Genomic DNA, 107,082 nt, shown 5'->3' on the forward strand with positions numbered 1-107,082 from the left:
CTTTGGAGGCGCCACGCACACGTCAAAGGAGCCTGGCCTGAGACTGACCGGACAAAAGGCTGCTTAGGGGCCTTTCCCAGCCAAATCCTAAGACCATTTTCCAGCCCCAGCTGCTGTGGGAGTCACCATGCAGCTGGTCCTGGCAGCACCCTGGGGACCTGAAACAGGGGCAGGGGCAATTGTCCCGATCTGTTGTCCCAGCGTCAGCTGTTCCCAGCCACAGATACAAGCACAACAGAGCAGGCCAGATCCCAAAGTATGGCCAGATGGCAGCAGGGATCCACAGGGCAGCACGCCTCGCAAGGCAGCTGGGCAGAGGCCCTGTGTTCATGGAAGAGCAGTCGGGACAGGCACAGATGCCTGGTAATAGGTTTCAGAAGGGGGAGAGCCAAGCAACCAGCTGTCCTCGGGTGGGGGCTGCCCCTGGCAGCGGTGGAGGGGCTAGTGAAACCTTGCAGTGGCCCCAACCCAGGGATACAGTGTGTGCAGCCTGGAGTCACATACGACTAGAGCCCTGGGGGTGCCTGAGAGCACCTGCCTGGATAAACCCAGACAGGTGACAAGCCAAGGTCAGGAAGTACAAGCAAAAGAGCAGAGAAGCAGAGGAGACAGGTGGCCCGGGGCATTCACCCTTTCAACAAATGTCCATTGAATGACAGTCACACGTGAACCTTCAGCAATCCTTAGCTTTTCTTCTTTTTCCAGAAGGTAATACATACTCTTTGTAAAAATATTAAAAGAATACAGGAGTGTATCAGGTAAAAAAGTAGAATTCCTCCCGCATTTTACATCTCCAATTCCACTCTCCAGAAGTAATCATTGTTTTTTTTTCAAACAGAGTCTCGCTCTGTTGCCCAGGCTGGAGTACAGTGGCTTGATCTCAGCTCACTACAACCTCTGCCTCCTGGTTTCAAGCAATTCTCTGGCCTCAGCCTCCTAACTAGCTGGGATTACAGGCGTGCACCACCATGCCCAACTAATTTTTGTATTTTTAGTAGAGATGGGGTTTCACCATGTTGGCCAGGCTGGTCTCGAACTCCTGACCTCAGGTCATCTGCCCACCTCGGCCTCCCAATGTGCTGGGATTACAAGCGTGAGCCACTGCGCCTCACCAATCATTGTTAAAAGCTTGGTGTGTGGTCTTCTCAACTTTATGTGCATATCTATCTATCTATCTATCTATCTATCTATCTATCTATCTATCATCTATCTATACACACACACACACAGACACTATCTTCTAAGCAAAAACTAGGATCTGAGTCTTCATACTATTCTGCAGCTGTTTTTCACTTAACACCTTATCACATTTTACATGTTAGTACATACACGTCATTCTTTTGAACAGCTAAATAGTATTCCATAGTTTGAGTGTAATGAATGAAGCTTTCGTGTTTCCTATTTTTCACTCTTACACTGTGCAATGAACATCCTTGGACATAATTCTTGCACACTGGTCTCAGTATTTGTGCTGTAGCAGCTGGATCTCCTGCAGTTTACAGCACTGGATCATGAAGTTGGCATATCAAAACGTTTAACAGGCCAGGTGTGGTGGCTCACGCCTATAATCCCAGCACTTTGGGAAGCTGAGGCAGGTAGATCACTTGAGGTCAGCAGTTTGAGACCAGCCTGGCCAACATGGTGAAACCCCGTCTCTACTAAAAATGCAAAAAAATCAGCCAGGCGTGGTAGTGCACACCTGTAATATCAGCTACTCAGGAGGCTGAGGCAGGAGAATCGCTTGAACCTGGGAGGCAGAGGTTGCAGTGAGCCTAGATCATGCCACTGTACTCCAGCCTGGGCAACAGAGCAAGACTGTCTCATAAAAAAAAAAAAAAAGTTTAACAGGTACTGATCAACAGCCTCTGGAAACAGTTATAGCCCCAACCACAGTGCATAACTGCCTTGCAAACAGCAGTTTTGAGAAACAAATGAAATCTAAAAATATGCCATCCACACATTTGGAATACAATTTCTAGGGGCTTCAAAGGCCCCGTACCCTGAAGCCCACACAGGACTCCTGCCTAAGACTCCCTTTACAGGAAGACCCTAACAGGTCAATGAAAAGCTGTGATTGCATCTTTTTCTCCGAAACATCATCTGAACTCCTCAGGCAGGAGCTACTGTAGTGTGGGCTGCCAGTGACTCACTTGAGTAGCTTAGCCCAGGAGGACAGAGACAGGAAACTGCCACGCACAGCTCTGCGGTTACGTGAACCTGATGATTTTCTCGTGTGTGTGTCCTGCAGGTGATTGCAAATAACTAACCAAAAGAAGTCCTCGGGACTGTCTCAGACTTGGAAAGGCCACAGAAGGAAAATAATATTATATAAAGTGACAACTATGCAAATCACATCTTGATGAGGGTATTATTATTATTATTATTACTTATTTAGAAATCCATCCTGACATCCAGGGCCCTAAAAACCAGAAATAGGTCAGGCACAATGGCTCAAGCCTGTAACCCCTGCACTTTGGGAGGCTAAGGCAAGCCAATCACTTGAGTCCAGGAGTTCAAGACCAGCCTGAGTAACATGGCATAACCCTGTCTCTACTAAAAATACAAAAATTAACTGGGAGAGGGGTGCACACCTGTAGTCCGAGCTACTCAGAAGGCTGAGGTGGGAGGATCTCTTGAGCCCAGGAGGTCGAGACTGCAGTAAGCCAAGATCGTGTCACTGCACTCCAGCCTAGGCGACAGAATGAGACCCTATCTCCAAAAAAAAAAGCCCAAAAAACAAGAAATAGGCTGGCATAAGGACAGCTTAACAGACCTCAGGGTGGAGCCTTGTGGGGAAGCCCAATGTGTCACTATTGCACAGCATATTCACACTGCAGTCCGGGGGGTGCTTTGGCAAGCAAGGCACATGGGAGGCACGGCTGGGACTCAGAGGACCCAGGTTCTGGCCAGGTCTCTTCTCTAGATAATTGTGTTCCTCTGGACAAGAGACCTAACCTCCCTGAGCACAGGGTTCTCACCCTTGTTGCCTTCCTGGGATGGGATAAGGATCAAGTGAAATAAGACATGAATAAATGGGGCTGGGTGCAGTGGTGAACGTCTGCAGTTAGAGCTACTTGGGAGGGTCTCTTGAGCCCAGGAGTTGGAGACCAGCCTGAGCAACATAGCAAGACCCCAGAAAAACATGGGGAAATGTTTTGAAAAAAGCAAAAGTCTCTTTTGTAAGGAAGAAGAAAGAGTTGGAGCAAAATGAGGGAAGAAATACGCAAAAGAGAGTCCATATTTGCCTCAGATTTATTTTTTAAGATTAATGCAATATAGGAAAAATTAACAATTTTTAAAACTTCACTTAGAATTCATAGATTACAGCTGTTCAGACTCTAGTAGGCCCCAGCTTGCTGATCTATGATACTGGTTTGTGTGTAGCCAAAAATCCCTACAGACCAGTGGTTGTCAGGCGAGGAAAGTTTTATACCCCAGGACATATTTGGCAACACCTGAGAACATTTTTGTTTGGCACCACTCAGGAAGACACGTTACTGGCATTGAGGTGAGGGACAGTGCTGAACATCCCACAATGCACAGGACAGCCTCACAGCAAAGGGTGACCTGGCCCCACATGTCAGTAGTGCAGAGGTTAATCCCTGCTCTAGAGAGAACACAGGGATCACGGGACACAAGTCACTAGCCCTGGACCAGCCACTGCTCAAGAGGCCACGTGCAATCCACGGCATTCATCTGTCCCTCTTCCTCCACTGTTCAGCACTTGTCACCAATCTGGAAGCTGCTAAGAGCCTGTCTGTCACTGGCAGAAAAAGAGCAGACCCTGTGCCGGCTGCAAAGTCCTTGAGTTGCAGGAAAGTCCAGGCCTCAGCCACTTTCAGGCCTGGGGCAGGAAGGCTTTGGAGTGCAAGAAGGCAGGGTGAGGGGCCCTGGCCTTATGACGTTTTAAAGAAAAGTTTTTTCCGGAGGAAGTTAAAGCAACCAGGCATCTGTTTATAAATCCCTTTCACCGAAACAGCATTAGCGACCTGTAAGACATGACCATGGAGAGCTCTGTGAGTTCAGTTCTCTGGACTGAAGGAAGAATTCAAGAGGGGCTGGAGGGAATGTCCACTCAACCCACACCTTAAAAACAGCTCAAACTGCAGCCTCTTTGAGCAGGAGGACTTAAAGAACACGCACCTCAACTTTACCTTTAAAAAACTCAAAATTCAAAATTTCCAAATTCATAAAGTTCAAATCAGACTGAAATATTTGCAAGGAGTAAGGAGTGGCCCCAGCCCCGCAGCCCCTTCTCATGGCATGAATACCTGAGCAGAGCAGCAGGGGCCCACACGCGCTGCCTCCCCAAGGCAGCCACAAGGCTACGGGACCCTCAGAGGAAGCAACTGCTCTGAGTCAGGTTTCCATGGAGTAGGACTGGGCCTATCAGGCCATGCTTCCCTATCTGTTTCCTCACTGGGGCCTCCTGAAAAGGCGATGTACAAGGAGGGGTTCACAATTCTTGAGGGTCAAGAGTAGAAGACTACATGATGCTCACAGGGTACAGGGAGGGGCCCATGACCCGCCTTCAGGGTCTGGACAGAGCCATCCTGAGCTGGCACTGAGGACCAGCTCCATCAGTGGAGGAGCGGAAGGTGTCAACCTGGGGACCTTGGAGGAGACAGGGAAGGCAACTCTTTGAATAAAGGGCAAACGTCACCACAGGCAGGAATGCCTCTCATAAAGAGACACAAAAGTGCCAACTCCAAGGCTCAGAGGCAGGAGTCTACTACCTTCTACCCTTGGTTTGGGCCTGCCCTGCTCACCCCCAAATCCCCAGCCCCAGGAGGACACGCCGTCCCCCAGCAGCCGCCCCTCTCCTCTGCAAAGGAAAGCAGCACTCACCCTGAGCAGGAGGGACTGCAGGTCTTCAGAGCGAGCCCACTGCTCAAAGATGTCGTCCAGGGTCTCAACGTACCAGGAGCCACTCTTGGGGTCCCTCCAGGAAACAAAACCTTTGGAGGGAGGAGGGCTGAACACTGCTGGAGAGCCACCCCCCGCCGGCCCCGCCCCCCGCCATCCTGGCCATGCACGCAGGCTCAGGCGCCCTCCAGACCTTGACTCATGCATACATCCAGCAGGAGCAGCCTGGCCCCTGAGGCTCTGCCCTCATCATGATCTTATTTCACCCTCATGACCATCTCCTGATTCTGGCTATGATTCCCGTTTTCTCAGCAAGGAAACCAAGGCTTGGAAAAGTCAAGTGACTCATCCAAGGCATAAGAAAGGAAGGAAACTGCTGAACACAGGGGCTCACACCTGTAATCCCAGCATTTTGGAAGGCCGAGGTGGGCAAATCACTTGAGGTCAGGAGTTCCTGACCAGCCTGGCCAACATGGTGAAACCCCGTGTCTACTAAAAATACAAAAATTAGCTGGGTGTGGTGGCGCATGCCTGTAATCCCAGCTACTTAGGAGGCTGAGGCAGGAGAATTACTTCAACCTGGGAGGTGGAGGTTGCAGTGAACTGAGATCACACCACTGCACTCCAGCCTGGGCGACACGGCAAGACTCCATCTCAAAAAAAAAAAAAAAAAAAAAGGCCTAGCGCGGTGGCTCACACCTGCAATCCCAGCACTTTGGGAGGCCGAGGCAGGTGGATCACGAGGTCAGGAGATCAAGACCATCCTGGCTAACACGGTGAAACCCCATCTCTACTAAAAATACAAAAAATTAGCCAGGCGTGGTGGCAGGTGCTTGTAGTCCCAGCTACTCAGGAGGCTGAAGCAGGAGAATGGCGTGAACCTGGGAGGGAGAGCTTTCAGTGAGCCAAGATCGTGCCACTGCACTCCAGCCTGGGGGACAGAGCGAGACTCTGACTAAAAAAAAAAAAAAAAAAAAAAGGAAGGAAACTACTGCTTGCTGCACCTGCTACGTGCCACGCACTGTGCTCAGTGACGTGCCAGCCACCTTGTTTAATCCCCATGGCAACCCCTGAGGCACGATTCCTATTCCTCTGCTAAAGATGCGAAGGCAGAGGCAGGGTCAGGCAGAGGAGAGGCAAGTGAGGCACAGGAACCCAACGGTGCAGGCCTCCTTGCAGTGTGCATCCTTGCCCACTCAGCCTGAGCCGAAGCTCAGAGAGGAGAAGTAACTTGCTCAGGGTCACAGAGGGGCAAAAGACAGAACCAGGACTCATACCCTGGTCTTTTCTCTCACCACACAGCTGCCTCTAGGGCAGACAGGAAGACCCACTGGCTGCGAGGACGAGCCCTTCTGATGTGCTGACCTGGGAAAGTAGAGTAGGACACAAAGATGTCACTGGGTGTGGGCAAACTAGATATGGCGTCCAGCTGGTCGAAGGTCCTCAAACCTTCCTGGAACGGGATGGCATCTGGCTCGGGGTTATTGCCAGGGGACTCATCTTCAGGGGAAGTGGAGGCCACCTCAAACCCATGGTCTTTCTGCTCTGCAGGAAGCAGAAACAAACACCCCTTGTCATTGAAATACACAGACAAGGATGGTTCAACATATGAAAGTCGGTGTAATATACTACATTAACAGTGTGAAAGGAAAATAAATCTTGGGACCCCAAACTCATTAAGCCAAAAGGAAAAGTCAAGCTGGGAAGTGGGTCACACAAACCTGCCTCCCTGTTTTGGTTCCTAACTAAGATGGCTACAAGATGAACAGCTACACACCTCTCTCATATTTTGCCCACAAGGAAATTCCTGGTGAGCTCCAAGATAGTTGTCTTGGAGCTCATGGCAATGTAAATGGATAGCTTATCTTTACAGAGGCATCACCCCTCTGCCCACCTGGCACAAATGCGTATCTGATTATTCCCCTGCCCCATCTGTCTTTGTTATCTTATGTAAAAATGCAGGTTCCCTGCATTTTCCCCTGCCCTATGTTATCTTAATGTAAAAATGCAAATTCACTGAGCCAGACAAAGACATGAATGACTATTTTTTCCTTACCCTGCTCTTACATGAAAACTGTGTACTTCTCAATATCCCGCCCTTTTCCCTTTAAATTTGGAACCCTAAAATTCATGTTCGGAGAAAGGCATAGACCTGTCTCCTGGGCACGCGTCCTTAACTTTGGCAAAAGAAACTTCTTAAATTGACTGAGACCTGTCTCAGATTTTTGGGGTTCATAAGAGAATGAAAAAAACCTTACATCATCAACTCAATTGATGCAGAAAAAAGCACGTGACAAAATTCAACAAGCTTTCATGATAAAAACAGTCAACAAACTCAGAATAGAAGGAAACTACCTCAACATAATAAAAGCCATATATGAAAAACCCACAGCAAACATTATACTCAATGGTGAAAGGCTGAAACCTTTTTCTATAAGATCAGGAAGAAGGCAAGAATTCCTGCTTTTGCCACTTCTATTCAACACATTACTAGAAGTTAATAGAGCAAGGAGGCAAGAAAAAGAAAAGACATTCAAATTGGAAAGAAGGAGTAAAATTATCTCTACTCACAGAGGGTATGATTTTATATGCAGAAAACCCTAAAGATTAAACACTATTAGAACAAATAAAATTAGCATATTAGCAGGATACGAAGCCAACCACAAAAAATACTTCCATTTCTATACACTAACAATGAACAATCAGAAAAAGAAATTACAAAAATGGTTCCATTTACAATAGCACCAAAAATAATAAAATAGTTAGAAATTAACTTAACCAAGATGAAAGACTTGTAAAATGAAAACTACAAAACATTGCTGAAAGAAATTAAAGAAGGCTGGACGCCATGGCTCAAGCCTGTAATCTCAACACTTTGGGAGGCTGAGGCAGGTGGATCCCTTGAGCCCAGGAGTCCCAGACCAGCAAAACCTCATCTCTACACATAATAAAAAATTTAGCCAGGTGTGGTGGCACATGCCTGTGGTCCCAGCTACTCATGAGGCTGAGGTGGGAGAACCACTTGAGTCCAAGCAGTTGAGGATGCAGTGTGCCGTGATCGAGCCACTGCACTTCAGCCTGGGTGACAAAGCAAGACCCAGTCTCAAAAAGGAAAAAGAGCTGGGCACAGTGGCTCACCCCTGTAATCCCAGCACTTTGGGAGGCCAAGACGGGCAGATCACCTGAGGTCAGGAGTTTGAAACAAGCCTGGCCAACATGGTAAAACCCCATCTCTACTAAAAAATACAAAAATTACCCAGGCGTGGTGGTGGGCACCTGTAATCCCGGCTACTTGGGAGGCAGAAGCAGGAAAATCGCTTGAATCCAGGAGGTGGAGGTTGCAGTGAGTCAAGATCGTGCCACTGCACTCCAGCCTGGGCAACAGAGCAGGACTCCATCAAAAAAAGAAAAAGAAAAAGAAAGGGAAAGGGAAAGGGAAAGGAAAGGAAAGGAAAGGAAAGGAAAGGAAAGGAAAGGAAAGGAAAGGAGAAAAGAAAGAAAAAAGAAAAGAAAAAGGAAGAAAGAAAGAAAAAGAGAAAGAAAGAAGACGAAAGAAAGAAAGAAAGAAAGGGAAAGAAAGAAAGAAAGAAAGAAAGAAAGAAAGAAAGAAAGAAAGAAAGAAAGAAAGAAAGGAAGACAAACAAGATATAGGCCAGGCACAGTGGCTCATGCCTGTAATCCCAGCACTTTGGGAGACCGAGGCTGGTGGATCACTAGGTCAGGAGATTGAGACCATCCTGGCCAACATGGTGAAACCCCATCTCTACTAAAAATACAAAAATTAGCTGGGCATGGTGGCGAGTGCCTGTAATCCCAGCTACTCAGGAGGCTGAGGCAGGAGAATTGCTTGAACCAGGGAGTCAGAGGTTGCAGTGAGCCGAGATGGCGCCATAGCCCTCCAGTCTGACAACAGAGCCAGACTCTGTCTCAAAAAAAAAAAAAAAAAAAGATATAAATAAATGGAAATATATCCTATGTTCATGGATTAGAAAACTTAAAGATCTCAATACTACCCAAAGCAATCTATAGATTAAATGCAATCCCTATCAAAATCCCAATGATGTTTTTTGCAGAAATAAAATCTATCCTAAAATCCACACGAGAATCTCAAGGGATCCCAAATAGACAAAACAATCTGGAAAAAGCAAAATTGGAGGACTCACACTTTCTGATTTCAAAACTTACTACAAAGCTACAGTAATCAAAACAGTATGGTACTGGCATAAAGACAGACATAGGTCAGTGTCATTGAATAGAGCCTAGACATGTACCCTCACATTCATGGTCAAATGAATTTTGAAAAGGGTGGCAGGACCATTCAGTGGGGAGAGGGCAGTGGTTTTTTGTTTTGTTTTGTTTTGAGGGATTGTTTGTTGTTTTTGTTTTTTTTTTTTTTTTGAGAGAGAGTCTCATTCTGTCACCCAGGCTGGAGTGCAGTGGTGCAATCACAGCTCACTGCAGCCTTGACCTCCCAGGCTCAAGTGATCCCCCCACCTCAGCCTCTCAAGTAGCTGGGACTACAGGTGCCACCACACCCAGTTAATTTTTGTATTTTTTGTAGAGACAGGATCTTGCCATGTTGCCCAGGCTGGTCTCAAACTCCTGGCTCAAGCAATCTGTCTGCCTTGGCCTCCCAAAGTGCTGGGATTACAGGCATTTTTTTTTTTTTAAGAGACACACTTTTGCTCTGTTGCCCAGATTGAAGTGGCATGATCTTAGCTCACTCCAGCCTCAAACTCCTAAGCTCAAGCAATCATCCCAAAAAAATGGTTAAGATAGTAAATTTTATGTTATATGTATTTTGCCACAATTTTTAAAAAGCCATATAAAACTTGTCTTTTCGTAGAAATATAGTTGAGGAAACTGTCCACTATATCATAGGCACTCACTCAAACCCTTTACTCAGGCTGTCAAGGTCACAATGTCCCCTTTAAGACAACCAAGGGAAGAAATGTGTCTGGGGTCCCTATTCCTGACTTCTGTCTTGCAAATACCAGATATAGAACTATAGAACACCAGATTCCATGGATCTTGAAAGTGATCTTTTTTTTTTTTTTTTTTGAGACAGAGTCTTGCTCTGTCATCCAGGGTGGAGTGCAGTGGCGCGATGGCTCACTGCAAGCTTCGCCTCCTGGGTTCAAGCAATTCTCCTGTCTCAGCCTCCCAAGTAGCTGGGACTACAGGCATGTGCCACCACACCTGGCTAATTTGTTGTAGAGATGGGGTTTCACCGTGTTAGCCAGGATGGTCTTGATCTCCTGACCTTGTGATCTGCCCGCCTCGGCCCCCCAAAGTGCTGGGATGAAAGGCGTGAGCCACCGCCCCTGGCCAGTGATCTTATTTCCAATGGTGGCTGGAAAGCGTAAAAAATGTGCAGGCCACCTCTAGCAAGTAGCTATCACTATTCCATTTTATGTAATTAGGCAACTGAGACTCAGAAAAATTAAGGGGTTTCCCCCCAGACAGAGGCTGACTGGGACTTTGACCTACCTCATTTTTGAGTCTACTATTACCAATGGCTGGGATTTTTCCATGTTTCTTTACATCTGCAAAGTGATTTTATCTCTAAAATCAGTCATTGTATACCTTAAATTTTTAATTCACTTGTACATTAGAGAACTGTAGAAAGCTGCATGACATCCTAGGATGTATTTTTGGAATCCAAACTTTTACTTTTCTTCTCTCCTTGTGTTCCCTATTTTGTCCTAGTGTTATCACTTGTACTTCCTGCACTATGGCAAATCCTTTTCTAGAACCAAAGAAGCCATCAGAAAAAGACCAAATAGACACCAAGTCATGGGTAATGAAATCCATGGATATGTTTACACCTTCGAATCCGGTAATTTCCTAAGAAAATAATTCAAATGCGGTCAAAAGCTTTCTGTATAAAGACACCTGTGGTTGTGTGAGCCAAAAATTAGATATCACCCAAATGGCTGATATTAGGAAAATGGTTTAGTAAATTAGTGCATGTCATGAAAATGGCCCATTATAAAGCCATTTGAGCTAGTGATGATGAAGGCCATGGAGATCTGGGAACTGCTTAAGGGATAATGTTAGCTGAGAAAAGCAGACTGTGCTCGTGGGATGGAATCCAAAAGGAAGATGCAAAAATGAGACGGCTGTATTAGCTTATAACATTCTGAATGATTTTTTTTTTTAGGTTGCCATATTTTTTGTTTTTTCCATTTTAAAATCTAGACTCCCCAAAGGCAGTGCCAAGCTTGGAAAACCGAGAGGTCCTGGCAGGACTTGTGCCCCACATGGCTCAGCTACAGAGCCACTGAAGTGGAGACACTGAGGGAGGTCTTCCGGGATGAGGTCTTCTGCAGTAGGGCTCGTGGTGGGTGAGATAAGGCGGAGCACAGAGGGCTACTCAGGAAAGAAGGCATCTAACAAGAGCTTTGGTTAATATATATATGTAACTATGTATATACACTGCAGAAAAAAAAAGAGAATTTTTTTTAAAAAATAGGCTGAAGTTGGAGTAGGAGTGGTCCAGAGGGTCCCCTGCAAAAACACTCCGAGAGAATGTGACTGTGATCCAGGCCCTGACACCATCAGGGAGAACAGTCCTGGTGAGAGAGACAGCAAGTGCTGTGGCTGCAACGCAGACAGGTTTGCATGGCTGGATGTATGTGACTGAGGGAAGTCACGGTTCACCCAGAGGAGCTGGGAGCCCATCTGGCAGCGACAGAGGTGGTTCTGGCAACCCCATAATAGTAACACCAAAATCTATTGACCTCTTGCCCCACACAGCTAAAGCTCAGAAACGACTGGTCATTGGTATTCTCCCAGCTGATGTGAGGGGCGCGGAATTCTGCCCCATGCTTGTTTGCCTCTTAACTATCCTGCTGCTTCTCACGGAGGCCCCCAGCCTCCAAAGGGGGGCCTCTTTGATCTGTGACGCCATATTTTTCTCTAGATTTCATGGTTCATCGCTTCTGGTTGTTTTCTTGGTAGAGATTCCGGAATCTGCCCCAGGTATCTGGGAATGACGAAGCAGCACAGCAAGGAGGCCTGAGGCATGAATGTGACTGCCTGGCAGCCTGCGGGGGCAGGGGGACGCCTAAGCGGGAGATGCCGTAAGAATGGCCAGAAGAGACAGGGTGAGCAGAGAGGCTGAGAAGAGACAACAGATCAGAGCAGGGAGTGTGGGGGAAAAGAAAGAGGGGGTCAGGCGGGGTGAAGAGACAGGGTGAGCAGAGAGGCTGAGAAGAGACAACAGATCAGAGCAGGGGGTGTGGGGGAAAAGAAAGAGGGGGTCAGGCGGGGTGCTAAGGCAGCTCCGTTCCTGTGTCAGCCTCAGCCCACAAATCTGATGTGAAGGCCTTGCCTAGGGTGTTCTGCATTGTATGCATGGCTTGGTTCTTAGAGAGCCTCGGTTCTTAGAGAGCCTCATTAATGCAAAACTCCCCTTAAGGCAGGACTCATTCCCCACAAGAATAAATATACAGTAGGAGGAGGAGATATTCCCTCTGCACAGAAAATCCACAACCACTGCAGCATATTGTCATTGCTTTCTGCCTTCTCAGCCCGATCTCTCAAATCCCAGAGGGGTCACCCCAAAATTGACGGCTCAGCCTCAGAGAGGCAGCCACTTGGTTGCCTATTACGCTGACGTTGCACACCAAAGTTATCGACTTTAAGGCACATTTTTCAGCCCTGGTGCTGTTACCTCCTAATGAAGGGGTGGATGACATGTTGGAAGGTTTTAAAATTATTATTTAAAAATGATTTTTAAATTATTACAATAGTGAGTTATAAAATAGCAATAGAAGAGTCCTCAAAACCCAGGACAGGTGTTCTGATGCATGTAAACAGACACTTCGCCAGGCACTAGTGAAGAACGGGGACCTATTTCTGCTCTCAGCTGATGTGGCGCCACCATGTGGTAACAGCGTTAAGCACCAGGTCACGCAGCCTGCGGAGGCAAAGCTAGGACCTGACTCCAAAGGGATATCTTAATCACTGCATGCTGGCTTTGAAAGCTTGCTGTTTTCTGTGAGTTTTGTTTTAATGATGGAAATCTACATTATGCCAAATTTGGCTCATAGTTTTTTTTTATTTTTTATTTTTTAGAGACAGGTGACAGACTGGCTCTGACACCCAGGCCGGAGTGCAATAGTGCAAACATGGCTCACCGTAGCCTCGACCTCCAGGGCTCAAGCCATCTTCCTGCCTAAACATTCCAAGTAGCTGGGACCATAGGCACACACCACCACGCCTGGCTAATGTTTTAAAATTTGTTATAGAGACTGGTCTCAAACTCCTCGTCTCAAGAGATCCTGCCACCTCGGCCTCCCAAACTGTTGGGATTACAGGCGTGAACCACCACAGATGCTTTTATATGGTTCTCCTTTAAATTCAAATTACAATCCACATGAGACGCAACCAGACTGTGGGCTCTGTGCCAGGCTGGGGGCCTGGCTGCAGGGTAGGCCTGGCCCTCCGCTCAGAGCTGACCAGGGGATAAGCCCATCTCAATACAATGAGACAGTGCTATGGCAGGGGAGAGACAGAGGCTGCAGAAGCACAAAGGCCAGCTAACCCTGACTTTGGCCAAGAAAGGGAGTGTTTAGGGAAGTGACAATAAATTGTAACCAGCAGGATGGATGATTAAGAGTCAGCCAGGTGCCAGGCACGGTGGCTCATGCCTGTTCTCCCAGCACTTTGGGAGGCGGAGGTGGGAGTATCACTTGAGCCCAACAGTTCAAGACTAACCTGGGCAATATAGTGAGACCCCCATCTCTAAAACAAAATAAGTAAAAATGAATTTTAAAGAAAGAGTTAGCCAGGGGAGCAGGTAGAAGAGCAAGCAAGAGCCTGGACATCCTGGGATGGCTGGGCCATGCTGGGGACTCGGAGCATGACAGGCTGGGGGAGGTGAAGTGGCAGGGCCCAGGTTACCAAAGGCCTTGGAAGCCCTGCTACCGAGTCCTAAGAGTGACGGCAGATATTCACGTGACAAAGGCCTTCCCTGGTGTTGAGACTGAGACTGGATGGGGCATGGGAGGAGCACAAGACCTGCTAACTGTCCAGAAAGCAGGTATGCCCGCTCAGCCTGCATTCCTAATTCCCTTGCCCTTTTTTGTCTTTCATTTGAGTCATAGGAGAAAGAGGGACCGCAGGCTCCAAAGGAAGAGCACTGCTGGACCACACACTGTGGATAAGACAAGAGGTGAGGCAGAGCAGGGTTTCTACAGCCCCGAGAGTGGCAGCCTTCCTCGCTTCCTGTTACTGTTGTCCTGAGGGAACTGTGCTGGCGAGAGCGGGGTGGGGGACTCTTATGTGACACTGGGTCCTCTGGGGTGGGAGTGGGGGGTAGTCTAGGTTTTCAGTTATTAAAATGAACCAGTCACTGTATACACACCAATTAGTGCATTAAATATTATTAAAGTTGCCCAGGCACAGTGGCTCACGCTTGTAATCCCAGCACTTTGGGATGCCAAAGTGGGCAGATTGCTTGAAGCCAGGAGTTCAAGACCAGCCTGGGCAACATGGCAAAACCCTGTCTCTAAAATTAGCTGGGTGTGGTAGTGTGCACCTGTAGCCCCAGCTACGCAGGAGGCTGAGGTGGGAGGATCACCTGAGCTTGGGAGTGGGTTCTGTTATTTTCCCCATTTTCTGAGCTGTCTAGAGATGAACTGGCCCAGGGTCGTGTGATAGATAGGTCAGTAGCCAATTCAGGGTTAATCAAGTGTTCTCAATCACTTGTGGTCAAGTCATGGGCATGGGTCATGACAGTGACTTAATACAGTTCATGTCAAATTATAAATTCCAGGAGACTGAAACTCTGTTTTTCCCCTATCCCCAGCACCTAACACACAGCCTGGTATATACAGCTGGGGCTCAATAAACACTTACTGGATGAATGATGTGACCAGAGACTGCTCTCCTAGGTAGCCTCCACCCAACTCTGCCAACATGGAATAGGGATGGGGCAGTTGGATGTGCACAGGAGAAATATACAACAGGTGCCCATGTCACAGCTGGACAAGCTGGACAGTGCTATGGTATAACAGTGCTCACTTCTCTGGCAGATCAGGCTGGAGGCAAGGAACTGATATAACTTCTGAATGTCCCAGTCCGTGGAGAGCCTAGGGCAGAGGGAACTCCCTGGGACAGAATTTCTAGTGCTCCCTGATATTCCTGTCATGACCCACAAACTAGGAACCCCATGTTTGTCTCTCTTCTCTCCTTTTTTATAAGAAAATCAGGTAACACTGTAATAGGAGTTAAGTTTAAAATCAGAGCATACGGCAAAACTACAAAGAATCCAAGTAATCGTTTAAAAAACAAAACAAAAATAGAGACAGGATCTCGCTGTGTTGCCCAGGCTGGACTCGAACTCCTGGCTCAAGCAATCCTCCTGCCTCGGCCTCCCAAAGTGTTGGGCATGAGACACTGCGCCCAGCCCAAGTCATCTTTAAATGTTCCTCGAACCCCCACAACTATGCTTTTGAAAATTCCAATATTTAAATTCTTTGGTTTCTCCATGCAGTTTAGCTGTGGCCGCCCTTTCTCTGGGATAGTGGAAACGGGGTCTAGTTGATGGAGGTCAGGGGAATGGTGACAAGAAAAATAAAAAGAGGTTTCTTCTCTCTTTTCTGCTTTCTTTTTGCCAAGTCTTTGGAATTGAAGCTGCCAAAGTTACTCGAGCCCATGATGCCACTGTGCCATGAAACAGAAGACTCTGACCTCTACAAAGTAGACAGAGTGGGGCCTGCTCCAGCCAGGCAGAGGTGCTGCCAAAAAGGGACCATGTGTGGTACCCTCTGACTGCCTGGAGAGACCTCATGGGCCCTGTGAGGGGCAGGCTGGAGAAAGAAGCAGGTGGCGGCTCCCTCCCCACCAGACCCACCCAGAGGGAGGCCGAGGAGCTGCTTACCCCCACCACAGGCCTGGATGAAAAAGAGCTTGGGCTTCCCTCCCAGGCTGGGGCAGCTGGTCCCATTGAAGATGTTCACAATCTTCTCGACCGACACAGGGCATCCATCTGTGCCGTAGACAGCCCCTGGGAACTGCAGGTGGCTGGCCTAGAAGACCAAGAACCCTGGTTATAAAACCAAGAAGTTGGAGTAGGAATCCAACAGCCTGTTCAGAGGTTTTGTGGGAGCCAAGGATTCGGAAGGTCAAAGCCAGGGGCACGAGGCTGATTGAGACAGAGCAGGTTGGTTCTGGAAAGACCCTGGTCAGCATCTGGAAAGATACCTTGACAGCAAGGGGTCGCATGTCAAACTCATGTGCCTCTAGGGGCCAGTGTGCCTGGAGAGTGCTGGCTGCGGCCTCTAGACCAGTGGTTCTCAAAGTTTGGCCCCTGCAGCAGCGGCATCAATATCGCTTGGGAACTTGTAAGAAATGCGATTCCTGGGCTCCACCCAGACCTCCTAATCAGCAGTCTGGTCCTCCAGGCCCCTCTGACTGAGGCAGCTCCACGCTGAGAGTGGCTGCTTTAAATCAGTTCAGCTCAGACCTCAAGTGCATGGAAATCACCTGGAAACCTTGTTGCTGGGTGGACTCGGAATGGAGAGGTCCAGGGTAGGGCCTGGGAGTCCACATTCCTCACGAGCTCTAGGAACCACATTATGAGGGAAAGGACCAAAGGGAAAGCCCTGCCCAGCCACAGGCTGGAGTTTTACTGGCTGAGGATGCTGGCCTCGTCAGGCCAGACCTTTGCGGTTTGTCAAGAGAAACTAGACATCCTGATTTTTATGTGAAATTTGCCAGTTTTCAAAACACCATGCAGACCACAGGGGGACTCCAGGCCCCAGCTTGTAACTGTGATCTGTCCAACTCCTCAACTTAAAAGATGAGGAAACTGAGGCCCAGGAAGGGGTAAGGGCTTAATCACAATGACAAATACATAAGGGGCCAAGCCCCCAGTGGGCTTGGTGTCCTGAGTCCCACCAGCAGCAAGGGGCCTGGGGCAATGCCTCACAGGACAGAGACAGGAGCTGAGACAACATGTGTGCTGTACCTGCCTCTGAACAAACTCTGGGGGCAGGAGCTTCGTGAGCAGACCTGGTCTCTGCCCTCCCTCTCCCAGAGGGCTTCTCCCAGGAACACCGACCTGCCCAGGACGGTGCAGCCAACTCCTCAGAGGACCACATGGCTCCAAGAAAACAACGGGAGGTGGGCAGGGCCCCACAGCCCTTTTCCACAAAGCCAAGGGTGTTTTGGACACAGGAAGGGACATGGCCCCTGCACAGCCTCTTGGCACGGCCTTTACCCAATGCCTGCCCAAGAAGGAGAGGGAGGCTTCCTACCTGACAGCCGTGAGAGAGAATGACCACCACGCAGCAGTCCAGAGCACCGTGGTCCTGCCGCGCCAGTTCCAGCAAAGCCAGCACCATTTCCTACAAGAAAGGGCTGCAGGTGAGCCAGAAGCACCGATAGGTCTGGATGCAGACTGGGCCCTTCCTGACAATAAAAGGGCCCAGCCTGGCCAGGCATGGTGGTTCATGCCTGTAATCCCAGCACTTTGGGAGGCCAAGGCAGGCGGACCATTTGAAGTCAGGAGTTCGAGACCAGCCTGGCCAACGTGGTGAAACCCCCGTCTCTACTAAAAATACAAAAAAAAATTTAGCCAGGTGTAGTGGCACGCACCTGTAATCCCAGCTACTCAGGAGGCTGAGGCAGGAGAATTGCTTGAACCTGGGAGGTGGAGGTTGCAGTGAGCCAAGATCATGCCACTGCACTCCAGCCTGGATGACAAAGTGGGACTCTGTGCCTCCGCCCCCCCAAAAAAATAAAACAACAACAAAGGGCCCAGCCCAAAGGCCTGGGCAGAGCACTTTCTCGGCTTCCCAGGGCCAGTACCGAAGTGCTGACAGTCCCAGCAGTCGTAATAGCCACCGTTTTCAGGGAGAAGGTGCTATGCTTGGGCATTGTTCATCTAACCCCCAAAACAACCCAAGGAAGCAGGTACTATTCCTGCTTTCCAGACAAGGAAACTGAAGCACAGGAGGTCACACAGCCATGGTCCTCCAGATGTAAGGACTTGCCTGGGGAGTCAGCTGGCTTTTGGAGTCCCTCGAAAGATACTTCCCCACCCGCTGCCCCCCACCCTGTCTCCCTCCACAGATAGTGAGTGTACCTTGGCAGTCAGGTCGCCCTTCACCTTCACCATGAAATGCAGCGAGGAGAAGCGGCGCCGCAACTTCTCACAGTCAATGTTGGAGCCAGTGCGGGTGCGGAGCCCGGACTCACGACAGAAGTTCACATTGTTGATAATGAGGCAGTGGCCACAGGGCTCCATGCTCAGGATGTAAGCCTGCCAGCACAGGGACCCACGTAAACCTGGGCTCTCCCCGCGCTCCCCAGGGGACAGTCTGGAGAGGTGGGAAGAAAACGGGGTCTGCCCTCCTGCACAAGGAGTAGCAGGGTCTCCACCTGGCATTCCAGGGCAAAAGAGAAGCAACTGCAGGAAAGACTAGCACTAGAAGGTACCCCCCCATCTTGGTATTAAGGGAAGGGAGCTGGTAACCTGGAAATCCAATAGCCATGAGCATTCATCTCAAAGGACCTCACGGGTCACCTAGGCCAGGGGTGTACCTGAGAACTCTGTCAGCAGAACCATGCCTAGGCCACCTGGAGGCACCCAAGGCTGCTCCCTCCCCAGGCTCAGTCTGCTTGTAATTCTCTCTCAAGGCAGCCTGTTCTTTTGTTGATGGTACTTATCACTATTTCTATTTATATACTCATTTGTCTAACTTCTCTCTCCCCTAAATGACTGATGGCTCCTTCCCAGGTGGCCCCAGCACAGAGCAGGGAGCCACACAATAAATACTTATGAATGAGAGAGTGGCGACTTGGTCTGGATCCCGATGCCCGCCCCTTGTCAGGTCTGCCCTGCTTCTGCCACCAGCTTTGCAGATGAGGAAGCGCAGGGTTGAACAATCTGCCCCAGCAGGTGCTGGGCCGGAGTCAGGGAGGCTGGGACCAGACCCCACTGCCCCGCTTAGGGTTGGGTTCCCTGGGCTCCTGACACACCTGCAGGGAAGGACCTGAGAGGTAGAGAGGGAAGGGCCCAGAGCCCGAGCTACTGGCCCCAAATTTCATGGAGACTCACCAAATCTGCATTTCCCCTCAAACTCTCAAGAGCACCTGAAGAGGCAGAGAAAGAGAGAAACATGAATGTTGGGGTACAGCAGAGGAGGGGTTAAGGGGCTCTGTGAGGACAGCCCCCCAAGAACAGAGCAGCGGGAACTCAGACCCTCAGGCTCTGCTGGTGGGAGAGCCACCTTGGAGATCTGTTTAGAGCTTTCCAACAAAGTTAAACACACACCTACCCTCTGACAGCAAGTCCGCTCTCAGGTATATATCAAAGAGCAAGGAGTGCAAACGGGCACAAAAGACTTGGCCAAAATGTTCCCTGAGGCCTTATTCATCATGCCCCAACATGGAAACAACCAATCCAACAACAGTTTGGTAGATATACAAATTGTGATACAGCCACACAAGAGAACATTATACAGCCTAAAAAGGAATGAGCTACTGATGATACAGGAGACAGAAAGAAATTATTTAGGCAGATAGTGAGGGTAAAACAGTCCTTGGCAGAATTTCCCTTTTAACAAAACCCCCAAATCGTTTCTTTTTTTTTTTTTAAGATGGAGTTTCACTCTTGTCGCCCAGGCAGGAGTGCAATGGCGCAATCTTGGCTCACTGCAAACTCCACCTCCCAGATTCAAGCAATTCTCCTGTCTCAGCCTCCCAAGTAGCTGGAATTACAGGCACCCACCACCATGCCCGGGTAATTTTTTTGTATTTTTAGTAGAGACGGGGTTTCACCATGTTTGCCAGTCTGGTCTCAAACTCCTGACCTCAGTTGATCCGCCCACCTCAGCCTCCCAAAGTGTTGAGATTACAGGCGTGAGCCCCTGCACCCAGCCTCAAATAATTTCTTTTCTAACAAAGAGCAGCCTGAAAAATCAAGCTGCAGACAAAGATAAGCAATCTGGAAGCTCACATGAGTGAATGCCAGCAGGTGTGCCAATAGAAAAGGGCTACCACGGGGCCAGGTATATTCAACAAGGAGGCTCTATCTTCCCTTTTGTCACCACAAGTACAGTAAAGAAGTAGGCAACATGGCACTGGCCAAGTAGAGAACCCATCTGCATAATACAAGATTGGAGTGGGGATGGCCAGCTTTTCACACCATATGCAAATGGCACACCTAGCCCTAACCAGTTTTATGCATCCTATGCAAATGAAACACCTGGTCTGACCAATCTTTGTGTCCTATGTAAATCAGACACCATCTCCTCAGGCTCATCTGTAAAACCCCTTGCATTTCATTGCAGAAGCAGCAACCCATTTCTCTGGGACCCCTCTCTCTGCAGCAGAGAGAGCTCTTCTCTTTCTTTCACCTATTATACTTCCACTCTGAACCTCACTGTATGTCCGTGTCCTAGTCTTCCGTGGCTGTGAAGACAATGAATCTTGGGTATTCACCTCAGATGAATGACGCCGATTCACTGATACATGGAACGCAGGATAGCCTTGAAAATGTGCTACGTAAGGCCAGGTGCGGTGGTTCACGCCTATAATCCTGGCACTTTGGAAGGCCGAGGCGGGCAGATCACCTGAGGTCAGGAGTTCGAGACCAGCCTGGCCAACGTGGTGAAACCCCGTCTCTACTAAAAATACAAAAAATAAATAAATAAATAAATAAATAAATACAAAAAAAAAAATTAGCCAGGCAAGGGGCAGGCACCTGTAATCCCAGCTACTCGGGAGGCTGAGGCAAGAGAATCGCTTGAACCTGGGAGGCAGAGGTTGCAGTGAGTCGAGATCATGCCACTGCACTCCAGCCTGGGCAACAAGAACAAAACTCCATCTCAAAAGAAAAAAAAAAAAGCCAGACACCAGAGAGTATAGAAATGGTGTGGTCTCATTGAGAAGAAATTCCAGAGCAGAAAGAGGTGAGGGAAGCTCAGGAGAGCGGATGCTCACTGTCTGCAGAGTCCATAGGGGCCCCGCGCACAGCAGGGCCTCAGGAAATACTTGCAGAATGAATAAATGAATAAAAATGATTATTTTCCATCAATGTCAAAAGAGTTTTCATTTCCGTTAGCAAGAAGTTGACTGGCCACCAGCCTAAAAGGTTATGAGTGTTTTTTCTTTTTTTTGGAGACAGAGTCTCACTCTGTAGCCCAGGCTGGAGTGCAGTGGTGCGATCTTGGCTCACTGCAACTTCTGCCTCCTGGGTTCAAGCAATTCTCCTGCTTCATTCAGCCTCCCAAGTAGCTGGGAGTACAGGCACCCGCACCACACTTGGCTAATTTTTGTATTTTTAGTAGAGACGGGGTTTCACCATGTTAGCCAGGCTGGTCTCAAACTCCTGACCTCAGGTGATCCATCTGCCTCGCCCTCCCAAAGTGCTGGGATTACAGGCGTGAGCCACCACACCCAGCCTACATTTTTTCTTTTTTAAACAAGGAGAATACAGTGGCCACCTCCAAATTGCAGTGGAGCCCATACTCCTGCTCCAATAACAGTGCCATTCCTTGCTTACAGCAGGTCTGAACTATTCTGCCAGCTTAAAGGCCACAGCAGAAAAGCACTCACATCCCATTCACATCCCATTTTTAAAGTTAGAAATGGTTTTACCTACCCTGAAAATGCCTGTTCATCCACAGACTTAATTCTGAGAACATTTGCTCATTTCAAAAATTCCACTGCACCCCAAAAATATAACCACTATCCACTTCTGAGGAATTCACTCATTCCCCAAATTAGAAATATCTATTGATAAAGCAAAATGACTGCTCTCAAGAGGCCAAGGGCTACAGGGGCCCATGGAGGGAGCAAATCAACCAAGGGGTGCCCAAAGAAAGAGGGAGAGGAGACACTCCAGGCAGAGGCCCCGGCATGAGCAAAGGCAGGGAGGCTGCAAGAGCATGGCACGTTCAGGGCCCCTCAAGTTGGGTGACATGGTCAGATACAAGGTGCATGAGACCAGTTTCTCCCGAAATGACCACTCCCATGGGGACAATAAACACACATGGCTAAGTGTGTGCAAAAGGATCAGTCTTCCAGCCTGAGTCACTGGGCATGTGCCCAGGTCTCCAGCACAAACAGAAGAGGGCAAGCACATCCTCTCTGCCACCCAAGGGAAGGAATGGGTTTTGTCCCTCCGAACCTATGCTGGAATCACCCCAGAAGTGGCAGCAGAAGAGTTCCCACAAGGGAGTGCCCCAAACTGTCCTAAGATGGGGCCAGTTGGGTTTCCAAAGAAAGAAGCAATAAATGCCAGGGCGATCTGGCCAAAGCAATCCTCGAGAGGGGGCAGCAAGAAAAAAAAACAGGTGTCTACCTAGGTTTGGTCCATAGTGAAAGGGTCAGGGTAAGGAGTTTATATGAGGGTTTAAGGAATTTGGCTCAGGGCCAGGGCCAGTTTCTTTCAGTGTTTTGGGTGATAACCTAGATACCTTTTTTTTTTTTTTTTGGAGATGGAGTCTCATTCTGTTGTCCAGGCTGGAGTGCAGTGGTGCAATCTCAGCTCACTGCAAACTTTGCCTGCTGGGCTCAAGTTACCCTCCCACCTAAGCTATCCAAGTAGCTGGGACTACACCACCATACCTAGCTAATTTTTTTTTTTTTTTTTTCGGAGTCCCACTCTGTCACCCAGGCTGGAGTACAATGGCACAATCTTGGCTCACTGAAACCTCTGTCTCCCAGGTTCAAACAATTCTCCTGCCTCAGCCTCCCAAGTAGCTGGGATTACAAGCACACACCATCGCGCCCAGCTAATTTTTGCATTCTTAGTAGAGACAGGGTTTCATCATGTTGGCCAGGCTGGTCTCGAACTACTGGCCTCAAGTGATCCATCTGTCTTGGCCTCCCCAAGTGCTGGGATCACAGGCGTGAGCCACCGTGCCCGGCCTACCTACATACCTTTATCTATGCCTGAGAATGTTTAAGGCCCAGGTTTGGGCTCCAGTCTGAGCCGCTGGCTGGATCACAGGGTGGTCAAAGCACTCTGTGATTTTCAATCAGGATACAGAAAGAAAGAGGGGAACTGGGGGACCCTACAGAAGGGAAGATGCCCTAGGACTGGCCCTCCCCAGCCCTTGGCAATTTAGAAATCACAGAAGGAAGCAGAGCTGACCAACGAGACCCAAGGCTCACTCAATAGGAGGCCCCATGTGAAGTCCCTCCACACACTGCCTCGCTTACTCCTCAGAGCAGGCCCTTCAGCACAGAAGTACTGGCACACATCCCCATTTGCCAGAGGGGAATTGGGGGCTCAGAGACCCTGAGTTGTAATGGGAGGTGAGCACAGCCACCAGCCCCAGAGCAAAGGGACCAGGAAGTCAGGTAGGGCTGAAAAGCCAACTTCTACTTTCAAGAAAGTTCCAACCCAGGTAAGGCATGACTGGAGAAAGCCACTGATGGTTGAGTTCACAGGTCAACCTGACTAGATCACAGGGTACCCAGATATTTGGTTAAATATAACAGTATTTCTCGGTGTGCCTGTGAGAGTGTTTTGGGGATGAGAATGGGATTTGAATAGGTGGACAGAGTAAAGCAGATGGCCCTCCCCAGGAGGGTGGGCTGCGTCCAATCCGTCAAGGGCCTGAATAGAACGAAACAGTGGAGAACGGGAGAATTTGATCTCTCTCTGTCTCACTGCTTGAGCTGGGACATCATCTTCTCCTGCCTTTGGAATGGGACTTCTACCATTGGTGCTCCTGGATCTCAGGCCTTCAGACTCAGAGTGGAAATACACCACCAGCTTGCCTGGTCTCCAACTTGCAGATGGCAGATCTTGGAACTTCTCAGCCTCCATAATTGCATGAGCCAATTCCTTGTAATAAATATGTTTTTAGATAAAGATATATATATATATAGATAGATATATATACACACACACAAAAATGCATGTATCTTTCTATATATATCTATGTGTGTATGTGTGTATATGTATATATATAAAACAGAGGCCCAGAGACTCAACTACTTGTCCACCGTGACACGGCTCCTAAGTGTTGGAGATGGGCTTTGAACCCAAGTACCTCAGACTCACTCCATCACTGCCTCATAAAGGACAAATGGCTTGGCCAGGTACGGTGGCTCACACCTGTAATCCCACCACTTTGGGAGGCCGAGGCGGACGGATCACGAGGTCAGGAGATCGAGACCATACTGGTTAACGCGGTGAAACCCCATCTCTACCAAAAAAAATACAAAAAAATTAGCTGGGCATGGTGGCAGGTGCCTGTAGTCCCAGATACTCGGGAGGCTGAGGCGGGAGAATGGCATGAACCCAGGAGGCAGAGCTTGCAGTGAGCCGAGATCGCGCCACTGCACTCCAGCCTGGGCAACAGAGCAAGACTCCGTCTCAAAAAAAAAAGAACAAACGGCTCATTCTCTTTCTTGTCTCTGTATTTGTGCCATTACTCATTAGGTCATGCAAATGTTTACTAAGTACCTGTTGAGTTCTAGGTGTTGGGGATGCAGCATTGAACAAAAGATGCTGTTTTATACACATACGCACACCCCCTATTGGTTCTATTTCTCTGGAGAATCATGAGAACACAGCCACCAGCAGTTCTCCCAGCCCTCCCAGGCAGGAGGCCCTGGCTGGAACAAGCAGTTACACACAAGGCATCACGTCTGAAACTAAGAAAGTTCCTTCCATTCTGAAGGAAAAGGCATTTTCCTCTGAATATACAAAGACAAAGCCACTCTCTCTGGTGGGTCCCCTGATGATGCACCTCTAAAGCACCGTGTTCAGCTTCATAGCACTACCCACAGCCGTGAATAAAGACCAAATTATGCAGACATGAATTGAGTATCTGCCCCTCTCCACCTGAAGGCAAGGACTGGGCATCCTTGTTCGAAGCTGCATCCTCAACACCTAGAACCCAACAGGTACTTAGTAAACATTTGCGTGAGCTAATGAGTAATGGCACAAATATAGGGACAAGAAAGAGAATGAGCCACTTGTTCTTCACGAGACAGTGACGGAGTGAGTCCGAGGTACTTGGGTTCAAATCCCAACTCCAACACTTAGCACCTGTGTCACAATGGGCAAGGAGCTCAGAGTCTCTGGGCCTCTGATTTCCCCATCTGTGTTACAGGATAATAGGAGCAACTACCAACCTCATAGGATTGTGATGACACCTCAAACGATTAATACATGTGAGGCACATAGAACAATACCCGACACACTTGACACCTCAATAAAACTGATGTGTCCACATTATTATTCATTGACACTCATGCTCAATGAATATGTATGAGTGTGGTGTGTGTACTCAGCCCCACCACACTAACCCTTTGGGCCAGATTCTTCTTTATTGTGCAGAGCTACTCTGTACACTGTTGGGTTTTGGCAGCATCTCTGTCTACCCACTAGATGCCAGTAGCACCCACCCACCCTCAGCTATAACAACCAGATTTGTCTCTAGACATTGTCAAATGTCCCTTGGAGGTCGGGGAAAAATCGTTCCCAGTGTGAAACACTGACCTACAGCATCCTTTCCTGTATTCACTTATTAAAGGCTCTGCTGCTGGCCCTATTCTTGCTCAGCCAGACCTTCCCATACATATGAATACACAGCTCCTCCTTTGTGGGTCACCATGAAACCTACCTTGGGAAGCATTCCCATGCAGTACTCAGGAGTCTAAGGCCCAGCACCTAAAAAGGACATCTCTCAGCAGCTCATGGAAAATGGGGCAGTCGCTCTATTAAGCCAGAAGACCTAGGCCCAAGTCCTAGCTCTGCACTGAAACTCACTTTGTGACTGTTGCTCTCAGAGCCCAGCTTCCTCCTCTGTAAGCAGTGTATAATAACAGACGGGTTTGCCCTGTCTACCACAGCACAGGGTGGTTTTGATGACCTGAAAAAACACTGTGTATACTACAAAGTGATATTCGCATTATTTAAAGTGACCTTGGGCCAGCCATGCTGGCTCATACCTATAATCCCAGCACTTTGGGAGGCTGAGGCGGGTGTATCACTTGAGGTCAGGAGTTCAAGACCAGCCTGGCCAACATGGGGAAACCCTGTCTCTATCAAAAAATACAAAAACTAGCCAGGCATGGTGGTGCGCCTGTAGTCTCAGCTACCCGGGAGGCTGAGGTGAGAGAATTGCTTGAACCTGGGAGGCAGAGGTTGCAGTGAGCCGAGATCACACCACCGCACTCCACCCTGGATGACAGAGTAAGACACTATCTCAAAAAATAATAATAATAATAAAGTAAAAAAAATTAAGTGATCTTACTATTGTTGTTGTTATTTACCCTTCAGAATTACCCTCCTACCAGGAATAAATATTCACAACAAACAGGAAATAAAACACCTTCCAAAAAAAATAGGAAGTTTCAAATTCTGACTGTTGGTCCTAAATGACTCACGTTGACATTTCCCAGAACCAAATAACAACAGATGAGCTTTGTATTCTGCCTGCCTCCTTTACAGGATAGTAATGCACGTGGCCAATTCCAGAACCAGTCTTCTTCCTTAGCTTCATACCCTCATCATGTTTGTCTGTTTTCCTGCTTTAGTGGATTGCCCAAAAATCACACTTATGCAGCAAGTACTCAATAATGTTCACTGTTACTATTATGAATATTAACTCTGATACCATGCAATGGTCCACCAGGCACCCATAAAATGGGAAGTGCTAGAGCTCCACACGCTGCCATAGGAACAAAGCCCCAGCTGAAAACAACCCACATGTCCATCAATAGGAAGATGGTTAAATAAATTGTAGATTATTCAGAACAGGAACTGCTGCCATCTAGAAATTAAAAAGAATGCACTACTGATATGCACAACAATATGAATGAGTTTTGTTGAATTTTTGTTGAAAGAAAACAGCACTTTTTACCCATCACCCAGGAAAAAATGTCAATACTCACTGTTGGCAAGAATGTGGGGAGGTGGTCACCTTCACTTGCAATTGGTGAGATTATAAAATGACACAATTTGGGTCGGGCGCAGTGGCTCACACCTGTAATTCCAGCACTTTGGGAGGCCGAAGTGGGCAGATTACTGGAGCCCAGGAGTTTGAGGGCAGCCTGGGCAACATGGTGAGACCCCATCTCTACAAAAAATTTTAAAATTGGCCAGGCATGGGCTGGGAGTGGTGGCTCACGCCTGTAATCCCAGCACTTTGGGAGGCCAAGGCAGGCGGATCACTTGAGGCCAGGAGTTCAAGACCAGCCTTGGCAACATGGTGAAACCCTGTCTCTACTAAAAATACAAAAATTAGCCAGGCGTGGTGACGGGTGCCTGTAGTCCCAGCTACTCGGGAGGCTGAGGCAGGATAATTGCTTGAACCCGGGAGGTGGAGGCTGCAATAAGCCAAGATTGTGCCATTGCACTCCAGCCTCGGTGACAAAGTGAGAATCCCTCTTAAAAAAAAAAAAAAAAATTGGCCAGGGGTGATAACATGCACAGCTATCCAGGAGGCCGAGGTGGGAGGATTGCTTGAGCCCAGGAGATCAAGACCAGCCTGGGCCACATGGTGAGACCTTGTCTCTACAAAAAATACAAAAAAATTAGCCAGGTCTGGTGGCGCACACAGCTACCTAGGAGGCTGAGGGAGAGGACTGCTTGAGCCCGGGAGTTCAAGGATGCAGTGAGCCGTCATCACGCCACTGCACTCCAGCCTGGGCCACAGAAGACCTTGTCTCGATTAAAAAAAAAAAAAGACAGGCCGGGCGCGGTGGCTCACGCTTGTAATCCCAGCACTTTGGGAGGCCGAGGCGGGCGGATCACAAGGTCAGGAGATCGAGACCACAGTGAAACCCCGTCTCTACTAAAAATACAAAAAATTAGCCTCTCCGAGTAGCTGGGACTACAGGCGCCCGCCACCACGCCCGGCTAATTTTTTGTATTAGGGGGATGAATTAGCCATCCCGTACTCCACCTGGGGAAGACAAGAACAAAAAAAAAAAAAAAATTTTTCTTAGAGACAGGATCTCACTAAGTTGCCCAGGCTAGCTGTGAATTCCTAGGCTCATGTAGTCCTCCTGCCTCAGCCTCCCAAGTAGCTTGTCCTAAAGGCTCACACCACCACACCTGGCTAAAATGACATATTTTTGAAGTATAAGTTGGTAGCATCTATCAGACAGGAACAAGTACCCTTTAACACACAATTCCATTTCTAGAAACATCCTACAGTCAGAACTAGACGCACATGCAAGGCTCACTGCAGAAACAACACAATGTCCATCAGTGTGAGTCGGATCAATGAGGTGTGTCCCACAAAGCACATGTGGGGCTACCCTGCAGAGCAGACAGAACAAGTAAGCCTGGGCTGCAGCCCTGTCTCCACTCCTCACTAGCTGTGTGATTTGGCACAAGTCATCTCCCAATCTGTGGCTCACTTTGTCTAATGGCAAAGCACCTGCCTTACATGAGAGATGGAGAGATTAAATTAGATCATTTATGTAAGCACTCCGAACAGTGCCTGGCAAATAGCAAGTACTCAATAATGTTCACCATTACTATTAGGATTATTAACTTTGATACCATGCAATGGTCCACCGGGCACCCATGAAGCAGGAAGTGCTAGAGCTCCACACGCTGCCATGGGAACAAAGCCCCAACTGAAAACAACCCACATGTCCATCAGTAGGAAAATGGTTAAATAAATTGTGGATTATTCAGAATACCATCTAGAAATTAAAAAGAATGAACTGCTGATATGCACAACGATATGAATGAATTTCACAGATATAATGATGAATGAAAGAAGCCAGGCTCAAGAGTATATAAGACTATATAGGATTTATATTGAAGTTCAAGGACAAGCAAAAGGGATCTCTGACGATAGAGATGAGAATGGTGATTACCTTAGGAAAGGGGAAGTGGGAAGAGATGGAAAGAGACAGGACAGTCTTACAGGACCCCGGAATGTTTTCATCTTGATGATATGGGTGTTAGTTACCTGTGGGTACGCATAGGTAAAAATCACCCAGCTTACTCTTGGGATTTATGCATTGTATTGGATGTAGTCGTGTGACCTTTGGCAAAGTGTTTAATTTCCGTGAGCGTCAGTCAGTTTCTCCCTCAACAAGGATGGGTCTAATGATACCTGCCTTGCAGGGTTGCTATAAAGGAAGAAGGTAAGGGTAAATACTTTGCAGATGTCTGTTTGTATGGGGCAGATACAACTGAGGCCTTTCTCCTGCCCCCAGACATGAGGTAGTCCAGGCTACCCATCCGGACCGAAAGGCAAATCCAAAACAATAGATGGCTCTGGAAACATTGATCAAAACCTGGGGCCTGCTATCTCAAAGGTAGGTAAACAAAAACAAAAACAAAAACAAAAAACCCGGGACATCCAAAACACACCTCAACACATGCTTTTCAGAGGAGGGGCTGCCAAGATTTAACCTCCTGAAAACCTCCCAGAATTTTGCCATCCCTATGAACATTCAGAAAGACAATGCTAAAATTAAATTCTGAATCTCAGCCCACCCAGCTGTACTCATAGTGAGTCCCAAATGACTATGTGTCATGCCCACCCACCAATCACTCTCTTGCTACTTACCAACATCACCGAATCCTCCAGAACCAATGTCCACTGGTCTCGGTGTTTCCAGTCTGAGAACCTCTGGTTTGCGAATCTCTGGTCTGACAACCTCTGGTCTGAGCACCACTGGGGTAAGGTTTTCTAGGGTTGGCTTCGACAACTTTGCTGCTTGCCTGTTAGTTCGCAGAAACGAAGCCAGCATGTCCTGGCCTGTGTCCTCTAAGCAGGAGATGAACAAAGGAAGAGCCTGACTCCCTCGAGTCTCTAGATCTATGATCAGCTGCCTGGCCTGATCCCGCCGAGATCCAGAGCCTGCCCGCTGTTTGGAAAGAAAGGCAGGATACTAATTATCCATGTACTTTTATATGGCTCTCACCGTGTCTCCCCATTTCCCAGCTACTGTAAGTCTAAACAATCAGGCACGTGGGCAGCGATGGCGCTGCAGGTGCACTGTGTGTGTGTCACTTACCACCCCTGGCTGATCTGTTGATTATTTTGCAGGGCAAAAGATGCCCAGCACTATGCTAAGTGCTGAAAATGATGCCATGGACAGTCTCAGTCCTTAAGGAGCAAATTTCTTTTTTATTTTTATTTTTATTTATTTATTTTTTTTTTTTTGAGACGGAGTCTCGCTCTTTCACCCAGGCTGGAGTGCAGTGGCGCGATCTCGGCTCACTGCAGGCTCCACCCCCCGGGATTCACGCCATTCTCCTGCCTCAGCCTCCCTTGTAGCTGGGACTACAGGCGCCTGCCACCTCGCCCGGCTAATTTTTTGTATTTTTAGTAGAGACGGGGTTTCACCGTGTTAGCCAGGATGGTCTCGATCTCCTGACCTCGTGATCCGCCTGCCTCGGCCTCCCAAAGTGCTGGGATTACAGGCGTGAGCCACCGTGCCCGGCCATTAAGGAGCAAATTTCTAATGGGGAATGCAATCAGACAAATCAGCAATGACACAGCAAGAGACAAGTGCCCAGAGGGAAGGCACATGGGGCTGAGGGTATCAGGAAGTGAACGGTGAATTCAGAGTCTTATGAGGTGGGAGGTAGACAGTGGCAAGGAACAAGGCCTTTGCGTGGCCAGGCCAAGAAATCCATCCTGAGACCTGTCAGGTGCCACCAAAGAGTTTTTTGGTTTTGTTTTTTTTTTTTTTTTCTTGAGACGGAGTCTCACTCTGTCACCCAGGCTAGAGTGTACTGGTGCAATCTCAGCTCACTGCAACCTCCAACTCCGAGGTTCAAGCGATTATCCTGCCTCAGCCTCTGGAGTAGTTGGGATTACAGGCACGCACCACCATGCCTGGCTAATTTTTTTTTTATTTTTAGTAGAGACGGTTTCACCATGTTGCCCAGGCTGGTCTTGAACTAACCTCAAGTGATCCTCCAGCCTTGGCCTCCCAAAGTGCTGGGATTATAGGCATGAGCCACCGTGGCCAGCCATCGGTTGTTTTTTTGTTTGTTTGTTTTTTGAGAAGGAGTCTTGCTCTGTCACCCAGGCTGGAATGCAGTGGCACCATCTCAGCTCACTGCAACCTCCACCTTTCGGGTACAAGTGATTCTCCCACATCAGCCTCCCAGGTAGCTGGGACTACAGGCACCGGCCACCATGCCTGGCTAATGTTTGTATTTTTTGGTCAAGACAGGGTTCACCATGTTGCCCAGGCTGGTCTCAAACTCCTGACCTCAAGTGATCCACCAACCTCAGCCTCTCAAAGTGCTAGGATTACAGGCATAAGCTACCATGCCCAGCCACCAAAGAGTTTTAAGAATGGAGTGACAGAGACAGATATGGCCTTTCAAAAAGTCATCTAGGGGTCAGGGTGAAAAATGGAAAGGAATGAGCCATAGCCAGATCAGGAGGCAGCAAAGATGGTGCAGCTAGAATAGAGAGAAGTGAAAGGACAAAGCAGAGATACAAAGAGGGAGGGTCCACAGGACATAGGCACTGACTCGGGGGGACTGTGAAGACAGAACAAGGGTCAAGGTTGACAGGCAGGCCAGGCACAGTGGTTCATGCTTGCAATTCCAGCACTTTGGGAGGCTGAAGTGGGAGGATAGCTTGAGCCCAGGAGTTCGAGACCAGCCTGGGCAACGCAGTGAGACCCTGTCTCTACAAAAAATAACAAAAAAATAGCCATGTATGGTGTCATGCACCTGTAGTCCCAGCTACTCAGGAGGCTGAGGCTCCTAGGAGGATGGCTCGAGCCCAGGAGGTAAGGCTGCAGTGAGCTGTGATAGCACCACTGCACTTCAGCCTGGGCGACAGAGCAAGACCCTGTCTCAAAAAAAAAAAAAACTGAGAGGTGTCAGGATGGTGGGGTCAGTCACTAAGAAGGAAGATTCTGGTTATCTGCCACCTGTCCTCAGATACCCAGCACTGGACAGGTTCTCAGGATCCACAGGGATAAGATAGCACCATGTCCTCAACTATCCTACAGCAGCACTGCCTATGAGAACCTTCCGTGATGATGGAAATATTCTTGGTCTGCACTGTCCTATTTGGTAACCATATGTCACATGACCACTAAGCACTTGGGTAGTACAACTGAGGAACTGAATTTTTGTGGGCGAAAGATTACCTAGGTGCCGAAGCAAGAGCCTGAAGCCACAAACTGTTTCAGTATAATAAAGAAAACAGTTAGAATAAGAATAGTCATAATACAAATTAGATATAGAGATGATCATGGACAATTATCAATCATTATTATAAACATTATTAATCATTGGCTTTTAATACTACTCTTCGTTGCATTGCTAATATAACTTAGGAATAACCGGTGGGTATAAGGTCAGGTGCTGAAGGGACATTGTGAGAAGTGACCTAGAAGGCAAGAGGTGAGCCCTCTGTCAGGCCCGCATAAGGGCCGCTTGAGGGCTCCTTGGTCAAGTGGTAATGCCAGTGTCTGGGAAGACACCCATTACTTAGCAGACCGCGAAACGGAGTCTCCTGCCGGGCACGGTGGCTCACGCCTGTAATCCCAGCACTTTCGGAGGCCAAGGCAGGTGGATCACGAGGTTAGGAGTTCGAGACCAGCCTGACCAACATGGTGAAACCCCGTCTCTACTAAAAATACAAAAAAATTAGCCGGGCGTGGTAGTGCGCACCTGTAATTCCAGCTACTCAGGAGGCTGAGGCAGGAGAATAGCTTGAACCCGGAAGGCGGAGGTTGCAGTGAGCTGAGATTGCACCATTGCACTCCAGCCTGGGCGACAAAGTGGGACTCCATCTCAAAAAAAAAGAAAGGGAGTCTCCTTTCCTTGGAGGAGTCAGGGAACACTCCGCTCCACCAGCTTCTTGTGGAAGGCTGGATATTATCCAGGCCTGCCCACAGTCATCCGGAGGCCTAAACCCCTCCCTATGATGCTGTGCTTCAATGGTCACGCTCCTTGCCCACTTTCATGTTCCTCCCGTACTCCTGGTTCCTCTTTGAAGTTCGTAGATAGCGGTAGAAGAAATAGTGAAAGTCTTTGATCTTTCTTATAAGTGCATAGAAGAAAACGCTGACGTATGCTGCCTTCTCTCTCTCTCTGCTTCGGCTACCTAAAAGGGAAGGGCCTCCTGTCCAATGATCACGTGACTTGCTTCACCTTATCAATCACTTAGAAGATTCACCCTCCTTACCCTGCCCCCTTGCCTTGTATCCAATAACAGCGCAGCCAGGCATTCGAGGCCACTACCCTGTCTCCGCGTCTAGGTGGTAGTGGTACCCCGGGCCCAGCTGTCTTTTCTTCTATCTCTTTCTCCTGTGTCTTTATTTCTACAATCTCTCATCTCTGCACACGAGGAGAAAAACCCACAGGCCCTGTAGGGCTGGACCCTACTAATTTTTAGCTTTATTTAATTTTAATTACTTCAAATTTACCTTTAACCACATGTGGCTAATGGCTGTTGGGAACAGCACAGACCTGTAGTGCCACTGAGAAGGTAAGTCTCACTAGCAGAACAGTTGGCTACATGCAAATAGATAGCGGTGTTTAGGTTTCTCTCCACATTTGCTGAACACTCCAGGAGGTCAGCACTGTGTTAAATGCATTGTTTCATCTTTTTCTCCCTCAATAACTTTATAGAGTTAAATTATAATTTCCCAACTTTTTAGGGTAAAAAAATTTCAGGGAAACTGAGTCATAGGGCTTTTCTGTTTGTTTGGTTCATTGGTTGTGGTTTTTTTTTTTTTTTTTGAGACAGAGTCTCGCTCTGTCACCCAGGCTGGAGTGCAGTGGCGCGATCTCTGCTCACTGCAAGCTCCGCCTCCCGGGTTCACGCCATTCTCCTGCCTCAGCCTCTCCGAGTAGCTGGGACTACAGGCGCCCGCCACCACGCCCGGCTAATTTTTTGTATTTTTAGTAGAGACGGGGTTTCACTGTGGTCTCGATCTCCTGACCTCGTGATCCACCCGCCTCGGCCTCCCAAAGTGCTGGGATTACAAGCGTGAGCCACCGCGCCCGGCCTGGTTGTGGTTTTTTACAACTTCCTTATATGTAACAAGGCCAGGATGAGAGCCCAGATCCAACTGGTTCCAAAACCTGCCTGTTTTTCAGCCATACTGAATGGCAAAATGGCAACCTGTGGTTCCCACAAGGTTCTTAAAAAATTTCTGAATTTGTCGCTAACATTTTAAGCCAGGGAATTTGACAGAGGAATCAAGATTTCCAGCTTCTTTTTTAAAATGTGAAAGCTGGGCCGGGTACAGTGGCTCACACCTGTAATCCCAACACTGAGGCAGGAGAATCACTTGAGGCCAAGAGTTTGAGACTCATCTGGGCAACATAGCGAGACTCCTATCTGTACAAAAAAAAAATTTTTTAATTAGCCAGGCATCGTGGCATGTGCCTAAAGTCCCAGCTGCTCTAAAGGCTGAGGCAGGAAGACCATTTAAGCCCAGGAGGTCAAGGTCGCAGTGAGCCATGATCTCATCCCTGCACTCCAGGCTGGGCAAGAGTGAGACCCTGCCTCAAAATAAGTGTAAGATGTGGCAATACTGGGCCATTTGTTGATATGGCCATACTCAGCTGCAGACGGAGGGCAGTGCAGAGGCTATCCACTATGATGCCCATCCATTGGGCCTCCATGGTTATTTGAGCTTGTGATCCCCGTGAACATTCCTGAAGGCAAGGACTGTGGCCTCAAACCATTTCTGTTCCCCAGTAGGGGCCACACAGAAGTCACAAAACGTATTTTATTATTAATGAATAATTACTCATATGATAATTATTTAAAGACTCTTTCCCTGGGCCAGGGCACTGGCCAGGGATATCCAGCCAGCCACTCACACCTACTGCACCTACTGGCAGGAAATATCTCCTGCATCCTCACAGGCCTGTGATGAGGGTCAAATGAGACAAAGATGGGAAAGTGCTTTTAAACAAAACCTCAAATGTTTGACTTTATTATTCTCCATTCTGCATCAGGTCCCCTCATTTCCAAAACCTCTTAACAAAACATAAACTGAACACAGAAGGGGCTGGCCAAAGAGGGCAGGGCACGCTGAGCCCTCGCTCTGTGCCTGGCACTACACTGTTTCACATCCGTTATTTCATTTAGTCCTTATGACAGTATTATTCTTATCCCCATTTCACAGCCCAGAAACTGTGGCTCAAAGAGGGTAAGTGACTGGCCCAACAACACGCTACGCTGCCAGGCAGTCTGATGCCAAAGTGGGTTCCCGAAACCTCTATGCTAGAAAAGTAAAAACGCACACGACTCCTTCCTCGCAAGTATTAAAGTAAATTAAAATGAAGACCAACCACGAAGAATTCCTGAGCAGACAAAACCAATCAGGTATCCTAAGTGACCTAAATCTTGCTTAAACTGCAAACATAAGCAAAATTTAACTTGGGTCATATCTGATAAATGCTTATGTTAGAGAGAAATAAAACTTAACTCCAGCCAAACATAAGCAAGCATAAGCAGTCAACTAACAGACCTTTAAAAAAAAAAAGGCAATTTTGTAACTGCAAATCAATCAAATAATTTCTTTATTTTGCTTCCACATTTTCCCAATAAATACTTGCCTCTGACGTTTTGTCACTGCAACACTAAACCTCTTTCAGTCTGATGTTCTCCAATTCATGAATTGTTTCTTATTCAAAGTTTTCAAAATGTGTCTCACATTTTTCCTTTACACACAAGAAACACAAGTACTAACAGTGTAAGCTGACTGAGTATGGCATGGAATCGCTTTAGCGAACACCCGACTAAGAGGTGTTTGGAATTCTTTGGCTCCGCTGAGGGGTTCGAAGCCACAAGGAAAGCTAGGCTCCCGCACAATGCCTCCTCGAGGGGCGTGGGGACCCAGCCGTGCAGCGCGGGGACAGGGGGCCGGGAGCGAGGGGCGCACCTGGATGTCCTCGATCATGTGGGGCCTGAACAGCTCGCGGCTCAGCAGGGCGTCCCAGAGCTGGTCCACCTGCAGCTCCTCCACCAGCCGCAGCCGACACCGCCGCAGGAGCCGCCGGTCCGCTTCGTCCATGGCGAGTAGCCAACTAAGACTCCAGGCCGCCTCAGTCCGCTTCCGGGCCTCGACCGTCAGCCCCAGTCCCCAGGACCCGCCCCCGCCCCAGGGCCCGCCCCCGCCCTCGCGTCACTGCCCCGGGTCAGTCTTCGCTCCACCGCCTCAGGACGCATCTCCAAGGCCTCGCCCCGCCCCCAGGAGTCGCTCTTGCGTCACCGCCCCGCCCTCAGGACGCACCTCTGCGCCTCGCCCCGCCCCCAGGACCAAGCCTCCCATCACCGGCCCGCCCCAGAACCCGCCCCGCGTCACCGGCCCGCCCCAGAACCCGCCCCGCGTCACCGCCCCGCCCCAGAACCCGTCCCGCATCACCGCCCCGCCTCAGAACCCGCCCCGCGTCACCGCCTCGCCCCAGAATCCACCACTGCGTCCCCGCCCCAGAACCCGCCCCGCATCCCCGAACCGACCTCACGTCACCGCCCCGCCCCCGCGTCACCGTCCCGCCCCCAGGACGCAGCTCCAAGGCCTCGCCCCGCCCCAAGGATTCGCTCTTGCGTCACCCCCTCGCCTTCAGGATGCCTCCGCGCCTCGCCCTGTCCCCAGGGTCCATTCTGGGGTCACCGCCTGTCCCCAGAACCTGCCCCCGCGTCACCGCCCAGTCCCTGGGACGCATCTAGAAGACTTCGTCCCGCCCCCAGGATTCGCTCTTGCGTCATCGCCCCGCCCTCAGGACGCACCTCAGCGCCTCGCCCCGACCCCAAAATCCATTCCGCGCCACTGCCCGGCCCCCAGGACTCAACCCACGCCCCCACCCCGCCCCCAAGGTAAATCTTGCGCCACCGCCCCGCCCCCAAGGCCGAGCCTCGTACCACCGCCCCGCCTCCAAGAGCCAATCCCCTCCCTTCGCTCCACCCTCAGAATCGTCCTTGCGTCACCGCCTCGCCTCAGACTCCAGCTCGCACCCTCGCCCCGCCCCCAAAGTCAATCCTCACCCCCAAGATCCATCCTCCTGTCACCGCCCCGCCCCAAGGCGGCACTCCGCGCCTCGCCCCGCCCCCAGGGCCCACCCCCGCCCCTGCGTCACCGCCCTCCTCCGGGCGCAGGTGCCCTTTTGCAATTGTGGCACCAGTTCCCGGTCCACCGCGGGCCCCTCGTCAGAATTCACTACGGCCCCGCTTTTACAGAGATCCGGAGGGAGTCGTCACACTTCCAGCAAGAGGGAAACCATGAGTGGAGCCATGGTCTGTCCCGCCCCATTCAACCTCCTCCGGGGCATGGCTTCCCCTTAGCCCCCTCCTCCACCCCAAGTAAAACCATAAGCCCCCCTCACCGCCCTTGTGCCCAGATCGCAGTTGACTGTTCCAAACTCGAGTGTCTGATCCAACCAAGCCCACCTTACACAGTCTTCCATTCCCTCTTCCCTGCCTCCCACCCTAACACCTCCCACACAGGAAAAAAAAACTGGCAGAAATCTAGTCCTCTAAACTTCCATCGTTTTGAACGGTTTATTTTCACATTTCAAAAATAATCGTTTGTGTTTACTGAGCATTTGCTAAGTCCCAGGCATCGTGCTAGCCACTTTTCATGCTTATTTCATTTATCCTTAACTACAGTCCTGCCAGGAAAGTATTCCCACCCCCCCGCCGGTTTTACGGATGTAGACCCTAGGGTTCAGGGAAACGAATGTTTAAGGTCATATGGGTAGTAAGTGGCCGAGGCAGGCAGGATTGAAACCCGAACCTGACTCTGTAAGCCACACTCTTAAGAATCCAAAAGTCCACCTTAGAATATAATCTCTTGAGCAGCAAAACCTCAGCCCCATTCGTTCACTTATTCTACGAATATTTATTGAGCCTGTAGTCAAACACTGAGAACATGGAGGTGAACAAAACAAAATCCCTGCTTTTAGAGTTTACATTCCAGTGGAAGGATCAGGTAATAAACTATATAAATAAATAAGACATACTATGTTAGATAGTCATAAATGCAAAGAGAAAAAAATAAAAACAGGGCAGGGAGATATGAAAGCTCTTTATAGCCCCAAGGGATCTATCTCATTGGCTCAAAGAAAGTTTCCCTCACTCACCTGTGCCTTATCCCTATCCCCGCCCCCACCGCCCTTTCCCCGTGCTTAAGGCAGAGACTGGTATATTCTTGGGTGGAGCTCGGTTTTCGGTAAACGGGATTAAAAGTCCTGGATTCTCACAAAAAAAAAAAAAGATAAGTAAACAAAAATAAAAGGAATGCTAGATTCTAGGCCTTGGGCAAATCTCTGCCCCTCTCTGGACCTCAGTCTCCCTATCAATATTGGAGGAGTTGGAGAGTTAAAGAATCCCTAAGGTCACTTCCAATCTGACGCTCTAAGATTCTATGAATAGGGTTAAAGAGAACAGGGACCAGAGAGTGCGTCCCCATCCTAGCAACTGTTGCTAGACGAGGGCCATCTCCCGGTAGGAGCGGAAACACCTTCCTGGATCGAGGAGGTCCTTCTGGCATCCCATCATGCAAAGCGACCTCGCCTCGCTAGGAGGCACGTTTTGGCCTCTTTGGTCACGATCAACCTTTTGGCTGCAACCAAAGAGCGCGCCTCGTTCCTATAGCAACCTCCCCAGGTCCACGCGTAGACGGCGAGTGGCAAGGGTCAAAATAGATTCGCCCAGTAGGCGCCCTCGACCTGTTCGGTCCTCGTCTTCAGTGAGATAGACCTTTAAGTGTCACGTGACTCCCCTCGGGCTTTCCCCGCCTCTTTCCCCTCCCCAGGCCCAGGCGAGCGCTGGTGTGGACGGGAAGCTCCCGGCCCGGCGAACTAACTGGAACACGGACGCTACAGCCGGTTGGGCCGGTGTACTTTCCCGGTAACTCCTTCCCGGCGTGACGCGCGGAACCGCGGACGCGGCGGGGCCAGGCCGACTCAGGGATTTCCCGTCAGTTCCTTCTCATTTTCAGTCACTGCTGGCCCCGGGGGGAGCCGGGAGCCGGGAGCCAACAGGGCCGGGCCCTGGGCTTTCGGAGGGCGGCGGGGGAGGGGGCTGTCTCCTGCAGGGTTGCGACCTCCGGCGGGAGCGCGAGGCGGGGCTTAGACCTGGAGCTTGTCTCTGGGAGCCTCTTCCTGGTCCTGGAGATGCTGCCCAGAGAGCTGGCAGCCTACCTGTTGGGCAGGTGTTTGCTGCTCCGAGGTCGGCGCCGTCTATCTCGCTTGTCAGCGAAAGAACTTCCCAGACCGCCGCCACTTCGACCCTCTACCTGGAAGGAACTGACACAGTTAAATAAGGCAGCGATCGTACTGCATGGTAGAAATAATAGCACTAACGACCATTTATTGACTATTGACTCTGGGCTCAGTAAACCCTTTACATGCATTTAGTCCCCACATGATGATTCTTCAAGGTAGTAGTATTCATTCCCATTTTATGAATAAGGATGTTGATGCTTAGTAAGTTTAAATAATTTGCCCAAGGTAATAAAGTAGTGGAGAATAGATCCCAGTCTTCAACCTATATGCTTAACCAGTAGCTACATCGCCTTCACGTGTTTTCTAGGATATAGCAGGTTGCCTTAACAAAGAAGAAACTGGTTTGTTTTAGGATTTTATTCAGCACGTATGCAATTTTAAACGTTGATCATCAGATTAGTCAATTTTGTGAGGACTCCCAGGCGGCATTAAACTTGCACTTACGGAAATCCACCACTGTTACAGCTTTGCCCCTTTTCAGTAAGGTGTCACAGTAGACACTTGAACCTTAAAATTGTATTAGCTTATGAGAAATCAAAATAAATGTGTTCCTTGAAAAAAACATTGTAGGGTATAACAGCGATCATAATTGTGGAGTATAAATATCTACAATTCCAGCACTACCCTGTTCATTAACCAGCCAGGATTATTTCCAAAATTAACAATGAATTAAGTCACTGTACTCACCAGAGATGGAGCTTGAAACTTTTAAAGACCATGCCTGCTATTTGGTCTTCGCCATTAATTCTTCTTCACATGTAAAACCAAATTTTTTCTTGCCACTTTTTCTCATCTGAGGTTTCCATTAATAATGACCATATTGGCCGGCGCGACGGCTCACGCCTGTAATCCCAACACTTTGGGAGGCCAAGGCAGGTAGATCACCTGAGGTCAGGAGTTCAAAACCAGCCTGGCCAACATGGTGAAACCCCGTCTCTACTAAAAATACAAAAAATTAGCTAGGCGGGGTGGCGCATGCCTGTAATCCCAGCTACTTGGGAGGCTGAGACAGGAGAATTGCTTGAACCTGGGAGGTGGAGGTTGCAGTGAGCTGAGATCCCATCATTGCACTCCAGCCTGGGCAATAAGAGTGAAACTCCATCTCAAAAAAAAAAAAACCATATTGCTAATGATTAAAGAGCAGCTTCTCATTTTCTTGTTTGAATGGGTGTGGTGAGAAAGAATAGAATTGAGGCATATCGCGTCTTAACTACACAGTTTTTTGAGAGTGTTTCACGTCCATGTTTTTACTTATTTAAAGCCCGAGAATGCCACAACTATCTCATTTTGTAGTTTCGTACACGGTAAATCTTACAGTTTCATGAGTTTGTTTAACATGTACTCAGTGAAGTATTCTTAAACAATTTATTTTCTTTATTCTTATCAGAATAAATGAAATCATGTATTTGAGAGGTAGTCGCCCTGATTATCCTATTTAGGTTTTCTCTCATTTATGTAGTATTTCTGCATCCCGTTCATTTTCATTCATTTCTAAAGCTTTTCTAGTCCAAGTATTCTGGAGAGTTGCTATTCTTATTACTCATCTTTTCATCTGTAATGGTTCTCATTTGTGATATTCAAAAGTAGTAGCGAGATTTTTATTTTAAGATATAGTTCAACAGCTTGACACTTTTCCTGCAAAATACCTTTTGTTGGTTTTGTTTTTCATCTATATATCTTATACCTTTACCTAAAAAGCAAGACTGTCCAGGTTTCTGCCACTGAAACTCATTGCCTCTTCAATCATTTCAGCTCTGGAAAGGAAGAGAAATGGAAGTGAGAAAGTTGAGCATTTCCTGGCAGTTCTTGATAGTTCTGGTTCTGATCCTGCAAATTCTGTCTGCGTTGGATTTTGACCCATACAGAGTCCTAGGGGTCAGCCGAACAGCCAGTCAGGCTGATATTAAAAAGGCTTATAAGAAGCTCGCCCGGGAATGGTAGGTGAAACAAAGAAATAGAGGTTTAACATAAGCTAAACAGTCTTAGCAGGGATGAAGTATTAATTATGACTAGCTTTTATTTGTCTCTGTTTCTATGTTCAATATATATATCTGTCTAAAATATTTTACACAGGAGAGCTGATGTTCATGTTCTATAATTGTTAGCAATAAGATCCAAAGCCTATGTTTACTCTGAAACTCCCTTTTAGGAATACTTTGGCTTAAAGAATTGCCTTAGATACTGTTAGCATATTTAATGTTAAAGTGAGAAGCTTTAATTTTAAAAAAATGTATATATAGTCAATAATGGATATGCTACCCTTCCCATGATACATTATTCATAAAGTAACTTTATGAGTGTAATTGCTGAACAGGAACACTATACAACCCTATTCTCTAAATTATTAATTTCTACACTTTGAAAAAAAGTTAAGAGTAATAGCCTTTTGCCTCTAAAAAAAAAAAAAATTCAGAAACCAAGGATAGTTGTCTCTTGATATCCGTGAGGTCTTGGTTCCAGGATCCCCAGGGATACCAAAGTCATTGGATCCTCAAGTCCCTATATAAAATAGCATAGTATTTGCATATAATCGATGCACATCCTCTCATATACTTTAAATCATCTCTAGCTTACTTATAATACCTAATACAATGTAACTGCTGTGCAAATGGTTGTTATACTGTTATTGTTTAAGGAATAATGACAAGAAAAAAGTCTGTACATGTTCAGTACAGATGCAGTTTTTAAAAAATATTTTTGAATATTTCAAAATAGAAAATATTATATTTTGGTTGGTGGAATCCATGGATGTGAAACCAACAGATACAGAGGGCTGACTATATATTACTTTAAAAAAAAAATTGGCCTGGCATGGTGGCTTATGTTTGTAATCCCGGCACTTTGGGAGGCTGAGGTGGGAGGATCGTTTGAGCCCAGGAGTTTGAGACCAGCCTGGGCAACATAGTGACACCCCATCTCTATGAAAAAAAAAAAAAAAAAAAGTCCAGAAGTTCGAGGCTGCAGTGAGCTATAATCACGCCACTGCGCTCCAGCCTGGGCAACAGAGTGAGACTCATCTCAAATAAAAATCTTACAGAAAATTGTAATTTTGCCTGTGGTTATCAGGATAGCAATTAGCAGGGTAGCAATAAATCTAAAACTTTGGACAGATGTAATCAGTTTCTTCCACCAATGCCTTGGCCCTGCCAAAGAAGCAGAAGTGTTGGATTATATAGATGGAGGGGGAGCAGCAGAAGGAGGAAAGGATGGAAAGGACACAGATGACTCCAAGCTGGCTGTACCAACCATGAGGAATGGAAGAAAGTTTGAGACAGGTACCATCACTGAGCACCTACTACATGCTAACCTCCTGGTTCTATGCTTTTTATCTCATTTAAACCTTATAATGAGCCTATGAAGGAGGATATCAGCGTCTCTTTTTTTTTTGAGACGGAGTCTCATTCTGTCACGCAGACTGGAATGCAGTAGCACGATCTTGCCTCACTGTAACCTGTGCTTCCTGGGTTCAAGAGATTCTCCTGACTCAGCCTCCCAAGTAGCTGGGACTACAGGTGTGCACCACCACACCCAGCTAATTGTTGTATTTCTAGTAGAGATGGGGTTTCGCCATATTGGCCAGGCTGGTCTCAAACTCCTGACCTCAAGTGATCCGTCCATCTTGGCCTCCCAAAGTGCTGGGATTACAGACGTGAGCCACCATGCTCTGCCAGCGTCTCTGTTTTATAGATGAGAAGATGGAGGCTTAGAGTTGGTAAATCTGTGGTACTTCTGGGTTCCATAGTTTGACACTGCATCAATAGTCCATTGCTTTATTGTTTTTTAATCATTTACACATCTAGGCATGAGTAAGGGTGAGTGTGCTAGTAGTGGTTGGCTGGGGAGGAGCTGAATGTGAGTAGGAAGGTATCCAGAAGCAAAACTGCCACATTGAGGTGATGCGTGATGCGGACTGCATGCATGACGGTGCCTGACACTGTTCTGCTTCAGTGAACAGGTGTATTTTAGCATTAAACTGGTTGAAATAAAGGTAAAGATGATTGAAAATATATTTTTTAAATAAATATTTTAGACCATATTCCATGAGAAATCCAGAATTGGATGCCAAAAAAACAATCTCTAATTATACATGACCTCCTTCCAGGGACTCTTTATACCAAGGTTATGTTCTACATCATTTCAGACTCTTGCCTCTTTATGTTTAAAGCAAAATATATAAATCTGCAGCTAATTCATAAGGTAACAACATTCTTTTGGACAGGGCATAGCCTTTGACAATATTTTAAGAACACAAATGACAGCTTGAGTATGTGGGACCTATTAAAATATATAGCTTTGACTTTTCTGTCTTCCAGAGCTGAAAAGGGTGTTATGGTATTAATTAAATGAGTCATATTCTTCTCTTTTTTAATTAGATTCTCTCTAGGAATAATTCATCACCACAGAAATGTATTGAGTGTGTCATCCAGTAAAAGTCTAAAATTTTACTTTACATTTTTAATTTTGCTCTACTATTATTTTCTGCGGTTTTGGCTATGACAATGCTTTGTCACTTGGAATAGTTTAAGTTTTGCTTACTAATGGCTTGATATACACTGAAAATAGCAGTGTTTCCCAGTTTGACTTTTCAGAATGAGCTATAGCAGGGGGAAGTGGTTACTTGTTGAATTGGATCTGGAGCCTTCCTCTGATACATTTTACTAAGTGTTTCTTAGACTGCTTAAGAATTTTCCTTTGCTTGGTGAAACCATTTGACGTTACTTTTTCCCTTAGGAAAACTATGTTTCTCTCCCAATAATTAAGTTTTATCGTAGGTACTTTTTGTTTGTTATCCACATTAGCAAAAGAAATAATTCCTCCCACCCAAAGAATGGCAGATTGGTGTGACATGGTTATGCAGTAAACCAAACAGTAAATTATTTTGTCTAATTCTTTGCTGTATTACCTTCTCTATCTTTGTTTTTATTCCTTTAAGAGGTAACTAGAGAGCCAGTAGATCCTACATACAATATTTCCTCTACTTTGAATTTTAAAGATTGTGTATTATATTGCAGTTCCTGAAATAATTTCATATTAACTGAAAATAGCATTGGACAATACTTTCCTATGGCTGAATTTTTTTTTTGTTTTGTTTTCAACCTTGTGGTGTCTTCCCACAATTAGGAAAGTATTCCGTATGAATACAGCTGAAAGTGCTGTGGTTTCCTCCCTGTTCTTCAGCCTTGCCCTCCTCTGTTTCAGGATCTGTGTTTTCTAACCTAGCTGCCCTCAAGACTCTCTCTGGTTCATTCTCCTAAAAAGCCACTTCCTACCCTTCTTCTACAGAGTTCTATATGTTAAATCTTCATTTGTATGATTGCATAATTTTTGATCCACTCAGTCGTCAGCGTGATGGTTTGGTTGGTTGGTTGGTTTTGTTGGTTTTTTTGGTTTTGTTTTTTTTGTTATCCAGAAATGCTTTGGAGTCTCCATCTCGTTTCCTTAAGTCATGCTGTTTTCATTATGACTAGCTGAGATTTTTTTCCCCCACTAATACTTATAGCAAGGATTAAATGGTTAAGGAAGGAATGATTTTTAAACTCAACAGTCAACAATTTGGAGTTTCCTTATTTGTAGAGAAATCAGAATATGTGGTATAATTCATTCAAACACATTCCTGCTAGAATAAAATCCATTAAGTTGTAGATTTTTTTTTTTTATTCCAATGTGCTTGGTGTGTCCTTAATAGTCATTTGCTTCCCAGTGAATTGTTTTTCTTTCCAGAACCTATGTCAGAGGAAATTTACTAGAAGTTACCAAAAGTGATTATGTAAAGAATACTATCATACAAAGTCTCTAAAAGTGAACTTTGAAAAATCGGTCTGTATAAAACACTGATTTAGGTCTTAGGGGCTTTCAAGGAAGTAAACCTAGCCCTTACTTTCCAGAACTTTAAAATCTCCAAAGCTGGCCGGGTGTGGCAGCTCACACCTGTAATCCCAGCGCTTTGGGAGGCCAAGACAGGAGGATGGCATAAGTCCAGGAGTTTGAGACCAGCCTGGACAACATGGCAAAAAATGTTAAACATGTGGCATTGAGGCCGGGACGGGTGGATCATTTGAGGTCAGGAGTTTGAGACCAGCCCAGCCAACATGGTGAAACCCCATCTCTACTAAAAATACAAAAATTAGCTGGGTGGTAGTGGCGCAGGCCTGTAATCCCAGCTACTCGGGAGGCTGAGGCAGGAGAATCGCTTGAGCCTGGGAGGCAGAGGTTGCAGTGAGCCAAGATTGTACCACTGCATTCCAGTCTGGGCAACAGAGTGAGACACTGTCTCAAAAAAAAAAAAAAAAAAAAAAAAAAAAAAAAAAGTGGCCTTGAAATCTTTACCCAGGTAAAAGGCAATCGTAATAATAATGAAAAATGTTCTACTTTGAAAGTCAGACACAAGTGCAGTTTGAAACCGGATTGTTACTAAATGAATTTAGTCTATCCTAAAACCTATTTCTCGTGTCTACCTGTGTTATCAGAAGAAACAATAGCATTCTGGCATCCCGATATCATTCTAGCATTGGGATGGAATGTTGCCATCCTAGGAGAAGACATGGGTTCTTATGGATAAATGATTTAGCCTTCAGCCAGCTTTAGCAGTGTTTGGGAGCAGTGTACAGACATGCACCATTTCCCACCTTCCTCTGTGAAATGCTGCAGTATCATATGGTGCTTTGAAAACGTGCCCCGCTGGAGTGCTTTGGGGAAAAGTCGCCTGTTTCAGAGTTTCATTGATTATAGTCATGTAAAGCAACTGATTGCCTCTATCATTTATTTTAAGAAACTTTCCTAACAAAATAGCCCTCCATTTGCCTCTGTAGTGAACTCTGTGGACAAGGACATTAAATGACTGTGCATTAAAAGTTAAATCTGTTCTCACTGCCTGCCCATTTGTGTTTCAGGCATCCTGACAAAAACAAAGATCCTGGAGCAGAAGACAAGTTCATTCAAATCAGTAAGGCTTACGAGGTATCGTGTCCAGCTTTGTGATGCATCCATTAGCTCTTATAAAATATGCCTTAGGAGGTGATGAATTTTGTAACGTTCTCAGAAAGGTCATGTTCTCCATGCCCTTGACGCAGTTTCTAGATTATAATAGAACAGGCTGGATGCGGTGGCTCACGCCTGTAATCCTGGCACTTTGGGAGGCCGAGGTGGGTGGATCACGAGGTCAGGAGTTCAAGACCAGCCTGACCAACATGCTGAAACCCTGTCTTTACTAAAAATACAAAAAAAAATTAGCCAGGCGTGGTGGCACATGCCTGTAATCCCAGCTACTCAGGAGGCTGAGGCAGGAGAATCACTTGAACCCAGGAGGCGGAGGCTGCAGTGAGCAGGGATCGAGGCACTGTACTCCCGCCTGGGTAACAGAGAGAGACTCCGTCTCAAAAAATAAAATAAAAAATGATAGAACATATTTGGCCACATCCAGTATATTGAAACAAGTGCCTGAACACTTCAGCTCTTGGAAAAACTGGCCTATTTTAAAGGCTTTAACTAGAATTGTAGAATTACCTTGAGTATGTCTGTATGTGTCTCTATTGCTTTCTTAGAAATTTGCATTAAAGAATCACATACCAAATAGCCTATATTTATTAAAGTGGCGCAAGGTAACAAATATATTTAAACACAAGATTTTCAATAATTTTCCAATATGTCAGCTTAAGTAGATTGGTCTGGAATATGCATCAAAGAGAATTCAGTGGCTTTCTGATTGGTGTAGGGAATGTCCTTCAGCAGACAGTGCTTAGCTCATAGAATAACACATCATCATTCTAAAACAGATTCCTGAATTTTAGACTTCAAAGTTATTTTGTAAAACAAAGTCAACTAACAGACAAGGCACTAGCCTATAGCTATTTGGTGTTCATAGCTTTTCTTATCTTGGTTTGAATTAGTCCAACTCACCAGGTATGACCAGGTCAATTTTCTTGTCATTGAGCCCTGGTGATCAACATTATGTTATGTTTTATTTGTTTTGCTGAAGTGTTTAATGTTGTGGTAGTTTGAAATCTTTAATACCAAGATGAGCATGAGTACCTAAACTGAAATATTTTAGTCTTGAATGTTCTTTAATGTTTCTCTAATGAAGAAGAGTTTCTCATTCTTTTGAATGACCGCATTTAGCATATCTAATTGACTGGACCCGGTGGCTGTTCACGCCCTGTAATCCCAGCACTTGGGGAGGCTGAGGCATGCAGATCGCTTAAGCTCAGGAATTCAGGACCAGCCTAGACAACATGGTGAAAAATACAAAAATTAGCCAGGCCTGGTGGCATGTGCTGATGGTCCTAGCTACTCAGGAGGCTGAGATGGAAAGTTGACCCTGAGAGATGGAGGCTGCAGTGAGCTGTGATCACGCCACTTCACTCCAGCCTGGGTGACAGAGTGAGACCCTATCTCAAAAAGAAAAAGAATATCTAATTATGTCTAATCTTTTTTCTTAAGAGACAGTCTGTCTCTGTCACCCAGGCTGGAGTACAGTGATGCAATCACAGCTCACTGCAGCCTTGAACTCCTGGGCTCAAGCAATCTCCCACCCACCTCACCCTCCCAAGTAGCTAGGACTATAGGCACGCACCACCAGGCCTGGCTGATTTTTTTTTTCTTTTTGTAGTGAAGTCTTGCTACGTGGTCCAGGCTGGTCTTGAACTCCTGGCTTCAAGGGATCCTCCAAACCTTGGCCTCACATAATCGTGTCATCGTTTTTGCATTTCTTTTCTTTTCTTTTCCTTTTTTTTTTTTTTTTTTTTTGAGACGGAGTTTCACTCTTGTTGCCTAGGGCTGGAGTGCAGTGGCACCATCTCGGCTCAGCTCAACCTCTGCCTCCTGGGTTCAAGCAATTCTCCTACCTCAGCCTCCTGAGTAGCTGGGTTTACAGGCATGCGCCACTACTCCCAGCTGATTTTTTGTATTTTTAGTAGAGACGGGGTTTCTCCATGTTGGTCAGGCTGATCTCGAACTCCTGACCTCAAGTGATCCACCCGCCTCAGCCTCCCAAAGTGCTGGGATTACAGGTGTGAGCCACCGCGCCTGGCTACATTTATTTTCTTCCTATGTCTTTCAAGCTGCTTACAAAAAAGTCTTTTGGATGAAACTTGTTGTTGTTTAGATTTTTTTTCCGTCCTTTATAGATTCTTTCAAATGAAGAAAAGAGATCAAATTATGATCAATATGGAGACGCTGGAGAGAATCAGGGCTACCAGAAGCAGCAACAGCAGCGAGAGTATCGCTTCCGCCATTTCCATGAAAATTTTTATTTTGATGAATCCTTTTTTCACTTCCCTTTTAATTCTGAACGGCGGGACTCAATTGACGAAAAGTATTTATTGCACTTTTCACATTACGTGAATGAAGTGGTTCCGGATAGCTTCAAGAAACCCTACCTCATCAAGATCACCTCCGATTGGTGCTTTAGCTGCATTCATATCGAGCCTGTGTGGAAAGAAGTTGTTCAAGAACTGGAAGAATTGGGTAAGATACTTTTATTCATTGAAAGATATTTATATAGATGACTTTTTTTTTTTCAAGGTGGAGTCTTGCTCATTGCCTAGGCTGGAGTACAGTGGTGTGATCTCGGCTCACTGCAACCTCTACCTCCCGGGTTCAAGTGATTCTCCTGGCTCAACTTCCCGAGTAGTTGGGATTACAGGCACCCACCATCACACCCAGCTAATTTTTGTATTTTTAGTAGAGACAGGGTTTCGCCACGTTGGCCAGGCCGGCTTCGAACTCCTGACCTCAAGTGATCTGCCTGCCTTGGCCTCCCAAAGTGCTGGGATGACAGGTGGGAGCCACCACGCCCGGCCCCAAAGCAAATTTTTTAAATCGCCTATTCTATAAACCCTTTTTGAAAATCTTTCTTAAATGTATTAGTCTGCTTTCTTCAACTCTGTGACTCTGAAGCACCAATTTTTTTACTTATTGTGAGCTGAGCCTTGAAGGGGGTTGGAAGTCAGCTAAGGAACCTTCAGTCACATACTGGTAAAAACTAGTGTATAAAAGCATCCAGTGTTTAAAGAGAAGTATGCTGTGGAAGAGGGCCCAGAATTAGCACCATCCCTGACCTTGAGCTCCCCATTTGGTTGAAGAGAAAATATATACACAGAGAATTAACACCGACCTCACATTTGCAAGCACAGAATAGTGTTTTGCTGAAGGAGTAGACAAAGATGACAAGAAATTCCTTCTGTATTTTCTAACTCCTTGCCCATGAAACAGATACCTTTATTTGAAACTTTTTCCTCAGTCAACTTTCATGTTCCAATTACTGTATTAGACACTAAAAGATATATAATAATAATAATTTTTGTTGAACATTTCAGTTCCCTTGCATTGTGGTAAATGCTTTCTGTGCATTATTTTTGTCCCCAAAGCAACTCAATGAAGGAGAGACTATTATTATCCCTATTTTACAGGTGAGGGAACTAAGGCATTGAAGGTTAAGGAACTAATTCATTATTACACTACCCGTAAGCATCAGTATTGAGTTGGACCCAGGAGTCTGACCGTCTTAAACACTGCCCTGTACTGCTTCAGAAATAAGTAAATCATGGTCCTTGTGCCCAGGAAACTCAAATAAGAAACATACCTCAATCATCTCAGCACATTTAGTGCTTGCTGGAAGGTGCAGGCAGAGCTACCAGCGTGGCCCGGAGGTTGAGCATCTTGAAATCAAATATCATTTTAGGGAAACCCAATTTGGATGATCAGGCAGTGATTACCTGGGTTTGGCAATTTATTCACCATGACTTCCTGTTTAAAAAGAGAGACTGCTGGGCACGGTGGCTCATGCCTGTAATCCCAACACTTTGGGAGGCCGAGGCAGGTGGATCACGAGGTCAGGAGTTCAAGACCACCACCAACATGGTGAAACCCCATCTGTACTAAAAATACAAAAATCAGCCAGGAGTGGTGACGGGTGCCTGTAGTCCCAGCTACTCCAGAGGCTGAGGCAGGAGAATTGCTTGAACCCGGGAGGCAGAGGTTGCAGTGAGCCGAGATCATGCCACTGCACTTCAGCCTGGGTGACAGAGTGAGACTCTGTCTCAAGAAAAAAAAAATAAAAAGAAAAAAAAAGAAAGACTAATTCCTGTCCAGGCGCAGTGGCTCATGCCTGTAATCCCAGCACTTTGGGAGGCCAAGGCGGATGGATCACCTGAGGTCAGTAGTCCGAGACCAGCCTGGCCAAAATGCTGAAACTCTGTCTCTAGTAAAAATACGAAATGAGCTGGACGTGGTGGCACGTGCCTATAATCTCAGCTACTTGGGAGGCTGAGGCAGGAGAATCACTTGAACCCTGGAGTTGGAGGTTGCAGTGAGCCAAGATCACACCATTGCATTCCAGCCTGGACAGTGAGAGAAACACCGTCTCAAAAAAACAAAACAAAAAAGACTAATTCCTGTCTTTCAAGGATTTCTAAGTATATAAGAGTCTCATACTGTCTAGAAAAAAGGTCATCCTAAATACTGGTGAAAATACACATTTTTCCACTTTAGCTCTGTGTTCTTTTGTTTCATTTCACGTTATTTTGCATCTCGTGGTTAGTGTACCAGCAGGTTTGTATTTAGCCACATTTGAGTGGTGTGTTCTTCCAGTTGGCTCTGTGCCATCCCCTAAGGCCTATTCAAAGGTGGAGAGAAAATAAATGTGTATGTGCAGCTGAGGGGAAAGAGAACTTCCCTAAAGGATGTGATATGTATTTAGGATTCCTTAGAGAGAGCTGTTTGGCATCTCAAATTATGGGTGTGACAGATGTTTACTAGTGCACGGAAGACCCTCTCACAGCCTCAGTATAGTATTTTTAATTCCCCAGGTATGCAAATTAGCCAGAAGCATCAATTTTTATAAACATCAAATAATGTTTCTGAAATAAGTCACATATGCTTTGCTATTTTTTTTTTTTTTTTTTTTTTTTGAGGCAGAGTCTCGCTCTTGTCTCCCAGGCTGGAGTGCAGTGGCGTGATCTCTGCTCACTGCAAGCTCCGCCTTCCAGGTTCACACCATTCTCCTGCCTCAGCCTCCCTAGTAGCTGGGACTACAGGCACCTGCCACCACACCTGGCTAATTTTTTTGTATTTTTAGTAGAGACGGGGTTTCACCGTGTTAGCCAGGATGGTCTCGATCTCCTGACCTTATGATCCTCCCACCTCAGCCTCCCAAAGTGCTGGGATTACAGGTGTGAGCCACCGCGCCTGGCTTTTTTTTTTTTTTTTCTTTTAAGAGACGTCATTCTATTGCCCAGGCCAGGGTGTAATGGCACAATCATGGCTCACTGCAACCTCAACCTCGTGGGCTTAAGCAGTCCTGCTGCCTCAGCCTCCCAAGTAGCTGAGATTAGAGGTGCATGCCATTGTACCTGTCTTTAAATATCTTTTCAGGAAGAAAAATACCACAAATTGGCCAGGCATGGTGGCTCATGCCTGTAATCACAGCACTTCGATAGGCTGAGGTGCGCAGATCACTTGAGGTCAGGAGTTCGAGACCAGCCTGGCCAACATGGTGAAATCCCGTCTGTGCTGAAAATACAAAAATTAGCCAGCTGTGGTGGCGCATGCCTGTAATCTCAGCTACTTGGGAGGCTGAGGCAGGAGAATTGCCTGAACCCAGGAGGTGGAGGTTGCAGTGAGCCAAGATCGAGTCACTGCACTCCAGCCTGGGCAACAGAGCAAAACTCTGTCTCAAAAAAATAAAATAAAATAAAATCAAGTGGCCAGGCATGTTGGCTCACACCTGTAATCCCAGCACTTTGGGAGGCCGAGGCGGGTGGATCACCTGAGGTCAGGAGTTCAAGACCAGCCTGACCAATGTGGTGAAACCCTGTCTCTACTAAAAATACAAAAATTAACTGGGCGTGGTGCTGTGTGCCCGTAATCCCAGCTACTGGGGAGGCTGAGACAGGAGAATTGCTTGAACCAGGGAGGCAGAGGTTGCAGTGAGCCGAGATTGCGCCACTGCAGTCTGGCCTGGGCAACAGAATGAGACTCCGTCTCAAAAAAAAAAAAAAAAGAAAAGAAAAAAACCACAAATTTAAAACACCAAATATTTATCATTCTTTATTCTATTCCTCCAACCACAGCCTCCCAAGTAGCTAAGACTAGAGGCACATACCGCCATGCCCAGCTAACTTTTTTTTTAGACTCATCACGTTAATCGTCACAGATCCCAGAGCCAGACTTCCTGGGTTCAGATCCCATCACCATCACTTGCCAGCTCTGTCACCCTGAAACTTCACCTCTCCATGTCTCAGTTTTCTTATAGGTAAAATAGAGATGGTGAAGATTGGTCTTAAACTCCAGGAGATAGGAAAGAGATGGTGAAGACTGGTCTTAAACTCCTGGTCACAAGTAATCCTCCCGCCTCAGCCTCCCAAAGCACTGGTATTACAGGCATGAACCACCATGCCCAGCCAACTTTTCAGTTTCTAATTCAGGTTTCTGTGTGTGCTCGGTCTGGTAGAAGGTATACTGAATGGCACAGTTACTAGAAAGGCATATTTCCCAGGATCAGTTCATAAATTGGCATTCAATCTATATAGCAATCCTGGTAAGGTCATTTAGGGTGAGTCAGTCTCTGAGAAATTGATCCCTCTAATGTTCAGAACCTGGGGCAGAAGTGGTCATTGGAGGCAGTAAGAAGTCCAGGCTTTGTGGTCAGCTGGAACTAGATTCAGATCCTGGTTCCACTGCACACAAACCATGATGCCTCACCCTCCCCCAGCTTCAGTTTCCTCGGCCATAAAGATAGCAATACTTACCTTGCAGAGTGATTGTGAGTATGAAAAGTATAATGTATATAAAGCTCTAGGCGTGGTAAAGAGGGCACTCAAGAAGTGATAATCCCTCCCTTGGGCCTTTGTCTTGTAGCCACTTGACCTCCCTAGGTGATGTCTCTTCTGTCTTTACGAATGACCAAATCTCCCAATGTATGTGCCTGCTTTATTCTTTTTCTTTCTTCTGCTCATATAATTCTCTGTGCGCTTCCATTTATTGACATTGTCCCATCGTTATTTATAATGACTGCAGTGTGATATAGTATACTGTACTTGCCTCTAGAGAAGAGCCAAGAATCCAATTTGGATTCTTGTTCTGCAATTTTGTCAGCTCTGCAACCTGGGAAAAGTCACTTTACCTCTCTGAACCTCTCTCTCTATCTGTAAAATGAGGGGAGCGGACTATACAATTCCTAAGGCTCCTCCTTTCCTGCCCTTGAGAGACTGCAACAGTCACAGTCAGGTAGCCTACAGAGAGCTTAGTTTAGCCTGCTCAGCAGTTTTAAAACGTTAAGTTTGGGATCCCTGCCATTTACTCAGCAATTTCATTTTAGGAATTTACTAATTAGAAAATAAGCACACAAGAGCACAAAGACGTATGTACAAAGATATACAAGGATGCCCGTCAGCATTCCTTATAATGTTAAGAATTAGGCTAAAAGCAACTTTTAATATCGTGCTTTATAATAAGAAATATATGTATATTTTGGTGTTTGTTCCCAGTTCCTGGCACAGATCTCCTAAAACCCTTGAGATTGCCTGATGAATAGGGGTGCTAAGATAATCTTTTGCTCTCGTATTTGATCTTTGACCCTGATTCCTGACACGGAGCTCCTAATCCTTAGAATTTCCTGCAGGATAGGAGCATCTTTTGTTCTACTGAGGCGACTCTTAATGGGCCCCTGTGTGGGAGCTGGTCACCAGAAAAAACAAACCGTGATTAGAAGTTTGAAAGTTTCACCCTCATCCTCCAGAAAGAGGAGAGGGGAGGAGAGGGGCTGGAGATTGAGTTAATGATTGATCACTCCTGCATGATGAAGCCTTCATAAAAATCCCTGAACTCTGGCTCGGTTTCCTGGGGGGTGGGCTCAGTCTACACCACCTCCCCTCAGCTGAGCCTACAGTAGAGGGCCCAGGCATCCTCCCCTATGGGAGAGGCGTTTGAGTAAGGAGCCTCGCCTGGGGTGTCCTAGCCTCACATTTACTGGCAAAAAAATGAACATATATATATAGTTCATCCCGGAACTGCTGGGTTTGAGAGTTCCCAGGTGGCTGAACACATGGAGGTGCCTGGAGGGTGGCAAGCCCTGGGAGGGCAGGATGCTCCCACCCTTCCATATACCTTACTATGTACCTCTCTTCTTTCTGGCTGATCATCTGTCTCCTTTGTAATATCCCTATACCTAATGAGTAACCATAAGGAATATTCCCCTGAGTTCTGTGAGCAGCTCGAGCAAGTTAGTTGAACCCAAGGAGGGTCATGGGACGCTTTGATTTATAGCCAGTTGGTTAGAAGTACAGGACACAACCTGGGACTTCTGGCGTCTGAAGTGGGAGCAGTCTTACGGGACTGAACCCTTCACCTGCAGGACCTGATGCTGTCTCTGGGTAGATCGTGTCAGAACTGAGTTGATACCCAATTGGTGTCTGCTGGAGGATTTACAGGGAACCCCCACCCCCACAGCGTGTGGTGTCAGAAGGGAAGCATTGAGTTGGGCATAGTGGCATGTGCCTGGAATCCCAGGTACTCAGGTGGCTGAGGCAGGAAAATCACTTGAGCCCAGGAGTTTGAGACCAGCCTGGGCAACATAGTGAGATGCCATCTCTTAAACAATGAGTATCAGGGAAAGCATTGTGTTGAGTATGAGTAGGAAAAACAGTTTTGTTTTTCCTCTCTCACAACTTCAATGTGCAACAATAAATGAATTAAATAGATTGATGGCCCAGTTTCAGTGAGCTCCTACTATGTGCCAGGCTCTGGTCTGGTGTTAGGGATACATCAGTGGACTACAAAGGGATCCCTACCTTCATGAGGCTTACATTCTAGAAGGGGAGACAGACAATAAACAATTGACAGAAGGAAAATGGGTGGTACCTTAGAAGGTGGTAAACACTGCGGAAAAAGTTAAAGTGAGCAGGTTGTGTGTGGGGAGTACTATTTTAAATATGGTGTCAAGGTAGGCCGCATTCAGGACTTGAAGTTGGTAAAGAAGTCAGCTACGCAGAAGTCAGGGAGATGCACACTTCAGGCTGAAAGAACAGCCAGCGCCAAGGCCCTGGGGCAGGAGCATCCACTGTCTTCACAGCACAACAACGACACTGGGGACTGGGGCAGGCTGAGGGAGGAGTGGAAGAAGAGGACATGGGGAACCAGGGGCCAAACACAAAGGGTCTTGTTGGCCTCTGTGAGGATTGTGCATTTTATTCCAACTGAAATGGGTCTTTGCGGGGTTTGGGCAGAGGAATGATGTGATCCATTTTTATGTTTTAGAAGGAGCAGCCTGGCTGCTATGTTAAGAACAGACTGTCAGGAGACAGGGAGAAGTGGGGGAGAGCATTTAGGATATTATTGCAGCAACATAGTCAGGAGAGATAATGATGATTCAGAGCGGGGCATATAATGAAAGTGATGAAAAACAGTTGAATTCCAGACATTTTCTCAAGAGAAAACCAACAAGACTTGCCGACAGATTGGATGTGGGGTGCAACAGATAAGAGAAGCCAAAGATGACTCTTACGGTTTTTGTCCTGAGTAACTGGAAGGATGGAGCTGTCATCAACTGAAATGGCAAAGGCGTAGGTAGGACAGGTCTGTGGGAGGAGATTAGGGGTTCGTTTTTGGAAATGTGAAGCTTGAGAAGTCTAGTAGACATCCAAAAGAAAATGTACACTTACCAGCCTTTAATATTCAACGTGTCTCCAGTGTTAGCAGAGTAAGTGGCCCTCCAAATATATGGTTGGATGAAAGAACAAGAAAAGTTGTTCAAGTATTAAGTGAAATAAGTATCAGATGACCCCATTTCATTTTATGTATATGCATACACACACAACACACACACACACACACACACACGTAGCTCTTCTTACATATTGCCAGATTGCTCTGCAGAAAAACTGAACCAATCTAGAATTCCAGCAGTGAAAGAATGCTAGACAGTCTGTTAGGAAAGACGACATCTATGAGGTCGGGATTTCAATTTCACACCAGAAAATTACTTAGCACTTTTTCCAGCTGCCATGGAGACATAAAAAGGCTTCACTTGGATCTTCCATTCTTTTCAGGTGTAGGAATTGGCGTGGTCCATGCTGGGTATGAGAGGCGCCTGGCCCATCACCTAGGGGCACACAGCACGCCCTCTATCCTAGGAATCATTAACGGGAAAATCTCCTTCTTCCACAATGCAGTTGTCCGTGAAAATCTGAGACAATTTGTAGAAAGTCTTCTTCCAGGGAACTTGGTGGAGAAAGTAAGTATCTGTCAAGGAAAACGTGGCTGAAAAGTAGTTTAAGAGGTACCTAGGACTGTTGATTGCACAGAACATTTTCTGTAGTCCTCTCAAGCCTGAGTTTCATTGTGAGGAAGGCAAGCCACATATTAATTAATTATTCAAACTAAATCATGTAAGTGAAGTCTGTAGGAGACTAAAAATTGAAACATGAAGTACAGAGACTGAAAGAATTAATTCCTATTAATAACTATCTTGCAGATCTTACACTGTCATAGAAATCTGAGCCTAAAATGACACTGCCTATTTTCTAAACAAAAAAATTAAATCACATGTTAGAAATAATTAGGGATTTCTTTCCAGCTCATAAATTTGTTCATGTGAAGATATTTGTCTTTATTCAAATATAATTATATTTGGTTATATGTTTAACGATCGTATCTACGGAAAATGCCAGATTCCATGAAAGCAAATACTATTTTTGAAACTTCAGAAACTTACAGTGACAATAATATGAACGAATTTCACAAAGAAAAGGTTGAAATAGAGAAGCCAGATAAAGTTTACATTGGTCTATTATTTCCATATTTAAGCACCTAATATATTTTTTCAGTATCTTAATTTAGGGATCAAAGTAACTAGGAAAAGACTCATTTTGCTTTAAATAATTAATTCTCTTAAGAATACAGGGAAAGTGAACATAAAAAATTTTCATCATATTTCTAGTGCTATTCCTAGACTGTCCTGCTGGGATCATTATCTATAGAGGAAATATTTGTTCGAGTTAACTTAAAAGGTCAGAGACTATTGTAGGCTCCTAAAATGATGATAGATTGTCCTGATAGATCCTCAAACATTTATATAAAGTATCTATTCTGTGCCTGGCATAGATTAATGTAGCCATTTCAAGCAGCTCCCAAGCGAGTGGTTATTTCCAGTATGTTGGAGCCCATCCTAATGAGTTGGGAAAGGCTTCCTGGCAGAAGTGACCCTTGGACCAGGTTGGGTTGCAGGCAGGCAGAAATCTGAAGACATGAAATAGCCTGCTTTGTAAGAAGTTGTCATTGGTGAGCAGCAGAGGAGAGGGTTAGAGAGGTTATTAGGAATCTCCCTATGAGAGCCTCAGAGCACCTTCATGCTCCTTTAAGGAACTTGGGCCTTGGCCCGCGGGTGATGGAGCCATTGTAGGGGTTTGAGCAGAGGAGTGAAATGATCGAATTTATATAAATCATTCTAGATGCAGTATGGAAAGATAAACTTTGTTTGACGACTATGAAAAATTTCTAGCTAGATAATTTATTCATGTTTTTAATTTCTCTCAGTAGGAACATTTTAAGATATCAATGGGGGAAAGTAACAATTCAGATAACAATAAATGAAATTATATAATGTATAGAGGGGGTGGACCAGCTTATTTTTATTTACGCCATTTAAAAAGAACAAACTGGCCTAGAGTAGTGGCTCACACCTGTAATCCCAGCACTTTAGGAGGCTGAGGTGTAGCATCGCTTGAGTCCATAAGTTCAAGACCAGCCTGGGCAACATACTGAGACCCAATCTCTACAAAAAATGCAAACATTAGCCAGGCATGGTGCCATGTGCCTGTAGCCCCAGCTATTCAGGAGGCTGAGGTGGGAGGATCCCTTGATCCTGGGAGGTTTGGGAGGTTGAGGGTGCAATGAGCCATGATCATGCTACTGCACTCTAGCCTGGGCAACAAAGCAAGACCCTGTCTCAGAAAAAAGAGTGAGGGGCAAGCTGGGAGACTGAGGCGTGATAGATAGATGGGAGACTGAGGCATGATAGATAGATGATAGGTAGGTAGGTAGGTAGATAGATAGATGATAGATAGATAGATAGATAGATAGATAGATAGATAGATAGATAGATAGATAGATAGATACTGAAAGGGGTGGTTGTGCATTATTTTCTGCTGGCTAGTATGTTAAGAAGTATACTCTGTAATTAAGCAAGAACCAATTCTGGAAGCTCAATTTTTATAATATGGTCAGTAATTGTTTCAGACAGGATTATGATTTCAGTCTGTAAGAATTCAATGAAAATATGAAATCAATATCGCCATTCTTTTAATAGCTTTAGCCAAATGAAGACAAAAAGATTAGTTGTCTGCATTTTTATTTTTTGCAATCTTTTATACTTACTTGATTTGTTTATTTTCTCCTGACTGGAGTAAATACAATTGTTAAGAATTAAATATTGAGACTAACATTCTATTTTCAATTTAAGGTTACTAATAAAAATTATGTCAGATTCCTCTCTGGCTGGCAGCAAGAGAATAAGCCTCATGTCCTTCTGTTTGACCAAACGCCCGTTGTGCCACTGTTATACAAGGTACTTTCTGTGCTGGGATAATGGTTTCTTTACCTTTTCTTTTCTTTTCCTTTTCTTTTCTTTTCTTTTCTTTTCTTTTCTTTTCTTTTCTTTTTTAGCAGAAAGTAATCTCTGAGTTGGAACTTATAGCCTATTTATCTTTTTTTAAGAAACAGTTTCTTCCATGAGAAATGTTTGAAGACCAGAAATTTTACATAACAATCATACATTGAGTACTGATTAATGCCAGTTACTGTGTTAGTGCTTTCTATGCACATATCATGTAATACTCAGAAGAACCCAGTGATGGAGATACTATCCCTGTTTCTTTCTTTTTTTTTTTTTTTTTTTGAGACAGAGTTTCGCTCTGTCGCCCAGGCTGGAGTGCAGTGGCGTGATCTCCTCGGCTCACTGCAGCCTCCACCTCCTAGGTTCAAGCGATTCTTCTGCCTCAGCCTCCCAAGTAGCTGGGACTACATGTGCACACCACCATGCCCAGCTAATTTTTGTATTTTTAGTAGAGACAGGGTTTCACCATGTTGGCCAGGCTGCTCTCGAACTCCTGACCTTGTGACCCACCCACCTCAGCCTCCCAAAGTGCTGGGATTATAGGTGTGAGCCACTGTGATGACTGCGATGGGCTTTTTTTTTTTTTTTTTTTTTTGGAGACCAAGTCTCACTCCGTCGCCCATGCTGGGGTGCAGTGGCATGATCTAGACTCACTGCAACCTCTGCCTACCGGGTTCAAGCAATTCTTTCACCTCTGCCTCCAGAGTAGCTGGGACTACAGGCACACACCACCATGCTTGGCCAATTTTTGTGTTTTAGTAGAGATGGGGTTTCACCATGTTGGCCAGGCTGGTCTTGAACTCCTGACCTCAAGTGATCTGCCCACCTCGGCCTCCCAAAGTGCTGGGATTAAAGGCATGAGCCACCACACCCAGCCACTATCCCTGTTTCCATAGACCAAGATACTGAGGCTTAGAGCGGTCATATAACCCACTCAAGTTCTCACTACAGCATGGTGAGCGCAATTCCCATTGACTTCAGACCTGCCCTCTGAATGATTCCCCCATTACACTCCCAGCCTACCTACACTCCCCACTACCTCTCATGTCACTGTGACATGAGATGGAGAGGAAGGTGTTATCAGTGGCATGGTCACTGCCATCTTACCTAATTACGGTACTGGTAATCCCCAAACCCGTGCCTCCTGACCAGTACAGATTTCAAGAAGATCATTATTTTGCTTTAACTATGAAAAAGAAGAGAGTTGTTTGTATTTACTTTGTTGGTACAGTTTTTGCACATGGAACACCATAGAATGGAAGTATACAAGGATATGGAAGACCTAGTGGAGCTGTGTAAGCTGGCATGCGTCTCTCCGCTCAGTGATGTGAAAAAGCCCTACTTGATTTGTCATTTACATCTTTGCTGTAGTTTTATTTTCTTCCTCTCTATTATGCCCTAACAGTTGACTGCCTTTGCATACAAAGATTATTTATCATTTGGATATGTATATGTGGGTTTGAGAGGGACGGAAGAGATGACGAGGCGGTACAACATCGATATCTACGCCCCTACCCTCTTGGTCTTTAAAGAACATATAAACAAGCCTGCCGATGTTATCCAGGTACGTGAGGGTCACCTTGGTTAAGATTTTCTTCACATTTTATCCCAAGATTTTATGTAAATAAACAGCAAAATTGAACAAAGTGGCTGAAGGAAAGGATCTTCCTTCAGATGCACAAAATTTTTTAATGAATTTTTTTATCTAACTTGGTACCATTTGCTTTAAAATTTTTTATTTAAAACGTTTAAAAATTTTAACACCTTTAAAGGGCTCCTGTTGGAAAACCAACAATCTTTTTCGATTGTTTAAAAGTTAAAAGTTAAATGTAAAACAGTAATAAAAAGGAACAAGAAGAAGCCACAAACTAACTGAGAGAATGTACAGATGAATATTTATCTGATCTTAAGGTGGGAAAGGGTTAAAAAGCATTGGGGAAAAATCTTGGAAAATCTTAATAACTTGACTCTAAGTTTTATGTTTTTATGTAAATACTTTAAAAGTTAAAAAACTGGGGAAATATTTATAACAAATATTAAAATATTGATATTTTTAATTTCTAAAGAGCTTTTAATCAAGAAAATCACAAAATTCTGAGAAGACTAATAATAAACATTTTTAAAAATTAAATCTCACAAGTAATCAGAGAACATTAACCTTTTTTCACCCATGCAACTGTCAAAGATTTTCTAAGTTAAAATAGTACTGTGAGGGTGTAGAGAAACAAGTACTATCTTGCTAGAGGAAGTAGGCTTTCAGAAAAGGAATTTGGTAATATTGTATTAATCGCCTAAATTCATGAGTAAACCTGAGTATTGTGTGCCAAACACTGTTCTGGGTGCGGGGGTACAGCATTGAATAAGATCAGCAGAATTCCCTGTCCTGTGTCCTACTGGGAAAGACAGACCAACAATATAATATAGTCTGTTATCATTTGTTATGTAGTGATCAGTGTTGAGGAGAAAGAGCAGGAAAGAGGAATGTGGAGTATTAGGGGAGAAAGGTTGCCGTTTTAAGGCAGAATGGCCTAGAAGGGCCTCATTGAGGGCTTAAACAAAGACCTAAGGGAAGTGACACCATCTTTCAGGAATCTAACGGATTAGGAACTCAAACAAAGACTTAACATCTAAAGATGTTAAGCAATTTTCATAATCATGAAAACTCGGGGGGAAGTGTAAGTATCCAACAATAGGATAACTAGGATTATTATTAGTACAGCCCATAAAAGGAATATTATAGAGCCATTTAAAGTGTCAATTTCAAGCATACTTCGTGATAGGGATAATTTTCATTGCATAATGTTAAAAAGCAACCAGGATGCAAAATTGTTCATGCAATGTAAACACTGATCTCAATTTTATAGCATGAATACCTGTGTATGCATAGGAAGAACTGGAAATATTGGTACCAGTGTTCTCAAAAGAAGTGAAAAAAAGAAAAAGAAAAAATTACTGGAAAGCATTAGTAGTAATCATCTCTCAATGGTAAAATTATATATCATTTTAATCTTTGTGTTTTCCAAAATCCCTATAATGAACATATTTTATTTACAAGGACATTTTGACTGTCCTAAGGAAGGCTAGAAAGAAGTTTTATAAAATTCTTTATCTCATTCATTCTATAAACATTTCATTGCCTGCCTGCTGTGTAGCAAACACAAAGCCAGCTCTGACATCCAGAGTTAGTCTTTGCCCTCAAGCATCTCAGTCAGGAGGAGAGGGACCTAACCGTCCACTCTAATGGCAGCTGAGTTGTCCTGTGAACACAGAAGAAGGGTACCTGAAACCATGGAAACCAGATGGGAAAGTGGACCGTAAAGAAAGAAGAGCAGGTTTAGGAAGATGAGAACTTTGGCTGTGGACATACTGAATTAGAGCTGCCTGTAGGAAACAGAAGGGGAGAAGTCCTTTTTACAGTTGGATATAGGAATCGAGATCTTAAGAAAGGCATACAGGCTAGGGATAGAAACTGGTGGATCATCAGTAAATGGTTAGTGGTTGAAGTCTTGAGTAGGGTAAGATCTTCCCGGCCTAATACTGTAGTCTCCCCTGATCCACCCCCCTTACCCCTTTTTCAATTTCTGAGGTTTCAGTTACCCACAGTCAACCAGGTCCAAAACATAGGTGACTACAGTGCAATAAGATGTTTTGAAGCGGGATGTGGTGGCTCACGCCTGTAATCCCAGCACTTTGGGAGGCTGAGGCGGGCGGATCACGAGGTCAGGAGATTGAGACCATCCTGGCTAACATGGTGAAACCCCATCTCTACTAAAAATACAAAAAATTAGCCGGGCGTGGTGGGGGGCACCTGTAGTCCCAGCTACTCGGAAGGCTGGGGCAGGAGAATGGCGTGAACCCGGGAGGCGGAGCTTGCAGTGAGCTGAGATCACGCCACTGCACCCCAGCCTGGGTGACAGAGCAAGACTCCATCTCAAAAAAAAGATGTTTTGAGTGAGGGGGATCATGTTCACATCACTTTATTACAGTATATTGTTAGAATTGTTCTATTTTAATATTATTATTGTTAATCTCTTGCTGTGCCTAATTGATAAACTTTATCATAGGTATGTGTACCGGAAAAAAAATAGTATGTATAGAGTTCAGTACTATGTGGTTTCAGGCACCCACTGGGGGTCTTGGAATGTATCCTCTGCAGTTAAGGGATGACTGCGGTATGTAAAGTAAGGCCAGAAGGAGGCCAAGGACGAAACTCAGAACAGCCACCGGCACATAAGACAAGGGGGTGCCTGATGGAGACGAGAAGGTGCTGCAAGTCAGGAAGAAAACAAATACCAGTGTCCAAATAGAAAAGAGAAGATAATCTCAATCCAGGGTAAATGGATGAGGATTTCCTAAATTGGTTTTTCAGAACTGTTTATAGTTCTGAGAATTATATTTATTTATCCCACTGGGGAAAATTGTAAATCAAATACATTTACAAAATTACTGGTAGAATGGCTGCTTTACCAGCTTGCTCTTTGTGGATATCAAGTGTATGCTTAACAAACTCAGTTTTCACAACAGCAGGTGGCTTAATGATCACTAGTAGCACCAGTGGTTTCCTGTTGCTCTAGGTAATTTGTTGTCATTGCTATATGGTATTTATGGCCATTATAATTTATTGAATCATTCTTCTGTTGGTGGACATTGGGGGCTTCGAGGAATAGTGTTGCAATGAATATCATTACCTAAGTACAGAGTTCTCTAGGACAGCAGTTTTTGCAATGTGGTTGATAGACTGCTAGGGATTCTCAAAGATCTTTCAAGAGGAAGTCTGTGAGATCATATCAAGACACGATTTGCCTTTTTCACTGTGTTGACATTTGCACTGATAGTCCCAAAGCAATAGTGGGTGAAGCTGCCAGCGCCAGTGCGTGAATCCAGGCAGGGCACCAGGCCACCTACCATCATTGTGTGCTTCACCCCCACTCACTCGCAGCAAAAACAAACCACTAGATTCACTTCATGTATTTTGTTTTCTTTTGTTTTTTGAGACAGAATCTCACTCTGTCGCCCAGACTGAAGTGCAATGGCACGATCTCGGCTCACTGCAACCTCCGCCTCCTGGGTTCAGGCAATTCTTCTGCCTCAGCCTCCCGAGTTGCTGGGATTACAGGCACCTGCCACCATGCCCGGCTAATTTTTGTATTTTTAGTAGAGATGGGGTTTCACCATGTTGGCCAGGCTGTTCTTAAATTCCTGACCTCAGGTGATCCGCCCACCTCAGTCTCCCAAAGTGGTGGGATTACAGGCGTGAGCCTCTGTGCCTGGCCTCACCTTATATCTTTGATGAAGCAGGAAGAAGTGTTAATTTTATTAAACCTTAACCCTTGAGTGCATGTCTTTTTGATAGATTTAATATTCTGTATGATGACACGGGAAGTGTGCATAAAGCCGTCCTGCTGCACAACAAAGTACAAATGTCCTAAGGACAAGTGCTTACCTTGCCACTTTTCTTAATGGAACATCATTTTTACTTGGAAGAATGACAGACAACTATGGTCATTTAGACTCAGGAATTTGGCAGACATTTTCTGTAAAACAGATGAAGTGATGTGGCACTTTAAAACAAACAACTGGTGGTATTTATTGCCAGTGATAAAATTCAGGCTTCCAAGAACATTAGAATTTTGAAAAATTTGTATTGGCCATCATGACAGCTTCTCAAAATTTTCTGATGAGATTGGTTCATCAAACTGATGCGGTTTTTTTTTTTGTTTTTGCTTTTGTTTTTGTTTTTTAGAAGATCTCACTCTGTCACTCAGGCTGGAGTGCAGTGGCACAACCTCGGCTCACTGCAGCTCCGACTTCCTGGGCTCAAATGATCCTTCTGCCTCAGTCTCCCGAGCAGCTGGGACTACAGGCATGCACCACTGGCTAATTTTAAAAAAAATTTTTTTTACTGAGGCAGGTGTATCATCTGAATTCAGGAGTTCAAGACCAGCCTGGCCAACATGGTAAAACCCCGTCTCTACTAAAAATACAAAAAAGCCAGGTGTGGTGGCACGCACCTGTAATCCCAGCTACCCAGGAGGCTGAGACAGGAGATTCACTTGAACCCAGGAGGCAAAGGTTGCAGTGAGCCAAGATCATTTCACTGTACTCCAGCCTGGGTGAGAATGAGACTCTGTCTCAAAAAAAAAAATTTTTTTTTTTTTTTTTTGAGAGAGAGGGTCTCACTTTGTTGACTAGGGTGGTCTTGAACTCCTGGCCTCAAGTGGTCCTCCTGCCTGGGTCTCCCAAAGTGCTGGGATACAGGCGTGAGCCACTACACCCAGCCCGTTCTTTTTTTAATAAGTATAATAAAATATGTTGGCCAAGCGCGGTGACTCACGCCTGTAATCCCAGTACTTTGGGAGGCCGAGGCAGGTGGATCATGAGGTCAGGAGTTCGAGACCAGCCTGGCCAATATGGTGAAACCCTGTCTCTACTAAAAAAATACAAAAATTAGCCGGCGTGGTGGCGTGCACCTGTAGTCCCAGCTATTCGGGAGGCTGAGGCAGCAGAATCACTTGAACCTGGGAGTCGGGGGTTGCAGTGAGCCAAGATCGCGCCACTGCACTCCAGCCTGGGGGACAGAGTGGGACTTTATCTCAAAAAAAAAAAAACAAAAATTTATTGTTTGGAAGATCAGTGGACCAATATTCACATAACCTGCATTCAGATGACCAGTGCAGGGTAGTATGAAGTAATACCTGAGTAAAAGATCCATTGTAAGTGCAAGGAACACAGATTTCTTCTTTTTTTTAATTTTAATTTTTTTTGTTTTTAATTTTTCTTTTTTAATTCTTGTGAGCAGGAAGTCATCTTCTCATTTGTATATGAGCCTTTTGGATGCCCCCATTATGATATGCCTACCCGTTATGTGCCTTCTTTTTTTTTTTTTTTTTTCTTTGGAGACAGAATCTTGCTCTGTCTCTAAGGCCGGAGTGCAGTGGTGAGATCTCGACTCACTGAACCTCTGCCTCCTGGGTTCAAGTGATTCTTGTGCCTCAGCCTTCGGAGTAGCTGGGACTACAGGCACAAGCCACCACACCTGGCTAATTTTTTTGTATTTTTAATAGAGACAGGGTTTCACCATGTTGGCCAGGCTGGTCTCGAGCGCCTGACCTCAGATGATCCGCCCACCTCGGCTTCCCAAAGTGCTGGGATTACAGGTGTGAGCCACCGCGCCCGGCCTGTCTATTACGTCTTTTACCCATTTTTTAATTAGATTATCTGCCTTTCTGTAATTGATTTTGTAGGGGTTGTTTATATGTTCATCTCTTTTTTTCCTGTTTTTTTCTAGTCTTTTGTTTATCTCTGTGGCAAATATCTTCACCCATTCTGTGGCTTGTCTTTTGTGTTTTGTTTTGTTTTGTTTTTTTGAGATGGAGTTTCACTCTTGTTGCCTGGGCTAGAGTGCAGTGGTGTGATCTCAGCTCACTGCAACCTCCACCTCCCGGGTTCAAGTGATTCTCCTGCCTTAGCCTCCTGAATAGCTGGGATACAGGCACACTCCACCACGCCCAGCTAATTTTTGTATTTTTGGTAGAGATGGGGTTTCACCATGTTGGCCAGGCTGGTCTCGAACTCCTGACCTCAGATGATCCACCCGTCTCAGCCTCCCAAAGTGCTGGGATTACAGACGTGAGTCACCGCACCTGGCCGTCTTTTTATTATTATTATTATTATTTTTTTTTTTTTTTTTTTTTCCGAGATGGAGTCTCGCTCTGTCACCCAGGCTGGAATGCAGTGGTGTGATTGCGGCTCACTGCAAGCTCCGCCTCCCAGGTTCACGCCATTCTCATGCCTCAGCCTCTCCGAGTAGCTGGGACTACAGGCGCCCGCCACCACGCCCAGCTAATTTTTTTGTATTTTTAGTAGAGACGGGGTTTCACCGTGGTCTCGATCTCCTGACCTCGTGATCCGCCCGCCTCGGCCTCCCAAAGTGCTGGGATTACAAGCATGAGCCACCGTGCCCGGCCTTTTTATTATTTTTATGATACCCACATTTTAAAATTATTTATTGACATATAATACACATGCAGAAAGATGCACGAGCCAGAGGTGTGAAGCTCAGTGAATTCTCACACAATGAACACATCCATGTGAGCTTCACTTGATCAAGAAACAAAATATTGTCATCAGCCCAGAAGGCCGCTCCCTCCCCCTACCTATTTACCTCCTTCCCAAAGGTCAGCACTATCCTGTTTTCTAACAGCATAGATTCATCTTTGCATTTTTGAATTTTATCCAAATGGAGTAATATAGTGTATATATCTTGTATCTGGTTTCTCTCAGCTTATGTTTTTGAGATTCATACATGTCATTATTTGGAGTTTAATATTCATTCTTGTTGTTGAAAATTGCATGGCCAGGCACAGTGGCTCACACCTATAATGCCAGCACTCTGGGTGGTTGAGACAGGCAGATCATTTGAGCCCAGGAGGTCAAGACCAGCCTGGGCAACATGGCAAAACCTTGTCTCTACAAAAAAATACAAAATTAGCTGGGTGTGGTGGTACACACCTGAAGTCCCAGCTACTTGGGGGGCTGAGGCAGGAGAATTGCTTCAGCCCGGGAGGTCAAGGCTGCAGTGAGCTGTGTTCGTGCCGCTGCAGTGAGCTGTGTTCGTGCCACTGCACTACAACCTGAGCAACAGAGCAAGACCCTGTCTCAAAAAAAAAAAAAAAAGAAAGAAAGAAAATTGCATGATAGGAATAGACTATGGTGTGTTTGTCTAGTCCATTCTGTCATTGACAGAGTTTTTCCAGTTTTTGGTTATTTGAATAATGATGCCGTGAATATATTCTTGTATTTGATGTCTTTTTGATGAACATAAGTTCTTTTAATTTATTCATTCATATCAATATTTTCCTTTGTGATTGGTTCTTCCTTGTTTCTATTTAAGACATACTTCCCCTACATCAAAAATCATGAAGGTATTCTTCTCATAGAGCTTCTAAAAAGCTGTATAGCTTTGCCTTTTATATGTAAGTATTTAAAATCATTTGGAAATAGTCTTGATATCTGATAGAACAAATCTCCTCGCTTTGTTTTTTAGATTTGGGGAAAGGTTTTTTTTCCTTCAAAAGCATTATAGCTATTGGTCTTTTGTACTTTTTGTGTATATTGGTCTTTTGTACTTTTTGTATACATTTTAAATTCTGTCAACTTCCATCAAAACAAACAAACCCAAAAAACCTACTGGTGTCGTATTAGGTTTATACTGATTCTTAAGTCGGTTTGGGGAGAATAGAGATAGTATAAAAGGCAAAGCTATACAGCTTTTAGAAGCTCTGAGAAGAATACCTTCATGATCTTGATATAGGGGAAGTATGTCTTAAAGTGATTCTGTCCTTAGAAAATTGGGCCTTCCAACCTTTGAACATGATATATCTGTTTCATTTGTTTAGGTCTTCCGTAATATGTCTTCATAAATTTTATAATTTTCTCTGGAAAGAACATTTTTTTCAACTTATTTCTAGGTGCCTCCTATTTTTATCCTATTAAAAAGCTTTTTTTTTTTTTTTTTTGATAGTTTATGCTGCAGAAAAAAATTTTGTTAAAAAGAATGTAGGCCAGACGCGGTGGCTCACGCCTGTAATCCTCATACTTTTGGAGGCCAAGGCGGGTGGATTGCCTGAGACCAGGAGTTCGAGATCAGCCTGGGCAACGTGGTGAAACCCTGTCTCTACTAAAATACAAAAAAAAAAGAAAAATTAGCCGGGTGTGGCAGTATGCTCCTGTAGTCCCAGCTACTCTGGAGGCTGAGACAGGAGAACTGCTTGAACTTGGGAGGCAGAGGTTGCAGTGAGCCAAGATTGTGCCACTGCACTCCAGCCTGGCTACAGAGCAAGACTCCATCTCAAAAAAAAAGAGGCCGAGTGCGGTGGCTCATGCCTGTAATCCCAGCACTTTGGGAGGCTGAGGCAGGTGGATCACCTGAGGTCAGGAGTTCGAGACCAGCCTGACCAACATGGTGAAACCCCATCTCTACTTAAAATACAAAAATTAGCTGGGCGTGGTGGTAGATGCCTGTAATCCCAGCTCTTTGGAAGGCTGAAGCGGAGAATTGCTTGAACCCAGGAGGCAGAGTTTGCAGTGAGCCGAGATCACGCCACTGCACTCCAGCCTGGGCAACAGAGTGAGACTCCGTCTCAAAAAAAAAAAAAAAAAGGTAAGGCCAGAAGGCCAGGTGTGGTGGCTCATGCCTGTAATCCTAGCACTTTGGGAGGCCAAGTCGGGTGGATCAGGAGTTTGAGGTCAGGAGTTCAAGACCAGCCTGACCAACATGGAGAAACCCCGTCTCTACTAAAAATACAAAATTAGCTGGGCGTGGTGGTGCATGCCTGTAATCCCAGCTACTTGGGAGGCTGAAGCAGGAGAATCACTTGAACCCGGGAGGCGGAGGTTGTGATGAGCCACGATCGTGCCATTGCACTTCAGCCTGGGCAACAAGAGCAAAACTCCATCTCAAAAAAAAAAAAAGAATGTAAAGGGAGCCGGGTGCAGTGGCCCACCCTAGCACTTTTGGAGGCTGAGGCGGGAGGACTACTTGACCTCAGGAGTTCAAGACCAGCCTGGGCAACATAGTGAGACTTTGTCCTTTTTTTTTTTTTTTTAATTTAGGATAAAAGAATGAAGACAGTATCTTTTTATTGTTTTTTCTGTTTGCTGGTATAAGTAATACAATTGTTGTTGGGTTTTGCCTTGTTTTGTTTTGTTTTGTTTTAAGACGGAGTCTTGCTCTATCACCCAGGCTGGAGTGCAATGGCCCGATCTCGGCTCACTGCAACCTCCAACCTCCCGGGTTCAAGTAATTCTCCTGCCTCTCAGCCTCCTGAGTAGCTGGGATTACAGGTATCCACCACAGTGCCCCGCTAATTTTTGTATTTTTTAGTCGAGGAGGGGTTTCACCATGTTGGCCAGGCTGGTCTCAAGTGATCTGCCCGCCTCGGCCTCCCACAGTGCTGGGATTACAGGCGTGAGCCACCGCGCCCAGCCTTGATTTTGAAATATAAACTTTTTATCATCCAGCAACCTTGCTAAACTCTTCTATTAACTTAAATAATTTATCTGTACCATCTTTTAGATTGGCTAACTATATAATCATATCATCTGAGATTAATGACAATTTTACTTCTTTTTTTTTCCAGCCCTCATTTTATTTCTTTTTCTGACATTACTCCTGACAGCTGACATGATGTGGAATAGAAGTGTAGTAATCTGGGGCTGTCCTTGTTCTTGATTTCAAAGAGAGGGAAGGCTTTCAGCATTTCCCCAATAAGTGTGTTTGCAGAAGGCTTTTTTTTTTTTGAGATGGAGTCTTGCTGTCGCCCAGGCTGGAGTGCAGTGGCGTGATCTCGGCTCACTGCAGACTCCGCCCCCTGGGGTCCAGGCCATTCTCCTGCCTCAGCCTCCTGAGTAGCTGGGACTACAGGCGCCCGCCACCTCGCCCGGCTAATTTTGTGTATTTTTAGTAGAGACGGGGTTTCACCGTGTTAGCCAGGATGGTCTCGATCTCCTGACCTCGTGATCCACCCGCCTCGGCCTCCCAAAGTGCTGGGATTACAGGCGTGAGCCACTGCGCCCGGCTGGTGCAGAAGGCTTTTAAAACGTGGAGACCCTTTATCAGGTTAAAGAAGGTCCTTCTACTCCTTGTTGACTAAAAGTTCTAACCACAATTGGTAGGATTTTTATCAAATACTTTTTCTACATCCATTAGATTATTCTGATTTTTCTTCTTTAATCTTCTATATTATGCTAACTCATATTAATTCATTCTCTAATGTTAAACCTAACTTGCATTCATGAAATAAATCCAACAAGATTATGATTTCTATTATGCTTTCAATATATTGCTGGATTCCATTTGCTAACATTTTGCTTAGGACTTTGACATTCATGTTCAGAAATGAGATTGACTTCTAACTTTCCTTATCGTGATACCTATGTGTTGCTTTTTCTTTTCTCAGAAAGATTTTATGTGAGATTGTCTTCCCTGAAAGTTTGATTGAAAGCATCTGTAATGCCATCTGGGTTTTTGGGTTTCGCTTTAAGGAAAGATTTTTGACTACTGATTATTTAGGTTTTCTGTTTTAACTTCTGCATCGTAGGTAGTGATTCCTTCTTGTCATCTTTGAGAATGATTATTTTATGCCTTCTCTTTTGTTTTCATGGTTGGTTTTACCAGAGGCTTGTCAATTGTATTAGCTTTTTCAAAGAACCAGTTTTGTCTTTGTTAATTCTTCTTCTTATATTAATATATTCATTTCTTGTTTCATTAATTTCTATTTTTATCTGTATTATTTCCTTTCTACTTTTATATTTTTGCGTCTTTTGACTTGTTGACAGAAATGTTTATTTCATTAACTTCTTTTCTATTATGGTAATTGTAAATTTCTCCTTCAAGTACTACTTTATATGTATCTCAGAGTTCTTATAAATAGTATTTTTCATCAGTCATTAAAGTTCAAAATATTTTCTAATATCTGATAGGCATTCTTGTTTTGCTTTTTTTTTTTAGTCAGTCTTGCTCTGTCACCCAGGCTGGAGTGTAGTGATGTCATCACGGCTCACTGCAGCCTTGGCCTCCTACGCTCAAGTGATCCTCACCCTTCAACCTCCCAAGTAGCTGGGACTATAGTCACATGCCACCATGCCCAGCTAACAACTTTTTTTTCCTTTTTTTTTCTTTTTTGAGACAGGGTTTCACTCCCATGGCCTAGGCTGGTGTGCTCTCCCGGGCTCAAGTAGTCCTCCTGCCTCAGCCTCCCGAGTAGCTGGTACTAAGGCCACGGCTGGCTAATTTTTGTACTTTTAGTAGAGATAGGGTTTCACTATGTTGCACAGGCTGGTCTTGAACTCCTGACCTCAAGTGATCCACCTGCCTTGGCTTCCCAAAGTGCTAGGATTACAGGCATGAGCCACCATGCCCAGCCTTTTTTTTTTTTTTTTTTTTTTCTTGAGACAGGATCTCAGTCTATCACACAGGCTAGAGTCCAGTGGTGTGATCCTAGCTCACTGCAGTCTCTTAAGTCTTGGGCTCAAGCAATCCTCCCACCTCCACCTCCCAGGTAGCTGGGATTGCAGGCATGCACCACCATGCCTGGCTAATTTTTTTTAATTTTTAGTAGAGACAAGATCTCATTATGTTGCCCAGGCTGGTCTCGATCTTCTAAGCTCAAGCAATCCTCCTGCTTCGGCCTCCCAAAGTTCTGGGATTATAGGAGTGAGCCACGGTGCCTGGCCTTTTGTTTGTTTGTTTTTAATTTTTTGTAGAGATGGGATCTCTCCATGTTGCACAGGCTGGTCTCTAACTCTTGGGTTCAAGGGATCCTCTTGCCTTGGCCTCCCAAAGCATTTGGGTTATAGGAATGAGCCTCCATACCTGGCCGTGTTTCTTAATTTCCAAACATAAAGGGAAATGTTTACATTTCTGGTTTGCATTTTATATGGAATTCTAGGTTAATTACCTTGTGGTCAGAATACTGGCTGTCAATGATTTCAATCCTTTGAAATGTGTGAAAGTTAGCAATAAAATGGTCATACAGTTTTGTAGCCTGCCGTTTATACTTTGCAACATTGTTGCTTTGGGATTTATTTTTAATTGCCCAGTTTGCTACAAATCCTGAATGGATATAATTTTGCCTAAAATTCAAAATGATTGACTTTTCGTTTTGGGTTTTTGTTTTGTTTTTTGGTTTGGTTTTGTTTTGTTTTGTTTTTGAGATGGAGTCTCACTCTGTCACCCAGGCCAGAGTGCAGTGGCGTGATCTCGGCTCACTGCAACCTCCGTCTCCCGGATTCAACCGATTCTCTTGCCTCAGCTTTCCAAGTAGCTGGGACTACAGACACACACCACCATGCCTGGCTAATTTCTGTATTTTTAGTAGAGACGGGGTTTCACTGTGTTGGCCAGGCTGGTCTCAAACTCTCTGACCTCGTGATCTATCCACCTCAGCCTCCCAAAGTTCTAGGATTTCAGACATGAGCCACTGCGTCTAGCCATGACTGACTTTTTAAATTTGTCAGCATAAAACAGTGAATAAAAATTCTCCAGCGGAAAGTGTACTTGATTTTCCCTTTGACCTGAAATAGCTGCATCATTGTTTTCAGCCCTGCATTGCTGAAATAGATCACCACATGTTTATTCGCTCAGACAGGTCTGTCTTGTTTGGTTATATTACTTTAGCCAGGGTCAGCTGCATTTTTATTAAGCTGGTAAGTAAAGAAAGCCCATCTGTTTGCATTGAGAACACTGCATAAAATCTAGCTGATTCTTGGTTTTTCTCTAGGCCCGAGGTATGAAGAAGCAAATCATTGACGACTTCATCACCCAAAACAAATATCTATTGGCAGCCAGGCTCACCAGCCAGAAGTTGTTCCATGAACTCTGCCCTGTGAAACGGTCGCATCGACAGAGGAAGTAAGGACTTAAGGCTTTGCCTCTGCTTGTTATTACAATAGAAGGATCATGATTCATTTTACTATAGGGTGACTAGACATCTGCCCTGTAACATTGAGAACTTATTCTTCATTTAACAAATACTGGGCCAGGCGTGGTGGCTCACGCCTGTAATCCCAGCGCTTTGGGAGGCTGAGGAGGGCAGATCACCTGAGGTCGGGAGTTCAAGACCAGCCTGACCAACATGGAGAAACCCCATCTCTACTAAAAATACAAAATTAGCCGGGTGTGGTGGCACATGCCTGTAATCCCAGCTACTCAGGAGGCTGGGGCAGGAGAATCACTTGAACCCGGGAGGCGGAGGTTGCAGTGAGCCGAGATCGCACCATTGCACTCCAGCCTGGGCAACAAGAGCGAAACTCTGTCTCAAAAAAGAAAAAAAAACAAAACACTGATGAGTGACTGTGATGGTAATCATACTATTATGATGTATTAGTCCAGGGCACTTTAGCACCAAATTGTCAGATGTGCCAGCCTGTCCTAGTGGTTAGAGAAGATTTCCCTAAGATGTAACATTTCAGCTGAGACCTGAAGGATGAGCACAGTTTAGCCAGGCGTCTGGGAGAGACTGGGTCACTTTACAGAAGCACAGAATATGGAAGAGTGACTATCCCTACTAAAGCATTCCACACAGGGTGAGTCTTTGGAGGTCTTGGGAAGGAGCAAGGATAACGATTAAACAGTAGGGAAGTATAGAGTATTGAGGAAATGGATTGGTGGGAATCGAGAAGGCTAAGTTACATGTATTCAATAAATATGAAGAGTTATTATACAAAGTATCTAAAAAGTCTAGAAATTCAGGGAATATATTCATTACACCTTCTCAGGTGAATGAATCAGTAGCTTTAAATTTAGGGCTGTTTCATCTGTAAAAGGTATCTGGATATGGAAGGAAAACATATCAATCATGTTACTTGAAAATATAAAACATAATTTCCCTATGTTTCTAGGCTTTTCAGATTCCTTTATAGTCTTAAGAGCAAAGAAAAAAATGACTTAAATATAAAAAAAAGAATATCCTGGACTGTAGGGATTGTTGTTTACACAGCCTTCAAAAAATATCCCAAACCCACACACTTCTCACTTTTTTTACCCCCTGCTACCCTGGAACAAGCCACCAACGTCTCCCAGCGAGACCCGCCCTGGCAGCCATCTAACTAGTCTCTCTGCTCCATTCCACTCTTGTACCCTCCAGGCAGGTGTCCACACGTCAGCCAATGATGTTTGAAAATGCACATCAGATCCAGTCACTTTCCATCCTGGGGTCTTTGCACTTGTAGTTCTCTCTATCTGGGATGCTCTGACCCCATTTCCTCTCATAACAATGTCACCTTTTCAGTTGGCACTTCCCTGACCAACCTGTCTGATGGAGCGTGACTTCCACCCACTCTGGCCTCTCTCCCCTTTTCATCTTTTTTTTTTTTTTAATATATAGCACTTGTTGATATCTGTCATGATATACCTGTTTTCTATCTTCCCCACTGGAATATAAGCTCCATGAGGGCAATAATATTGTCTATATTACTTGACATATACTAAGTGCTCAGTAAATATTTTTGGGAGAATGAATAGCTAAACTTTCCATTGGAACCTTGCAAAGGAAGCCCTTCAGAATGAGGCTCAGTGGCCTCTGGCCTGAGAAAGATTTGACCAGCCCTCCCTATACTGGAAGAACTAGGACAAATAGTTTCTAAAAGGCCCTGCCGGCCAGGAACGGTGGCTCACACCTATAATCCCAGCACTCTGGGGGGCCAAGGCAGGCGGATCACTTGAGGTCAGGAGTTCGAGACCAGCCTGGCCAACATGGTGAAAACCCGTCTCTACTAAAAATACAAAAACTAGTTGGGTGAGGTGGTGCACGCCTATAATCCCAGCTACTTGGGAGGCTGAGGCAGGAGAATGGTTTGAACTCAGGAGGCGGAGTTACAGTGAGCCGAGATCACACCACTACACTCTTCAGCGTGGGCAACAGAGCAAGACTCCATCTCAAAAAATAAAAGGCCCTGCTGCATCAGAGATTCAGTGACCAACCCCTTAAATTCCTGGCAGGCACAATGGCTCATGCCAGTAATCCCAACACTTTGGAAGCCTGAGGTAGGAGGATTGTCTGAGGCCAGGAGTTCAAGACCAGCCTGGGCAATATAAACAAAACTATATATAATTTCATATATATAAAATTTTAAAATTCATAAATGTGGTAAAGAAGTTTGGTTTGGGAAAAGCATCGCAGATTGGGAAGAGAAACAGTTTGTTAATGACTTGGAAATCCTCCCTTAGTAGAAATGTCAGCTTTCATTGGGCACAGTATATTCACTTCTGTAAGATGAGCTCCTCGTCTTCTTCACCTTCACTTGCCATTATAGGTGCTGGCCCTGCCATCAGGGATTGGTTATAAAGCTTTATGTTTTTGTTGTGCAGGTACTGTGTGGTTTTATTGACTGCTGAGACTACCAAGTTGAGCAAACCCTTTGAGGCTTTCCTGTCCTTTGCCCTGGCAAACACACAAGACACAGTGAGATTTGTGCATGTCTCCAGCAATCGGCAGCAGGAGTTTGCCGACACCTTACTACCAGACAGTGAGGCGTTTCAAGGGAAATCAGCGGTGAGCCACAGAGTCTCTCCTCATCCCAGGCTCTTCACAAGCATGTGGCACTTGATTCTGTTTCCTTCTTCCTTGAGAGTGTTGAATACAGATTCTAGGAAATCTGAAATTCTGAAGCCTATTTTCAAAGCCTACTCTTTTGTTTTTCCTTTTTCTTGATTTTTTTTTTTCTTTTGAGACAGGGTCTCACTCTGTCTCCCAGGCTGGGAGTGCAGTGACATGATCTCAGCTCATTACAGCCTCGACCTCCCAGGCTCAAGTGATCCTCCCACCTCAGCCTCCCACATAGCTGGGACCGCAGGCACACACAACCACGCCTGGCTAATTTTTTGTATTTTTTTGTAGAGATAGGGTTTCGACATGTTGCCCAGGTTGGCCTCAAAGTCCTGAGCTCAAGCAATCCCCCCGCCTCCCAAAGTGCTGGGATTACAGGCATGAGCCACTGCTCCCGGCCTAAAGCCTACATTCTGGATGTCAGCCTCAGGCCCCCACAGAAACCATGTTTTCTATCAGTAAATGTTAAAGGTCATAAGTCCTTTTCTCCAGTTTTTTACTAAGGCAAGTCTGGTCTTGCAGCATCCTAGATCCTAGAGTTTACAAATTCTTAGGCCACTGGTAATGTGCTATGGAAATTTCTGCCTCCCTCTGCCTCTTTAACTTTATCCTGGTTGATCTCTCCTGCCTTTCTCCTCCATTGTCATCACTCCCTACAGAAACAAGAAATTCTCCTCTGACTTTTCATCATTTTTGCAATTATGGAAAATCTCTAAAAAACAAAGGTTTCCATTAATATTAAGTCAAAGATTATAGAGCAAAGTCTATTGAGAAAAAAGAGCTTTAACTTTTAACAAAAGCTTAGGAAAGTCACCATAAAAGTTATTTCTTGGGCTGAGCGCGGTGGCTCACACCTATAATCCCAGCACTTTGGGAGGCCTAGGCGGGTGGATCACTTGAGGCTAGGAGTTTGAGACTAGCCTAATCAACATGGTGAAACCTCATCTCTACTAAAAATACAATAATTAGCTGGTGTGGTACACACCTGTCTTTAGTCCCAGCTACTTAGGAGGCTGAGGCATGAGAATCGCTTGAACCTGGGAGGCGGAGGTTGCAGTGAGCCAAGATCGCGCCATTGCACTCCAGCCTGGGAGACAAGAGCGAAACTCTGTCTCAAAAAACAAACGACTGGGCCAAGTGTGGTGGCTCACTGCTGTAATCCCAGCACTTTGGGAGACTGAGGCAGGCAGATCACGAGGTCAGGAGATCGAGACCATCCTGGCTAGCATGGTGAAACCCCATCTCTACTTAAAAAAAAAAAAAAAATACAAAAAATTAGCCAGGCGTGGTGGCAGGTGCCTGTTGTCCCAGCTGCTCGGGAAGGCTGAGCCAGGAGAATGGTGTGAACCCAGGAGGCGGAGCTTACAGTGAGCCGAGATCACACCACTGCACTCCAGCCTGGGCAACAGAGCAAGACTCCGTCAAAAAAAAAAAAAAAGCAAACAACTGTAACTTAACCATGCTTTTGAAACTTCTGATGTTTTTTCTCTACTTTTTTTCCAGGTGTCTATTTTAGAAAGGCGCAACACAGCAGGAAGGGTGGTGTATAAAACCCTGGAAGACCCTTGGACTGGGAGTGAGAGTGACAAATTTATCCTCTTGGGTTATCTCGACCAGCTGCGTAAAGATCCAGCTCTTCTGTCCTCTGAAGCAGTGCTTCCCGACCTGACCGATGAACTTGCCCCTGTGAGCATCGGGGCTGGGAAGGGTGGGACACCAGGAGGGCTTGTGAGTACACAGTGCTGGTGGCGGATTTCTGCTCAGAGCAGAGGTCCAGCAGCAGCACTGTGTTGCAGGGTAGAGGGACTCTCCCTTCCGGCTTTAGTCCTGACCATCATCCATTTTCTCTCTATGTAGGTTTTTCTCCTTCGATGGTTCTACTCTGCTTCTGACTACATCTCAGACTGCTGGGATAGCATTTTTCACAACAACTGGTAGGGATATTGCCAGGCTGGATTTCTTTTTCTCTGTTAATACTGATATCACTGTTTTTCTTTTGAAAAGAGTTCATCATTATTAAATTTCAAGGTACACTTGATGGGGCAAGTGGAAGAACGTTTACACATTTTCTATTCCTTCCCCTTTTTCTTTCTTGCGGTAACTTCCCTTTTTTTATTTTTTACTTTTTTTTTTTTTTTTTTTTTGAGATGAAGTCTCGTTCTTGTCCCCCCGGCTCAATCTGGGGCTCACTGCAACCTTCGCCTCCTGGATTCAAGCAATTCTTCTGCCTCAGCCTCCTGAGTAGCTGGGATTGCAGGCACCTGCCACTATGCCTGGCTAATTTTTGTATTTTTAGTAGAGATAGGGTTTCACCATGTTGGTCAGGCTGGTCTCAAACTCCTGACCTCAGGTGATCCGCCCACCTCAGCTTCCCAAAGTGCTGGGATTACAGGCGTGTGCCACTGTGCCTGGCCACTTCCCTTTTTTTTATATTGGCTGACTGACCCTTTCCCACTGGCTGGGAAAGGATCACCCATGGCTGCCATTCTGGGCAGCAGAGCCTGGGACTGTCTCTTCATCAGGGAACCTCTGGTGCCCAGCACAGGGCCTGACACACATGGAGTCCAGTATATAGATGTAAAAGGAATGAGTGAATTAACCTCAAGAGGGATACCCACTCCCACCTACTGATGAGACCATGAGCCCCTGAAGGACAGAACCACATCTCATTCATGTTTGTGATTCCTGGCACCCAACACAGTACCTGACAAATGACAGCCTTTGATGGGTGTTGGTAGGTGCATAAAATTTCAGAACACCAGTCCTAGATGAAATCTTGAAAGATCAATTTTATCTCCCTACTCCACCCCTCTGGGCTACATCTGAATTTTTCTGGCCAGAAAAAAATCAGTAAAGTTGAGGAAATAATTCCACAATATCAGAAAATTCTTCCACGTTTACACCTTAAATCCTTTATTATCCCTTTTATTGTTTCCTCATGCAGAACTTATTGAGCATAGCCTATTATACTGAGATACAAAATCAAACTTTTAGAATAAGCTGTCTGTGAATTAGAACACTGAGCAATCTCTACCTTCCCCTCTACCACCTCCACCCGCCAAGAAAAGCTCTGTTTGCCTGAAATTAGTAAGCGTTTATTGGTGTGAAGAGTTTTTGGTTTGGGATTTTTATTTTTATTTTTTTAGCTGGAGAGAAGAAACTTTAACTTGAGCTAATACTTTGTTAATTTGGTTTTAGGCGGGAAATGATGCCCCTGCTCTCCCTGATCTTCTCTGCCCTCTTCATCCTCTTCGGCACTGTCATCGTTCAGGCTTTCAGGTAAATGTCCTGTGGCTTCTCGGTGCACCACCATGGTTGGTGTTTACACTTTTTTTGTAAAACTCCTTTTTTCTTACTTTAGCGACTCGAATGATGAGCGAGAGTCAAGCCCTCCAGATAAAGAGGAAGCCCAAGAGAAGACTGGGAAGACTGAGCCAAGCTTCACCAGAGAAAACAGCAGGTTTCTCTAACAAAACACCAGACTCACCTCCCCAGCACCTGCCCCCCAGATCCTGTCATCTGATAACACAGCATTGGAACATAGAGTGTAGAGAAGAACTCTCATGCACCTCCTCCCATGTAAACTGTGGATACAGGGAAAAGTCACTGTGACTTGTGTTTACTAAGACCCTCTAGGTGTTTAGATGCCTTAGATTTCATAATGAAGGCAGAAGGAAAGCAGCCTATCAGGCAAGTGGTAGGTGAGCCAGAAGCAGGACGTGGTTTATCCCTGTAAGTGTCAATGAACATGACCAGTCTTGTGCACACACACACCCAGCAGCAAGAGGCCAGGGTCTCTGAGACAAAGAACACAGACTGAACGATTGTTGTCTTCTTCATTCTGTCCTAGAGCAACTTCTGCACCTGAAAAGCAGCATCCAGCTGGGCACAGTGGCTCATGCCTGTAATCCCAACACTTTTAGGAGGCCGAGGTGGGAGGATTGCTTGAGCCCAGGGTTTGAAACTAGCTTAGGCAACATGGCAAGACCCTGTCTCTACAAAAAATTTATAAAATTAGCTGGATGTGGTGGCAGGCACCTGTAGTCCCAGCTACTTGGGAGGCTGAGGTAGGAGGATCACTTGAGCCCAGGAGGTCGAGGCTGCAGTGAGCCACGATCATGTCACTGCACTCAAGCCTGGACAACAGAGCAAGACCCTGTCTCAGAAAAAGAAAAGCAGCACAGAAAGGCTGTTGTAGGTCAGGGATTACCAAGTCAGGCCATCCCCATCCTACCAATGTGTTAGACTCAAGAATAGTGAATAATATACCTAGTCTGGTTAGAATGTAGCATTTTCTTTCAGCTGTTTCTTTTCAAAGTAATGGCTTTTCCCTATCCTGACAGCATCTTAACTCCTCAATATTTCTCCACAGCAAGATTCCTAAAAAAGGCTTTGTGGAGGTAACTGAACTCACAGATGTAACATACACCAGTAACTTGGTACGTCTGAGGCCAGGCCACATGAATGTGGTCCTCATCCTGTCGAATTCTACCAAGACCAGCCTACTACAGAAATTTGCTTTGGAGGTCTACACATTTACTGGGTAAGCGTGTGTGTGTATGCGTGTATGTATGTGTGTGTGAGAGAGAGGCAGGCACACTGAAATTGCACGCTTTCCTCTTTGGTCTTGCGGAGCTTTATCTATGCAGCAAGATGCTAGCTGTGACCTTTCCAATCCAGACATCTGAGCCATTGTGACAGGGACCTCTTTTCCCACTTCACTCCTTGTTCTGTTGGTTCTGAACAGAAAAGCTTGAACTCAATGTTATTCCCTGAGCCCTTTCAGTTACTGTTCTCTAGCCCTTGTGTATTTTCCAGAAGAGCAATGTACGTTCCACCGAGCAAGGGATGGGGGAATGGGTGATTGAAGTGTCGCAGCTGCTGGAGAGGCACTGGCTCCCACAGAAAGCCTTCTTTTTCTCTGTGTTCAGGCCCCATCCAACACAAAGCGTTTTCCTATTATTTTAAGTCTCACTGGGGTATTTATTTTTTCAGCAATTAAATGTGTCAGGAAATGCCCTGAGTCCTCATTCTCTTCTTCCTACAGGAGCAGCTGCCTACACTTCTCCTTCCTGAGTCTAGATAAACACAGAGAATGGCTAGAATACTTATTAGAATTTGCTCAAGATGCAGCTCCGATCCCAAACCAATATGATAAGCATTTCATGGAGCGTGACTACACTGGTTATGTACTGGCTCTGAATGGCCACAAGAAATACTTCTGCCTCTTCAAGCCCCAAAAAACAGTCGAAGAGGAGGAAGCCATAGGGTCGTGCAGTGATGTTGACTCTTCCCTCTACCTGGGTGAATCTCGAGGGAAACCTTCCTGTGGCCTTGGATCCAGGCCCATCAAAGGAAAGTTGAGCAAGCTTTCTTTATGGATGGAACGCCTGCTGGAGGGCTCCTTACAGAGGTTTTATATCCCATCATGGCCTGAACTAGACTGAGAGGATTTTCAAAAGAGATTTGAACTCTGAAATTCAGACTTTTTAACATGCCCCTGTGAACAGGTATTTTCAGGACTCAAACTACCACAATGAACAGAGTATAGATTTTAGATTGCTCTTCTAGAACCATGGCTAGAAGAATCTTTCCTTTGTCCTGTTCTAACCTAGGAATGAAAAACACCACCAGTTTGAATCCCCTAGATCAAAATCTTTTCCTCTGGGTTTTATTTTTCCCCACTGAATGCCACACCATTGAAAATAGACTGCTGCTCCCCTCTTCCTTTCTTGTCCCTGTCCCATGCTCACCGCACCCTCCTGTCCTGTGTCTTGGAGAAGCACAGGGCTCCACCCTGCAAGCGGCATCTGGCGGACCCTCATGAGCCTGTCGTGCAGGCCGGGTCATTGGCCCCTTCCCCAATCCCGGCCCTGCTGTGCTGCTGCCATGGCGCATGCTCCTAACCCTGAACAACCCACAGCAGCTTCTAGCCCTACATCTGGAAAAAGGCCCCTTTCCAAGCAATCTCACATTTACTGGTTGTTCTGGGAGTAAGTGGCTAAACGTATATTTTGGGGGTATCCCCCAACAACAGTTTGTTGGCCACAGTTTGAAAAGGAAAGGAATAAACGGGAGTTCTGCATGTGAGTTCTCAAGAAAAGGAAAGGGAGGCTGAGCAGTGGCTGAAGCGATGCAGCCTTGAGACACGCTGTGAGCATCCTATCCGCCGCTCCAGCGCTGCTGGTAGCCAGGGGAGGGGTCTACACAGCGAGAAGTACTGTGATGACTTTGAGCCGTTGACATGTATGTTTTCAGATGCCTTTCTGCCTCTATCGATTTTAGGGTATAGATATTAGGAGCCATAACTTGTAATCTTGTTCTCTGAACGTAGAGATAAGCTGCTATAAAGCCAGTAGATGTTAAACTGAAGAGAAATGATTCCCACCTGCTATGAGTCAGGCTCAAGGAACCTCTTCAATAGTGTCTCTTTAGTAAAATACCAAACATGTCTTTGTATCAAGGAACTTAAAATTTCTCAACAATTGTATTTTGAACACTGTTAGCCTAAAAGTGCTGTCTCTTCAAGTCATCTTTTTCAGGAAGTGAGCCAAGTCTTGTTCTAGACTCCCATTTTGCAAAAGGCTTACTTTCCACTTCTGGCCTATATTTTGATGTCTCATCTTCATTGTTTTCACTCTTAACTTAGAGCTGCTTCACCAGTATTGGGGTCAGACTGGCCGTCAGCACCTGAGCATGCTGAGCTCCAGGTATAGTGGACCCCAGGCTGGCTCATACCAGCCAGTTAGAGAGCATACCTTTTATTTTTCAGGGCAGAATGACCAATGGTTCTGAGTTTGAGTTTGGACAGCTTCAAAGAGTGGTCCGTTCAAATGTCAAAGCAAGGTGCCTTTGGTGGCTTTCTGAAGGGTGAAAATCAGTGATGGGACATTTACTAAGTTAGTTTTTTGTTTGTTTTTGTTGTTGTTGTTGTTGTTGTTGTTTTATTTTGAGACAGAGTTTCACTCTTGTTGCTCAGGCTGGAGTGAAATGGTGCGATCTTGGTTCACCACAACCTCCACATCCCAGGTTCAAGCGATTCTCCTGCCTCAGCCTCCTGAGTAGCTGGGATTACAGGTATGTGCCACCATGTAATTAGCCCGGCTAATTTTGTATTTTTAGTAGAGACGGGGTTTCTCCATGTTGATCAGGCTGGTCACAAACTCCTGACCTCAGGTGATCCGCCTGCCTCAGCCTCCCAAAGTGCTGGGATTACAGGCATGAGCCACCACGCCCAGCTAAGTTACTATTTCTTTAATCATAATGCTTTAAACTAAGCCACTTGGATCCTGAATAATTTAAATCTTGAGCTACATTGGTAGCTAATAAATTATTTAAGGCCAGGAATTCCTATAGTTTTCATGGAATCGTAGCTTTATTAAAAAATAAAGAAATCACTGCCAGGCTTCATTCTTCCATATGATCCTCTAAAAATGGACACTTCCTCTGAATGCTGTATCTCATGGCACCTGGTCCAACTAGAAATGGTCAAGGAATTCATTTGGCTCCTTGATACATCAGTCCTCAAAATTACTTTCTGGCTCTTTTATGGCCAGATTGCTTATATGAGTAGTCTTTTGGTTTGGTAGTAGGTTTTTATTTTTAATTTCTGTACTAATGAAATTCCTGACTTTAATTTCTGAAAACCAAAAACTCTCCAAGTATATTTATTTATATATATATTTTTAATGGAGACGAGGTCTTGCTATGTTGCCCAGGCTGGTCCCAAACTCCTGGCCTCAAGCAGTCCTTCCACCTTGGCCTCCCAAAGTGCTGGGATTATCAATATGAGCCACCATGCCAGATTTGTTCATTTTTAAAAATTTTTATCTCTTCAAGTCATCTTTTGATCTTTTAAAAAGCACCTTCAAACAGCTGCACCTTCCATTTGCACTAGGAAACGAAAGTAGTGATGGGATTGGCAATGTTTCTGGCAGATGTTTTAGCCCCAAAAAGTCTTCTACAGACCGGTTTAGAGCTGGTGCCCTATGAGAATATTAGGGAGCTTTTATTTTAATTTGAACTTTACCCTTGTCCATGCAAGGCATTCCTCCTGAATGCATCCATGAATTTACTTTTGTGTCAAACGTATGAGCCATTGTCATGTTCAGCCTGTGCCACCATTGCTGTGTCTGAGGTATGTAATCATACAAGACCCGATTTTGGTTCTAACACAGTGGTCTTTGACTATCAACATTGATGTTTTTAGAGATGGGTTCTTCTGGTTGATACAGACTATGCATCGCATTTAGCAGATGGGGTAAAACTGGCCTAAAACAAGCCTTTGCAGAATACATGCCAATTTAAAAAAAAAAAAAAATTTATTGCTCAGGTGTTGGTTGCACAATTTTTATCTAACACTGAGGCTATCGGCTCCAACTAAACATTTCAGTGGGTGAGGCTGCCCTAACTTCCATTAGGGGCCATGGTCTCACTGCCATCACTTATTAGCCATGAGAATTTGGTTGTAGTTTTCAGGTAGGTTGGTTTCTTCCTCATTTGCAGCTTGTTGATACTTGTTCCCTTTTATTTATTAACATCCCAATCAATTTGCAGCTGCCATCATTACATAAATATTTTTCTGTTATAAAAAGAAGTGTAATCTGTTTTTTTAGTGATTTCCTTTGTTTGGGAATAGAGATTGGAAGCACATACTCAGACCTGTTTTATTAACTAGAATTCTTTAAAAGCTGATGCCAAACATCTTTACAGATGAACTGTAGTTCACATCCACCTGTCTGACATTGTCCCCTAAAAACAAGTGCAGTGTGGCAGCTGCTGAATCTGTCTTCAGTTTGTCAAGGAGGATGATTATACTTGGGAGAGATGTGAAAAGAAGGTGAATATTTTGCACTTTTGATACTCTTAGGAACAAATAACTTATTTGGCAAATTGTTTCTTTTTTATGTTTTGGGTGTTGTTTTTGTTTTTTGACTTTTTTTGTATTGTGAACAGGCACTGAAGCTGATGTTATTTTAAGATTACAGAATGGAAAAAGAAATAAACTATTTTAATGTGTGATAATTATGGGGTAGCCCTTGCATTGTAAGATGATGATTTAATTATGGACACATTATCAACAGAATTGAATTTGCATGGAACTCAACACACACTTAAGATCACCACAGCTTAACTGCAGATTTCAGGAATTACAGTCATAGAGGGTACATCAACTTGAAGAGTAGATTGAGTCTTACAGGAAGTGAGTTACAATAAGTAACATTAAGAGCCCAGCTGCCAGCCTGGCCAACATGGTGAAACCCCGTCTCTACTAAAAATAGAAAAAGTAGCTGGGCGTGGTGACGCATGACTAATTCTAGCTACTCAGGAGGCTGAGGCAGCAGAATTGCTTGAACCCAGGAGGCGGAGATTGCAGTGGGCTAAGATCGGGCCACTGCACTCCAGCCTGGGGGACACAGCGAGACTCTGTCTCAGAAAAAAAAAAAAAAAGCCCAGCTGATGTTTTCCAGTTTTGTTTTATTTTCTGGGTTTTTTTTTTTTTTTTTAGTAGAGACGGGGTTTCACCATGTTGGCCAGGCTGGTCTTGAACTCCTGACCTGAGGTGATCCACCTGCCTAGGCCTGGGATTACAGGCATGAGCTACCCGGTCCGGCCTGGTTTGTTTTTTTTGTTTGTTTGTTTTTTTTAGAGACGGAGTCTCACTCTGTCACCCAGGCTGGAGTGCAGTGGCATGACCTCAGCTCACTGCAACCTCCACCTCCCAGGTTCAAGCAATTCCCCTGTCTCAGCTTCCTGAGTAGCTGGGACTATAGGCACTCACCACCACGCCCAGCTAATTTCTGTATTTTCAGTAGAGATGGGTTTTCACCATGTTGGCCAGGCTGGTCTCGAACTCCTGACCTCAAGTGATCCGCCCGCCTCGGCCCCCCAAAGTGCTGGGATTACAGGCGTGAGCCACCATGTCCAGCCTTAGGTTTTCTAGTTTAGAAGACATTTTGTGTACCCTTCTAGGCCTCTGAGCAAGAAGGTTCTTCATTAGGCTCTCCGTGTTATTTTATACTTTCTACTTACGTTCACAGTGGTCCTAAAACCAAGATGCAGCCCTAAGCACCTCATAGGAGCAGCTGTATTTTTTTTTTCTTTTTTTGAGATGGAGTCTTGCTCTGGCACCCAGGCTGGAGTGCAGTGGTGTGATCTCAGCTCACTGCAGCATCCGAGGAGGAGCTGTATTTTAAAGGAAGATACTCAATATTCTAGGAAGCAGATCATCAAAACTTTAAAAAGCGGCTGAGCGTGGTGGCTCATACCTGTAATCCCAGCACTTTAGGAGGCTGAGGCGGGCGAATCACCTTAGGTCAGGAGTTCAAGACCAGTCTGGCCAATGTGGTGAAACCCTCTCTCTACTAAAAATACAAAAATTAGCCAGGCGTGGTGGCGGGCACCTGTAATCCCAGCTAGTCAGGAGGCTGAGGCAGGAGAATCGCTTGAACTTGGGAGGCAGAGGTTGAAATGAACCAAGATCATGCCATTGCACTCCAGCCTGGGTGACAAGAGCAAAACTGTATCTCGAAAAAAATACAGGTTTAAAAGGAAGATATAGAAATATGGAATGCTTATACAGTATTATTTCATAGTTTTTTTAAATGTCATGTTTCTAATGTTTAGATAATCTTGAAAGAAATTCTCCTCACTTCCCCTTTATCCTCCATCTTTCATCAAAGGAAAAAAAATCAAAGCAGTACAAGTACTCCTTTTTTTTTTTTTTTTCCAATTAATCCAAGTTCCTTAGAAATGTTGCTGTTTGGGTGAGAATTCTGACTATCCCAACTTCACAGCCAGCAATGACACTTTCAGCAGAAAGTTTTCTTGGCATAAACTCTTTAGTTCTCAGACTGCTTACTCATAAGTTCTTCTTGAGAACTTCTCAGCAACGCAATCTGTTTTGTCTTGAAGAGCACAAGACTCAGACGGTTGTCACTTTGGGGAGAGCACACAGCATCTCAAACAGCAGGTTAGCCGCCAGCAGGGCTGTGTTCCCTACGAAAAAGTAAAACCTGACATGAATACCCTGCAGACCACCCCCTGAGCCAAGCCTTGGGACTCCTCAGCTTTCTTCCCCTTGTGCCTCCTTTTCCAGAGCCCTGTCTTGTGCACCCCTCTAGGGTGCCCGCCAGCTGTGAACACGCATGCCCAGGCTCTCTGCCTCCATCAAGCATCATTTGGGAGTCATATTTTTAAATTCAGAAAGTTCTTTGTTTGCTCTGAGAACAGATATTTCCCAAAGGAGAACCTATAACAATGATGTGTACTGTATTTATTATCTACCCTCTGAGGTCAATAGGCCTAACTCCATAAGCTTGTCTACATTAAAATTATTGGGATGGCATCTGCTTTGAAGATCTTAACCAGCTAAGTTCCTACTTGATAAATATTAACATATATTATTTATGCTTCAGAATTCACTTTGCAATGAAACATCAAAGGAGAGGGGGATTGGGCCACCCTGTCACTAGACTGCAGGCTGGTTTCTTTCTCTTCTGCTGATTGGTGGGCAAGCTAATGATACTTAACTACCTCCTAGGGGTTTTGTTAGGGTTAATGAGCTCATGTTTGTAAGGTGTGCAGTAATAGGTGTGTTTTCTTCACCATTGGACATGCTCAGCCGCTTCTGCAAGTCATATAAGGGACTCATCCTTTTTTTTTTTTTTTTTTTTTTTTTGAGATGGAGTCTCACTCTGTCACCCAGGCTGGAGTGCAGTGGCACAATCTCAGCTCACTGCAACCTCCGCCTCCTAGGTTCTAAGCGATTCTCCTGCCTCAGCCTCCTGAGTACCTGGGATTACAGGTGTGTGCCACCACACCTGGCTAATTTTTGTATCTTTAGAGAGATGGGGTTTCGCCATGTTGACCAGATTGGTCTTGAACTCCTGACCTCAGGTGATCTGCCCACCTCGGCCTCCCAAAGTGCTGGGATTACAGGCTTGAGCCACCACGCACAGCCCCATTTTCGACTGATTAACTAGCTTCATGTAATTTAAGCTACCAGCTGCCCATAGATCACAGTCTCCTTGCCTACTCACCAGAAAGATCATACGGTGGTGAAACTTCGACAAGATCACAGCCCACCACGTTCAGGCCTTGACAACCCCTGATGATCTCCAGAGCCTGTTCAACATCAAGACTAAGTTGTCCACAGTGGTAATCATTTACAATGAAAAGCACCCAGTAGAGCTTTTCCCAGCACATGCCACCCTTTGACTTGGAATTGGCTTTCCCTCCATGAACATTTATTGACTGCCAGGCACACTGGCAGGCCTCCCAGAGACACAGATAATGCGTACACAGTCCCTGCTCCTCAGGGCTGCATGGTGTGGTGATGGAGACAAGGAAACCAGTCGTTTCAATGTCATGCACCAAGGGCTTCAAGAAAAGCAAGCCCAGAATGGTAACAGCACAGGTAACAACCTGGAGAGGTGGGTAAGGCTTCCCCAAGGTGGAAATACCCAGTTCAAGGGATAGGCCAGGCAGAGGGAAAAACACAGGCAAAGACACCAAGATGGGAAAAGTTGAGGTAGTGAGATGTGGCCAGAAGACAGAATAAGTGAGGGAGACTGATGGGAAGAGAGTGACCTTGTCTGAAAGGGTTCCCATCCTGCAGGTGAAAAGCCCAGAAGGGGCTGGGCGCGGTGGCTCACGCTTGTAATCCCAGCACTTTGGGAGGCCGAGGCGGGCGGATCACGAGGTCAGGAGATCGAGACCACGGTGAAACCCTGTCTCTACTAAAAATATATAAAAAAAAAAAATCAGCCGGGCGTGGTGGCGGGCGCCTGTAGTCCCAGCTACTCAGAGAGGCTGAGGCAGGAGAATGGCGTGAACCCGGGAGGCGGAGCTTGCAGTGAGCCGAGATCGCGCCACTGCACTCCAGCCTGGGCGGCAGAGCGAGACTCCGCCTCAAAAAAAAAAAAAAAAAGAAAAGCCCAGAAGGTTGCTAAGCAGAGGGATGAGGAATGTGTTTCAGAAATCCCTCATGAGAAGAGAGGATGGTTACGGCCATTTCAAGAGAGAGTTATGGCCACCCTCCTTTAAGATCTTAGAGGATGTAAGGTACTTGATTAGGTTTAAGCAGTCTTCATTCATTTACTCTCAAATGTCTTTGAGTGCCTACTATTTGTATGTATCAGGCACTGTCCTAGGCTCCAAGGACAAGGTAGGGAACAATACATAGGTCCTGCCCTCGGGGAGATTCTAGTCATAACCATTCTGCCCCCGTGCATTTACTCCCAGCACACATTATTGGAGCTTTATTTGGGTGTTTCTAAAACTCTTGAGCTTAACTTGGCAGGTAATTGTGCCATCGAATGCACTTTTATTTATTTATTTATTTATTTATTTTTGAGACAAGGTCTCTGTCACCCAGGCTGTAGTGCAGTGGTATGATCACGGCTCACTGAAGGCTTGACCTGCCAGGCTCAGTTGATCCTCCTGCCCCAGCCTCCCCAGTAGCTGGGACTACAGGTGCACACTAGCACACCAGACTAATTTTTATTTTTAGTAAAGATGGGATCTCACTATGTTGCCCAGGCTGGGCTCAAACGATCCATCCACCCTGGCCTCCCAAAGTGCTTAGGTTACTGCCTAAGCCACTGCGCCTGGCCCATTGTATGCACTTCTATTTAAATTTAACCCTAAAAAGATAAGTTTAGTGTTTTTGTTTTGAGATGGAGTTTTGCTCTTGTTGCCCAGACTGGAGTGCAATGTCACGATCTCGGCTCACTGCAACCTCAGCCACCCGTGTTCAAGTGATTCCCCTGCGTCAGCCTCCCGAGTAGCTGGGATTAGAGGCATGTGCCACCATGCCCAGCTAATTTCGTATTTTTAGTAGAGATGGGGTTTCTCCATGTTAGGCTGGTCTCAAACTCCCGACCTCAGGTGAACCACCCGCCTGGTGCCTTGGCCTCCCAAAGTGCTGGGATTACTGGTGTGAGCCACCGCGCCCAGCCAAGTTTAGTGTTTTTGTTTGTTTGGTTGGTTGGTTGGTTGGTTGGTTGGGTTTTTTTTTGAGGTGGAGTCTTGCTCTGTTGCCCAGGCTGGAGTGCAGTGGCATGATCTCGGCTCACTGCAACCTCCACCTCCAAGGTTCAAGCAATTCTCCTGCCTCAGCCTCCCAAGTAGCTGGGATTACAGACGCCTGCCACCGCGCCCGGCTAATTTTTGTACTTTTAGTAGAGACAGGGTTTCACCATCTTGGCCAGGCTGGTCTTGAACTCCTGATCTTGTGATCCACCCGCCTTGGCCTCCCAAAGTGCTGGGATTCCAGGCGTGAGCCATGACACCTGGCCAAGTTTAGCGTTCTTTTTTTTGAGACAGAGTCCCGCTCTTTCACCCAGGCTGGACTACAGTGGCTCTATCTCGGCTCACTGCAAGCTCTGCCTCCTGGGTTCATGCCATTCTCCTGCCTCAGCCTCCTGAGCAGCTGGGATTACAGGCACCCGCCACTGCGCCGGCTAATTTTTTTGTATTTTTAGTAGAGACGGGGTTTCACTGTGTTAGCCAAGATGGTCTCGATCTCCTGACCTCGTGGTCCACCCGCCTCGGCCTCCCAAAGTGCTGGGATTACAGGCGTGAGCCACCGTGCCCGGCCAAGTTTAGTGTTCTTAAGAGAGGATACTATAATGTTGTTCTCATGAACTGTTGTTTTCATGACAGATGAACTGAAGGCAGGAAGAGGAAATAAAGGATAAAATAAGGGACTATTATATCCTAGATAGGAAATGAAGGCCCTTGCCAAAATCAATCACCCTTCAGTAAGAGGGTATTCAAACTTATTCTCAGCCCAGAGAACAGAAAAGGCCTAGGTGCTCTGCTCTTAAAATCCTACCTTGGCAGCCAGGTGCAGTGGCTGACATCTGTAATCTCAGCACTTTGGGAGGCCTGGGTGAGTGGATCACGAGGTCAGGAGTTAGAGACCAGCCTCACCAACATGGTGAAACCCCATCTCTACTAAAAATACAAAAATTAGCCAGGCATAGTGACGTGTGCCTGTAATCTCAGCTACTCAGGAGGCTGAGGCAGGAGAATCGCTTGAACCTGGGAGGCGGAGGTTGCAGTGAGCCGAGATCGCACCGCTGCACTCCAGCCTGGGCGACAGAGTGAGACTCTGTCTCAAACAAACAAACAAAAATCCTATCCTGATTCCTAAAGATTCGCTTCAAGTCCCAGGAAAATGGGTGTTAAGGGTCTCCACCCCCAGGATCTTCACTGGTGGAATCTCCTTACCTGACTAGGAGTAAGACCAGCAATTTCAGGTGTCCCTGTCCCTGGCGCATAGGCAGGATCCAGAGCGTCAATATCAAAGCTGATATAAATGGGTTTGCCTCCCATCTGCTGCCTGACTTCCCCCATCAGAGGAACCAGCGACTTCATCCAGCAGTCTTCAGCCAGGACTACCCGGAAGCCCTGTGGAGACAGGGACTGAGGTTTCTGCCTGGCAGCACTTACAGGGCATTTCCTGTTTGCCAGCCCCATGCTCAGCTCTGTGTGCACATCACACGACCCTCCATCTCCATGAAGAGGGAACTATCCTATTTTACAGGTGAGGAAGGGAGGGACAATGAGTGGTAAGGAAGCAGGGTCAAAGCTGACTGATGGAGTTGGAATCAGAGAGAAGCTTTGCTAAAGCAAGAGTGGGAAACAGCAGCTCACGCTAGCACCTTTTGAATTGCTCTGTCCAGAAGACTGGCCTTGGCAACTCTAAAAGCAAGGGATTTGGGTCTTTCCCATTGGGGTCTTGTCATATATGTCTGTCTGAGAGCCATTCTGCCTAGAGGGTATGAGGACCAGAACTAAGCAGGTGGCAACTCATCTTGGGTCCGGACCTTCTTCCCTCTTTTTTTTTTTTTTTTTTTTTTTGAGACGGAGTCTCACTTTGTCGCCCAGGCTAGAGTGCAGTGGCGCGATCTCGGCTCACTGCAACCTCCACCTCCCGCGTTCAAGCAATTCTCCTGCCTCAGTCTCCCGAGTAGCTGGCAATGCAGGTATGCACCACCACACCTGGCTAATTTTTGTATTTTTAGTAGAGACGGGGTTTCGCCATGTTGGCCAGGCTGGTCTCGAACTCCTGACCTCAGGTGATCCGCCCACCTTAGCCTCCCAAATTGCTGGGATTACAGGTGTGAGTCACCGCGCCCAGCCTCCTCCCCTCTTCTAAGCCATCACCGTCCGAGGGGTTGTTCGATTTCTGCTTGTCTCCCCACCGCAGCAATAGACTTCCCGTGGCCCATAAACCAACCTCCTCACTCCTGTGCTCCATATGCCCCGATGATGCAAACTCAGCCTTTTATCCCTGCTTTCAGACTTGATTAGTAAAGCCCCTGCTGAATCCCTGGTTGCCACTGGTGAGGCAACGGAGAGGAAGGCATTTTGAGGGGCAAGGGTGGGGGGCATTCGGTCTGTCACCTGGCTCCGGTTGTATCTGTAGGGATCCAAGGTCGTGGAGGAGCCCCGGATGCCAATCTGCACCACACACTTACAGTCCAGGAGACCCTCATCCACACACCGACGGAAGGGCGCCCCGTGGTAGAGCTTCTCTCCTAGGGCCTTGTCGGCCGTGTCCGTGTGCGCATCCACATGCAGCAGCCCCACTGGGCCATGCCTGACGACAACAGGGCAGTTCAGAGGCCAACCCTCCCTGTGGGGCCCTAGCACAGCCACCCTTCAGGCCACCAAAACTTGGTGACAATTCACAGCCAAAAAGGGGAGACCTGGCATCCGTTTGCTGCCTTGCAACTGGTTCCTGTCTTCTTGAGATCACTTAGCATCTCAGAGGAACAATAAACTCACGGAAGTCAGGCAGGAAATAGACATGTTTTGGCTGCCACCCACACCTATCACCCAGAATTTGCTTCATTTAGAGACAGGATGAGAATCAAGGGTGGTGGCACAGGAAAGCTTGGCTGAAGGCTTAACTAAACCAAGACATGCCCTTTCCCCAACCAAGGAAGAGGAAGCTTCAATCCAGCTCTCTCCATAACCTCCATCAACCCCTGCCAGCCACCCAAAATAAACATCTGATCCAAATCCGTGAGGAATAAATGCAGCTTTGAGCAAAGACCTGCACCCTCCCACCTCCAACCAGAATGCCACCCACATGTGCTTCCATAGACACATTCTGGAGCTGCCACCCTCCACCCTGGTCCTTCTGTCTCTTTCTCAAACTAAATTAGCCAAAGTCGGCCAATCCCGGGTAGACTTCCACTACTGGCAAATCAGTCTTTTGATTGGGAAAGGTGCCCTTTCAGGAGGAAACAAGGGCCTCTCAGCAAGCTCCACCATTGTGCCTGTCAGTGTTTGTTTTTGGCCGTTGAAGCAAAACAGAAACTAAAGTTAACTGAGGTTGTGTATTTCACTAGAGGCTCATCTTCCAAAAACAGAAGCAAGTTGAAAATGCTGAGCACACATACCAGGGCAGATCTAGGGTAAGGGAGGGTGGCCAGAAGTGTTAATAATAAATTGTCTTGGCTTCTAGCTGGTGACTGACAGAGACACCTGGAGCTCAACCTTAATTTTGATCCCCAGAAGCAGCTCATAACCTGAGCCAGCAGCAGTCACCTAATGCCACCGAACAGCAAATAACTCATTCCCTAGCTTCTGGCTTTTGAAACCTTGCTGGGCCCACGCCATTTGGGTCTTACTTTTTTGCCATCGCTTGCAATATGGGATATGTGATTGTGTGATCTCCACCTGCAAAGAGGAAGAAGAAAACGTCTGGAAAGTGAATTGGAGGACTGGAGGATTACATAGAATAATCTCTCTCTCTCTCTTTTTTTTTTTTTTTTTTTTTTTTTTGAGATGTAGTTTTGTTCTGTTGACCAGGCCGGAGTTCAATGGCACAGTCTCAGCTCACTGCAACCTCTGCCTCCCAGGTTCAAGCGATTCTCCTGCCTCAGCCTCCTGAGTAGCTGGGATTATAGGTGTGCACCACCATACCTGGCTAATTTTGTATTTTTAGTAGAGAAGGAGTTTCACCATGTTGGTCAGGCTGGTCTCAAACTCCTGACCTCAAGTGATCCACTCACCTTGGCCTCCCAAAGTGCTGGGATTACAGGCGTGAGCCACCATGCCCAGCTGAATAATCTTAACCCAATTTTCACCCTTTCAGACTGGGGAGCTATAACCACAGCTACAGTAAGATCTTATCGAATGGCAGGATGCTAAATGAGCCTGGGAGGTCAAGGCTGCAGTAAGCTGTGATCGTGCCACTGCACTCCAGCCTGGGCGACAGAGTAAGACACTATCTCAAAAAAATGAACAGCTTGCCAGGCACGGTGGCTCATGCCTGTAATCCCAGCACTTTGGGAGGCTGAGGCAGGCAGGTCACCTGATGTTGGGAGTTCAAGACCAGCCTGACCAACATGGAGAAACCCTATCTCTACTGAAAATACAAAATTAGCCAGGCATGGTAGCGCATGCCTGTAATCCCGGCTACTCTGGAGGCTGAGGCAGGAGAATCACTTGAACCCAGGAGGCGGAGGTTGCGGTGAGCCGAGATCGCGCCACTGCACTCCAGCCTAGGCAACAAGGGTGAAACTCCGTCTCAAAAAATAAAATAAAATAAATAAATAAAATAAAATAAAATAAAATAAATAAATAGCTTGAGCCTAGAAGTTTGAGACCAGCCTGGGCAACATAGAAAGACCATGTCTCTAAAAAATAAAAATAAAAATAGACCAGGCGCAGTGGCTCACACCTTGGGAGGCCAAGACAAGCAGATCGCCTGAGGCCAGGAATTCAAGGTCCACCTGGGTAATACATTAAGACCCCATCTTTGCAAAAAATACAAAAATTAGCTGGGCATGGTGGCAAACGCCTGGAGACCCAGCTACTCAGGAGGCTGGAGTGGAAGGATCACCTGACCCCAGGGAGGGCAAGGTTGCAGCGAGCCATGACGGCACCACTGCACTCCAGCCTGGGTGACAGAGTGACACCGTGTCTCAAAAATAAATAAATAAAAGAGGAAATTAGACAAGAGCTACTCTAGGAATTGCCTTTTCAGAGTATTCTAGGAAAATGCCTAGAATAGCTCTGTTCAATAGAACCTTCTATGATGATGAGAATGTTCTATCTGCACTGGCCCATATGGTAGCCACTATCCACATGTGACACACATGTGACATACATGTAGCTAATATGACTAAGAAACTGAATATTTTATTTTAATTAATTTGAATTTAGGCCAGGCATGGTGGCTCACACCTGTAATCCCAGTATTTTGGGAGGCTGAGGCGGTGGATCACCTGAGGTCAGGAGTTTGAGACCAGCCTTGCCAACATGTTGAAACCCTATTTCTACTAAAAATACAACAAATTAGCTGGGCGTGGTGGCACGTGCCTGTAATCCCAGCTATTCAGGAGGCTGAGGCAGGAGAATCGCTTGAACCCGGGAGGCGGAGGTTGCCGTGAGCCAAGCTGGGCAACAAGAGCAAAACTCTGTCTCAAAAAAAAAAAGAATTTAAGTAGCTACATGTGGCTAGTGGCTACCCTACTGGACAGCACAGACCTAGGAAAGTATTCTTTCTGATAATAATAATAGCTAACATTTATTGAGGCTTAAGATATGCCATGCATAGGTCGGGCGCAATGGCTCACGCCTGTAATCCCAACACTTTGGAAGGCCGAGGCGGGCATATCACCTGAGGTCAGGAGTTCGAGACCAGCCTGACCAATATGATGAAACCCCATCTCTACTAAAAATACAAAAATTAGCTGGGCATGATGGCAGGCGCCTATAATCCCAGCTATTCAGGAGGCTGAGACAGGAGAACTGCTTGAACCTGGGAGGCGGAGGTTGCAGTGAGCCGAGATCGTGCCATTGCACTCCAGCCTGGGCAACAAGAGTGAAATTCTGTCTCAAAAAAAAGAAAAAAAAAAGATATGCCATGCTTGATGCTGGGCATTTCATGTGCACTTTCATTATATGCCCCTCACACCATGCAGTGAAGTAGGTGTTATTGTGATCATTCCCATCTTACAGGTGAGGGTGTGGAGCATCAAGCAGGGTATACAGCAACGTTGCTAGGGAAAAGTGCAGCTGAGACTTCCAACGATGCCATCCGGAAACCATACTCCTCCCACTATGCCGTGCAGGCTAGGCTCTCTAATTTAGCAAAAATGAATTTGGATATTTAGGAAAAGATCCCTGTCATTTTAAGTATTTGTGAACAAGAGAAAAAATGAGAGTGGGCCAGGAGTGAGGGGATAAGGGGAAAGCTGCCCTATAGGTTGATGTAGAACCTGAGCAGGACAAAAACACCCTCTTTGCAGTTCTCCTCGCAAATAAAGTCATTAGAAATATCATCTTGGCCGGGCACGGTGGCTCACGCCTGTAATCCTAGCACTTTGGGAGGCCAAGGTGGGCGGATCACTTGAGGTCAGGAGTTCAAGACCAGCCTGGCCAACATGGCGAAACCCCGACTCTACCAAAAATACAAAAATTAGCCAGGTATGGTCGTGGGCGCCTATAATACCAGCTACTTGGGAGGCTGAGGCAGGAGAATCACTTGAACCCAGGAAGTGGAGGTTGCAATGTGCTGAGATTGCACCACTGCACTCCAGTCTGGGTAACAGAGTGAGACTGTCACACACACACACACACACACACACACACGTGAAATATTCTCTCCCTAAGGATTAAAATAAATGAATTACAATGCTCTCTTTCCTACTGTCTGCACATTTGCAGTGGCTTGCAGGGGAGAAGTAGCTGTACTCAAGCCCCTGATAAATAAACCCTGAGTGCAGGGAACTACTCTGGCTCTTGCAGACTGACATTACCCAAGGTCAGAGGAATACAGCCAGCTGCTACGATTTTCTCATAGGCCTCTTGAATTCGCCGGCAGCTGTCCTGAAGGTTGTAAAGATTGACATTCACATCGCCTAGGTCTGCAACCATGAGGGACTGGAAGGGGAGGGCCCCCGTGCTAGGATTGACTGTCCGAAGCATCACTGATTCTTCCCGGATGCGGCGAGGTCCGAATCTGCAGAAGGAAGAATCGTCCTGTCAGCCATCTGCAGAGATTTCAGGCTTTGCTTAGGCCAGGGCTTCTCAGCCTCAGCAATTTGGGACCAGATGATTCCATGTTGCGGTGTTGCATAATGGAATGTTTAGCAGCATCCCTGGCCTGTACTCACTAGGTGCCAGTAGCACCCTTCCTCCAAGGTGTAACAACCAAAAACGCCTCCAGATATTGCCAAATGTCCCCTGAGTGCAAAACCGCCCCACTTGAGAATCACTGATCTAGGCTATATATCGAAGAGACTAAATAAGTGTACTAAATGGCATTAGCCAATTTCATTATCTACCTGAGTCTCGGTTTCCTAATTTGTAAAATATTTACCTTGCACTGTAGTAAAAATTAAATGAGGTAATCTATGCAAAGCACCTTGCACTTAGGAGACATTTAATAAGTGCTGACTTTTATAATTCAGATCAGTACGGTCAGATATAGTGTTGCTGAGCTGAATCAGAAATTGCTGATGTTCGGGCCGGGCGCGGTGGCTCACGCTTGTAATCCCAGCACTTTGGGAGGCCGAGGCGGGCGGATCACGAGGTCAGGAGATCGAGACCACAGTGAAACCCCATCTCTACTAAAAAAATACAAAAAATTAGCCGGGCGTGGTGGCGGGCGCCTGTAGTCCCAGCTACTCAGAGAGGCTGAGGCAGGAGAATGGCGTGAACCCGGGAGGCAGAGCTTGCAGTGAGCCGAGACTGCGCCACTGCACTCCAGCCTGGGCGACAGAGCGAGACTCCGTCTCAAAAAAAAAAAAAAAAAAAAAAAAGAAATTGCTGATGTTCAATAATTAGGAAGATGAATTTTGCTTCCTCCGACTTGATCCTAGGAAAATTGCCTTCATTTGAGCATTTCCTGAGTCAGGTGACATCCACAGATTTGGGGAAGGGGAAGCCAGTTTCTGCTCTCAAATGCAATGTCACCTGCCACTGTAAGCTGGGGAGAGGAGAGGAGAGGAATCCATAGCAGCCATCCCCGCAAGGCCCCAGGATGGGGACACAGAGAAGGTTCAGTCTCCAGAATCCCTTCTTTTTTCTTTTTTTGAGACGGAGTCTCACTCTGTTGCCCAGGCTGGAGTGCAGTGGCGCAATCTTAGCTCACTGCAACCTCCGCCTCCCAGGTTCAAGCGATTCTCCTGCCTCAGCCTCCCGAGTAGCTGGGATTACAGGCCCGCGCCATCATGCCCGGCTTTTTTTTTTTTTTTTTTTTTTTTTTTTCTGTACCTTTGTACAGACAGGGTTTCACCATGTTGGACAGGATGGTCTCAAACTCCTGACCTCGTGATCCGCCCGCCTCAGCCTCCCAAAGTGCTGGGATTACAGGCATGAGCCACCGGGCCGGCCAAAATCCCTTCTTGACCAATGATGACACTAAAGATGTGGGAGGCCACGCCCATGTTGAGCTCTGGGGGTTGCTTGTTGAGGGTCCAGGGAAATCAACCATCTCAAACCATAAGGGGCATTTTGGAGCCGGCCACCAGCTTCCAACTCGACCCGGGGCCAGCAGGGGCGCCTGTCCCGGTGCTTTCCATGCCCGACAGCCAGCAAGCAGTCCCTCCACGTGTCCCCGGCCCCCGTCCTTCAGGCCTTACCTTGCCCCAGGCCGGTTGGAAGTCCCAGTATCCAGGGGTACTCCGATGAAGGCAGCGTCCAGCCCCTCGGGGGAGGTCTGCACCGGCAGGCGCATCATGGAGCAGACGCCCACCGGCCGAGCCACGAACTCGGGGCTGGGGGGCAGGTTCCGGGGCGCGTCGGAAGCCTGGCGGCTCTGGCGGCGCCCCGGGTGGCAGAGCCCTGCGGCAGGACGCGCGCCCACGCCGGGCCCCGAGCCCCGGGCGCAGCCGGACGCCAGCAGCCTCAGCATTGCGGCGCGCGGCCCCGACCTCACCGACCAGACCGCCCGCGAGGCCGCCGCGATCTGGCTGGTCCCGAACGGCGAGGCGAGTGTGCACGCGCCAGAGCCGGAACCCGAGCCGGCTCAAAGGTCAGGGGCGCCCTGGAATCAAGGCGGGGGAGGGGCCCCAGGGAGCTGCGGTGCTCTCCCCTCAACCCCTCTGGACTTCAGCCTCTGGCAAAGAGAGTCAGGCCGGGGGTGCCCACTGGCCGGCACTGTGCCAGAGGTGTCTGCGCCCTGCTCCCCACTGTGGCCTTCAGCAGCCTCTTCTCCCATTCAGAGTAATTTTGTTTGTTTTTATAGAGACGGTCTCACTGTGTTGCCCAGACTGGTCTCGAACTTCTGGACTCAAGTGATCCTCCCACCTTGGCCTCCGAAAGTGCTGGGATTACAGGTGTGAGCCACAGCAGCCACCCCAGAGTAATATTTTTAAAGCCAGAAAGATATGAAGGAAAATGATCTTTCTCTAAGCCAGAAAAATAGGAAATGCATTTTTTAAAAAAATATTAATGTATTTTTAAATGTCCAGGGATAGGAGTCTCAAGAAGCAGTAAAGTTAGTTAGCTACTTAGCTAGCTAGCTAGTTATTTTGAGACAGGGTCTTGCTCTGTTGCTAAGGCAGGAGTGCAGTGGCACAGTCATAGCTCACTGCAGCCTCAAACTGCTGGGCTCAGGCGATCCTCTCACCTCAGCCTCCCGAGTAGTTGGGACTACAAGTATGAGCCATCGCGCCTGGCCAGTAAAGTCTTTTTAAATAATCTTGTTAAAAAAGGACTTAGAGGCTGGGCGCGGTGGCTCACACCTGTAATCCCAGCACTTTGGGAGGCCGAGGCGGGCGGATCACGAGGTCAGGAGATCAAGACCATCCTGGCTAAAACGGTGAAACCCCGTCTCTACTAAAAGTACAAAAATTTAGCCGGGCATGGTGGCGGGTGCCTGTAGTCCCAGCTACTCGGGAGGCTGAGGCAGGAGAATGGCGTGAATCCAGGAGGGCGGAGTTTGCAGTGAGCCAAGATTGTGCCACTGCACTCCAGCCTGGGCAACAGAGCAAGACTCTGTCTCCAACAACAACAACAAAAAAAAAACACACAAAGGTTGCACATTAAACCCCACACCATTCCAGCCTCCACTCCAGAGTGGAGCCTCCACTCTGCAGGTCGGGACAGAGTTCCCTAATGGCCAATTATCAGTGCTCAGTGTTGGCCTTGGAGCAGGTCCCAGCCATTTTCTGGAACAAATGCAACAATCTCTCAGTTATCCTTTCCTTTTTTTCTCCCTTATGCCACTTAAAGGGTCTCAGTTATTCTCTTGACTCCCAAATTCAACTATTTCTTTCATGTTGCTTGTCCTGAATGTATCACGTTCTTACTCCTGGTTTTTCTTTCATTCAGTTCACAAATATTTACTGAGTGTCTGCTATGTGCCAGGCATTCCAGTGAGGTCCCCCCATCATCCACTACTGCTGAGCACCATCTCTCCTTGAAATGTTCCTCAGGTGGCCTCTTGACTGGGACTCCCCTGGTCTCCTTCCACTGTGGTGGCTCCTTCTCAGCTGGCAATCCCTTTTAATACGGAGGTGATGATTTTCACCCACAGGCAGGTCAACCACAAGCCCAAATCCCAGCCCTGAGCTCCAAGAGACCAATTTCTAACCCTGACCTGGATGCTTGACAGCACTTGGGGTGGGCTGCAAGTTCAGCCAGCGACTTTCTGCCTCCCTGTCTTTGATCCTGCTCTATGCCCCCAAATTTAAGAAGTCCTGATGGTTTCCTGCACCCAAGCCTTCTGCTCATTTCCTCTGCTGCTACTCTGGTTCAGGCCTTCCCACAGCCAGCTTTCCAGCTGATCTCACTCTCACTAGTATCACCATACATATGTCCGCCCAGTAATGCTTCCTAGAGCCAATCCTTCCTGTGTTTTCCCTTCTGCAGCTCCACGGGCTTGTTCTTCCAGCCCATGGTCAGCTGCCTCAGCCCCACTTTCTTGCCTCCTTTCCTTTGTTCATGCTTTTCTGTCTGCCTGTAGTGCTCCATCCTGGCCCTCAGCTCCACATGTCCAATGTTCAGTAGAAGCCCACCCTCAAAAGATCCTGAATTTTTTTTTTTTTTTTGAGACGGAGTCTCACTCTGTCGCCCAGGCTGGAGTGCAGTGGCATGATCTCGGCTCACTGAAAGCTCCGCCTCCCGGGTTCACGCCATTCTCCTGCCTCAGCCTCTGGAGTAGCTGGGACTACAGGCGCCCGCCACCGCGCCCGGCTAATTTTTTGTATTTTTAGTAGAGACGGGGTTTCACCATGGTCTCGATCTCCTGACCTCGTGATCCACCCGCCTCGGCCTCCCAAAGTGCTGGGATTACAGGCGTGAGCCACCGTGCCCGGCCCTGAATTTTTTTTTTAAGGGAGATAGAAGTCTCGCTCTGTGATGAAGGCTGTGGTGCAGTGGTACGGTCATAGCTCACTGCAGCCTCCACCTCCTGGGCTTAAGCAATCCTTCTGCCTCAGCCTCCCAAGTAGCTAGGACTACAGGTGCACACCACCATATCCAGCTAATTTTTGTATTTTTTTGTAGAAATAGGGTCTCACTAGGTGCGGTGGCTCATGCCCGTAATCCTAGCACTTTGGGAGACCAAGGCAGGCAGATGGCTTGAGTCCAGGAGTTTGAGACCAGCCTAGGCAACATAGGGAAATCCTGTCTCTACAAATAATACAAAAGTTAGCCAAGAGTGGTGGTGCATGCCTGTAGTCCCAGTGTATCGAATTGGTGGGTTCTTGGTCTCGCTGACTTCAAGAAATGAAGCCGCAGACCCTCACAGTGAGTGTTACAGTTCTTAAAAATGGTGTGTCCGGAGTTTGTTCCTTCAGATGTTCAGATGTGTCCGGAGTTTATTACTCCTGGTAGGTTCGTGGTCTCGCTGACTTCAGGAGTGAAGCCTGCAGACCTTCACGGTATTAAAGCTTTTAAAGGCGGTGCATATGGAGTTATTCCTTCCTTCATCAGGGTGGGTTCGTGGTCTCACTGGCCTCAGGAGTGAAGCTGCAGACCTTTGGGGTGAGTGTTACAGTTCATAAAGGTGGCACGTCCAGAGTTGTTCATCCCTCCCAGTGGGTTCGTGGTCTCACTGGCTTCAGAACCGAGGCTGCAGAACTTCGCGGTGTCACAGCTCATGAAAGCAGCACAGACCCAAAGAGCGAAAGAACAAGGCTTAGAACAAGGCTTTCACGGCATGAAAGAGTGCCTGACCGAGTTAACGCTAATCGCTCGGGTGGCCTGCTTTTATTCCCTTATCTGGCCCCACCCACATCCTGTTGATTGGTCCATTTTACAGAGAGCTAATTGGTTCGTTTTACAGATTGCTGATTGGTCCATTTTGACAGAGTGCTGTTTGGTGCGTTTACAAACGTTTAGCTAGACACAGTGCTGTTTGGTGCATTTACAATCCTTTAGCTAGACACAAAAGTTCTCCAAGTCCCCACCCGATTAGCTAGACACAGAGTTCTGATTGGTGTGTTTACAAACCTTTAGCTAGACACAGAGTGCTGATTGTGTGTTTACAATCCTTTAGCTAGACAGAAAATTTCTCCAAGTCCCCACCCGACCCAGAAGCCCAGCCGGCTTCACCTCTCACCAGCTGCTCAGAAGGCTGAGATGGGAGGATCACCTGAGCCCAAGGAGGTAAAGCTGCAGTGAGCTGTGATCGCACCACTTCATTCCAGCCTGGGAGACAAAGTGAGACCCTGTCTCAAAAAAACAAACCAAAAAGAGATGGTGGGTCTCACTACGTTTCCCAGGCTGGTCTCAAACTCCTGGATGCAAGCAATACTGCTACCTCAGCTTCTCAAAGTGTTGGCAATACAAGTATGAGCCACTGCGCCCAGCCTTTTTTTCTTTGTTGTGTGTGTGCCTCTTTTAATTTATAATCCTGTATATATCAACAGACACATCCCACATAACAAAAGCTTTCTGAGATCCTCAATAATTATTTTTTTACTTTTTTTAGAGACAGGGTCTGGCTCTGCCTCCCAGGCTGCAGTGCAGTGGCACCATCGTGGCTCACTGCAGCCTTGAATCCTAGGACTCAATTGATCCTCCCACCTCAGCCTCCTGAGTAGCTGGACCACAGGCTCATGCCACCTCAACTGGCTAATATTTTTTTAAAAATTTTGGCCAGGCGCGGTGGCTCACGCTTGTAATCCCAGCACTTTGGGAGGCCGAGGCAGGCGGATCACGAGGTCAGGAGATCGAGACCATGGTGAAACCCCGTCTCTACTAAAAATACAAAAAAAATTAGCCGGGCGTGGTGGCGGGCGCCTGTAGTCCCAGTTACTCGGAGAGGCTGAGGCAGGAGAATGGCGTGAACCCGGGAGGCGGAGCTTGCAGTGAGCCGAGATTGCGCCACTGCACCCCAGCCTGGGCGACAGAGCGAGACTCCGTCTCAAAAAAAAAAAAAAAAAAAAATTTGTAATTATGAGGGTCTCACTATGTTGTCCAGGCTGGTCTTGAACTCCTCAAGGGATCCTCCCACCGTGGACTCCCCCCAAAGTGCTAGGATTACAGGTGTGAGCCACCACACCTGGCCTCAATAATTGTAATAGTGTAAAGGAGTCTTGAGATTTAAAAAAGCAAAAACATCTGAGAACTGCTAGCTTCAGTCAGTGGTTTCATAGTATTGTTTGTGAGAAACATTTACATCAATTTCCTGGAGTGTCTGTTAAAATTCAGATTCCTGGACCCCATCCCAAACTACAGAATTAGAATCTATCAAATGTTTTCAGCTGGGTGTGGTGGCTTACACCTGTAATCCCAGTACTCTGGGAGGCCAAGAGTGGCAGATCACTTGAGGTCAGGAGTTCAAGACCAGCCTGGCCAACATGGTAAAACCCCATCTCTACTAAAAATGCAAAAATTACCCAGGCATGGTGGCAGACGCCTGTAGTCCCAGCTACTCAGGAGGCTGAGGCATGAGAATCACTTGAACCCGGGAGGCAGAGGTTGCAGTGAGCCGAGATAGTGCCACTGTACTCCAGCTGGGTGACAGAGTGAAACCCTGTCTCAAAAAAAGAAAAATGTGTTTAGCTGGGTGTGGTGGCTCATGCCTATAATCCTAGCACTTTGGGAGGCCAAGATGGCAGGATTGCTTGAGACCAGGAGTTTGAGACCAGCCTGGGCAACATAGTGAGACCTTATCTCTACGAAAAAAATCTAAAAAAAGTTAGCTGGGCATGGTGGCGCATGCCTCTTGTCCTAGCTACTCAGGAGACTGAGGTGGGAGGATTGCTTGAGCCCAGGAGGTAGATAGATGCTGCAGTGAGCCATGATCGCACCACTGCACTCCAACCTGGGCAACAGAGTGAAACTCTGTCTCTAAATAAATAAATAAAAATCCGGACTGGGCCGGACGTGGTGGCTCACGCCTGTAATCCCAGCACTTTGGGAAGCCCAAGGGAGGTGGATCACGAGGTCAGGAGTTTGAGACCAGCCTGGCCAAGAGACTAGCCTGGCCAGTATGGTGAAACCCCATCTCTACTAAAAATACAAAAATTAGCTGGGCATGGTGGCAGGCACCTGTAATCCCAGCTACTCGGGAGGCTGAGGCAGAAGAATTGTTTGAACCCGGGAGGCAGAGGTTGCAGTGAGCCAAGATTGCGCCATTGCACTCCAGCCTGGACGACAGAGCGAACTCTGATTCAAAAAAAAATAAAAATAAAGATAAATAAATAAAAATCTGGCTGGTGCAGTGGCTCACACCTGTAATCTCAGCACTTTGGGAGGCCAAGGCGGGCGGATCACGAGGTCAGAAGTTTGAGACCAACCTTACCAACGTGGTGAAACGCTGTCTTTACTAAAAATGCAAAAATTAGCCGGGCATGGTGGTGCATGCCTGTAATCCCACCTACTCAGAAGGGTGAGGCAGGAGAATCACTTGAACCCAGGAGGTGGAGGTTGTAGTGAGACGAGATCGCACCACTGCGCTCCAGCCTGGATGACAGAGCGAGACTCTGTCTCAAAAAAGTAAAAATAAAAAATAAAAGATAAAAATCCATTCATGTTATCACAAGAAATTTCAATTGTACATTTGTTAATGAAAGAAAAGACAATTTCAACTTTTTTTTTTTTTTTTTTTTTGATACGGAGTCTCGCTCTGTCGCCCAGGCTGGAGTGCAGTGGCGCAATCTCGGCTCCCGGGTTCACGCCATTCTCCTGCCTCAGCCTCTCCGAGTAGCTGGGACTACAGGCGCCCGCCACCACGCCCGGCTAATTTTTTGTATTTTTAGTAGAGACGGGGTTTCACCGTGGTCTCGATCTCCTGACCTCGTGATCCGCCTGCCTCGGCCTCCCAAAGTGCTAGGATTACAAGCGTGAGCCACCACGCCCGGCCAATTTCAACTTTTGTAAATTTTTGAATTTAACATTTATTTTAGGATTTGTATTACCTCCTTGAGCTCAAGGCTATCAAGAATTTCAAGAGATCATTCTTTTAAAGTTCTGATTATTATTGTGTGTAGCAAATATGCAAATATCAAGCATAAAACTTGATATTGGTCTGGGCACGGTGGCTCACGCCTATAATCCTAGCACTTTGGTAGGCCGACGCGGGCAGATTACCTGAGGTTAGGAGTTCAAGACCAGCCTGGCCAACATGGTGAAACCCCGTCTCTACTAAAAATACAAAAAATTGGCCGAGCACGGTGGCTCATGCCTGTAATCCCAGCACTTTGGGAGGCCGAGGCGGGCGGATCACCTGAGGTTGGGAGTTCAAGACCAGCCTGACCAACATGGAGCAACCCCGTCTCTACTAAAAATACAAAATTAGCCGGGCATGGTGGCACATGCCTGTAATCACAGCTACTTGGGAGGCTGAGGCAGGAGAATTGCTTGAACCTGGGAGGCGGAGGTTGCGGTGAGCTGAGATTGCGCCATTGCACTGCAGCCTGGGCAACAAGAGTAAAACTCCGTCTCAAAAAAAAAAAAAAAATTTAGCCAGGTGCAGTGGCACGCACCTGTAATCCCAGCTACTCAGGAGGCTGAGGCAGGAGAATCACTTGAACTCGGGAGGCAGAAGTTGCGGTGAGCTGACATCGCGCCACTACACTACAGCCTGGGTGACAGAGCAAGACTTCATCTCAAAAAAACAAAACAAAACAAAACCTAATATTAAACAGCTACCTTCACAGAAAAGTAAAACGGCCAGGTGCAGAGACTCACGACTATAATCCCAGCACTTTAGGAGACCAAGGAGGGAGGACCTGTTTGAGCCCAGGAGTGCAAGACCAGCCTGGTCAACATAGCAAGACGTGAGACGCCATCTCTTTTTTTTTTTTGAGACAGTCCTGCTCTGTCGCCCAGGCTGGAGGTCAGTGGCGTGATCTTGGCTCACTTCTACCTCCGCCTCCCAAGTTAAAGTGATTCTCCTGCCTCAGCCTCCTGAGTAGCTGGGACTATAAGCATGCACCACCATGCCCAGCTAATTTTTGTATTTATTATTTATTTGTATTTATTTGTATTAATTTTTGTATTATATTAGCTCAATATTTAATGCTTTCCCTAATAATTTGATTTTTTTCCAAATCATAATTATACAATAGGTAGAAAATATCAAATTTTTTTACCAACTCTGATAGGGATCCAAACTCCCCCCCAGTTAACTTCAGTGAGAGATACAAATTGTATCATTTTCTATGTATGCCATGACAGGAAGAAGGTTGGGAAGTACCCGTCTAGTAAACTATAATTTCCAATATCTACTTCAACCTTTTGGGTGTCCTCCAAGGGCAGTACCTTGTAAAATGCAAAGAATAAATGTTTTGTGAGTGACTGAATGATGGAACAGATCTTCTAGAACTGTGAAAAGCAGCTCTGGGGTGATGAGTATCTCAGTCAACAAAACTGACAGCCTGAGTGAGGGGAAAACACCGTGTGCATTTCAGCCATCTGCATGGATTGATTCCGTTTGGCCTGCTGAATAGTGAGGTAAGGGCTCTGCAGAAGGAGTCAACGCTGAACTTGTCTGTGCTTGTGGAAGCTCAGAAATGACCCTGCAGCAACTCCAGCCTCCCCAGGCTGCCTGGCTCGGGGCTTTCTGTGACACTCACTCACCTTGCTACATCCTCAACACTCATCTTCACCTTCTCTGTCCCCTAGCCCTAAGTAAAAATGTATTGTTTAGCACGTTCAGAATACTTTCATCTGTCAAAGAAAAAAATTAGCTGGCCGGGCACAGCGGCTCACGCCTGTAATCCCAGCACTTTGGGAGGCCGAGGTAGGCGGATCATCTGAGGTCAGGAGTTGGAGACCAGCCTGGCCAACATGGAGAAACTCCATCTCTACTAAAAATATAAAAATTAGCCAGGTGTGGTGGCGTGTGCCTGTAATTATTCCCAGCTACTCAGGAGGCTGAGGCAGGAGAA

General features: G+C 46.3%; 3 protein-coding genes and 1 non-coding gene across 9 annotated transcripts; 2 read left to right on the forward strand and 2 right to left on the reverse strand.

The window, feature by feature from the left end:
• Positions 1-3,238: 3,238 nt before the first annotated feature.
• On the reverse strand, positions 3,239-36,009 carry CASP9 (caspase 9). Of its 4 annotated transcripts, XM_058444345.1 has the most exons (10): positions 35,704-35,804; positions 35,378-35,482; positions 29,388-29,688; positions 18,941-18,975; positions 17,966-18,142; positions 17,136-17,225; positions 15,758-15,905; positions 6,232-6,411; positions 4,849-4,958; positions 3,239-3,989 (listed from the first exon to the last, which is right to left on the reverse strand). In XM_058444345.1, the coding sequence occupies exons 3-10, from the start codon at positions 29,569-29,571 to the stop codon at positions 3,897-3,899; spliced, it is 1,017 nt and encodes a 338-aa protein (XP_058300328.1). In that variant the 5' UTR covers positions 29,572-29,688; positions 35,378-35,482; positions 35,704-35,804; the 3' UTR covers positions 3,239-3,896. The 4 variants fall into 4 exon arrangements, with proteins under 4 accessions (XP_058300328.1, XP_032614903.1, XP_032614904.1 ...); XM_032759012.2 differs by lacking the exon at positions 35,378-35,482 and having other exon boundaries at positions 35,704-36,009; XM_032759013.2 differs by lacking the exons at positions 6,232-6,411; positions 35,378-35,482 and having other exon boundaries at positions 35,704-36,009.
• A 2,540-nt stretch (positions 36,010-38,549) lies between these two features.
• On the forward strand, positions 38,550-81,486 carry DNAJC16 (DnaJ heat shock protein family (Hsp40) member C16). Of its 3 annotated transcripts, none has more exons than XM_032759014.2 (15): positions 38,550-38,669; positions 40,799-40,983; positions 45,937-46,003; positions 48,169-48,508; positions 56,089-56,273; positions 58,500-58,604; positions 60,058-60,216; positions 72,935-73,065; positions 75,523-75,706; positions 77,264-77,446; positions 77,618-77,694; positions 78,959-79,039; positions 79,122-79,220; positions 80,133-80,303; positions 80,808-81,486. In XM_032759014.2, the coding sequence occupies exons 2-15, from the start codon at positions 40,817-40,819 to the stop codon at positions 81,205-81,207; spliced, it is 2,349 nt and encodes a 782-aa protein (XP_032614905.1). In that variant the 5' UTR covers positions 38,550-38,669; positions 40,799-40,816; the 3' UTR covers positions 81,208-81,486. The 3 variants fall into 3 exon arrangements, with proteins under 3 accessions (XP_032614905.1, XP_032614908.1, XP_032614907.1); XM_032759016.2 differs by having other exon boundaries at positions 38,567-38,738; XM_032759017.2 differs by lacking the exon at positions 40,799-40,983 and having other exon boundaries at positions 38,558-38,669.
• Positions 53,870-54,009, forward strand: LOC116814014 (small Cajal body-specific RNA 21). The gene has a single exon (XR_004371120.1). It is a non-coding gene; the product is annotated as a small Cajal body-specific RNA 21 (non-coding RNA).
• A 3,263-nt stretch (positions 81,487-84,749) lies between the features above and the next one.
• AGMAT (agmatinase) lies at positions 84,750-98,732 on the reverse strand. The gene is made up of 7 exons (XM_032759018.2): positions 98,377-98,732; positions 96,550-96,752; positions 93,412-93,460; positions 92,177-92,372; positions 90,998-91,177; positions 87,802-87,886; positions 84,750-86,758 (listed from the first exon to the last, which is right to left on the reverse strand). Exons 1-7 carry the CDS (start codon positions 98,646-98,648, stop codon positions 86,685-86,687), a joined length of 1,059 nt encoding a protein of 352 aa, XP_032614909.1. The 5' UTR covers positions 98,649-98,732; the 3' UTR covers positions 84,750-86,684.
• Between the last annotated feature and the right edge of the window lie 8,350 nt (positions 98,733-107,082).

The sequence above is a fragment of the Hylobates moloch genome, unplaced genomic scaffold (genome assembly GCF_009828535.3).
Source record: "Hylobates moloch isolate HMO894 unplaced genomic scaffold, HMol_V3 SCAFFOLD_9, whole genome shotgun sequence".
In the NCBI taxonomy this organism is placed as follows: Eukaryota; Metazoa; Chordata; class Mammalia; order Primates; family Hylobatidae; genus Hylobates; species Hylobates moloch.

Excerpts from the sequence above, each read along its gene's own strand:
- DNAJC16 (XM_032759014.2), top strand. The coding sequence starts at position 40,817 with ATGGAAGTGAGAAAGTTGAGCATTTCCTGGCAGTTCTTGATAGTTCTG. Across the intron at positions 48,509-56,088 it reads TCAAGAACTGGAAGAATTGG|GTGTAGGAATTGGCGTGGTC; the intron begins GTAAGATACTTT and ends CATTCTTTTCAG. Across the intron at positions 73,066-75,522 it reads CGGTCGCATCGACAGAGGAA|GTACTGTGTGGTTTTATTGA; the intron begins GTAAGGACTTAA and ends TTTGTTGTGCAG.
- AGMAT (XM_032759018.2), bottom strand. The coding sequence starts at position 98,648 with ATGCTGAGGCTGCTGGCGTCCGGCTGCGCCCGGGGCTCGGGGCCCGGC. Across the intron at positions 93,461-96,549 it reads CTGTATTCCTCTGACCTTGG|GTGGAGATCACACAATCACA; the intron begins GTAATGTCAGTC and ends TCCTCTTTGCAG. Across the intron at positions 86,759-87,801 it reads ACCACCGTATGATCTTTCTG|GGAACACAGCCCTGCTGGCG; the intron begins GTGAGTAGGCAA and ends ACTTTTTCGTAG.
- CASP9 (XM_032759012.2), bottom strand. The coding sequence starts at position 35,835 with ATGGACGAAGCGGACCGGCGGCTCCTGCGGCGGTGTCGGCTGCGGCTG. Across the intron at positions 15,906-17,135 it reads TTCTCTCTCACGGCTGTCAG|GCCAGCCACCTGCAGTTCCC; the intron begins GTAGGAAGCCTC and ends TTGGTCTTCTAG. Across the intron at positions 4,959-6,231 it reads GTCCTACTCTACTTTCCCAG|GTTTTGTTTCCTGGAGGGAC; the intron begins GTCAGCACATCA and ends CTCCCTCCAAAG.